Below are 114,183 nucleotides of genomic sequence, written 5' to 3' on the forward strand. Positions count from 1 at the left end.
TCTACAAAATTTGGCAAACTAATTTATCACAGCGTTCAAACAGCATGCCTCTTGTGAAGCCGGCGGGGCCGGAGCAAACATTTGGTTACGCTTCGAGATGGCCTGTTTTGTGTTTGTTGTTAAGTCCTAAAAATCTTTAAATAAACTTTAATCGCAATGGAATATATGATAAATAAAAAAAATACTACATATATTTTATATAAAACGTTTAAGGAACTAAATCGAAGGACATTTAATATTTTGAAAATAAAATATGTTTGATTCGCCTATTGGGATATATCACTGATATACTAGGTATAAAATTTATATTTTCAAATGTATGTTACCAGTTTTGTTGCTTACAATTTTAATGTCTTTAAAAATAATTAATATGTAGATTCGACAAAATTGACGAGACGAAAACAGCACAGTAGACATCTCATATAAAATAAAAATGATACAAATATATTTAATAACTTGATATATTTTTTTACATACACATTAATTTGTCAATAGTATACATTATTCAGACGCGTTTATAAATGAGTAAATAAAATTGACTTAGTTTGTAATTCGCTAAACAATGTATCATGTATTTCTAAAGTATAATAATAGGTTAGTGGAAGACTCTCAATACCCGTCAACAATGTTAAGGACTGATAACAGCGGTTATGTCTTATCAAATGAGATGTGCATAAATATTGTGTTACAGTGATAATCAAATTGGTTCTGTTCGTTTTGACTTTCTGCTTTTGTATGCCTAGACATCGCTGAGGTATATGTTAGGTTATATTAGTTTAATAGTTTAATAGAAAGGCTTCATTGACTTTTGTGACAATACACAATTGAGGCATCTTCATGGCTATGATATACCTTGACGTCAAAGCTCGGGAGTGATGTGTTTTTGTTTAATTAATAAAATGTATTCATATGCGTTTTAAAATAAAAATACTTCATGCGATTCTTCTCTATATAAACTTCGTCTGAGTTCAATTCCACTTTTCTTCTTCTTCTTCATCCTGGCAATTATCCCAGCATTAGCCAGGGTCTGCCAGGGTCTGCCAGGGTCTTCAATTCCACTTTTATCGTTCAAAGAATCGCGAATCAGACTTTGGGAACAGCATATGTTGGAGGATAATTTAAATTTGATGGACACTATTACGTAAAAAATCAATGACGTAGCCTTATTTTATATTTTTTTGTAAGAGTTTAAAAAACATTTGTTACAGCAGCTCCACGAGGGTATATTATTCGGGTAGGATCAGCAATGTTGATGGTGTGACCGCAGGTTTCGCAAATTCAGCCCTATAAACCGTTATCTCGCCTGCTCGTGATCACGGTTGCTGAAAAGTAACCGAAACGTCGGGAGTATGTAGTTTTTTACAAAAATAAATCACGCGTAGTTTATCCGAGAAATAATAGTTTCGTGTAAATGAATTTACTATTTTTGTGGTAGTTTTAATATGCTTCATAAGGTTTCTAACACTTATAATTAAAATCCTATTTCCTTATTATCCATGTAAAATAAAGTACTTCTATTTAAGCTCAAGTTTGTTCTTTACTTGCTTAATCAAATAGTCATAGAATGTTTAGAAAACAAAAGATAATTTAAACTTTTTATAATTTTTTAAAAGATTGTTAATACAATATTTTGTTTTAATTTTAATAAAGTATGTTAGATAAACCGATCTCTATATATATTTATCGAAAACGGACCTTGTTTTACAATCTTTATATATTATCCCCGTTCCTGCCATTAAACTGAAACAAGGATATCACAAATCTAATTCAAACAGGACATAAATCTACGGCAAGAGGAAAACCCGGCCCCAATAAATCTCAACGAACGTGGAATATTCATGACAGGGAACTATCTCTGCATATGTAAGCTTGATCAGGCTGGTCTATATTTTAAAATATAGAAACGAAAATTACTCAAAATCACTAAAAAAAAATATAAAGAATAATTGATGTTAATTAAGATACACCGTCATGAAAATTAAGTTAACTATTTTAGGTTAAAATATTTTTTGATCTATTTTTATAACCAATGCCTTGTTCAAGTAGTTTTACTACTTGCAATGTTAAATTCTCTACGATGGTTCAAGGGTTCAAACCTAGACAGAAAAATTAAACGAGGATGTATATTAACATAATAATTTAAAAGTTAAGTCGATCATATATAAGTAATGTTGCAAATAATTCAACGATATTGAATCCATCAAAATGTTACGGCTATAGTTGCAACCACTTTTACACATTAAGTTCTGTTATAAACAAAAATTTGAAAATAGAATAAAGTTGTTTCCCAACACAAAAAGATATACTGAAAGCTATTGCTTTAGTGACTAGACAGCTACTTGGGTACCCACTCGGCTACAAATGTAAAATTCCTTTATACTGTTAGTACTCATGTGGAAACCCTCTTATTGCTTTAATATAAGCTTTTAAAAACGATTTATTTGCTGTCGATTTTAAAATGTTGCAAAAGTATGTAAAATTATAATATTATGATGTTATAGCACAAATTGGCTTATAAGAGGTTTCAGAAACATTAGGAAGCACCCCTCAATTTTTATATTTTATCTTTTACGTGGTATAACTATCGGCTTTAACCTGAATCATATATTTTTGTAAGGAATTTAAATAAAGGTCAATTTCGTTACCGTTATAATAATTAAAAAAAAAATCCCAAAAAATTTGCTTCTCAAATATATTGCGCTATTTCATCTATTATCGAGGGAAATTGCCTAAAAGCCTTAAGTCATTTAATCTTTAGAGGTTTAGAGATAAGTGCTGGGAAAGCTATACTTAAAATATAACGTAATTATACAAGAGCCGATCTTTTAAAAAGACAAAGTTGTTTATACAGAGAAAAAATATATTATAATTAAGAACTATTAAATTATTATTGGTAATAACTTGTTTTGTAACATACATTAGATACTTATATATAAAATTGTATAAACTTTCAAATTACGAGAGCGATAGATTGTTAATTTTGTACATTGTAAACTAAAATGATTGTGTGTCAGTAAACAGATTCCGTGGGTATAAGTTTATATTAAAATTAATATTTTACACAAAAAAAAAAATATTATTTCCCTTGAAATACGCCAAGCCGCATATTTTCACAATAAGTATAACACTTCAGAATATAGTTTATTTTAAAAAATACATACATAAATCTAAAACAAAATAATAGTATCAAAGATATTATACTTGAAATGAAAGTTAAGTTATTTATCTTAATTAATTAATCCACGTCCATAACATTATTAATGAATTCTCTTGGGTTTTCATAAATATGTTTCATGACGCCATTTTTCATTATTTGTACGTTTCAGCTTAATGAATATACAAGTTTTATTTCTTCTTCACTATAATTCTTCAACGTAATCATTTCGTAGCCCAAAGAACTTCTAAACTGACTATTTGTTTTCATCATTAAATTTATGAATAATTCGATCAAAAGATAGTTTTTTTTTTTTAATTTTTGGATAATATCTGCAGCGCAATTCTGATTCGTGATATGACACAATTCAGATTCGTTAAAAATAAATATTTCTTTTTTGTCCTGATTTTATGAAGAATGTTATTCAGACATTAACTCAAAGGGACTTTTTTTTCTAATTTAGACACTTATATTGTTGTATTAATTTAATTTTAGCAACCTGGAAACGAAGGGATTAATGAATTTAAATTTTTTAATTACTGGTCAGTAGTTACGTTGTAAATGAAAGCTCCAAAATGAAGGCTCCAAATAATATTACAAACCTTTCTAAATATTAAGATTCGAAATATAAATTTTATAAGAGATTTATGGACTTAAATACTGTGAAAGCTTTTTAAGAGCTGCTTTTCTCTTATTTGTAAAAAAAACTTATTTCTCCTTTAATGTAAAACATACTTTGTTTTCTGATTAATGATTGTTATTTAGCAAACAAAATACTATGACTCTTTAATGGATTCTGCTTGATAGTATAGTTCTGAACTAAAGACACTCAGTAAGAAGAACAAAAAAGTATTAATTTATTGAATATATCTTATAAGAGGTACATCAACTTAATAATATGATAGTATTGTCTCATATACCCACAACAAAAGTGACGTAGTAAAATTGTTTGAAAATTTTTCTTCTCACACTAAGGATCGCTAATCTCTTTAAGTCTTACTAATTATAATCAAACTTAACTGTTTGGTTCCTGGGGTTAACTTTCAACGGACACCTTAACGTAACGTTAATGTTTATTTCTTTAAAAATATTCTAATTTTGAAAAAAGTAATAATTACGTTGTTACATCTGTTTTATTTGTATAAATAGAATTGTATCTTAAGGCTTGTAATGATTTAGGAACGAACAAAGAATTCAAGAACATACTCATAGGAAACGAAATTCTTAAAATTTATAACAACTATATAAATGTATAACCTTACCTATATAACAAAAGAAAATAACGATAAAGGCACAAAGCGCTCAAAAACCTTGACTGTGAGTAATAACAAACATTATGATCAATACGAATTTCCTTTCTTTGTTGTTAACCAAATACGACATTATACATCTATCCACAATTGGCAATTAATTACTTAAACAAACTCAGGGAAAATAATATGTCTCTGAGTAAACATCCATTGTTCAAATGAAGTAAGAATTAAGTAGATCAATATAAAAGGAAAAAATATAGGTAAGAAAGAGAGTATAAAATGTAGGGAGTTAAGCATCTCAACGAACAGAAATGTTTTTTATACTTGCATATTGTCAGTTATTAATGTAAAATATTGTCCCATACTATAGTCCACATATTACGGCAGTAGAAACTTAAATACCATGTTTTTTGCTACCAGTCCTAAGAGCTACGTGACTTCATAATATATTATTAATGAGTGTCCCTGTGTTCATAAGTCTAAACTTACATATCAGTTATATTAACAAAGAACCTTTTGTATTTTTATAATGTATTGCTCCTTTTTTTCTAAACTTATTAGTTTTCTACTTAAAACCAACATACAACTGATTAAGTATGAATTCTTATGAATAAAGTAAATATAAAATGCCTTTGTAATTAGTGTTGAGTGACGGATAATGAAGTCAGTACCACCGTGAAGGTCGGAAACTGGTCCCAAATAAAGCTTGTAGGGCTTTAAATATTCATGGAAGGTCTCTGTGCATATGTGATGTGCATCATTTTATCGTTACATTTACACGAACGTTTATTGTTTTTCTATATGAACATATATTTTTAAGAATTGGAAGATATATATATTATTCATTAAGTAAATTTGTTTTTTTCAGCATCACTACACCGTTAGAATCTTTAGGTAATCGTTATTCATTTTTATGGTAAGTACAAATTTACGGACCACTGGTTCACTGCTTATAACATCAATAGATCAAGTGGAAATTAATTTCTAATTTCTGATTGGTTACAATAAATCCTTAATAAAATTGTATATATATATTTTATTAACCATTCGTTTAAGCATGGCTGGGCTATTATTGTTGGGAAAATCTGTAATGCTCGGAACTCGATTGGGTTATTACAAAAGTTGTTGACAAAAAGCAGTTCTAGAAATAAATTAATTCAACTTTTTCAGATATTACTTTATTATTTATAAGCGTAAAACAGCACCACCTTTGTTTAAGCAATAAAAGTGTTATATTGACATGCTTCCAGAATGTTACAGTAAATATTATAAATAAATGTTCCAAAAACGGATGTCAATAACGCTTAGGGTTTCAACATTTATAAATGAATGGTATTTTAATTATCTAACGTATCTATATAAAACTCTTCCGTGACTGAGCGACTGACTGACTGACTGACATACAAAGCACAGACGAAACTACTGGGCGGAGAGAGCTGAAATTTGATATGTATGTTTTTAGCGGGAGTAGGCAGAATATTTGGTAATGCCTCCCAAGGGGTAGAAAAGGGGGTTAAATTGAATTAGTTTATTTCTTAATGGATTCACTTAAAACTTCATATGTAGGTTCTACCAGTGAAGCAAGCGAGCATTTAGAGAGAATTTTTAAAAATGTCTTTAAGGGCGAGGAAAGGGGTGTAAATTGTTTTTTTTTTATTTCTTAATAGATTTTCTCAAAATTTATGTGTGTAGGTTCAACCAGTGAAGTAAGTAAGCATTAAGAGAGGATTTTTGAAAATTAAACCCCCAGTGGGAGGAAATGTACATTTTCTAGAGATATTCTTTAACAAACATAAAGACAGTTTAACTATAGAACAAACACTAGCATACGATACAATTATGAATAGTATAAACACAAATGCAGAACAACTTTACTTATAGTGATAGTTCGTTAGTGAGCTCGTAATACTTGTTGACCTTGATGACATGGTCTTTGGGGATGTTGGTTACCCAAGGAACCTTGAGCTCTATAATGACAACGACCCTTGAAATTCGCGAATATGAAAATATGTCCGGTCTGGACGCCGTCGCGCAAATGTCCTCTGGGATTTTATATTGCTTCTCATACGTATCCATTATTATAGTCGTAGACTTTGTAGCCCTAGTGCCTTTTCTCACAAAACCTATTGATTGCTGGTTTGTGGTTATTTCAACACCTTTATGACGCGTGTATCTAACTTTGACAAAAGGATTTTATTAAAATCATAGACGAGGAAAGACAATTGATATTAGATAATTATCGTAGATCCAACCTTTTTTGACGTTACTAATCTTGTTACGAACGTTCAAAAAGCTGTCTACTATTCTTTGTAAGGATGGAGTACGATCTATATTATCTATCTTACCACTGAGAAATTTAAAAGGAGCATTTTCCGCAACCGTAGAAACGTATTGACGGCCTAACGATAATCCCGGATCGTATGAGGTATAATTTTGTATTTCGCCTACCAAGACATTTATTTGGTTTTGTCCTCAATCCATCCGTCCACTCACAGAATGTATCCACTTCATCCAATAGAACTTGACAGTGTTTGGGGTTACGTGTCAGTATTGCGAGATCGTCAGCGAAGGCTAAGATGGATTCTGTGTATTTATTATTGCACTTGAACCAATACCTCCATTTTTTCTCGTTGCTTATTAGTTTATCTACTAAAATATTAATTACAATATTAAATATTGTTGGAGATAAACAACAGCCTTGAAATAGTCCTACATTGTAACACAAAGTTTTTGAAACGCCTCTTTACTTAGATAGTATAGAAAACTTTTATTTTGAGTAATATTACGCGATCATATCACTAACCAGTGTTGGAAAGTTATACCATTTTAGCGCGAATAGCATTAATTCATGTTACTTGACATATTCACAAGAATTTGATACGATAAAAGACGAAAGCTCAGTATTTCTTCAATAGTAATCACACCGAAAGAGTCGTACAACCGAATATATACGAATGAAATAACATATACATAGTTTAACCTAAATAAAATTGAATTTGATTTTGATATAAAGTGTATGTTCAAAAATATTTCTTTTGTGCCCCATCAATAGTTTTATTCATTTTATTACTCAATTTTCAGATTAAAAAGAATTCGTCCAGAACCATCTTATTAGTAGTTATCTTTGCAACACTCTGGAGTATCGGATGTTTTAAACATTTAATTTGGATTGGGTGACGATGGTTATATTAAATTTTTATAATATTATCAACAACCAAATAGGTAATGTCCCTTAATGTTTAATTCATATAGATACCATTTCACTTAATTCCAAATTACTTATTTATTAAGTTGTTATATGGTGAGAATATGTCGAAGCACGTTTTATTTGACTTTAGTTTTAATTTTAAAGACAATGTTTTATGTATTTGTCACAAACGGGTGGCTCTTTTTCTCTTAAATCCAACCAACCAGTCTTGTAGTTCGATTTTAAATTATTAACGTGTAATGATTTATTACTTTTATAATTGCTTCTGTTTATATTGTGTTCTCAGTAAAATTCTTAGTAACACATTGAAAAAATAAATTTCCATAGCCAATAATGCCGTCAAGTGGAAACGATAATATATTTCAAAGTAACATTATATAATTATTCCAATAAAACTGGAAAACCGTTAAACAAATGCTGTAGAATGTTGAATATTCATGATTAAACTCTCTGAGTAAGCGGAACGGCTGAAATATTTCATTTTACTTAGTATAACATTTTTTTTAATGTAAATCGTCGATTTTGTTCGACGTTAACGTTACAATATATATACTAGTCGGTCTCATATGACATGACATGGCCTGAAATAGTTCGTATAGAAGCATCGACATGAAATGCTTAGTTTTATTTTTTCAGGCATTTGAATATCGACGGTCGAGTATTTTTTCAAAATGTCGAAAACTGAGTATCGAAGGTTTATTACTTACCCAAATAAAAGAACGATTGTATGATGTGTATAAGGAGTCTGCCTCTTCCTATAGTGCTGTGAAAACCTGGGAAAGAGTTTCGTCTTGGGAAAGAAACAGTAAAAGACATTGGCCACGACGGTCGAACTGTGGAAATGCTCACTCTGGAAAAGATTGTTCCTATCGAAGAGGAGGTCTGAGTGATCACCGTTTGAAGATTAGAGAAATTCCAACTAGGCTCTCAAAAAGTACCATTCATCGTATGATCGATGGACATGAAAAGAATGAGTGCAAGATGGGTTTCGAAATTCTTTCAGCGGTACAGAAACAGGAAAGTTTGTGCTGTGCCTCGGAATTTTTGGATCTTTGTGGAGAAAATTCCAAGAATGTGATCTAGCGACTGGTGATGAAACTATAATCTTGTATTATGATCCACAAAGAAAGCGCGAGTCAATGGAGTAGCGTTCTAAGAAGGCAATGGAATGGCGTTCCAAAGCCCACTAGAAAGGCAAAAGTACAACAATCGACTGAAAAACTAATGTGCAAAATCTTTTGGGATTTTCAAGCTATTTCGATGGTGGATTTTCCATAACGTAATACAGTCGTGAACACCGAATATTGTGCTTCTTTACTATATATATTACGAGACAAGATAAAGGAAAAACGGAGAGGCATGTTGTCGAAAGGTTATGTGTTATGTTAATGTTCCATGACAACGCCCCTATTTATATCGCAGGCGTTTCGAAAGATGCTGCTCGCAGAAGTTGAGTATCCATCTTACAGTCCAAACATGGCAGCGTCCGACTATTATTTACTTCCAAAATTAAAGTGGGAATTAAGAGGAAGAAAATTCTCAAGCGATGAAAGTTAGAGACGGCTGTCTCCGGTCATTTTGAGGGTAAAAATAGTGATTTTTTATTTGAAGGTTTAGAGATGTTCATTCATAGATGTTAGAAGTGTGTTAGTATTCTTGGTAATTGGCTATATTGAAAAATAAAATAGGTTTCGTTTCATTTCATTCACTAGTTCAAAATAAGATCAATTTATTATAATATAAATAAGTATCGACTTAAGATATTGTTATACTACATCTTTCTGCATTGTGCAGAAATTCTAAGTTCTTATATACTCTCTATGTTATAGAAAATTAAATTTCAACAAATTATAGTTACTAAAAACATTTTATGAAATATTTTTTTCAAAAAACCTAGTAGTCGATTTTCATTTGTAAACTAAAAGATATTCTTGATAGACGACGAAATATTTGGATTGTAGAACATACAGTAATGAAGCGTCACGTTTACTACTGATGAAACAGTTAAAGATAACATAATAATGTTTTTTGGTGATATATATTTTGTTAAACATATAAAACAGGATACTCGGGTGGAGTTTAATTTAATCACAGAGAATAAGTGAACAAAAAGTTTTAAATAGGATTTTCCAAAGCCGAAATTATTGAGACAAAACCTAGCTGTTTGTTTTATTCCACCTTCAGGGAAACTTTATAGTTAGAGGACTAAAATTTTGATTTCTCGGAATAAATTTCATTGTTTAAAATTGTTGTTGGCAAAATATTCTAAAAATCATTGTTTTGTTATATATAGTAAACATTTATCTTTTACAGATTATTTTTTTATATTTTTTTGGACAACATACAAGGTCTTTGTAACCCTGGAGCCGATTACTTTCTCCCATAATAAGAGTAGTGTCCCTCCATTCACCATATCCAACATTTACTGTTCACTACAATCTTTATCGAACCCAGTAAACGTTTTTTCTGTTACACCAAAGACAGTATTCTGCTCTGTAAGCCGGGTAGGGGTTATAACTAGTTCCTTATGCTTACCATTGTTTTCTACAATAAAGTCTTTGATTCCAATCTCTAGGCCTTATTGAAGCAAATATAATTTAATGTTATATTAAAATTAAGCGATCTTCGTAAATATCGGTGTGCCATCTGTCTGAACAACTGACAGCCAACCGTCAAAAAATCGTCAGTTATTTGAAACGTGCTCAGCAAAGAGTACTGCAAAAAAGTTTGAATGAAAATAAGTCCTTAAGGTATCTTAAACTTAAGTTTTTGGTCAATTTATTTTACTGATGTAAGAACCTTCGAAGAAGTACTATTTATGTAGTAAGCTGACCAGTGACCAGGAAATAGATGAGTATAAATTACTATATAATACATGTTTTACAAGTTCGTGTGTTTTTATATGATATGAGACTTAATACAGAAGGTTACAATCGAGCACAAGAGAGTTTAATCCCTAGTTCTATAATAAAACTTACCTGGATGAATTGTATAAATTATACTTTTACCATTATTATCTTGTGTGACACACTAGTATAGAAAACAGGATTTTGAAATAGTACGGGATAGTTAATTTATCCGTTTATTTTGATTTTAACTTTCTGATCATTGAAGGTAGAACAAAAGATTTGTTTTCCATGAAATGCTTTGTCAACAATATTTGCTCATTACCGAGTCCCTATCAATAACGTTTTGTTATCGGAATATAAGATGTATAAAATATAAACAAACAGGTTTAATTTACACTAATTTAAAATCTTTGTATATGTTTGTATTTGCAATTTGACAGATTTCCTAAACTCGCTTTACTATTTACTCGTTTACTATAATATATTTATATATACATGTATGGATGCTTCAGTTAGGTCTCACGCAATCTACGAGATTTATTCACAAATCCTCTTCAAAAGTCAAACGATGCGCCTGAAGTATCTATTTAATGTAAATCAACTATGGCACCCTTTTGTCATCAGGTGAATTTCGTCTGTCTGTCAGAACAATGTAGATAATTAAAATGAATATTCCACATTAATTAATCTTTGTAAATAATAAGCGAACTTCGGGAATAGATCACATCAAAGTAACTGTAAGCGTTTAGAATTTGTGACTTCGTGTAATTGAATTACCGAAAATGATTACGCAAGTTAAAAAAATGAATATGGATTAATATGGATAATGAATATGGATAATATGTATATTATATCAAATAAAATGACCGATTTAAGAGAAATGATAATAAATATATTAGCTTAGGATTTAATTTAAATTTTATTCATAGAAAAATAGTGCCAACACAATCATATATTTTGCATTAATATCTGTTATAAAACCATTTGATATTTAATTTCTATAGACGTATGTAATATTGAGATTGGATGGAATGATTTTTTTTTTTCAGAAAAGACGAAATTTCTAGTACGTATCGAAAACAATGTGTGTAAATATACGCAATAAAATAATGTTTTTAGATAGAAACCTAAATATACAACGTAACCGTGATCACTGTAAAGGAACCCAAACGTCGGGATCGTGTAGATTTAAAATAATAAAAATCGCGTAGCACCCGAAAACCTTACTCACATTAAAATCTGTACATTCTTAAATCTTAGATAAAATTAATATATATTTCTTTCGTTACAACACACCCGCAAATCTTAATTTGAAAAGCGTAATTCTGTTTGAAATGACATAACAGGTTTTCGTCGTTATTTTAAAATATTAGAATTCGGAAACTTATTGCGACAAAATTTTATCACATTTGCTTCGAATCCAAAGCCACTCCAAAAGTAAATCTTTTAAGTTCTATATACTAAATCTCCACACAAATAGATTATCCCGGAAGTCGCTCGGATTCTCATAATCCTATTTACCGAGAGTCCTCATATAGACTGTCGGGATTTTGCAAATACCCTTTAGTGTTCTCTTAATGTTCCTATTGTTTTTTCGTTTAATTTTAAACCTTAATATTTTCCGACCAAAGCTGGTTATATTTTGTAAATTACAGAAGCTTTTATAACACCCTATATATATATATATATATATATATATATATTAGAAATATGTTCTTGATACAGAATAAAATTATATTGGAAAAAATTTATATAAAATAAATAGTAATTTTAAAATACAATTCAATGTACACGTAAAGACATCCTATTTGTTTCTGTCTCAGAAAAAATCAATGGAATTTTTATTTTTTTTCATAAAAAAATACTTTGGCATTAAATAAGGATTAGGTACGTTTATTCAAGAAATAGTAAATTTTCCCTTCGCAGATATTTATGGAGTTTTAGAACTAGGTATTACTCAATAGCAACTCAAAGTGTATTCAAAAGATTTTAACAAGAAAAATTTTAATAGAAAATATTTTTTCTACTAATTATTGTTACACTTGACATCTATTATCTTAATCAATATTTTTTTGTATATAGATTGAACTGTTTTGCTTTCGTATAGAATTTATTGGAATTTATTCAAATGATTGGTTTCCTATTGGCTAGTGCTTTTACCATTATTAAATTTCCAATATCAATAGATCTATCTATTATCTTGAACTGAATCGAGATGAGTCGATTAAAAAATCAAATAAAAAAGCGGAATTAATTTGACTGTGTTAATTGAAAGTGTGGTTTAAAAAATATTTTATTTTGTAAATTTTATTCTTAATCAAGACAATAGATTTTTGTAAAAGCCATATTTTTCTAAACATAATTGTGTTTTTCTTTCGTAACTAAAACACCTGCTTTTTAACCAATTTTATTAAATAATCTATAGTATTTTTCAATTTTGTAGGACTATACCTTAATAGAAGTTAACTTAGAATATACAAAAATCAAGATGATAACATTCCTTTTTCTAACAATCTTTAATGAGCAATCTTGAGTTTTATAAGAACTTAAATAGTTTTCCTGACTTCCATAAGACTTAATTAATGAAATACATTTCTTAATTATCAATTGATATTCTTTGGTGTCTGAAATACATATTATCGTTCTTAAGCTCGTTATCTACCTTTTAAGACGGAAACAGTATTTTCCTAAAAAAAAAAAAACTATTTTTTTGAAACAATTTGAAGCGTTATTGAAAACAGTTTGTATTTTTACAATTTAATACTGTCTAACAACATATGCTTTTAAGGTACCTACTGTTTTTATGGAGCACTTTATGCGATTTATATTTTCATCACTACATTGTTCGGAGTATCGAGATTAAACGAAATTTGCATTTTCATATATGATGAATTAACCTAAAGGATTTTTTTATTTTTTTGTGAATAAATTTAACCATAATTAAAAATGGTTACTTACAATTTTTGTTACTGTGAAATAAATTATGTATCTACAAGAACATGCTAAAAACTAGATATTGGGAGGAAATTACCTTATTAATGGTAGGACTGAAATAAGACGTGATTAGAGAATTTCGTAAGCACAGCAAGTATTGCCTTGGTCAGACCCTTCACCTCAAAGCAGGTAAATTATGGCTATCTTATTTACTACTCTCTGTCGTAGATTAGGTCACGCTAGAACTCCTGGGGTTACACTTTCTGATTCTGAATACCAGACTTACCAAACCACTATTAAATGAGAAGGTAGAAATATTTAAATTGTTAGGTTTTTTTATAACTATCCTATAAATACTTGAGTAAATATTTAAACTATTTTCATAATATTCTTGTCATTAAAATGTTTAATGAACATTGATTGACGTTGGATTCACTGCAGAGAAACATTGCTTATTAATATTTACAGGTAAAATAATTTCTACAAAAAATTTGAAAGCAAACAAATATGTGCTACGATCAAAAAAACTTGGTTTAAATTTGTAATATATTTTTTTTTTTACTTACAGGCATTTTTTAATCAATGCAAACATATGATAAACCTTTCGAGATACTACAATAGATATATATATATATATATATATATATATATATCGGCGCAATTCTCATTCTTTGAATAACTAATAATTGAGGGTAGTTGAAATTATCAGGTGTCAGCCGCATAACCACGTGCGGAGCCACCTGTGCAAGTGTATCACAACAATGTTGGTATAAATAGAGGCGAGAGTACAGATTACTGAGTTTCGAGCCTCACTTTTAGCAGGCGCCCTTAGAACGTACGTACCCTAGGGGCTCTTCAGGCCCCTTCGTAACGGGCCGGTCCCAGCACCGGCCCTCTCTTCCGGTGACGCTGTAAAAGCCGCAGGGCTAACAGCATTAAACATTACAAAAAAAAAAAGATTACTGATATAGTCTCGCTCGAGCCGTTGCAGGGATCGGACCTCTTCGAAGTAAGGGGTTCGTCAAATCGTCTATGGGGCTACCTTCACGAGTCTGAGATCCTGACGACATTCAAGAATAAAGCAATCGGTGACGTCAGTTATGCTGACGTCACTCTTTTAAGAAACGACAAAGTGCTTCCTACTCCAACATATATATATTCGGAGTAGGAAGGATTTATCCATATTGAATTATATAGATAAATTTAAATGAAGGCTACTTAACTTCTTTTTTGTTCTTTTCATATGAGATATTATAAAAGTAATTAAATTTAAAAGTAATAAATGATGACGATTTCTAAAACTAGCTTTTTAATCCATTCATGTGCAAGATGCTTAATAAAAGGCAAATCATATAGAAACTTCTCCGTTTTCAAATTTAAGCAAAATGCACAAATACTGATAGTAGCTTTCATAGAACGCCTCTAATGACGACACCGATATCGTAATATACTCGTAAAATCTTTTGCATTTCATATATGCACATATCATTGTAACCTATCAGATAGTTAAGTACATATTAATTTTACTTTTTAAATGTAATTTTAACGATAACCTTCCAAAGCAATTATAATAGACAGTAAATAGAAAATTTTATATAACAGTAAACAAACAATAAATTTTGCTAAATTAATAATTCCATAATTGAATTCAGTGATATTGCATAACATAGAAAACTTGAAAGATTGAATTATTTAAACAAACTATTTAAAAAAATCAACTTATTTCACTGAACGCTTAATAATGAATTAAAGTGTAATTTTTAAATTCATAATCAAACTTTCGAATATGCATCTTCTTTTCGCTTTTGCGTTCTTTTTTATGATCTATTCTCATTTTCCTACATCGCTAACTTAGCAAATAGTCTCGTGCCTTGTTAGGCAAAATGCTTTTTGGTAATGCTAACTTCGTGGGTAAGGCTTGACATGTTCACGCCGTAGCTTAATGCAATTAGAAATTCTAAATATTTAAAATGCCTCTTCTGAATTTTATAATTATTTATTTAATTTTTATATAAAACATAATAAAATTAAGAATTATTTGACAGGCCGTTCTTATAGTTGCTTTTGGTTTAGTTTAAATCTATTATGTTTTCATTAGTATTAAGAAATCTATAGCAATGTTAGGTTCGTTAAGAAATAATAAGATTCATTTATGTTATATATAGGTCTACTTGCGTAAGGCGGTCTTTTTTTCAGGACAAGAAAAGAAATGGTTTTTGGGAAGTTATCACGTGTGTATTGTATGAAATTTCTTATTTAGGAATAACTCGAGTGATTTGATTTTAAACAGAACATCTCGTTCCTCATATATATATTTTTTTTCTTTATTACTCTTGGTATTAAATGAGACCTAGTTAAAATTATCTCCCATAGTTTTTTTTCTTTTAAAAGATCTATTGAAATACGTAATATGAATTAATTAATGCCTACTTATTACAAGAATCAGACAATTTTAATCATTCAAGTGTCCTCATTAATCCTATGCAATTCAATTCTGAATAGTATTTTTATTTGCTTTGCTAATGATCGCTCTAAGCTTTATATACATGGGGGAGTTATTACCTTAAACACTTATATTGCTTTTAATATAAGTCGTTTTAAATGAAATATATGAAAGAGATTACGGTAGAAAGTATTGTCTAATATTTCGACTTCTTACTAGAGTAAAACCACAAATTTTATTAGATTAATATTTTATTTTTATTATTCCTCATGCAAATAAAAATAAATTTATAATCATTTTATATATAAATATTATAATATAATTTTTAAAACCCTCGTTTTTAGTGTAAGTTTATATTTTTATCAGATAATTTTAAAACGATAGTGTACTAATTTCTTTTGAGACTCAAATATCTAGATTCTTACAAACCATCTTTCTCAATTCGAGTGCTCTCCGAGAGAAAACGAAGCTTCTTAAAAATTTTATCGGCATGTGATAGTACCGGGAGCACTCATGGATAGTAAATAGGGTTGCCATTAGAACAAATTCAATTAAAAGAAGTTTTTCCTTTGAAGGATATATTTTATACCGTTTTTTTTTAAATAATAATATGTCGAAACTAAATTGCTTTTAAAATAATTTAAATCTGATGAGATTTTTAACAAATTATATCCGGATGATGTAATATTGTAATGATATATGTATGAAAGATTGCATGTTAAAACGTAAACCTGTTTAACAAACATTTAAATTAAATATTTCATCATAACAAGATTATTTAAATCGCTTAAAATGTTCTTTAAGATATATCGTATGTTGTTATTGCATTAAATAAAAATATTATTTTTTATGAGTGACTTATATAAAGATTTAATTAAACATAATTTGATACAGTCATTAGGTTTTAGTAAATTACGTATGAGGGTTAGCAACCCTATTTCTGGGTCAATACTCACGTTATGCATTATTCAGTTTCATTACACCCAAGCCACTTCACCATTCAATCGGAGAGCCATACGTTCTGGTGTTCTTTTATTTGCACAGATTAATTATAAAATAAATTTATTACTGCGGTATTTCCAAAAGATGCCCTTTTGTCAATGAGTCTCTAACTACTAAAATACACATAATGATATCTAAGATTTTCGCGAGTTTTATTCATTTAAATAAAACGAATATTTTTCTCGTCTGCCCGTGATCACGGTTTCTCGAAAGTAACTCGAAAGTTTCTCGATTATGTAGTTTTTTACAAAAATAAATCACGCGTAGTTTATCCGAAAAATATTATTTTCATTTAAATGAATAAAACTCGCGAAAATCTTAGATCTCATTATGTGAACCAGTACACATTTCGTCTGCCTGTGAACACGGTTACTGGAAATTATACAAAACGTCGGGAGTATGTAGTTTTTTACAAAAATAAATCACGCGTAGTTTATCCGAAAAATATTAGTTACATTTAAATACTAAAATACGCTTGGATATGTTTTGAAAGTTTCGATCGTGTAACGTTTAGAATTTTGTCTATTTTACTTTTAATTTTAAAACTGTTACAGGAATGGGATCTGAAACAGTTAAACTTATTTTTTACTTACTTTTAAATACATTTCACTGTTGATCTAGCCCTGGTCATTAAATAGTTAAGAATCCACCCATTACACATTAACATATTATTGCCTATGCTTAAACACATATATATATATATAATATATATATTTTTATTTCATAACAGTGTACTGACTATTGAAGCTTAGTTTAATTTTTTAATTTCTTTGGATATAACATAAAAATTGGCATCATATTACATCAATTATGGTAAAATTATAAGAGTATTAATTTTATATAGAAATATACTCGCAACAGCCCATTCATTTTCTTAATTAAGAGGCCGTGCCTGAGGTGGGAATTAATACAATCATTATACGTTTGGAGTACGAACATCATAGTCTCTTAAACAGGGATAATGTTGGTAATACTACTAATGTGAAATGTTGTTGTTCCGATCTCGAGAATCCGTTAATATTCAAAAAAATAATATAAGACAATTTTGAAATACTCAATAAAATATAATTCCTATTCGTTTGTGAAGTTTTGACTAAATTCAGAATTTTACGACTCATTAAAAAAATCATATCATCATTCGCTCACTTTATTTATTGTAATAATAAATGTTAAAATTTTAATTGATTATTTGTTGTAACAAATAATTAACAAGTTTTTGGTGAAATCATATTTATGTATATACAAAATGTTTTTGTTTATTGCAAAAAAGATAAAAAAGTGAAGGTTTCTGCGAATGTCTGTTCTGATAAAATTTTGTAAGGCCCATTATTATTTCGAGGAAATTAATTAAGCTTGTAAATAATTAACACAATGCACTGAAATAATGTAACTACAATAAAATTCGACATCAGCGAAGACACGTAGTTGCAAAAAAGTGTATTATGTTCACTATTTCTCTCATATTTATCTCACATCGCAAATCTATTTGGCAGATTGCCCGTAAATAGAGTGTCAATTTATATATGACACATTTCCAATCACTATAAGCTGGTCTATTTAATAATAGTCGTGAAATTAAAATCATATTCGATGGTATCACGTAAAGTGTTTAATACAATTTTGATATATCGAAATTAAAATTTTATGAATCCATTCACTACAAATCCAATGGGCATGATTTAAAGGGTGCAAGACTTTTAAATATTGTTTTAGTATTTATTTAAGTGAAATGACTTGGTCACAAAAATAGAAGGATAATTTCAGTAGATGAATTTCGTTCAATATTGCTTAGGTACTTTAACAATTTTTAATTTGGTGGAGTACATTGTTTCCATCAAAGTTTAAAATATATATATTCTATTGATACAAACAGACTTCATTTAAAGTGGGTGTAGGTCAATTACTAAACAACTGTATCAGATCATTATCAAGGAAATTTATTTTTGAGGCAATCATTTAAAATCTGGATCTGTTGATATTAATATCGACTAACATTTTTACTTTATAATAAGGTCTACTATGACGTGTCTATTTAAAATACAAGTCATTATCTTACAGGTTATGGAGGTAATTGAAATCGGACGTTCATTAGCAGGGTCGGCACGGTTCCCTTTATTCGGCACAGGTTCGACGTGGGCAAGCTTCCAAGATTACGATAATATATCAGTTATTAAAGAGATAATAATTCAGATGCTCAAGTTTCTAGGACTATGGCTGGAACACAATCCGGGTCTGTAACTATCTTGATGTTAAGTCTATGTAGAGTCCATAGTAACTCTTCATTAGTAATGCAATTGTTGATGTCTAGAAACGAAATATGGACAAAAAGAGAAGCAGGCTGTGTTGTATTATTCTTTGCCGTATGAAGTAATGTTTCATCAGGTTTAGCCAGAAGTGATGAGAGGACTCACGAAAGTTCGTCTTGACCACTATGACTAGGTACTAGAAAGCTGTACTGTCGGAAGATTGCGCAAAGAGTTTAATGCTAATATGGATAACGCCGTCAAGATCAGCCTTTTTTATGCTTGTGCTTTTCAATCTGACCACATTTACCTTTGAATTATTAGCGAGGTTTGGTATCATTCGGGAAGATATAACAATGCATTTTTGATTTCTATAGGTGGTAGAGTCTAGTTGTGGTCAAATAACTACAGCTCAAATATGAGCTGGCTCGACCGGGGAAGTACCACCCTCTCACAGAAGATCGTCGTGAAGTAGTCTTTAATGGCTGCGTATCCTCCGATGAGTGGGAGAACCGGTTGCCTCTTCCCTGTTCCCACCCTTTCCTTTAATTTCTTTTTTCCCACCCCTACCTTTTCCTAAACAAATAAGGTTGGCATCGCATCCGTATCATCTATGTTGCGGATGTTCATGGGCGACGGTGACTACTGCCCATCAAGTAGGGGGTCTGCTTGTTTGCCAACTTTTACATAAAAAAAAGATGACTAATCCCGGTTCTGGATCTGGATCTGGGACTTTTTCGTTTTGATATAGTGAATAGTTAGTAAAACTGGGAGCTTGATCTGGAGATTGCGGAGATGACCGAACTTCCAGAGATCGCCTTCCCTGAGAGTATAGTTCTTGGTGGGGCACACTTTCATAGTATACTAATAATACAATAATCAATTTTATTTTATAAAGTATTCAGTGGTTATCCACTAACTTTAGATGACTTGTATTTAATATGACCCTACTTATATATATATACTTCTATATCTTAGTATGGACATGGATCCATAATCCATATTTTGGTCATACAACCAAAATATCAAGCAAAAGCCCTTTTCATTTGTTACTCTTTTTATCATAATTGCGCTGATGAATGAGTATTATATAAAGGCAATAGAATACATAGGAAACAAAGATTAAAATTATCTTTCATTACAAAATGTACTATTGTGTAGTTTAGTAATTTGTAGCAAGGGGTTTTGAAAAACCATTGGATGAATTGAATTGGAATTGTTTGTTTTTATTAGATAATTGTTTTTGTTAATTAAAGTTTTTTTTTTTTATTTGTTTCTTTTTATAATTTGCTTTACTAATTTTACTAAATACATATACATCACTTTACTCGCTTGTGTCTCATTCCATGAGAAAGTGATACTTTCGCATCTGACGTATTTAACAGATGATTTTTGGTGTATTTTTATATTTAGGGTATAAGAATCACTTTTTAATTACTGATTATTTGTGGAAAAGTGTTACTTGCTATTCTCAAATCTAAAGTCTAAACATCTGTCTCTTAATACAATGTTTGTTAAGAATATACGTAGAGTTCATTGGGTGGAAGAACGTACCATTAAGTGAATACAAATAAAAGTTATACTCGTATAATGTATATCATAATTGTACTTTCATTAATAATTATTTCAGAGAAATAATAAAACTATAGAGAAATAATAAATTATTTCCACTTCTTGTCTATCCTTCTGTTAAAAATTGTATTCATGCATATCATTTAGATGATCTAAACGTCTGAAATGGAATTGAATGTCTGTTATTTTAAGCTTTTACTTGTTAGAAAAGAACTTAACTTTAAATAAAACTAAGATTTTTGGATACACTGCGGGATTTTATTATTTTAAAGCTACTTACTTAAATGGACATTTTCATCTCGTCTGCCCGTGATCACGGTTGCTGCAAAAGAACCGAAACGTCTGGAGTACGTAGTTTGAAAATAATAAAAAATGCCGTAGTATATCCGAAAATTTTAGTTTCTAAAATGAATACGTGCGAAAATTTAAATACCATTAAACTTATGAAGTGGCCGGTTGACACTTTGCCTTGAAGATATATTTTTTTTAATTTACATGAGTATAAATTTAAATTCTCTTTAAGATAAAATAATCTCTTATTTAAATTATTATTACATAAGCAAAATGTATCCAAAATTAAACATTAATAAAAATGTTCCATTCACCGTGAGTAAATAAAAAAGTTATAAAAAAGGTGATGTATTTTATCTCAACATCAGTGCTGAAAAAGATTGCCGATCAATCAATCAAATTATCGCCAGTCCTTTTATCTTGCTCGCTGTCAAATAGCCTGCCAAAAATTGCTCTAAATCCGAATTTTATATGTAAACTCCATTAAAAGGTTCTTAAATGAGATATATATTAATAAACAACTTATATTTATATATTAAAATAAAAGTTCTCTAAGCTTATGGATTTCGTACAGAATAATAATAAATAATTCACTGGGAATTATTTATATTGGCACCGATATTATCGGAAAATAAAAATATTAAATGAAACTAGTATTATTCGGATTTACTACGCGGATTTTATTATTTAAAAAACTACATAATCCCGACGTTTCGGTTACTTTGCAGCAACCGTGATCACGGGCAGACGAGGTGTGAATGTCTGTCAGTTGGTCCTTGTTATTTATCATCTACCGCCATCGATTTCTTAATTTTCTGGCGTACCGCTCTGGATGCCGGCAGAATGCGCTCACGGTGTCTTGAGGTCCTGCGGTGTGGTTTCGGACATGGGATTTTATATTTTTAAGAACGGGGTCCCAGGTGTTTGATAGATTCCAGCCATCTTCTCTATTGAAATTGGGATGTTTTTTAATTTCAATAGCCTCGCGAATTAATCTCGGTATATACTTGTCTTCCCGAGCGAGGATTTGAGGTTTATCAAAACGAATGTAGTGGCCTGGTTTGTCCATTGTGTGTTCACACACTGCTGACTTCGACGCGCGCCTGTTTTTGATGTCTGAGATGTGTTCCTTAACCCTTGTACCGATGCTCCTCTTCGTCTGTCCAATGTATGACAAGCCACAGTCACAGTCGAGTTTGTATACACCCGCTTGTTGTAAAGGAATGTTACTCTTGATTGGTCTCAAGAATTGGCTCACTTTCTTATGTGGTTTGTAAATAGTTTTAATGGAAACCTTCTTCAAGATGTTGCCTATTCTGTCAGTAACTCCCTTCACATATGGTAGTATCGCAGGTTGTCGTTCAACCGTGGGTGGCTTCAGGTGGTTCTTGCGATGCTGGCGAGGCACGGGCAGGTTGTTGATGGTGAGAGCATGTTTTACATGCTGCAGCTCGGCCTCTAGGTGGTCAGCATCACAAAGGTGTTGGGCTCTCTGTAACAAAGATTTGCCAACGGTAGCTAACTGTATAGGGTGGTGGTGCGAGTTACCGTTGAGGTACCTGTCCGTGTGTGTGGGTTTCCTATAAACAGTATGTCCCAAAGTATTGTCAGGATTCCTAACGACAAGTATATCAAGGAAAGCTAAAGAATTATTTGCCTCCAATTCTATAGTAAACTGAATCTTACTATTGATAGAATTAAGATGGTTCAGAAAAGCAGATGTTTTATTTTTATTTAATATTGTGAAGGTGTCATCTACATACCGTTTATGTATTAAAGGTCTTATAGGAAGAGAGCAAAGGGCTCGCACCTCGAAGTCTTCCATGAATATGTCAGCGACAACGGGGGAAACCGGCGAACCCATTGCAACTCCATCTACTTGTATGTAGAATTCATCATCATTGGGCGTAATGGAACTATAGTAAGCCAGATTGACTCACCAACTTATAAACTGGCTAAATTTCTTTCAAAGATATCACCACTCCGGGGCCACACAAAGTCATTTGTTAAGGATTCCTACCAATTTGTCAAAGATTTAAAACACCTAAAATTAAGCGACAATGACAGTATGGTCAGTTTCGATGTACAGTCATTATTCACTAGTATACCTGTTCTTGACTGCATTGAGATTGTAAGAGGTAAGTTAAAGGATAACAATATGCCTATAGAATATGCAGAACTATTAAAGCATTGCCTAACATCTGGCTACCTCATGTGGAAGGATGAATTCTACATACAAGTAGATGGAGTTGCAATGGGTTCGCCGGTTTCCCCCGTTGTCGCTGACATATTCATGGAAGACTTCGAGGTGCGAGCCCTTTGCTCTCCTCCTATAAGACCTTTAATACATAAACGGTATGTAGATGACACCTTCACAATATTAAATAAAAATAAAACATCTGCTTTTCTGAACCATCTTAATTCTATCAATAGTAAGATTCAGTTTACTATAGAATTGGAGGCAAATAATTCTTTAGCTTTCCTTGATATACTTGTCGTTAGGAATCCTGACAATACTTTGGGACATACTGTTTATAGGAAACCCACACACACGGACAGGTACCTCAACGGTAACTCGCACCACCACCCTATACAGTTAGCTACCGTTGGCAAATCTTTGTTACAGAGAGCCCAACACCTTTGTGATGCTGACCACCTAGAGGCCGAGCTGCAGCATGTAAAACATGCTCTCACCATCAACAACCTGCCCGTGCCTCGCCAGCATCGCAAGAACCACCTGAAGCCACCCACAGTTGAACGACAACCTGCGATACTACCATATGTGAAGGGAGTTACTGACAGAATAGGCAACATCTTGAAGAAGGTTTCCATTAAAACTATTTACAAACCACATAAGAAAGTGAGCCAATTCTTGAGACCAATCAAGAGTAACATTCCTTTACAACAAGCGGGTGTATACAAACTCGACTGTGACTGTGGCTTGTCATACATTGGACAGACGAAGAGGAGCATCGGTACAAGGGTTAAGGAACACATCTCAGACATCAAAAACAGGCGCGCGTCGAAGTCAGCAGTGTGTGAACACACAATGGACAAACCAGGCCACTACATTCGTTTTGATAAACCTCAAATCCTCGCTCGGGAAGACAAGTATATACCGAGATTAATTCGCGAGGCTATTGAAATTAAAAAACATCCCAATTTCAATAGAGAAGATGGCTGGAATCTATCAAACACCTGGGACCCCGTTCTTAAAAATATAAAATCCCATGTCCGAAACCACACCGCAGGACCTCAAGACACCGTGAGCGCATTCTGCCGGCATCCAGAGCGGTACGCCAGAAAATTAAGAAATCGATGGCGGTAGATGATAAATAACAAGGACCAACTGACAGACATTCACACCTCGTCTGCCCGTGATCACGGTTGCTGCAAAGTAACCGAAACGTCGGGATTATGTAGTTTTTAAATAATAAAATCCGCGTAGTAAATCCGAATAATACTAGTTTCATTTAAATGAATACTCGCGAAAATCTTAGATCTCATTAAATAAAAATATTGATATTTAATCGTTTCCAAATATATATAAATAACAAGAGAGGATACGATTTAAGAACAAAGACTTCTGTTGAAATTTATGGCTAGAAAAAGTATTATATACGAATAAAGCTCTTCATACTGGACTGTAATTAAAAGTTGTCATTAAGAAATCAATCGTCTCAGTCGTCCAGGATCTACAAATCCATTTAATTTCCTTCTGAATGCTCTCGTTTACGATATTATTCGATTTAGCTGTGTGTATCGTTTTTATTTTCCGTAATTGACCAATGATAAATTAAGCTATGATAATCATAGATAAACATAAATAACTTTAATTTAATATTTTTCTGAAGAACAAAATCTGTCAAAGATATCTAAATATTTATCGCCACTTGGTTTCACAAATATTTTCGCTCATGTGAGGAATCAATAAAAACTCAAGATGTATCCCTATTATAGACAAACAAAAGTATATTGATGATTTTAAATGTAATAGTTTATTATTAATTAATATATTTACAAATATTCTTATCAGTCAACAGTCAACAGCATCACCACCTGTAGTTAAAGCTACCCAGACCGCCGTATTCTCTGCGCAAGCCGGGCTGTTTACCGTACGTTCCCTGGAGGGAGAAGTCACCATTCTTACCGACCGGCCATCTCCCACCAGCTGCTGCTTGATACTGGAATTATGTATTTAGTTGTTATACAATATTACTACACCAAGAACTGTTTAAATATATATTGTCTCGTTAAATGTAGATGTACTCACTGAAGTGCCACCGTGTATCTGTTTGCTGATGTCAAAAGAGGCGGCTGCGTTAGGGTTCTTCCAGTTGAGTGCTCCTCCGAGGTGCGAGGAGTCCCCGGCCGGTCCAAGGACGCGGGTTCCGTACGCCTGAGCGTTTAGAGTTCCGCGGTGATCATTGAAGATCTGATGCTCATAGCCACCTTTACCCTACATTATAAACATATATGCACATTGATTATCCCTGCTCTATAAAGCGCCCTCTATAAAGTTTAAAGAGCAGCTCTATAGTTTATTATTATATAATACTTAATATTGTTACTTACAAACAGTCCCTTATCGTTTTGTCCGAGTGTCCCGAACACCTTTCCGTCACCGATCTGTTTATCAAAAGTGACGTCACGACGAACTCGTTGACCCACGTACCATTCAAGATAACTAGAATATAAACGAAAAGAGTCAATAATAAATTGAATTTAATTACATTGTAATAGAGTTCATTACGACAAATGAGTTCAAGTTTAATATTGAATAATTATAAGACTTACGGTTCGACAACAAATGCCGGTTCAACAAACTCCTGAGCTGACGCTGAGAAGATGACGCCAAATAAAATATACAGGAAATACATTTTTATCTGAAACAATATATAAAATATAAGATGTATAATAACTAAAACCTTAAAAAAACGCTGTTTTTCCTTATTATTATATCTAACAACTTACATGGTTTATTAAATCTATTATAAGTTTGAAGACCAGCTTACAACCGATGCGGTTGAAGTTTCAAGAGTGATTAATACAAGACGATGCAAAACTTCATATTTATACAATGACAAGGGGTTCCCTGAGCTTGCAAATTCACGACGACGTGTGATTCCCCTTTCCCGTAAAGATTTAATAAATTTTGATCACTGTACAGATTCCAAATTAATGTTAAAGAAAGCATCACTTTTATTTGCTACTTATAAGGTAACAATTTGATTACATCACACCTATTTACTAGCCAGTTTTTCATACGAAAAATATATTGGTATCTTTCACATACGTGATACGACATATAGATCTTTTACATTTAATAACTATAACCTTTGTATAAAAAGATAAAAAAATATTTTTACTAAATATATAATATTTTCAATTGTTGCATCTGACATTTTCGCTTTTTATTTATGAGATATTATAATCAATTCTATTTCCAATTCTTGAAAGCTTAGATTTCTTATTGCCAATATGAACTTATTCCAAAAAATTTAAAATTAATTGATGTGTTAAAAGAAACAATGGTAGTGAATGAATTTTGTCAAGAACTAACCTAATTTTTTTTTAATAAACACTTTTTAAACACATCTTCTGATCCAGTAACTTATCTTTTCTTATATCTGATACGAAATACAGGTTTTTAAACAGTTATTAAGGATTTTATTGTTCTCAATAGACATTTTGTAATATAAAGCAATTTTTAATCCTCAAGATATTTCATAATTTTCAAGTTTTAATACGTTTCATGTTAAAATAACAGAGCTCGGAAGTTATTTTCAATTTGTTATAAAAGTTGTACACTATAGAGACTTCGTTATTTAATTTTTCAGAGTTAAGTTAGTCTCTAGACGCTTCATACTTTTAGCTCGGAGGCAATTTAAACTTACTTTTAAGTGAGCAGTTGCTTTTTAAGCTTGCCTTGTAATAGGGTGGATAAATGTGAAAGAATATTATGTAATTTTATTAAAATATTTTTGTATATTAATTATGTTTGAGTTTTCTTTACAAACGTTAACGTTGTAAATAAATTATTTGAAATTTAAAGCACAGTAATGAATGACGTTAAGGGATAGTAAAATTTTGTTTTTTCGAAAATTTTTCTTTGTTAGTAATCTCTTTAAAATATAGACTATTAATATTTTAAAGAGATTGTATATACTTATACCGAGAATTTCAGTGAATTAAAAGAATTTGGATGAAAAAATATATTCCAATAACATTTTGTCCATCAATTAATGAATACTTGTGTAAGATACATAAAACGGAACTGTAATAAAAAATATATAAATTATTAATACTCTTTCCTGAGCTGAAAATAAACAATAAACGAAACGAAATGTTTAACGAAATTAATTTTTCCTTATTTACATTTCAGTGACCCGAGTTCTTCCCCGAGTGTTTGCAATACCTCGCTTATCAGCCAAGGTTACATTAAATCATCCATACATAATACTGTTAACTCAATGAAACAAAACTATATTATTCTTGCAAGCTGCAGGTTTTAAGACGTGACTTGTCAATAATATGTCAATTTAAACAAACAGCTGCGTGTATGTTAAAAATATAACTCAATACGTATTATTTTAAACGTCTTTATTCCATAAGACAAAATCTTTCGTGTATTCTCCAGACAATACTTAAGATTATAATTCGTCCAACAAATAAAAATGTTGACATTTACAAAATATTCCACCATTATAATGCGAATGAAGCCATAGTTTAGAAAAATATATATATTTACGAATCTTCCTAGTCATTCCTAGTTATACGTATCAATTATATATATTATATTATACTTATTCAACCAAGTAATATTATCCAAAAACATATCGTCTAAACATGTTTGAATATAGAACGAGTTTTTTGACGTCATTCATTGATATATTTAAGTTGAGTAAACACTGCTGAGTTGTAAAAAGAATAAATAAAAACATTACAACTTCTTCGTAAATCACGTGTTTATTTTCAATTTATACGTAGTAATGAATAATTATATCTTTAAATAATCTCCCTCCTTTCCGATCATCTCCCCTCCACTATATATCACACCACTTCACACCTTGCCCGCCGCCAATTCATCCTTTAGTCAATAAAGTTCCTCTTTATTTGGTAACAATATTCGTATATTTCGGTGTTTTTAATACTCTCACATTCAGTGTATTCAAACTTCATACTGAAACGTTTAAATGTTTGTCATATATGAATCATGTTAAATATTTGTAGTAACTTAATGTATTAATCCAGAACAGACATATCATTGGCTTTCGAGTTTTCGGCTGTGCTGTGAGAATGGTGCAAACGTAGTTCCCGACATTGACACATTGTTACTAGTGGCGCCAGCTTTGAAGTACTAATTATAATATAGTATAATCCTTAGAAATATTTTGTATAACTGATTATAATACTGAATCATTTTAATTTTATAATGTCATTGTTTAAGTATCATCTTGTATTTGAAAACTACAACTGGCTTCAGACATTTCGTAGGACGTTACTTACTATTGTTGAAGTTACGCTGCACATTACGGATCAAGACTGAAACTATCTCGAACGATAGATTGAAGGTTGAATTGTTATTTTCATAGTTAAATTTTTAAGTTTCTCTTAGTTTAATTTTTATATTTTTTTGTTCTAGAATCTAGATCTTATTATTTTTAATGTCCTCATTTAATTCATAATTGAAAAATTAATTATCTGTAATGAAACTTCAATCCTACTGAATCCTTTATTAACTTAATATTTACAATAAAAATTTGTCATTTTTCTAAAATATTTAACTTAATCTTATTACTTCTATATAAAAAATTTTGTATATTTAAAAAATGTTACCAGACATTTTGTTTTGTGTACATTAATTTATTGCTTCTCTGTTACGATAAGGTATTGTATTTTCATCTTCATTATTATTTTTATATCTATTTAAATCTTTGATGAATTTCTCATGAAATTTATATATATATATATATTGTTTGTAACACAATTTTATCATCATCTTTATTAACTAAAACAAACATACAAACGTTACTTCGAAGCAAAAAAAAATAATAAAAAAAATCTTAAATCTATTTACACTAAATCTTTGAAAAATAATAAATAAGAAATAATAATTCTTGATGACACTGTTACAAAAATTAAAATCCTTCACTTCACCGTGTTGCCATAAACTTGTTTAAAAAAAAAAAACTAAAAAAAAATTCACAGAAAATTAAAATAAATATAGAATAAACAATTAAAACATAATGAAATTACAATCTTACATCAAAACTTATTACAAAAAAACTTAAAACTAGAAATATTCTAAATATTACACACAGACAGACTACTAAGTTGTAATAAAATTTACAAATAAATACAATATGTAAATTTAAATGGCACTATATAAGACAGAGCAAACCATGAAAACGCAACATGATTGATTTTTTTTTCCATCACTGATACATTAAATAAAACATCTGATATAAAACTAATATTACATAAACTAGTTACAAATGTACTAAATAACTAGGGCTGCCAAATCAGACTTTAAATATATATGGAACAAAAGACAGCTAAACCAATAAAATCATTTTGTAATAATCTATAAGGATATGACTTCAGCATTATAACAGTTTGTAATACTTTTTTTTCCTTTATTGAAAACAGCTATGTTGGTTTTCTTGAGCAACAATATTTGTATTCATGATAACTTACAAGCTAAAACATTAAATAAAGACAGTTATAATTCGAATTTTGCAACTCTATAAAAATACATCCCAAAATATACACACAGATCTGTTAAGTGGCAACCCTACGAAAACCTCCTAAAATGTGCACACAAAACCTTATGATGGCAACCCTATTGGAAGACATCCTAAAATGTATATACACCAAACTAAGATGGCAACCATATCGAAGCATTTCCAAATGTCCATATATAACTCGAAAGATAACCCAGAATATCAATACATAACTATTAGGTGATAACCCTAAGAACACATCCCAAAGTATCTACAACTAAACATGTGATGGCAACGCTATTGGAGCATTTTAGAATATGCATGAATAACTAAGGAGGCAACCCTAGTAGGACCCATCACAAAATTAATATATAAGTATAAGGTGGTAGCCCTAGAAGTTGAGTGAGCGCGGCTTCAGGGCTGTCTTCCTGAGGTATTGATGAGCTAGCATCGTTAGATCCAACTGGTCCTGAGTCTTACCGCAGGCGAATATCTCCCATTTGTCAGTCTGTTATAAAATATATAAGGATATTTTTCATTTGTATTCACTTAAAATATTTTAATAAGACTTTCGCTAGTTTACATTTAAATAAAACTAATATTATCGGATTGCTAGGGGTTATTATATTACCTTTCGGTACTTCACAGTTTACAGCAACCGTGATCGAGCTGACGAGATGTGAATTACATTCAATGTAGCAATCCGAATATTACTTTCATTTAAATGAAACTAATATATTTCGGATATTTAAATTTTAAATGTTATAATTTTAGTTTTTTAAAATAATAAAATTCGCGTAGTATATCCTAAATATATTAGTTTCATTGAAATGAATAAAACTAACTAAAATCTTAGATCTCAATATAACTTTCATTTAAACTCATTAATGTTCATACATTGTATGTAATCATAGGATATATCTGAGTAGTTCTGGAGTTATCTAGTAACAAACAGACAGACACTTGATATATGTTTATAATTCCAATCAATAGTAAATTCTTCATAGTTGCATACAAACCAATATAAACGATGGTTTCTCCTCCTTATTTTCAATGTCCTGGTCGAACTTGATGGATCTCACCGCTGATTTCTTCACAACAACCGGCTCACTTGATAGTCTTCGCTCCTACAATATATATCAACTATATTACTTATATTTAATGGACACTATCTATAAGTAGAATCATTATTTAACCGGTTGTTACATTAAAAATATATAAGTATTAGTAAAGCTGTTTAGGAATTATCCTCTTAAATATTTCTCTTGTAAGTATGTAGTTGTTTAATTTTCTTGAACCTTTATTATTATTTTTAATTCTTTATAAATAATTTTTTTTTTTTTGGAAATCAAATACATTTACTTAAGAAATTATGTAACTAAAAAAATATAATAATATAAAACAAAAATTTCATTTTTTTTACACAAAAATATAATCATTTTAATTACACTATAATAATATATTAAGAACCATTTTATACACTCGTGTTCACAAAAAGCAAGCAGAGGTGTTTAAAAACAAAACAATCATTAAATTCAAAATACATTTATTGAAATAAAAAATGACATAGAATATAAAAAAAAAGGAACGGAATTTATATGGAAATTACAATATTGACAGTAAACTTAAGAAAAATACAAAATAAATACACAATGCATCACATGATACTGAAGAGAAAATAAATAATAATAATAATAAAAAACAAATCCATTTAAAAACATAATAACAATATAAAACAATCAACATTAAAATAATCTTATAATAAATGTATCAACACCGGTCTGTCAATATTGCAAGGAATGGAAATGGAATCGGAATGGAATTTGCTGGAGAAATGGAAATGGAATTGGAATGTCATTTGTTTATTTCAAATAAAGTATAGTTAAGTAGCTGCCGATAACAAAATAAAAAAAAAAGATTAAAATAAATAATTCACGTAATTAAATTACATCCGAAAAAAAAATCAAGCAAGTTACAAAGCAATTGTTTTTTTTTATGAATATCAATAATGTTATTCGAGAGTGAACAAGCGTTAAATACAGCCCCAAATAATACTTTACTAAAACTAATTATAAATTTAAAAATTTGGTGCGCGGTAATCTTGAGGTATTTAAATAATAAACTAAGTATTAAACGATAAGTTTGATGAGACACATCATCTTTGGTACTAAAACTAATCTCCTACTATTTGGTGCACTTAAATATTTGTACAGTTAACTTAATTTTATATTAATGTATAACACAACCATTTGTTTAAAATAATATTGTTATTATGAAACGGAATATCGATTATTTTTTTATTCGAGACGTTTTTTTTTATTGTTACCTCTCGTATGAACTGATCCTTCTTTATTTTTATTCTGTATAATTTATTATTGATACCACGATTTTTATTACAAATTATTTTATGGTTTTGTTTTAAATTAATTTTATAACCTAAAAGTCACAACGCTTAATAGACTATAATATAGTATTTTTTTAATACTTCAAAGAATACTCCTAGCGTCATAGGAATTAAGAATGGAATATTTTTGTTTCATAAACAACGTTATAAAAATCGGCCAGCCGTTAAAAAATCATTAGAAAAACCGTTAAAATCAACATAACGGCAGATAAATATTAAGTTTCATAATTTTTGATAATTTTATCGTAATAAAAGCGTTAGTTTGTTATTATGTTAGATAGCGCCGTTTTATATATTATTAGTAAAAATGTAATAGTCGTTGTAAAGATCATCTATACCGGAATCTTTCTCAACCTGCCACCATTGGTTCTCTTTCTCCGTGTCATTTGGTTTACTAATTTTATTGGTAGACATATCGTTTATGTGTGACGTAGAAGGTTTCTGATTGGTCAATATTTCGTCAATGCGTGACGTAGACGGCTTCTGATTGGTCACTTTGTATATGTGATCAACTAACGCGTTCGTAAGAACATCTTTTGGCGCCAACGAGCTGTCACATAGATTTGCGCTTGTTATAGTTTTTAGTCTGTCCGCGTTTAACCTAGCGAATGTTCTAGGCGATTCGTTAGTGATATTCCTAAACACAGGCTCGTAGTAGGAGTTAGGGTTAGGATCATGACACCTGTGTTGTACCTTAATTTCTTCGTAGGCTTCTGGCGTGTTCTCTGATATGATGCTTGTAGATTCTTCTAGGAGGGAATGCTTCACTATCGATGGCGGCGAGAATAGAACGGAACTGTCGCCGGCCAGGGTCTTACTCTGGAACAATTATGACATATTAATATACGAAAATATACATTTTTTTAAATCTAAAATCTAAATTTAAGCATTCGAATTTATTAGTCGAAGACTTTTATTTTAATTTTAATGTTACTTAAAACATAATCTGACAACAATAAAATATAATGACATTTTTGTGTAAAGATTTAACTAATGAATTAGTAAGTTTTATAACGAAAGTTAATGTCGTTTCTGATTAATAAAAATACGTACATAGTATGTAGTAAGGTTTAGGTAACAGATAAAGCAATGGCCACAAATTAAAAAATATATACATACAAATAATATACCTCTATTTACAATGTATATGTGGATACAAATGCCTGAAGATTTACTACAAGATATATATACATTCTCTACTTTGAGATACAACAGGGATATAGATCCTCTAATATGAGATACAAATCCTCTACTATGAGATAGAAAGGGAATACAAACCCTCTACTATGAAATACAAAGGGATATATGTCCCCTACTCTGTGTAATATAATACTCACCGGCGTCTCAACTCCGAAGCATACATCGGGCACGTGCAGTCTCGCTCGCGGCGTGCTAGTAGCGGCTCCCCATGTATGTGCGAGCGCTTTACGCGAACGACGTACACCAGGAACGTTCTCTTTACCGCGCTGCACGCTTGATATACCGGAGTCTGAACTCATCTGTGTATGAAGAATGATGATGAATGATGTATAAGAATGATAGACCAAAATAAAAAATGGGGACATTGCGTGGTGGCCTGAGGGTTGATTTGTAATTTCATTTAGCTAAGACAAGGTATAGTGGATATCAGTATATGAATGAATAGGGACGCTAAGAAATAATTTATTCTCTAAGTGGGCATAGACAAAATAATTTTGGGGAGTAAAGTAATCGAAACATGCGGATAATTTAAAAATAAAATAATTGAATTGCGAAGTTATCAGAAAAATATAGTTTCATTTTAAACGTTTATTGCCGAAAGTCTTAAATATGGTTTACATGATTTATTAGTAGAAGTATTGTATTTTCATTATATATGTAAATGATGATTGTTAAGAAGCAGATAAACAATATAAGACAATAAAATATTGTTCTTATAATGAGATTCCACTAGTCCTGTCGAAAGTCCTGGCTTAATTATAAATATATATCTGAATTATGTTAACATTTTATTAAGTAAGAGTTGCAATAAAATAAAGAATGACTTGATGTAGACAATTTTGCAATTACTTTACACATGCGAGATGACATCAAAGCGAAATTTAAGTGTTAAGAACATATGGACATGTATAATTTTTTTTTAAACATAATTTTACCTGTTCTTTGTACTATTTCTTTACAAGATTGTATTTTTAATATTATATCAAAGTTTAAGTTTAAAATATTTTTTTGTTACGTTATTAGAGATATATTATTTAATAATTATCAAGTGAACGTGTACTGTATTGTGTATTGTACAATCAATAGATTAACTCATAGTCACCATTTCCAAATAACCAGACGAAATTTCAACTAATAATTAAAACACTTGAATCAGTAAAAACAATGACAAAATTTGTGGATGAATCTCAGTAAAATAAAATAAAATTACTCAATAAAATTACTAAAAATTTCCATCCTTAAAATGTATATGCCAGATTAGAAAAGGAAATAAAAAGTCAAATAAGAGATTTCTTAAGTAGTTTCTCTCATACATAGACTAATTATATATGTGTGTGCATAGGTATGTGCGTGTGCGTGGACGTGTGCGTGTGTGTATGCGTGTGTGTATGTATATATATACCTGCGCTTCTTGGTCGTGTGACAGTAGACACTCGTGTAGACTGTCGGAGTTCTCTCGCTGTATCATCTCAGTGATGTCCTCCACCAGCAGCTCCGGGCTGGACGGTTCATATTTCAAACCTGACTTCTTGCCAATTTCGGCCATCGCTAACTTGAATGGGGTCGGAGTTCTGAAAAATTTGATTAATTTATATTAATACTAGCTTTTGCTCGCGACTTTGATTTGTATTAGATCTATCACATTCATAGATATTATCACATTTTTTGATGTTGCCTCAGACTAGAATCGCGACCGCCAATTATTTGATATAAATACCGCTATAGTCTGACCACACAACCCAAACCGCTATACATTGTAATTCATGTGCTATTCTGATGTATAACCAGCCGTAGTGTAAAGTTTCAAATATGTTTAGTAGTTTTTTCGTGAAAGGAACAAACATACATCCATACTCACAAGCTTTCACACTTATATTAGTAGGATTTATTTGCAGTATGTTGAATTAGTAATACTTGCTCGGTTTTAAACATGGCAAGTATACTGTAGGCAGATTAGTTAATTGTATTAGCTTCTATCATTCAGTCTTGCTATTTATCACAATAGCCAATACACATTACGGATAATATAGTTTTTTTAATACTAAGGTACAAACATAATTGTTGTTATTTACCATATTAGTATGGATTTATTAATGCGTATGTTATTTTAAAATTTTCAATAGTAATAGTCTCATTTAGAGGGTTCTATACGTACTTAGGTGTATGTTTCTGTTCAAACTGTGTTCCGCCAGGTGTTAGGTTCGGTGTCGGCGTGTGCAATAGAGGACTTACACCCAATTCCTGAAAATAAGTTATATATGATTTAATTACATATATATGAAAATATACTGAAGAATAATAACGTTATGCTATTAGTGGAAATACGGAAGTATAACAAGGTGGACATTTATGAGTAACGATAGATATATTAACACATTAACTTAAAATTATTGTTTAATATATATATATATATTTATTTCTTTATACAAACATCCCATACAAGCCTTCTCTTACACAGCTAGGTGTATTATTCTTTGTGTGAGTCGAGTCTCATGGTGTTTATGGTCTCTTTCAATGATCACACCGTGACAAATCTAACTATTACAGATTTAAACCAATCATATGTCAAAAGTATTATCTGTTAGAGATTGAGAAAGTTAGAAAAGGTAGCTACTACAATGTGGTTGTTGTTACTTAGTTATAAATATTTAATGTCTTATTGTTGTTTATATATATATATATCTATAAATCACTATATCAATACCTTAGTCCTAAGCGGGGTCGCGTCCTGTTTCCCAAGCGGCGCTACCAGGAACTGAGATGGGCTGAACGGTAATGCTTGTAGAGGAGCACCGCTCTCCATTACACGAGATAGAGGATCCGACCACGGCTGATGAAAATATACACAGGTTAGAACACACACAGAGGATAAATACAAATTAGAACATATGCAGAGAGTACAAAAACACAGATTAGATGATACACAGAGATATTCACAAGTTATAACATACATACATGTTTAACACAGGATAGAACATACACAGAAAGAACAAACACCAAGGATATACAGAAATTAAAAATTTAAAACAGACACTTTAAAATAATGAGTGCTTGAATTAAATGTATTTTATGAATTTTATTACAGAATTTTATAATATTAAATACTAATCTTAATGTCTTTCTGAATATAAACTGTATGTACATTTTAATGGCATTTTTATAATTTAATATGCATTATTAAAGGCCTCTCAACCTTTTCTCATGACATGACCCCTTTAAACTTGGATATGTCCCATTCATCCTTGTTATTGCATTTAATTTTTTTCATGTATGTATGTTTTTGACACAAATACTCAATCCATATATTTTTATTAATATACATATGTATATCCATAGAATTGGTATAAGAACAATGTTTTTGTTATTGATACAAATTATATATATATAATTACTGTACCCAACTCACTTGTCTTGAAGGTGTTGTGGTGTCAGCTGTTTTCCGCTTGGCCCTTCTTAATATAGGCGGTGGGGAGTCTCGAGGTGAGTATATTGACGGTACCACTATTTCTTTATCAGCTTCAGATTGTATTGAGTAAGTTACTGTAAGTGAAATAATACATAATATAGATAAACTTGTAGTTAGAGTAATATATTCAAAGACATCTACTATTTACTGCAGCACTTCTTTTACTTTTGTATTAGTCTTTTTTTTTATTAATATATTTTGGTAATGATATATATATTTTTTCTAGATATTGTTTCAGAAAGTATATGTATATATATTTCCTTCACCGTCCGTCAGTGGTGTCTAAATACTCTTAGAAAGTACATATGACTCGGAAAAGATCACATTGGTACTTGCCAGGTTTCGAACCCGCGTAGGCTAGCTTTTTCTAAGGGCCATACCTGCCAAAGATCTAGTTTACTTAGGTAAACTAGATCTATGGCAGGCCCGTATGAGAGGCGGCCCTTAAACCTCCAGGCCACCATGACTATATAATTATTAATTATTACTTAAAACTAATTATAAAATAATTATCAAATAAATGTATATTTACTTGTATTTTGGCTGTTATTATCGCTTGTGGAGGCTTGACTCAAATAATTCTTCACTGGTGAATTCAAAGGCAGTGACTCTAAATTGACGAATCTGTAATGGAAAATAATTGTATAGATTTTACATTAAACTAAGTTACTTTACAAACAAAATGAAACATAGGGCTACATTCATTCTAAATGTGCATTAAAAGGAACAAAATAAACAAATAAATGAATAAACGAATAAATGAATAAACGAATAAATGCTGTTTATATGATATTTTTATCACCTAAACGGCGAATCGACTATCTCGACGCTATCCGCTGGTGCCAGTGAGCCTCGTGCCCTCTCTCTTAGCAACTGTCGAAGATGAACCGCCGGTGCACTTGAGGACTGACTCGACTCGTTCAGTGTGTCCGACCATGTCTGGAAATTAATATATTCAATTTATAATTAAACAATAATTTAAAACATTATATTACAAGTTACTTTATACTTTTGATAACGTTTTATATGTCCTCAATGTTATGTTGTATTAGTTATACTTGGTGGGTGTTGTCAAATAATATGATGTCAAGTATACTGTAGGTAGATCACTTTACATTCGGTCTCGTTATTTAGCAAAACATACATATTACAAATAAGTTTTATTGAATAATAAAATCGTCAGTTTAAAGTTCGTTCACATATAGGGAAATATAGACAAGTAAAATAAATTAATATTAGTATATTTATGCATTTATTTTTATTATATTTCATTTTGATACACCTTCAAATAAATGTAGGGAGTTATAATTTGTACAAATATATATATACGACAAACATTACCCTTCTATTAATGAAGTCGGGTAATAGCACCGTGGTAAGTATATTCAATGTGTGACTCACATCATTGTGTTGTGTATCTTCTTCCTTTCGTTTCTTCTTCCTCAAGTGTTCAAAACTGTCAAGTAACTCCGGCTCATATTTTCTTCTCATTGTTGAGTTCCAATGGTTCTTTATAGCATTGTCAGTTCTGGAATAAGATGACAATAAATAAAATAAAATGTATGTTTGCATCTGTATGTTCTTATCTCAAGAACCTCTTAGTATAAGATTTTGTTGTACTATAATAGTTTTTTTATAACTTTAATAAAGTTTTTCGAATGACTTTGTTACATTAAAACTTATTTAATATGGTACTCACAAAATGTGTTCATTTACATAAAAAAAAATATGAAACAATAAAAAAATGCATGCATGCAAGCTATATGTAAGAAATTTATTGAGTATGTTTTGAGTACTAAGCATATTTTTATATGAAAATACTTAAAATGTCTCTCCAGATACTGTTAGTTGTTCAACACATATATAGTTTAAGTAGTCAATAGCTTTTCCTGTAATATTCATTACCTTCCGGGTAAGAGCTTCGCTATTTTCGCCCATTGGTTTCCAAGCTGTCTGTGAGCTTGATATATGACTCTGTCTTCATGCTCCGTCCACGCACTTTTCTTTATTGAAGGATTGAGATGATTGTGCCAACGTTCTCTGTACATAAAAATAGCTATTAGAACAATCATTAGCTTATTGTGAGAGATATTTAATACAGTATATGAGATATCTACATGTATTGTAGAACAATTTTGAACTGTAATTAAATTAATTAAATGACCTTTAAAAATCCTTCATAACTCATTATTATATATTGATGGAATCGATTGATATGGAGAGAAAACTTCGAACTGTTTGTATGAAGTTTAAAGTTGCACCTTGTGGTAAGATTATTCTTCGTAAAAATTTTATTTTTATTAAGGATAGATATTTTATTTAATATTTATTAAAATATTATATTGCACTTATATAGAAAATTCTCTTTAACTCTGAAGACCTGTGTATAAATTTAAATATCCTTACTTTAATATAATAGATAAGAGACATTGACATGTTAGTGTTGTCTTAAAAATACATTATTTAATGTCAGATCTCATAAATTATTAATGACATTTAAATATTTTTTTTGTGTAATAATCTTTTTACTTACTAATGTCAATTACGTATATAAAATTATATATAACACGTTTGTCTGACAATGGCATAATAATGCACAATTTCAGTGTGAATCAAGACAGCATAAAATAAATATGTTGGTAGTATAATTAATAGGAAACCTTTATTATTAGAATAATTTAAACGATAGATAGAGAAAGAACGTAGATATGTTATCTCTCTTTCTCTCTTTTATGACGTCATAAATATACATATATACTTTTTTTTTATATATTTACTTTAGTAATTATAATGTATACAGTATAAGCGTTCTTGTTAATTACATAGTATTAGTAACTAGTGTTGGTTTTATTAATAAAAATGAATGTCTGTTTGTGTAACAGTTTCTCCGTACATATATGTATGTATTATGTCATATATTTAATTGGTTATGATAAATTATTCCTATAATTATATCGCAATACTTTTATTGAAAGTTAATATTATAAATCTATATATAGAATAATAATTTCTATTTGTAAACTACTGTTTTTTATTTAACTATTTAAAATATTACCTGCATTGTTTCCCTATTCTGCCTTTGAGATGTCGCGCTATGAGAGTCCATTTTTTTGGTCCGTACTTCGCTACCAACTCCATGACTTTTTCGTCTTCCTAAAATTTAATATGAATAAAATTAAATTAAAAATAATCATTCATAATAACAATAATCTGTAAAAAAATATAAGAAAGTTTTCTTTATAAGTAATAATAATTAATAAATACAAAATTCTGTATATGTAATAAAATATTATAGAATATGCATTAAAATTATATACAGATAATAAATTTTATAACACCTATAAAGCTTTAAATTCTATTTCACGGATAAACAATATGGCGGCAATTTTTGCTATATCCAAAAAAAAAAATGGCGCATAAGTCGTTACATTACAAGGTCGGATTTGAATTTTTGTTTACAATAATCGTGTTGAACAGATTGTATCTAGGTTCATGGACACTCGGATTTGCATTCAATGTATATAAGCTTAAATATAAAATATATTGCATTAGAATAATTAAAAAAAAATCTTCATAATTTATCGATAAAAGCCTACTTTTTAAAAATTTTATTCAAAAAGTTTTAATTATCGCATATATTTAAGTTTATATATATTTAAACAATATAAATTTAATTTTAAATGATTTAGACATAAATTATATCAATTAAAATTTAGAAAATAATTTTATTTCTCTTTTCTGTCACGCAATCTACTAGTCTGGTATTAATTTACACTAATTATCTGTTCGTTTCTAGATGAGTAGTTGTGATGTAACCGACTGACATACATTCAAACTATGGTTATTTGTTTGAAATAAAACATAATTCTTCTAAACTAACACGAGTAATTCGTTATTATATCGGATCAAGTAAAAATTGTAAGATCAAAATTAATTTAAGATATTTAGTTATAAAATAGCCTTTATACAATTCCGTTGCGTTGAGGTTTTTATAATTAACCACGGAACCCTATTACATCTATGACTGTCTGTTCCAAAATACTTCAAGGACGAATGACGTCACGATATAAATATATCGCGAGTGTTCATCGCGTTTCATATAAAATTTTAATTACCGTTTTTATTACATATAGAGGACTCGAAATTTTATTATATACTTCGTGCATTATCTCGTATCTGCGACTATGTTCGTGTTTGGTATTTTACAGAGTCTTTCCATTTATATACATTTGTATTTAAAATGTTCGTTTGCATATAGTTCATTCAATAGTTACATTCATTCATTCTTCCATTCTTTACATTATATTGTATGACATGGTGCTGTCACACCCAGTCTGGCATACCTTTGGGTATGATAAATTTGATATTTATGCTAAACATCAATACCATATTTGGAAGGAAGATTTAAAACTCGCAAGTATTATTTAGTAACTATATACTGATATAGACGTGAACATTATTCTTATGTTTGGTTGTTTGTTACTCACAAGAAAACTGCTGAAGAGGTTTTAATAAAACTTTTCATTAATACAGATCAAACATCAGGATAACGTATAGGCTAAAATTCATCGCGAAACTTCGTTTGATTCCAACGGGAATACATCATAGCCGCTGTATTTTGTATGAAGTCACGTGACACAGTTTATAGATGTCACCGCGTATTGGTTAATATATATTTTTCATTTAAGCCCACATTTGCTCGTCTTTATGACGGACAAATTATTTAGAGCTTGATAATGAAATATTTCTTATAGGACTTCATAAGAACATTTGTACATTCCGAACGATATAATATAAAGCTTCGTAACGAAAACGACATCGTTTTAAGCGAGATCACGGAGGTTCCTATCATAAATCATGTTAGATTATTCTTAACGATGATATCAGCTGGTTACGTTAATACAGAGTCTCGTTAAAATTCATTCCGCGTCCAAACAATGGATTCATTCACGGAACCAATGAATGAGATATTTGAGAAATGAATGAGTGAATGAATTATAATTAATTTACAGTTATAATACAACGTATATTTAAAATTAAAGTTTAGTTGTATTATTTATTTAACCGACTTCAAAAAAAGAACTAGCAATACGACGATACGTTTTTTATACCCATATATGTATGTATATATACACATATATGTGTGTGTGTCTATGTTAATTTTGACTTAATTTTAGCTTGAGAATATGCAATTTAACTTAAACTATTACGTAAGAAGGTTACAAATGCAAGTGTTAGCGAACTCTGACTCACTTCCTCGCTAGACTGAATGGCTTGCAACTTGCATATTATAACACAATGATATTATAAATGCGAAAGTCTCCGAGGATGTATGTATGTTTGTTACTCCTTCACGCAAATACTACTGAATGTATTTTTAATGAAACTTCACAATGATATAGTTTACATATTATAATAAAACATAAGCTAATAATTTATCCCGGACTTCCACGCGGTATCGAGGCAACACATCTGTATCGTGTATGAAGTCACGTAACACACACTATAGATGTCGCTGACAGTTGGTTACCATGACCATTGTTTTAATGCACTATATATTTCCCTTTGAGAATAAGCATTTCTGAAGTTCATTCGGAGAAAGTCACAAATGAAAACTAGTTGTATATTAAATGTATGAGAATCTAATATGCATTGAATACACACCAGCATTACTAATATATATATACAGATATAATAAGAATAAAACCGGTCTAGAAACTCTACAGTAAAAAAAAATATGCTATTTTAGTATGTATTAAAATCGGTAATTTTAACAATTACGAATTAGTCCGCATTATAATATATTGAACGCTAGGAAGTGTTAAAAAAATGTCTTAAAGTTTTTTAATTATAATCTTATTATTATTTCAGAGATAACTTTATTTTATTTATATAACCTTAAAAGATTTTAACATATAGTATAGAACAGCAAGCAAGTATTAATGACAATTAAATATTCTAAAACTACCCTCAACAGAATCGAATAATGTAAAACTACCTTCAATACGAATGATTAATTTTAAAACTACCGTCAATATAATATTGATAACCAACCTCTTTCGTCCAGGGACCCTTGACTAGTTCAGGGTTGACAACCTTGGTCCACCTCTGTTGACACTGAACATCAGATCTATCAGGAAACTGACTCGCTATCTTCTCCCAATTCTCATTGTACATCTTAACGTAAACCTTCAAACGTTTGTCCTGGAATCATTTATGATATAATTATAATAATTTATTTACATAAATTCAATTATTAATTCATTATACAGTATGATGACCCAATAACACAAGTTATGACCCAGATGATAATTTTAGATAAGTTACTGTACTCTAATTAAAACTCGTTAGTACATGAATACATGGTATATTTAAAGTACTGAAGTTATTTCAATTCTGCAAAGGAATAATATATATATAATATGAGTTGAATATATTATAAACCTTTCATAGCAACTTATTGTATGTATAAATTAGCTTTATAAGATGTTTGATCTTGGCCTTAGATGTCCAAGATACCCCATAAATATATACGGTCATATAATACAGGAAGATATATAGTATTGTATGTAATTAGATTAAGTATACGTGATTTGTTCAAATAAATTGAAATAAGGAATTATAATCCTCAAACTTGCGTACGTATCTGTATTTTTAGTACAAGTTTGTGTGTGTTACTACATACGAAGAGTTTCCCGTTTCTCATTCAATAAACGATATCAATACTAATAATGTACGAAATTTCATGAATGAAAAACTGTTACTGCTCCGTGTGTAGTTTAACGATGCCAACTAAGACTAAGCATACATTTCAATAGCCAACCTCATCTTTGGTCCACCTTCCCCTATTGATATTCTTCCGCGGCCCAGAGCCTTTGGTTGGAGGCGGTACATCTTCATACGTGTCATCCTCTGAATAGTCACTCGACTCTGAATCATAGCCGCTGCGTCTGAACAAATATAATTACAACTCATTACATTCATTACATAGAAAGCTATGTATATTTTTTTTCTATTGAAATAATAAAATTGCTACCATCTTATTCGTATATAGATAATCATTAGCTCCGCTATGGGAAATGTATTCCAAGCATTTTCTTATATCAAATACAATGAAAAGACGTCATAATCAAACCACGTATGTGAATTGTAAAACAATCTGATTTGAAGTTTTAAAATAAATTTTCATGGTAGGTATTATATTATTTACAGATTTAAGAATGAGATAGTTTTAAATGACTCTCTTCTATGACTTTACTTTAACAATACCGGCGCCAACAATTTAAAATGTAGACATTGGGCACGTATTACCAAAAAATTCCCAGAATTACATAAGTTTGACTACAATTCGACGACAGACCATAATAATCTTAAATGCCTTACGTTTAATGTATGTTATAGCTTAACATTATATTGGAAACGAGTTTAAAAAAATCCGGTCTCAAGTAATAATTCTGGACGCCGATGAGGTAATATATTATTATAAAATTATCAGCTGATTCGTAACAAGTATTTTTTCATTCATAAATATTATACTGTCCATACATTATTTTTTATTTGGCCGTTATAGTGATATAAATGTAAAATTAATTCATTCAAGTTATATTACCAATGCTTCATTCAGTTAGTTTATATATATGTTTAGATAATTTTTTTATACTCATACGTGCTTTATATTCCGTAATTAATTCATTTTTAATTGTATCATTAATATAAGTCGAATACCGAATACGGGAAGTTGAAGTGAAATCATAAATGAAAAAAGCTATACAAGATTTATTTAGTTTTTTATTTGAATCAGATAAAAAATTCTTTGTAAGAGGATTTTCAAAAGACAACATGAAGGCCTGTAAGAAATATTTTACACTATAGCGCTTTAAGCACACAAATTAAATGTATATGTGACATTATTAAAAAATAATTTAAATTAATATTAATAAGCCAGTGAATGTAATAATTTCTTTATATTTAAACTAGTTTTCTCAAGCAGCCTTTCTTACCCAAATTAAATATTACAAGTAAAAAATTATTTGTCATTCCAATATACTTGGTTTTAAATATTTATGAACATACATACGGAAATATTCATATCATCATATATGTATATATAATATATGTATGTAATGATAATAAATCCTATATTTCACACGACAGGATGATGTCATATGTGACTTATTGAACTCCCAAACAGTTTGCTCTTCACAACACATGTTCGTTAGTTTTAGTATCAAGTTGTTTGTATTATAGTTGTAGGTAAAATTATTTTTTTGTGTTATTGTATGAACTTATTCAATAAAGAATAAGAATATTTTATATAATTTAAAATTTTACTTTAAATAAATCAACAGTGACATTTTTCGTTAATAAAATATGACGATAGAAATAAATTTTAATCACGAATAGGGTTCCGTAAAATTTAACGAATTCACTTTTAAAGTAACATAATTGTTGATTACCATAATTTTATAAAATATTTATACGGAACCACATGAGCAAATAGATTGCGATAATTATAAAATATCTCCTGCAGCTTAAAGCTAAAAATAAAAACATTGGATTTGTATTGAAGTATGTACACATATAAGAATACAAAACGTATTGCTTAAGCTCAGACACTATATATGTAAAATAATTTCTATGATCCATAAATATATAAAGTAAAACCGGATCACTTAAATAGTTTTTGTATCCACGTCTTGTTTTTTTTTTAACTAAATAGATCATTTAAATAAAACCAGTTCTATTACACTACACCCAAATTCCTTATTGTATGAGTCCTGGTTCTTAATAAATACGTATATGACAATTGTCATTTAAATGAAAATGGTGGTGAAAAAACTATGGTGAATAGAAATGTACTTATATCTATATGTATGTATATAATAAAGTGACATACGCGTATAACATCACGAGGCTTATCCAAATTTGAATAAAAAACTCAAATTTCGGTTCGATACATCCATCATCCACTCAAAAACATTTTAGTAACACCCACACGCAAAATAAAATTTAACTTATAAGGTATAAAATAGTTCCCGCCAAAATATACACCACATTTTTCGACGCACGCGCAACGAGACACTGGAATCAACTAACTTATTTATCCCCTACACACGCACACACACACACACACGCATGCAGTAGTAAGGGTGAAGTATTCCTTACACACCATGCACTATGACGCACACATACACAACACATACTGAAGTAAGGGTGAAGAATACAAAAAAACGTCGAAGGGAAGAAAAAGGGACGAAATAGTGTAAACAAAGAGGAGTGACAGGGATGGAGAATGAAGTATGAAACCCTCAGCGGCGGTATAACAGCATAAAGGGCAGGTGTCAGACTTAGACAAAGAAAGTATACTTTTTATGGGATAGGTCGGCGTCTAGCATACTTAATTGTAGAAGTATGTATCTAAATAAACTTATACCACCATATCTACCAATAAACCGTTTCCTAAGAAATAAGTAACAAGAATTTTTGTATGAATTGACAATAATTTTGCACTAACGGGACGTGGGCTGACAAAAAATTGACACATGTGGGGATGTAGTAAGTTTAAAGCGGGGTTTCTGGTTTTTGTCAAGTTCGATAGGTCACACATTTTGTTTGGCAGCTAACAGGATCTCGAACAAAAAAAAACATGCCGTAGGAAAGCAAAAGTTTAAGGGCATTTTTTTATACGAATGTTAAAGTTATCTTAAACGTAGACCAGTCATAATTCGTAGCGTAATAATTACTTCAACTTCCTGGAACGTGCAGATAAAGCTTTGATCTAAGGGCATTGCCAGATACCAAATAATCTTATCTGATATCACAGAAGTTTCACATCACATGATAATATTTCGGGAATTTCGGGAACCTTTATAGTGTACTTTAAAGTTACATGCCGCTGGCTTTTCTGCGTTTATTTCCAAAAATAAACTACACTACTCTAAAGTTTTAAACATCTATATACTTTATTATTTATAAAAATAATAATAGCATACATAGTTCTTGATAATGTAAGGCATTAACATATAATTAAAGTTGGCCTCAGCTTGACAACACACGTAAGGTGTGTGAAATTCTAATTAAAGTAAGGAAGTAGATAGTTCATCTATGTATCATTCCACCTGCCCCTACCCTCGGACATGATTTCAGTACGATTGCACCTTAAACGGAAATAGATTATCTACTAACCGAAACATTAAACATACCTATAACTTACTTAATAGTTATATTATTGGATAGAATTTTGTTACTAATTTAATGACTTTTTTAGTTAGAGTAATTATAAAATCATTTTCAATTATAAAAATACAAAATGTTAGTATGTTTTACTTCATACCAATATATATATATATGTGATATAGCATTAGGGGAAGATGTTCTTCCAAGTATGTAACGGACGACAATTTATTCTACATCAATAATTATCTGACAATCACAAGACTTCCTTTAAGGGTCTCGAAGGAAATTCATATTTAAGTTGGTCATATCCCATGTTTCCTGTCTTAGCACTTCAAGTTTGAATGCACTTTCCAGTTATGTTGAAATCTCTTGTTTACTTTATGCTCTGTACTTGAGACACACACGATTTTGGTTTACCGGTTCTGGACGGAATTACGCCACAGACTAAATAAATGATTGATGTTATTGTAATGATAGTTTCCTGTCTGTATGTTAATTGATTTTATTTTTTTCCACTGTGGCGATGGAGGAGTTTTTCAACTCCAATCGAAACCCGTTTACGTTCCCAGCGGTATTGTTTCCGAGTATAGATTCAATACTAGTTCTGTAATGTATTTGTTGAAGTTATTTCGCGTGCACTATTCCCTTCATTCATAGTTTACACTTTTTTTTATATGACGATTTTAAAGTCGATCAACTCACACAAATAGATGAGAAATGAGTAAGAAAATATTTATATAAGAAAGACTCATATAGCTTTAAAATTTACACACTACTAGCTTTATCTTACGACTTTGACGTTTCCTTTAGTTGAAAATAAATTATCTACGATTAACAAAGAAGATAGATGTGTTGGACAGCCTGTAGCGACATTTATGATTTGTCACATGACTTTTAGTACAAATAAGGAGTACTCGGCATTTCCATATAAATTATAACCAACGTGATTGTGATGTCTAAAATACATCATATGATAATTGCATCAAAATCCGTTTAGTGGTTTATACTTGAAAGATACATTAAAAACATACAAACATCCAAATAATCATATTCATTAGAATTATTAAATACCGTTAAATCCTACCCATTAAAGGCTGGTATTTGGATACCATATACAAGTAATAAATCCAATTACATAACTTTTTTTTTTTAATAATTGCCATAAATACAACTGAAACATCGCTTTCTTTTATGTGATAAATAAACAATTCCATAACAGACACATCCCACATTAGCAATCTTAACACTTTGGTAACACAACTCTTGTACACAAACAACTGGTTAAAAGCAATATGACACCGGATTTAGTAATGAGAAAATTCCTGCCTCCGACGACGCGTAACTCTATACGTGCAATGAAATGGAAGTAATTATTTCCATAGTTAAGGTTTCTTGAAGCTCAACAAATATATCTTCTTGCAGATTAAGATTGAGCTGAATTCGGTAATATAGATTTATAAGGCACATGTATATGAAAACTTTCAGTACCGTATGAGCTGACAAAATCGTGTAACTATTATTTAACTTCAAAAAATATGTTTAATTAAAACTAATTCCCGTTCATAATCTCCTTAATTTCTTATACAAACTGTTGACTCTCAAAATACCGTGTCTTTGATAAAGGGTCCAAACAGGTTTTATATCCACGGAGCATAGACAAATAAGATGTGACCACCTGAAGAGACTATAATAGAAAGAATAGGGGATGCTAGCAAAATTAGATAGCTGTACAGAATTCTCACGCGCCGTCATGGCCACAATTTGTCATTATTTAATATGACATATACAACAATAATCCCTCCATGCTATATACTTATTTTACAATAATATAATATTTTTATATATTATATATTTAATTTTATATAGTTTCCATTGCCTTGTGAATTGATTTCCTAACTACAAATCAGAATACAAGAGAATCTAAGAATAAAAAAGAAAAAAAAGATATTGAAGAATGAAAAAAAAATAGGTAAAGGACTTGCGACGTGTTTACCAAACGCGAGGAAGCAATTTTTTGTGTGCTGCGCCTGCGCACACCATATGCCATAGATGACACATTCAATACGCATATGGTTTTCGCTTGTTAATGTAACCATTTAGGTTATCTGATAACAAATCTCTCAACTGTAATGCAATATATTTATATTTTTAAGTTAGTCTGAAAGCTTAGGACGATTTTATTCAATATTGACCTCAATTTTATGTATACGTATTGAAATAAACAGTCTGCCTTAAAGAACACTGGTTTCATTACAGGACGATTGTTATTTTATTCAGTACACAAGGGTTCAATCCACCCCTATTTTATAACGTCAGCTGTTTGGTGATTATCATCGCATTGGACGGGGAGCGCTACATTGATGCCATTGAAAAGCAAGTCTGGATATAAAATGAAGATAATTCAATAAAGATTGCATTTCCATTACGCGATAAATGAAACAAATATATATAAATATTCAAGAGCCGATGTATTTCTTAAGTTCAATACTTGTGCTATTGTAAAACCTAGCTCACCTGGTTAACTCCCCCTTAGATTAATGTCAATGACTCCGGCATATGGCTTGACATTTTTCAATATAAATTTTTTCTTACTTCCTCTTATTACGGCACGCGCTCGAAAGGTGTTTAGAAAGTCTTGGATTAAATAAAATTATGAAGTTCGGATAAATTCAATACTTTTTTATTAGGAATTTTTAATTTGTAGTCCTGTCGAACGAAATTGATGGCTGTATATATTTTAATCATACACAAAGTTGTATGAAAGTTTATGTTTATAGAAACCTACTAAAACATCCGTAAAGTGAGCATACCCAGGGCATGTAGCTACACCAATCTGTAATATAGAACAAAGCAATCTCAAGGGGCCTCTTGTTTATTGTATGAGGTCATTGTTCCACACTTATCATATCAACGCAAATGAAAGTAATGGTTGACATAATTTCCTTGTTATTCAGTTGTGAAAACCTATGAGCTCGGGTTCTGTACTGTTTTGATCATATTATATAACTGGTTGAATAAATTGTATTGGTTAATTCAAAATATTTAATTTAATTAATGAAACAAACAAAGCCAGCCAGTAAGTCAAAAGAATTTAGTTATTTCATGAGGATATACTTTTTTATTTATATCATTTAACAGTTTACATTTCACAAAAAGCTTTTCCAACTTAGTCCGTGACTCCAGTGTTGACTAAATCAATCAATTTACATGCTCGTCACAAACTATTATTCTCTGATAGACACGCTGAATTATATTTAAAGTTTCATTAAAATTCTTTTAATAATATTTATGTACAAAGAAACACCCTAAAACTAACATCGCCTCTACCCTTTGATTACAAAACGTCAGTGTCTTGGTAGGTAATTTATATTTTCGGTAACCTTAGTAAGATATTGTGTCGACAATTACCCACGATTCATATTAACGGAATTAATAAATGAAAAACGTAGAACTGCTAGTGTTAAGGTACCCTGTCGAACAAATTGTTAAGGTAGATTATTAATTGGACTATTGGATTAAGGTTAAGGAAAGATAATGAAATTTTAAAACAGTTAATTTAAAATTTTCACATAGTTTTGCTTAGTTTTGCCTTAAATAGTACTTTTTATCGTCACTATATTGTCTGATATATTCTGAATAAAGGTAACACAAAAACATTTAATTTTTTATAAATTTAAACTATGGTTAAACTTGATGTTTGTGTAATCTCTAGGTGTAGAATTCAACAACTTAACCCTTTATAGTATTTTTAAGAACATAACATGTTGGTTATCGTCGCACTTCAAACCTTTCTTTAAGTGAAAATTACATCAAAATCATTTCAACCGGGCTAAAACATTGAAAACTCTCAAAATATGGAATATAACATGAATTATAAATTCAGAAAAACGGACACTTATTTTATTTAAACATAAAAATTAACTAAAAAATGTTTCATATTTGGAAAATCGTCACATACATTTGAAAATTTGTTTTTATTTCCTTTTTTGGCGAGACGTGTCGAAAATCAAAACGGTGGATGTCAATAACCTTCATGCAATCTGGCAGGTGATAGTGCATTTGCAGTTACACGAAATTATATCGATAGTTCAAAAAATTTATTACTTGATTTTCATTTTATATATTTTTTTCATTAATTAATTTTATTTCGACTTAGGGTATCTATAATATCCTAAGCTACGTTTTTGAAGCGTAGGAAATAAACGGAAAACATCTTGAAAACGAATCAATAAAGCGCTTTAGGAATGAACTCTTCATAAGACAAAACATTTTTTTTTAATAACAATATTTTTCTGAGATTAAATTTGTATGATATTATAAAAAGCCACAGTACATTGAACCTTTGTTATTTAGCAGGCAGGTGTTTTAACATCTGGAGAACCACGTGGCGATCAGATTGTCTGATTATCGATGTGTTAAAATAACAATCGCATCCTCTTGGCCTTTGTTTTATCTGACGTCAGACTTTAATTGATGTGTTAGCTTAATTATTTTCGAATAAACTTTTTAAAATCTAAAACTATGATTGTCTATAGTTATGAAGATATAGAATTGTCTATGCTACAGTAGCCCATGGGAAAGCTACCCAGCACAACAGACAGACGCATATGGGGGTATCATTACATAAGCATACATATATAAATATGTACAGAATTCAAATAAGTACTTAAAATTTATAATGTGCTTAAAATCATACAAATAAGGCAATAATTTTTGATTATGATTTCGCTTTCAAACTTTACATGCAAACAAAAATTAATGTATTTAATTGGACCATCTGGAGCCAAAATTAATTCGACTAAAATAAACCAATGAATAATCGATAAATCAAAAATCCAAAAAACAAACTATCGATCCTCTAATCAGACATCACTAATTCCGACACCATTTTTATCGTGTTGTACTAAATTAAGGCTTCGCTGACGCTTCTGTTATAGTCGATAACATATAAATTAATTTTGCAACGCCATTAACGCATATTTTTTTTGTTCAACCATTTTTTTCTGGTAAATGTTCTATAAGTTAGTTTAGTTATAACTCAATTTATTTCAAAGATAATATACGTATGTCGTAATTGGTTACATATAAATATATTCAGAGGGCACGCCATGTGCAGCCCCCACACAATGATTGAACAGCTGCTATATAAAACTACCGAATAAACTTTGGTTCCGTATACAATAGAGGTATAAAAACCTTAAAGGTTTACCTTCCGGACACTGAGAAATATTCGTAAATAAAAACATATTATATAAAAAAACATATTAAAAAAACATATTATGTAAAAAACAGTAGAATTATAATGGAAATTTCTCGCCTTCTTGAAGCAGTGGATATAGGTTCCTCCATATAATTATCTTATACATATACATATATATATATATATATATATATATATATATATATATACATATTATTAGTTATATCATTTTTAAATACGAATTTAATTTATTTATCATTTTAAATAGTTCAATTTCTATTTCATTACACGGAAAATATATAATAAAATTTTTCTTTATACCATGGTTAATATTCTTGGGCGTAAATTTGTCTTTTTTTTATTATAGAGCGTAATTTGTGTTTTGATGACAGCCTCAAAAATTATTGATGACTTCAGAGCGGAATACGTAATAAGTTGTATGGGGTCATTACACTGTGGTAACTGTAGCATCCCTTGCGAGTCTTTGTCCAAGACCCTTACCGTGGGAAACATGACAGGACCCTTAATTATAAGGGTATAAATTAGTATTCGTACACAACACTGAATGAACACTTCATGCATCCAAAACCGGAACCTCTGATAGCGTTATCAAATTCATGTTTGTATATAATATTAAAATACAAATTCCAGAAACTCATTTAGTTCGATATCATATTAATCGGATGTTTAGTACGACTTAACTTTATATTCATTCGTTGGTTTGTAATGAAAACATCGGTATCGTTAAAATAAAGAATATAACAGATTTGCTAGAATAAAAATAAATGTAAAAAAAAATCCAATACATACATATAATTATGTCCAAACAATTAACATCATATAATCCTAACATTACAACAGATTAACAAAACAAAAACTATTAATTTCTCACGTCATACAAATTCATAGCTATGGTAATGCATTAAGAATAACAAATAGATTCATATTATAATAAATGGCATCAAAAACCATTGTAAAAACGTGTTCCCACAGACCGTGTCAGAACACACGTGCGATATGGACACAACTTGGGGAGTGAATTATCGCGTGCATCATCTTACGTAATACCTGCCCTAGTTATTGGACTATTTGCCATATAAAAATACAATGTACGAAAGAAAAATGATGTCCCGAGTAGGAATAAGACGTACCAAAAAAACATGATGTTCCGAACAGGATTACGATGTACCAAAAAAACTATGATTCACTAAGTAGTGATATGATTTATCAAAATGTACCAAGTGAAAATACGGTTTAAATGAAACTAATATTCTTTGGATTACTACGCGTTTTTTATTATTTTAAAAACCACATACTCCCGACGTTTCGGTTAGTTTGCCACAACCGTGATCACGGGCAGACGAGACATCTCGTCATATAATACGCGTAGTAATCCGAAAAATATTACATAGTTTCATTTAAATGAATAATCGCGAAACTCTCAGATTTCATTAAAGATATGATTTATCAAAAACGAATTGGGTTTAATAATTATATGCTTTAAACAATTCAATCCAACAATCAACAACAAAATATGCTTAAAACAAACTACATATGTATGTATAAGTAACGAATCTTAGGTATAGGTACACCTATATTATAATATAAATAAATAAATATAAAGAAAAAAAAATATTCATAATCGATACAATTTGTTATTGAACGGAAATTGAAAAATAAAAACAAAAAATCAGATTACATAAGGTGGATCAGAACTGTGAAATCGATTTGGATATTAAATACGTTCGGAAATTTGATAGAGAAAACTATTAATAGGTTCAGAAATTTCTACAATAATCATTAAATTAAAAAAAAAACTTTTTTTTATATCTTTTTTTATTTTTGGATTCTCAAGATACACAATTTTTAAGTAGGAAGATAGTATGTCATAGTATGTTGGTCTGAAATGTACTGGCTATAAATATTCAAGGCCCACATGAAGTAAAGTCAGAGATAGTAAAAGTTACTTCAAACATTAAAATAGCATACGGGTTCGCGAATGCTCACACCCGCATTAGATAAAGAAAATTCAAAAGACTTGTCATTTCATAAGGTTATATTTCATTATATTTAGAACATAACATTTTTATATATATGAGCGGCGATTTAAATAATAATATTATTTTTTTGCATTAGACAATATTTATAACTTACTAAAAGTATTAGTACGGTGAAGTATAATGGTTTCGTATTAAGGTTTTAAGAAAAAACCGAGAGTTTGTAAGTTATTTATTAATAGATGGGTTAATGTAGGCGATATATTAATATTAAAGTATATTTTACAAACATTTATTGAAAACACAGCACAAAGTTGAACATAATTAACCACGTTTGTAAGGAACGGACAATTCGACAAATCAAAATTCAATTTTAAACCCGTTAGGCTAAGCTAATTCTAAGACATTTTAGTTGTTCAAAGTAAAACACCAGTATCAAGCGGTCATGGGAAAGTAATTTCACTAAGACATCTAAAACATAATACTTACAATGACTTATAGCTGGCAAATATAATTGCTACTTTTTTTCCTCTAAGTCTTTTATTAGCAAACAAAGTCACGGAAAAGGCATAGCGGTATACGAGTCTTATAATTAAATAAAATGGAATCACTTATTACACAGAGTCCGCATCCGGTGGATAAATTACTATTTATTTAGAATAACTATTTCCTTAACTAACGATAAGTGTTGTTTAATTTACAAGTTCTGTTAAATACTAAGTTATGTCTGCGGCGTGTGTTGTGTCTAGTTTATTTCCAGTTTTGATAACAAACAGGAGTAATTGCAGAGGCCCTGAAGTAGCAAACATTTAGTTTTCAAAAAAAACCTTCTTAAAACGCCTTACAGGGGTCACTTAAGAAACCGTAGCTAAAAGAAATTAAATTGTACTAAAGATCATAGATAAAAAGTGTTTTAAAAAAAAGACAGTACAGCTGTCAGATGACACCGGTCGGACCGCACGCGCCGTATATGTTCTAACTTTGATATGCTAAAATATTTGTTAGTAAAAAAAATAAGGTCCAAATAAACTGTTATACATGACAAGTTTTGAAACAATTCTGAATATGACGATTTTGTAATCTATAATCGAATTTGGAATGACATATTATAACTTAAAAAATAATGTAACCTAAGTAAAAATTTTAATAAGAATAATTTGAAAGATTCAAATTTCGAATGAAACAAATTCGTTGCGTATAAATTATTAAACAAATGTCATCTGACAAAAGGAAATTAAATATAAGCTATAAAACTTCATAACAATTAGGAACATTCGAATTTCGAATCTCGTGACCGCGTTGATCATAAATAGCCAACATGTCATTTGAACTTTGTCTCTTGCAAATGGAGGATTGTCCATCAACGTAAGGTATTGCAAAATTTTGGGAAAAAAAAAATTGTAAGACCCTCGCTACCCCAGTTTCTTAAAGGTTCTTTGTATTACTTATGTATCTATAAACAGCTGTTCTATTCAGAATACTACCTTCTCAGACACGTGGACAAAAATTTATTATTATTTGTTGCCAAGGACCTATCGCTGAATGATGAGATCTTTAACTAAAAATCTAAGTTATTTTAACTAAAATATTAGGTAGAATATAAGAGGACGCAATTTTTATGAATCTCCATATGAATTTTACACATGATTAACTAAAACTCTTGAAACCATATTGAAGACACAAAAAAATCTGAAATAATTTATATGTGTGAAGTCCAGAACTAATCAAGTGTATAAAAAACACTAAAAATAAATAAATGTTGAACCATTCAACCATTTCCGCTATAACTCGGAAGGTAAAAATATATCCGAGGTGTTCTAACCCTTATTACCTAAGCAATATATTATCTGTAAAGTTTGTATCCAAATGTCACGGGACAAAAACTAAGTTTATTGGACGAATATTATTACAGCCTACAGGCATGTTGCATCGTGTGAAAGTGCCGACGCACCCCAATCAAATCGACATTCATAGAATATCACAGATAGGGATGGGCCATTGTTATCGAGGACTGAAATATATTACAAAAATATTTCTCATGACTAAAAGTTTAGCTTAGTATTTTAAGCGGTGTCATTTAAAGCGCTTAATTAGCATTTAGTTTTCCTATGGTTCTAGGGATATTATCGTGCAATTCCATCGATAACAAAGGTCATCCCTAACGTACACCTTGACACCATCTGCACATAATTACTCGGGGGTGCCACCCTCCGTGTCGTTTACCTCGGGGTCAATAATACATACACGAACGATTCTCACATGAAAATTTTTCGATCAAATGAGTTTATATCGAAAATTTTTTATTAATAAATCCTCATTTAAATAATACATAAATGGATTCACGTGACCTTTATCACCGATATAATCTAACTATAGGTTCAAAATAAAACAAATATAAAATTGTTGAATTTAAAACGAAAATAGTATTTTTTATTTGTTCAATAAACAATTTTATTGGATTTTGAGTGTTGTGTTATCCATATATTTAAGTAATATATATGGTGTACTAACAAACGTTTTCGTTAATTCGTTGTTAGTATGTAACTTTGTTTACGACATATAGATCGAGGGTAATTTTAAAACGATTACAATATATCGCAGACCGTATTAATATGAAAATAAATTACAACAAGTATTTTATATTAAAGGAGTCTGTATTATGAATTTATAATAAAGTCAAACCAGTTTTCTTTTTTTTTGGACAGCTTTAAAAAAAAAGATATTGTCATAAGAGGCAATGAAATGGTTTAAATTTGTTTGCTACTAATGGCTATGTATAAGCAAATATATAGTTATATTTTTAAGACATTTTATACAATTAAAAAAAAATGTGTTTGTATGCTACACGATTTGCACTATATCTTTATTATCTTAACTCTCAAGCTATATCGAAGATTTTTCAAATACAAGTGATGGATCAAATGCCAAAAAGATATCTAATTTGTTAACACCACTGATTGATATACTTAGATTAAAAATAATTAAACACACAAGTTGCTAATAGTAGTAATCTTTCATGTATATTTTACCATTATATTAGGGTGACAACATTTAATATAATCTATATATTCAATCTTTAGCCATCGCAAGGTAAAATGGCGGGAGGGTGTAAACACTTTAAAGGATGTACAACCTGGCTACAATAGCCAAAATTTAAATGCGACCTTCAACTCAGCGTGATCAAAGAAACCTTGAAAGCGCGTCAAGGTCCCACGTACAATGCCTGCTTAAATAGATATGGCTTAAAAAGTCGTAAGCAAAAAGACGTTCTTACAAATATATCGATTATATTATAAATGTTTGTAACAGCACTGAATTAAGTTAAAACCTAGTCTATAACTAAAGTACTCACCAACAAAAGCATGTGAAAACGCACGTGATTTCATATTTTATTCCTTCGGAGTGGAATGCAATAAACAGCTGTTTTATCATCAAAAGCCGGTTCGTATTGTCTTAATAGATACATATGAAATTATACTTTATTGTTATAGCAATATAAGTAAAAATTGATTGAATATAAATATGGATTATGACTAGATAAAGCTTTGCTGGTTCTTGTACGTACTTCGGAATTTCCTTTAAACATGTACCCCTATTGACATTGGTCAGAAGAAGTGAAAAGTTTAATTAAGACGATAATTCTTCTAAAACTATGGTTTCCGGATATACTAGTTGTTGTACAAAACTTTGTCCAATATCTTTGATATTTATTCCCCATCATAATTATATGTTTTCAGACTTGATTTTTCTTAATGTTCAGTCATCTTAAGACTTTATTACCTATATTATCTTTGAGACTTCCAGACTTATCTTTTATTAAACTTTATCATAAAGTTATTAATCTCGTTAGTCTAGCCGCTAGCGTGTGAAACAGGGCGGTGTGTTGGTAAGAAATAAGAAGATACCTACAGAGGTTCATAATCTTCATACGTGATATCCATTTAGGTAACTCAGACGCCACATACAAGTTTTTATCATTGGACTGGTTTAAAGCCAGTAGATTTAAAATATTATGACGTACTATATACACACAAGTATATAAAATTAAAGAGACATTACAATACTGTTAGAAATATATTGTTATTATAATTATAATAAATAGTGGGTAAAATTACGAAAGTAATCTGTATAGATCTAATAAAAAATGGTCAAAACTTTTACATTTTTATGTGAGCATGAATTTATGAATTCCATGTAGTGAGGATATTATAAAATGAATAAAAGCGAATTATAGTAATAAATATGTTGTTAAGTCACGACAAGAAATAAAAATTAGTTGGCGTGGAATGTTAAAAACGTGCTAAAAGCCTAATGATGAATCAGAAACAAAAGGTACTTACAAGATTTATGGTATTACTTTGTACGATAAATTCATTGTGATGAGATATACAACATAATTGATTAAGAAGCACGAAGACGTAGGTAATTTGGCGAAAACATTGTCACAAATACTTTTTAGGTTATAATAAATAGTGAATTTAAATATCTACCAGCAATCTAATTCCGTGCTTCTAAGTAATTACTACGGGTCAATTCAAATAATAGTCATCTTATAAAGATAAGGACATATATATTTTTAACTAAACATATAAACGGATGATAAAACTTACTTTTTACGCCGGCCGGTCGATTTGTTTTCGGTTGGAAAGTTGAAGGATTCTCCAAAAATCCGATATTGAAAATCGTCTTCTTCATTACTTTGAAATTGCATCTCTTACACACTAGTTACGAGGCTCGCGACGAAATTACCCACCCTTATCATTTGACCTTAGTATCATTGCGAAACATAATCAATTTAAACCACTTACATTACACGTAAACATTAGAATAATAATTGACTAAATAATTTGCCGCGAAAAGTGTTATACCATAGACAATTTTATTTTTTAAAAAAGATCACAGCTGTAGTGTGTGCGGCCAGTACTAAGTGTGGACTGAGCGAGCGAACGACAAAGGGGCGAGGCAGGCGGGAGCTTGTCCCTCGGCTTGCCCCGGCAATGGCCGTGGAATTCCGATGTTAATGGTTTTCATTCACTTATTTAAAGGCATTTCCTGTAACTAGTTTTGCAATAAATACCATTTTTGGAAATTATTTAGAAATTCATGTATAAAAAAATATTTTTAAACAAGCATAAGTATATATGCTAATATTTGATATTAATAAATGACATCATCTCGCACCGGATAGTTCACTTCCAGCTTTAGAAACTTTAAATCGGCAACATGTTTGTCAATTCTATTAAAAAGACTGTGATCATTTGCAATTATTATAGCCTTTTTCAAAAGTAGCCTAATGATCCAATAAACAAACCTTTGGGACGTCCTAATTTTCTAATAATAGGTATATAACTACGTTTGAATATTTAAAAAATATATAATTATGTCAATGGAAAAAACGCTGCCTAAGAATGCTGTTTACGTAATGTTACCATTACTTGGCTTCACGTAACCTATCAAATATTGTAAATAAATAATTAATTTTAATGTAAAACAATAAAGTTAGACTGAGTATATAAAATAGAATCTTATATAATAATCGAGATAGTATTTATTTTTAAATAGAAATTAAAATTTACAATTCACTTGAGAATATTTTCTTTCTGGTCTCGATGGAATTATATAAATAAATATTCTTTAATCATAACAGTCAAAACATCTATAATATAGTATGAATAGGATAGAATCTATGACCTTTAATGAAATACCACCGCTTCACGAACTATGATGTCGCGTCAGCGTTAACGTGTGTTAAAATTTTTGAAATGAAACTTCTTATGCGACTTCTAACAAGGTTGCGTTAAACATTTACGCTCCAGGGGAACGGGGGGGGTACAAAAAGAGCAATAGGGAATGTGTAACTTGTAAGTAATGTTAATAAATAAAGATTATCTTAAAGAAACACTAAAAATTCCTTCAAAATCAATTTCTAACCCTTCCTGTTCTCATTCCAATATTACGAAGTGTAATTTCTTCCGTGCGAAGGACTCCACGCACAATTAATTTTGTATTAGTGCGTATATAAAACTTATACACTGAATACTTACGCTTCCTCCTTAATAATAACATAATCCTCTTCCACTTCAGTAGATAGTTTCGCTTGCAATGCCTTCAGCTTATCTATCTGGTGCTGTAGATATGATTTCGTGCCTTGCTCTTCCATGCTATAGATGACAAGATTATTTCTTTAATTATATACAATTCTATAATAGAAATTTTAAATAATTAATCTCGAGTAATTTTCATAATAATAAGTATGTAATAAAATTTAAGTAATTTTAATAAGTTAAAATTTAAGCAATGCTTACAATAGACTCGTACTCGATGTCATTAACCATTTTGTTATTTTTTATATTATTAAATCAACAAAATGTAGAAATATATCTACCTACTGTCGTAAAAAATATTTAAACAAAATAATGAAATAGATAATTTTTTTATTAATTTTCAAATTTTTACTTTCATTACCATTATTTACATTAAGTTTTCAAAACAAAAGTCAATTTTACATACAATTTTACACATGTTTTTTTTGAAACAATTTCGAATTTTAAGAACAACATCATATAATTAAATTATGAATTGAGATTGTGTTAATTCATTAATATTTTTTTTAGAATCTTATTTCTAAAGTAGCTTATATATATGTAAAAACTACTTTAGAATATGTATATATATATATATATATCGGAAAAACAACTATATCCTATGCTGTTATTACGCAACAATAGAGGTATATTTATTCTATCCAAAACGAAAGTATAATTTTATTCTCAAGAAATTACATTTTCAATGACATATCTAATTTAACGTTGGCATTATAAACAGTGCAGTTCCCTGTTAAATAGAAATAAAAAAAAAATCATTAAAAAAAAGAGAAACGAAACACTCATATTAACTTCCTATCATAAATACACGTGTAAAAATATTCCCAAGGAGATTTGATACAAAAAAATCTAGTACAATTTCTTTATACTAAAAAAAATTCACTGAAAAAACCAACGTCACCAATTGGTAGATTTAAAGTTTGTTTCAAATATATGATATATATTACAACAGCATTTTTAATGATATCACGAATAACTGTATAAAGTAAATATCATGTATAATGATGTATTTTATTATAGTATAAAATTACAGCTTAATAGTCGAAGCGCTTAAAATTGAATATAAATATCGAGAAATACGAAAATTGCACTTAATATGTTATAGACAAATTCATATATATGTACATTGGAGTAAATATTTGGTTGTCACTTTTTTTAATCTGTCAAACAAATTTAAATGAAATATCATTTAAATTCCCGCTTTTTCTTCATGGACTTTTGACATTGGCAAAATATTCCACGATTCCAGTGCGAATAAAGCCAAAGCGTAAAAAAATCTTCCTAACATTGATCGCGTTTGTACATAATTCTATTTTCACACAAAAAAATAAGATTACAATATAAAAATAAAAGTCATATAATGTTTTCATTTTAAATTTGGATTTATAATAAAACACTCCAGTCTCGTAATGATATACGTTAGGCATGTGTATGATTTAATTAATATATAATAAAGGTTTAAATAAACATCAAAAGTAATTTAATTAATAATATCAATAACGATGTATTTTTTTACTGACAAATGACAACGTTATTTATATATGTAAAGAACAATTCAGCACGAAACTGTCTCAAAATAGAATAACGAAATACAATAATGTTGTTCTTTAACAATATTAGGCGAATAAAAGGTAAACTAATGTAGTAATTACGTTTATAGACAGGCAATGTGCCTTTGTTATATATTTAATGCAGTTTCATACGTTTTACTCACGATAAAGATATAAGATTAACATTGGGTTAAACTTAACCTCAATCTCATTGACGAATGATTTAAATGTATATTTTATTCCGAATTATATCAATTCTTGAGAGCGTAAAACAAGAATAAGTATTATACTAAATGATTGCAGTGATTCTTGCAATTGCGTAATAATGGACGACATTGAACCTTGCAATATTTCTTCACACTATGTATAGTACTACTAAGTATTAGTTAACACGTATAAAGAATGGCATGATTTGAGATCTTTATATTATGTTTGCTATACTCGATTGTCAATATTAAAACACCTTTCAAAATATATATCCGTTAAATATTTAAAGATCAAATTCGAAGGAAAAACGTTAAACCAACGGCGAATACTGTTATTTAGTATACGAAAGTCTAAGGTTGTGCTATTTTGCGAGTGTTGTGAATCAAATTAAATGAGTAAATAACCATTATACAAGTAATAACTACGGATAAATGACTGAAACATTTTATTTATTGCAAGTAAATAAAGAAGTTTGGTTATAAAATCACGAGTGACGACACTATTGATCGAACATTAGTACACATACCTTGGTTTTGCATTTTTCTCCATATTACAAACTTCCTATTGGAATATGCCCATAGCAATATAGGCTGATAATTAAAAGCTTAAGTAATCTTTCTAGGAGATTTGGTAATAATAAAAAATTATAACACACTTAATTATTAAAAATAAATATAAAGTATTGAGTAAAATAACCACAGTTCGTTATTATTCGTTACAATCAAAACTGGAACTTATCTATCTCTTTCCTAAGGCAAGCTTATCAGCAATGAGAGAAAGAGATAGCGTAGAGTACTGTAAATAAACTCTGTGTGCCAATTACGTCAAGCGCCATCTTTATAAGAAATGAGGCAATATTTCGTCTATGGAATTTCTAATGTTGCCAGTGTACATTAAGGAATAACTGGTTTAAAAATATTTGTTTTTTTTAAAAAAAGGGTAATTATATAAAATACATCAGTATGAGAGTCAATATATATATATATATATATTTTAAATTAATAATTCTAATAATACCTTTGCACATTAAGACTAATTTATTATTTATCGATTAAAAAGAATTAGCTAAAATAATTTCTAAGAAACAACCAGGATTAATTTCCGTTTCGATAATTAATATGTTATTGAAATTTTACTATTATTTAAAATAAGACACACAGGTATTATTTAAGAAAAAAACATTGAATATTTTTATTGAAACATATGGATTTTAATTTTACTTTTAGATTTAACATTATTTATTTTGTTAAAACGTTATCTTATAAGAGATTAAATATTTCAAATATTTTCTATTTGTTTCTTAAATATATTTTTCTAATCATCTAATCAATTTCCGAATAGTTTTTTTTACTCATGCGTGTAAAACGTATAGTATTGTTACAATTATTATATGGAAAGAGCTAATCGCATACAATGCTGTTTAATTATTTTTTTTACCGAGGTTGTATTAACATATGATTTCTTATATTACAAGCGTTTCATAAACTAAAGTATGTAAAATAAGCATTTTTAATATGAGTTTAAAATTATATGAAATTCATATTAATATTATTTTTACATTCCACTTTGTTTAAATATTTCTTTAGTTGTAATCGCATCAAAATTTTGTATAATATTTATTAAAAATTAAGTCCTTGATAGAAGCTACTAGACAAATTAAATTAACAATTGTAATACAGAAAGTTATGGCAGAGAATCCGAACCGATCATGTTGATTTTTGACATATTTATAATTATTGATTAATTAAGAAGGTATTTGGCATTTGCATTATTACCATAGTCTTTTATGTCAACACTTTTTTTAAATTTGGAGCATATAAAATAATAAGTATTTCTATTTCAAGCTACCTACCGTAGGTATCCGTCGGTTTGACTAAGAAATAACAATAATTGATAGCGGAGTGGTAAATCAAATGACAGTGACAAGCAGTTTTAAATCTCATTCTTCAAGCACTTTCCTTGTTTTCATACTTAATAGCTTTAAAGCTTGAACAAAACATGTTTTCAAAAGAGGAACCATTCACTACAAGAATGCGTTACGAAACGCGAAAAATTCACTCCGTTAGTGATGCATTGGTGAATGCGAAATTTGCACTTTGTAAGTAAATACTTTTTATTATTAATGATCATCTATTTACCAAATTTCTTATATTTTCTTCTCTTTAATAGCTTTAAAGGATCCTTCCGTTTGGGGCGGAGGTTTATTTGTGTTTTATCACATTTTTGCATATTTAGAAGATGCCAAAGACAAGTTAAATGTGCCAGAACTCAAAAAAATATTTGTTGATCCAGTCATGGAGAGGTTTGTGCTTAAGAGTATTAAATTTAATGTTATAGATTTCATTAATTTTACGTCATGTGAAATTAATGTCACAATATGTTTACTGTAATCACATCTTTAATAAATATTTCAGAAAGAATGAATTTGAAGTGGACCTAGCAGAATATTTGGGTGAAGATTGGTCTCTTTTGCCAAAGTCACCCGAACTAGAGAATTATTTACAGCATTTAAAAAATCTGGAAAGAGACAAGCCTATTTTATTATTGGCATATATATATCATTTATATTTAGGCATGCTGAGTGGCGGTCAAATACTGGCTAAGAAACGTAATCTATTTGGGGAAGGTATTAATACTATTATATTATTATATAATTGAGTGTTAATCCTAATACTCAATAATAAAACCCTTATTAATTTGTATTTTCCTTCATAACATATCTAAAAGTTTCTGTAGTAATATTTACACAAAATATTTAAGTTTATTTTCTAAGACTGAACGTAGAAATAACTTGCTATTGATGAATATTTAATACATGTATGTTCATTTTCAATATATAAATAGATATCATGTTGTTGAAAAAGCCATAATTTAGTTTAAAAAAGTTTTTCTAATGCTTTTGCGGGTTTAAAAATATTGCCCTATAAAATTTTATTAATATCTCATAATGGCCTTAAAAAATTTATCATGCATTAAAATTTTATTGTAATACTTGATATATATTCAGCAGATCAAGAGAAACCTCGGAAGTATCAAGACAGAGTGACATGTTTCGGAAATGTTGACATCGGAGAATTGAAAAAGAAAATGAAACAGGCGATGAATGAAATCGCCGAAAACATGTCGGAGGATGAGAAACTTGAATTTATTGAAGAAAGCAATCATGTGTTTATAATGAATAATTTAGTTGTTAATTCTATTCAAGGACAGAGTCAAATTATTAATAGGATCCTGTATAAGTCATCTTTAGTCCTACTTTTTGTTGTTGGAGTTACAATAGCTTATAAAATGGTCAGATAAATTGCCATTCAGTGCAATTTATTCCTGTATCTATAAGTCAATGGAAGCCCTGATAAGTGATTACTATGACGAACCAAAGTATTGTTATTTGTTACTAATAATTTAGAAAGACATCATCATTGATTAGAATTAATTTTTTTAGTGCCATTAAAAATTTATTAGCTTTATTAGTCATTTGTACCTACAATCCCTATATACAGTTTTTTTTTATTAAACTAATACAAATTTTTAAAAATGTATTACGTTATATGCTTATGATAGTGGTATATAACGCAGTACTTATACAAATCTAGAAAAATTTTTTGTTTTGTCTTTTACAAGCCTAAAAGAATTAAATGTATATGTCTTTTCAGTTCATTTTAGTCACAATTTATACTCACTTACTTGCTAGGCAGCATTCTTTCTATTTGATATAGGAAAAAAATTTGCTTTGTAGACTTAGCAGTCGGACTCATAATTTAGAATGACATTCATATTACATAAAAAATAAAAGACTGAATACACCTAAATGTAATCGTAAATTTTATTATATCTGAATTACGATGAATTGGATCCTACAAGGAAATAATTTACAAAATATGTTTCTATTAAACAACTTAATATAATAAGAATAAATCTATTTATCATCTAAACGAGGGTAATGTTGGTGGATCCATTGCGAGGTCAATGAGTTCATCGATGTCATCGGAGTTCCAAAAAGATAGCTCCAACTAAAACAGTATTAGAATAACGTTTAGAGGTATATATTGATTAAGTTACTTCTTTAAATATGTTAAGTTGCTGGCACATGACTTGGCAAGAGACGATATATGCGCAGAATAAGATGCGCGACGAGGGAACGAGACGGCTCAATTCTGTGCTCGTGATTGGACGTTCCTGAATACATTTGCGAGCACTTAAATTCAACCCCTTGTTTAGGTTACTGTTACAAGTTTTTCGTTATTGATGAACATCAAAAGTGACCACTTTTTGTTGCACTAAGTGTACATGCGCAAACTTATCCCCACCACGTCAAAACCTTGCCACGTTATGTGCAACTATACCAGCTCTCGACTGATTGGTCCGATAGCATTACAAATTCAATTCTGATTGCTCCCTCGGCATCTGAAACTCCGTTCTGATTGGTCGATATATTCTTACCGGATCGTGATTGGCGCACGGCCTGCAGTGTAACGCTGCGTTACGGCACTCGCAGCGTGGAGCGGCACACGGCGTGACACGGGAAACTCTACCGCCGCAAACCGTCGAGAAACGACGGGCGGCCGCGCGGTCCGACTCTAACTTGGAACCCGCCCAGATTGTACCTTGTATTGTAACATAAATAAATTAACTTAATGGGTGTAATTTACAATTGGGGTCGAATACATATAAACCTGTAAAAATATTCCAGATTTTAACGTTACACCTATGGTAAGAACAAAAAAAAATTCTAACACGTCTATTTTACGTGTTAAAAGATTCAGTGGTTTATGAAAGTGTTAACTAATCAGAAGCAAATATTTATAATATTTTAAAATATAGCTGATTATAATTTTTAAAAATAAGAAAGGCTTGCTCTCTTGTCCTCGTGGCTTATTTGTACCATCACATAGATTTTAATAATAACCAAAACAATGGTCCCGTTAATCCGACATGGTCTGTTATCTGGGCCATGAAAGCTAAAAATATTTTATTTAGTTTTTAGTATTATTTTACTAATTATTATATATAGCAGGAAATAATAAGAAAAGATGATTTTCTGGCTGGCGAGGGATGACTAGAAAAATACAAAAGCCGCAATGGAATACGTTTAATGACTATTACGGATGAAAAGTTCTAATGACGTCACTTGTATGGAGCCATTTAATTTTATTTTTTTTTGCAAATGTGTGAAAGATGTTAGTTATGATAAGATATATCACCACTTCTACTAACGACCCACAAATTTGTGGTCCTTTGGAAGTCATAGACCAAAATGCTGCTAAAACACAGACAAGTCCGGAAGATTAGGGATCTGAGCGCCGTGGAATGAGTAAATAGGGAAATCAAAAGTCACACGAAGAATGACTTCTAGATATATAACAAACCAGGAAGTAATTTCAACTACTCCGCAAGCGGCCTAGATGCAATCAACGCCCTTGAGACGCGTTTGCAATGGGCTGAACAGAATAGTGCATCCTACAACGAAATACTACTTTTGGGGAGATTGATGAATGCTTTAATCTCACGTTTCAATAATGTTAAACAATAAAGAAGTTATGAACATTTGAATGCTTTTTACATTGATTGGTTAAAATTTTGATTGTTATAGTATGTGCATTCGTTTGTTCATAATTATTTCCTGATTTTTATCCTGATGTAAATTGTATGGCACCAGTGACGTTAATTTTATGATAAAGTAAACTCTAGCGTATTATTTAATACACTTAATTTCACCACAAAACGGAACTATTCTTGCACTTCGGAGAACACATATAAATTTTTGTATAGAATCTTATATTTAGATCTGTAATTTGTCGGATAACAAGGTAGACTTTTGTAAAAAAATGCGTAAAAAATCCTACAAAATCCTGTTTGTCGGATTATAGGAGTCTACTGTATATGTAAAATTTTTATACCATTAGTTTCTAGAGCCAATGAGCTACACAGTCCAAGTTTTTCCTTTGGTAATCTAACTTGTTTCTTCAACCCGGCGTCGCCTGTCAGCCGCTCGTAGTCTTTATTAGTGTAGGCGACGGAATTATCCATTCCTAAGAAGTAAGAAGTATAAATATGATAAATAGTTCCAGAAGAATTTTTCAGTATCGAAAGTTTGTATATAAAACAGAATATTAATATATATTTAAGATTTTGTTGACGGATTTTATATAGTTTTATTTTATACGGTGATAGGCTTTAATGTCCTTTTGGCGTCTAATAGTGTCCATAGATATTAAACCGTTGCGAGGAAAAATTTTTAGTGTAACTAAAAGTGTACTAACTCGATGAATATAAAGTTAACATATTTATTCAAAGATGATCTTCTTTAAGAGAATTGTATGTAAAAAATCTTCGATTTATACCTCCCTACTTTTTGGTATCGACTTTTTTGAGAGAATTAATTCTTACCAAACAAATATTTAGCGACTCGTTTCTTTGAAAGTGAAAAATCGCCGTCCATAAGTATGTGGAGCGTGATCGAGTTCTCCATTAAATTGTGGTAGATGGTTGAGTAGTCCAACTGGGAAGCAAAATTTTATGTTCACTGCTTATAAGATGTTTTTACGACTTTTCTTCTGTATACCAACTGTATTAGTAAATGATGTCCAAGATCTTGTACATTCTGAGAGGATACTTCTTGGACATTTTAAGAGCGAGTTTTTTTTGGATGTTTTTGTATCTTTAATTTCTTTAACTTTAAAGTTTTCGTAAAATAGTTTTAAGTATAGACAATTCTAATGTAAGTTCTCGGACATTTTCAGAGTATAGTTCCTTGGAGATTTAACAGCACTTCTATACATCTATAGAAGAGTTTTTGGATATTCTAAGAAGATATTTATTTTGAAACTTTGATCGATCTTAATAACTAACCTCCTCTCCGCTGCCACACGAGCGGCACGGGAACAGTATGACAATTCGAGGTACGCCCGCTCTTAGGGGCAGGGTGCTCACTGTCTGTAGAGCACGCAACGCCTCCGAGGACCGGTTACGGTCAGCTGTTGACTTTTCTAACAATGACATAATCAGATGTTAGAGAATATTCAACAACAAAAAACAAAATAGTTTGATTATTTCAAACAACTTTAAATTAAATGGTTTTAAAAGTTAAATGATATAGAGCGACAACTACGAGTGAGTAGATTTCGAAGCTGGGACATTCAGTTATTTTGTCCCTACTAGATTTGGTGAAATAAACATACTTTTATTTCTAATATCGGGATAAGAATGTCATAAATTGAGCTTTTTTTTCACACGTACTAATCGTGTATTGTAAAATTTTAATCAAATTACTATTTGCCTTAATAATGTAACAGAAAGGGATCAACAATATTAGAGTGAATTCTCACCGATCTGGAATGCTTCAAAATATCTCGGTATATCAACCGCGTCTGTGAACGGCTTGTTGTTGACGTACAGAGCTCGAGCGCGACTGAACACGCCGCGACCTCCGTATACAACTACAGCGTATCTACAAATGTATCATCTTTATTTAATTATTACTATATTTGTTGTTTAATTTTGTAGCTAGATTGGACTTTACAAAAAAACCTTAGGAATATATTTTTTACAATAAATTGCAGGAGTGAGGTATACATATATCTATACAGAATTGTTTTTGTATAACTTTCTGAATGAAGTGGAAATCTTTTAGTTAATGCCTGTTCTTAGGATAAGTAAGTAAAAAAAATGGACACAACGAGACGAAACCTCTTAGCATTCATTGGATTCACCGTGCGGGTGCCGGGTCCATCGAGTTGCAGGAAGAGGAGCTTCAACAGCGCCTGGGACTTGCGACCCAGGTGTAGGTTTAAGGGATCCCTATTTAACGCGTATTAAACGCTCAGCTCCACTGTCCAAGCTCCTCTCTCTACCTAACCAAATTTGATTACTTACCTGTTATCAGAGAACCCATTTCCTTGCAGTTTGCTGTCCAATGTCTCCACGAACAAATCGATGTTTTTGGCCTTACGTATATTTTTATTACAGTTCTGGGCTTCAACCACGAATACCACATCCATTGAAGATGGAATATTCTGGAGTTGGAGAAATGATCCTTCTTCTATGATGTCTCCTGTCGGTGTTGTACACCTGAGAAGGTTTATGAAGGACTGTGTATGATGATAATTTTTCATAGCCATCATAGTATCTTAAGATATTGCTTATTATTGTTATACTTAACCAGCAAATTTGTCTATTTTTCCTTGTTTGTTGGGTGATCAGAAGCAAACTCGGACTTATACTCATTATTTTTGAAATGTTATGTTTAGTCTTCAATAGGTGATAAGTCTTTTAAATTCCTTATTATATCATCTTTTTTAACAAAACCTGACTAAATGTTTTTCAAACTAGTTTTAACAAACTGAGTATAGATTTAATATTTATATATATACTACTTTTTGGTCGCGACTCTCACCGCGTGAACATTAGATTTCCGCTCAGAAAGAAATGTATAAAAGGTATTAAAACAATACATTTAGTAGCCTACATTGCAAGGTTTTTATTTTAAATAACCTAGATAAAAATCAATCGAAAAGGATATCCATCACAAAATACATATTTCATAAAATAATCCTTAGAGAACAAAGATTTTTTTAAATAAATTATAGCCTATGATTTTTTCTGATGTCTAAGCCACATAACTGGAATGTTTCATACGAATTGGTTCAGTTGTTTTTGTTTGGAACGGTAACAAACATCTAGCATAGATACTCACTGGACACAGTGATCTGGTATATGCGCTGGCACGTGCTGGTGTTCGCATAGCTGGAGGTATGCACCTGCCAGGGAACAAGCGTCCGCTCCCGACATACACTCAGAATGGAATGGAACGGCATCGATCTAGAAGGTAGGACTTAATTTAGTCTAGCTTGAGCTTGAGCTTAGAATTAGGCTAAATATATTAAATTAGGTTAGTAGTCACTAGTTTTTCTCTTTAGATTTATTTCAGTTCAGAATTTCAGTACAATTCTGTTATTTCAGTTCAGAAACCAAGGTTATATATCCGGTAGATTGTAACACACAAAATATATACACTGTCCTTAAACAACAAAACGCTAAGTAGCTTCATCAGAAAAGGTGGTAATATTTTTTCTTACCGTGTATAATTAAATAAGTTAATCAATAATAGCGTTAAAGCGTTCCCTAATTATTTTATATGATAGTCGATTTTTAATAATTCCAACATATTGATATCAAGGAATACATGAAGAATTGTTCATCACTCACCAATGTGAAGCAAGGATGAAGCGGCGATACTTTATTCCTGAAGAATTTATCACAGGCCGTGTTATTTGTTCTATCAGCGATGGTCCCGTTGCTGTGCCGAATAGCCCATGATTTTGACAGAGCCTGTTTATCTGTCTGCATGATACCGGAGGGTAGTTGCAGTTCATCGTACTGTTCATTATTGTACGTTCCGAGGAGACCGCCAAGACTAGCGTAGAACCAACCTTTAGCAGAAAAAATACACATTATTAGGATTCCCGAAACCCAATACGAAAAATAATGTGACTAAGGAAGATTTTTTTTATTTATTTCTTTTCAATTTCATGTAAGCTAAAAGAGAATTAACTGTATGTAGTTCACAATCGCTTAATTCAGTAGATTTCTTTGATTTGCGTATATACAATAAAACACCTAATTTATTTTATACATAGGTACAAATTTCATAGCTACGTTTTCGATCTTTATAGTATTTTGATAATCGCTCCTGATGGATTAATTCGGTAGATTTATTTGATAGGCAAATGCGTTTACAAAACGCCTAGTTTTATTTGATACATAGATACCAGTTTCATAGTAGTTTTTAATATTGCCATTTAAAGAATTAAGGAATGCATTTTTAATTACTATTTCACACGTTGTTCCTTAATTTGAATAAAAACATTCAATTAAAATTCGAGATAAATAATCCATTGTGGTATGAAAATTCATACTAAAATGCTGTTTTAGTTTTCAACCCACCTTTTGTGCATTAAACAATTTCATGGGCAATAACGAATTAAAAAAATATATATGTGAAAAACTCAACCTACCCGCGACTTCTAACTTGCATGTATGGTACAGTAGATTGCACTCCACTCCCAAGCCGCTGTGACCCTCGACTGATATGATGTCAGTCTGTCTGTCTACTATCAGATCGTCAATCACCGCGGGTAGATTCAATGGCATTGTCCGACCGAGCGACACTTGCTGGAATATAGACATTTTTTAAATTAAAATTATCATATAATTTAGCAATATAAAGACAGATAAAATGTAGGACAAAGAAGGCTTTCTTCAGATATATTACTTTGTAGGATAAGCACAAATTTCTGTATTATATATTGAATTGAATTTTGTACTAAGCTTTCATTTTTGGCCAAAAATAAATCTTTAACAAATTTTTATGTTTATGCTTTATGTACATTTTTAATGTTTTATTTATATATTGTGTATTGTAATATTTTAAAAATATTATATAATTTGTTATAGAGACAGGTATAGCTTATAGCGTTTTAAGCCTACTATCTCATTAGTTATATAATAGTAGATATAATACTAACAATTTTCATACAATCAATTCTCACCTGTCTGTACAGGTCGATAAAGACCAAATTCTTCTTCGTCAATATAACTAGATCATATCTCCCCTGATCGTTACTTTCCATTAGTATGGTGAAGTTGTTTTGTCTGTAATCTTTAGTCAGGAGGAAGGTCCCGGGTTCGGTTACCGTGAATACTTGTTTGTCGAAGGTCACCAGTGTTCCTTGAGCCGTCATCATTGCCATACCTAAAAAAGTTTTTTTTGCTTAGTCATTATTTATACATAAGTATTGTGAAAATAAAATCAGAACATCATAGATTCCATAAAGGTAGGATTAATTTAATTTACGGCTTTAAAACGTAGCACACTTAGCCGAGTTATCTTTTGTCTTTTTTTCCTTTATAAATGTGTTTCGTAGGTAATAAAAGCATTTTCATACATTTGAACCACAATAAATACATATTTGTAAAACCTTCTGATTTGGTCAGGTAATTTGTATCCAATTAAAGTAATTTACCCGCAAAAGGTGGCAGGATATTATTGAAGTCCATATAGGGTCTTATATCGTAGTAATAGGCCCATATACTCCTGTTACTGATCAACCATTGGTCCATGAAATCTCTGACAGCTTTGTATTCCGATATTTCACTGAAGTCTGGTGTCCTGTTGAACGCGTGCCACGACATCGGTAATTTCTGTTCAAGAATTATTTCACCCTTCTGCGGATCGAATATAAAGTTCGTTTTGGGAGTTCTGTGTCTGAAAAATTAAAAAAATGTCACTGAATGAGGATATAACTATATCAAGATTTTATATGAGTTTGAATGATTTTCCAATCATTTATGTTTGTTGTATGAAATATGTAAATTTTCGATACTTACAGTTCTTCGTATTGTAGTGCGGTTTTCGCGAGGTCGGTGACCTTCGCGTAAACGATTCCCCAAATTTGGTCCAAAGCTTCGCCGATCAGGAAATAGTCATACCACCATCGAAGACGGACGTAGGCTTCATTGTACTATAAGGAATTGTAAAAAATAAAAAAAAAAAACAAGCAATAAAAATCAAAATTCAACCAATACTTTAGTGACAAATTTATTTATAGAAAAGATATCGTTCAAAGGAGAATATAGACGAGCCAATATCAGAAACCTACTTTTTGGCTTTTAATATAAAAACTATAATGGTTATATTATTATTATTTTTATTATATTAATATCAATATGTTGTGTTGTTTTATGTCCTACTACAGTTACGTGAAAGTCGCTTGAAATGTGTTATCTACCTTCTCCCTCACGTAGACCACTTGCGGAGTCTTCAGGAAGTTTTCCCAGGCGTTCTTGAATTCATTGAACAACTGTTTGAATTCTTCGGTAAACGGAATGTATTTTTCTATTTTCGCCCAAATAACATTAACCAGTTTCTTGGTGTACTTCTTTATGTTTGTTATGATGTCGTTGTGTATGAGGTCTTTGTATATGCTGGAATAAAATACGCCAATATACGCTGTTCATACAAATTATCTATTTGTATTTTCTGTTTAAATGAAGCTAATGTATTTCGGATATACTACGAGATGTCTCGTCTGCCCGTGATCACGGATTATGTAGTTTTAAAATAATAAAATCCGCGTAGTATATCCGAAATATATTAGTTTCATTTGAATGAACAAAACTCGCGAAAATCTTAAATCTCATTATTGTATTTTCTGTGATAGTAAAATATCTAATAAAACAAAACTCACCGATCCATTTCGTGACCGAACGTCGAGACGTAATTGAAGTAAGGCGTATCCGTCAATTCGTGGGTCCTCTCATGGAAAAAGTCCATTATGCCTCGCCAGATAGTCACAACAAACGCTTCACTGTAGTGGACCACTTTGAAGAACAACGGCTCTATGGACTTTAGTAAATCGTGCCAGTATTTCGACAATCTCGTGGTAGCGTTGACCCAGGTCTCTTCCCAGTAATCCAAAAACTTCATGTGCAGATCTCTAATGAAGTTGTCGTATTGTAATATCATGGCTTCCAGTTTATCCGACACGAGCTCCATCAAGTCGGCTTCCAGGATTTTGTTGACGGTTTCCAAGAAATTAGCGTACGCCTTCTTTATTGAATCAACGACGTATGTTAGGCTCTGTTTGATGGACTGACTGGTGTTGCCCATCATTCCCCACATGTCGTTTACGAATCCGGGCAAACTTTCCAAATGATTCCTTATAGCCATTTCGTCTAGAACGTAATACGTGAATTCCACTATATCCTTAACGTAAAAGTCATTGTGATCGTACGATTCTTTCAAGAAGCCTTCGAATTCGTCCAAATCGTCCTTAATAACGTGTAAATCGTTCAAATCGTCTAGAAACTCCCGGACCCTCGGCTTCGCATCGCTCCATATATTCCTTAAAGCAAGATGAGCTTCCATCGGAGCTTCTTTGATAACGAGTAATGTATCATTGATTTGCTCATATAATATCTTCAGTGTATATATAGCTTGTGATTTAGCCTCGCTGAATATTTCCGGCCGCCATACTACAGCGCTGGTTAGAAGGCGTGAGTGATTCAAACGTATGTAAGAAGCTAGATCTACGGTTGTGACGTCATCGTAGTTCCTCCACGAGTCTAACCTTGCAGATCTAGTGTCTATGATTTTGCCTATCAAGTGGTATGATATATCTGAAAAAGAAGTACGTGAAGCGATAGCATAAAAATCTTAAAATGTTAATTTGATGGAATTATAACACTTTAAAATACCCAAATCTTTTCTGAATACAAACATACCCTTATTTATTGTATATAGAAGGAGCTACTTATTTTAAAACACAACAATTTGAACAATAATTTTGGGAGCTACAGAAATTAGTACTAATTTACTATAACACTTAATTATTATCACATAGCTCTAAGCTCACCATCAGTGCTGTTGTAGTGCGCCACCAAAGACTTATCCACCATTGATAGTTCAGCTACTAAGGTGTCGTTGGCGTTGGGTCGTCGGATCAAACCACTTGCTATATATCGAGGGTAAACCAAAGACCACGTGCCATTCATCTTGTAGAAGTAGGTTTCGTTTGCACGCTGAATAATTAAACAATATATGGTCAGTGAAAACGACGTGTTTGAGCGTATATTGCACAAATCTTTAGGTTATATTAGTTTTACTATTTAATTTTAGAAAATTATCAAGGCGGGTGAGAATATATGAGGAAAGAGAGGGTTGCCATAATTCAAAAGTCACATGTTTATGTTCTGGCAATTCTCTGTTCCATGTAATGTATTTTGAAATTTAATTTAAGTTTATGATTTTATTCTTTATGTTATCATGTCAAAGAAGCTTAAGTAATAAAATAATAAATTAGTACAAAAAAAAAAACTTAAAAGTTCTCTAAACTGTCTTACGATTTTAAGGAATCCGATTTATTGAAATGAAAACTATTGTTTTAAATATAAAATACAAATTTAAAAGATAAAATAATATAATAATAACATCACCTCCCAGGTAACGCCGCTATTATTTAAATCTATCAATAGTTTGTTGCTTCTCAATTTCTCATAGAACATAGATTTCTGGAATCTGTAGTAGTTGTCTATGAAGTACCAGCGGCTGTGGATGTTTATGTCCGATTTCATATCCAAATCCAGGCTCGTGGCCGGATGAGTGCATCTTAAAATGTATTTATAGTCTCTGATTGGTCCGTTGGAATTATCCATGAGTATTGATTGCACTTTCAAATACTCCTTCTCGTAGTCCGAATATTGCAGTTCCATAGACAGATTTGACATCACCGACGCCGTTGTTAGATATTGGCCTTTGAGTGTTACATCCTGAACGTAAAATATATATATAATTATGAACCTTAACGGTAGACCCAAATAAAAGATAATACATTGAAAGATATACTAGTAAAATAAAATAAAAATATCACCTTTCTGAAAGATGGGTGGGATAAGGCTAGATACATATCATGTAAATTCCCTCCCTCCATCGCTGGATTTTCCCATTTGCCTTTCAACTCCGCAGTCTTGTTCTCACCTCTGACATCCCACAGTAATACAATATTACCATCTAACAGAGCATCCTGTAGACGGTACACTCCACGAGCTTGGAACGTTCGCCTTGGATACAGGATGTTCAGAATTATGTTCTGAGATTCTGTGTCCGCCTGTGTCATAATTCATATATGAAAATTTCTTCACAAACAGTATTAACGTTAAAAAACTTCTAATAATTAAGAAGGATGCTTAGAAATGAGGTTGGCACAGGGAATTCAGATAGCACGTTTGCTTGTAATGTAATATGATAATTCGTTTTAGAATTAATTTGTAATTGTTCATATAATTGATATACCTCACTCATGTTAGTAACATGTATGTCGTAATGTATCCACACGTCCTCGGCCCACGTGACTTTGCTGCCCTGTTTCAATTCCTTATCAGCCGCTTCGTATTTGTTCTCGAAGTTCCAGGTTCGATTCCCGTGAATTGCTGTTAATTTTATCTCTTTGCCGATGTCGTATGTGTGAGTATCTAGTTTTCCCGTCACGTTGAATTTGGTTGCGTTCAGTAAGTGGAATACTGTCGCTTGTTTTACGTCCTGTGGGAAGTTTTAGAAATTATAAAAATTGTTCCAAATATGTTTAGAACTTTATATTATTCTTTGTCGCTTTAAATTTAAATACTTTAAATGTTAATTTAGTTTTAATGAAATACTTACAACATTACCAGTCTCATCGTATTCGTGGATATATTTAACGCCTACTGGTGTATGTACGTTTTCGACCTCTATGTTCATAGTCTCAAGGTCCAAATTCCTCTCACTCTTACTAAGTACCTTATTAAACGAGCCCTTCACGAATCTCTCTTGATCAAAATCTATCGTTGCATTACCATTGCTTGTTTTTTCTTCCTCTATATAATAATATTTCGTGTTGACCAAGTGTTTAGTGTTCAATGGAACGGAAAGTGATATAGTGCCGGTTTGAGTGAATCCTTTGTCAAATTTTTTGTAAACGTGCGTCGTGTTAACTGTAGCAGATTTGTTTGGCCAGAACAAGTCGACTTTGTTGTCGGAAATCTCTTCAGCGTTATTTATCTGTGGAACGTATGTACAAAAATAGGTTGTCATAGAGAAGTACAAGTACATTAACATAATAACTTTGAAGGTTCTATTATAAGGTAAATTATTATTTTAACTTTATGTTAGATTTGGGTAAAATGACTTGGCCAAAAATACTAATAAATAACCATTTTTAATTTATTTTAATACGACCAACGTCCAGTAGTTATTTTTATTTCTTTTTTACCATTTTAAGTTTTTTTACACATTAATATTTTTCAAGAATTTTCTAGCGACAATTTTTTTTTTCCAAATATTATATCGATGTTCCTTTAAAAACGTTAGAAAACATATGAATTCAGAGAAATATTTTAACTGCACAGGATATTTTATCGCTGTAAGGGTATTTTTTACATATTAAGGACGTAAAAACAGATTAAATTATAATACGTACATCAAATATGCTCTTGAGCCAGGGCAGTGTAGTGAATGGTGTTGTCATATTGAAGTATCCATCAGTGTGCCTGACACCGCCGTACGTGATATCTACCTCACCGATTTGTCTCGTACCGGGTGCATGCATGCGACCTCTAAATATTTTACATGCAGTTATTAGAATGAAATAATTTAAATAATTAAATAGCACACAAGTTGATAAAAGACTTTCAAAAACATCGTTTCTGAACTAACTTTACTAACAAGTGATATATGAAAAATACGCAAAAAATATAGAAAAATGTATCGTACGTGCATATTCAGAGAGTTAATTTGTACGGAGAATATTAATTATACTCACTTAACAACTTGATACCCGTGAACGAAATCCCTTTGATACGAGCCTTTTAATTTGAAGGTATTTTGCGTTTCGTGCAAGGGAGTGTTGAGCGAGTACTCGATGTACTTAGATCCGTTCACATCCCATTTGTACGAAACGATATTGTCTATGCTCTTGTGCTGGGAATTTGCCGTCCAAATGACTGTTGCGTTACCATCGAAACTCTCCGCCAGGCTCAGCAACTTAAACAGGACATTGGTAGTTTATTAGTCAACATGTAAATTGATTTTTTAATATTGGGGATTTTTTTTTATTAGCACCGAGAATATTTAATGAAACTTCGTCCAATTCTGGAGTTTTGTCGTGATTGATTAAGAAACAATCACAAACAATCGCTTAAATGTATACTAACTTCTGTTTGAGATATCGTCTGTGTTGACATTTTTTTTTTTTGGATTAAGAGATTATCAGATAATTTCTTTAAAGATACATATTGCAAGCAATTGGCGACATATTTGCCTATGCTGTCAAGCTATCTGTTATGAGACGAAACTTCTTAGCAATCCATGGTATCACCGCGCGGGTGCCAGGGCCATTGGTACAGGGAGAGGAGCTTCAACCGTGCCTGGGGCTTGAGACCCAGGTCCAGGTTTAAGGGGGTCCTATCTGACACGCATACATAATAAAGATTCGTAAATGGACCTGATTAAATGTTGTGACCGATTTCTCACCTGTCCTTTGAGACCCGCTTTGACCGCAGTAACGTCTGTGTAGTATAACGCCTCCACGGTCACAGGCGACTCGTTGAGACGTGCGTCTAACATCAATGAATGTACATCAACATTTGGCTTCGGAAGGACGGCGTTGATGAACAGGTTCAGACGCTGTTCCATTATGAAGCCGAATGACGCATTCGCACCTATTCTGTTATGGATAAGAAAAAAAAATGTTATTATATTCATTTCTAGCAGTATTTTTGTTAGATAATTAGTAGATAATAATAGTAGATAATTTTAGTAGTAATTGTTGACATTTATGCAAATATATAAATAGACTACTAGGGTATAATAAAATTTGTAACGTAAGCTATATTATATGGCCATGTTAGCGATAAGCAAGCGATAAGCAAGCGATATTTGTATTAAGTTAAAAATGTAATAATAATTTATCATAAAAGGCATTAACTTAACCATAACTTGGTGGAAATGTTAGATTCCACTGAATAAAGTAAAATATCTTACTGCCAGATATGATCCAAATCCATTCTAAAACCAGCGTTCGTTTTAGGCAGGCCCTCTTCCGTTGTGTTTCCAAAGTAAATATCTAAGTCAACGCTCCTTTGTATTTGCTTTACCAATTGGTCACCTACCGCCTGGGAATAGAGTTCAAATTAGATTACAGTTTCGTGAATATAAATAAGAAATTTCTATACTCACCCGTATATATAAATCGCCAAGTAAAAAGCTCCATTTTAAATCCCCATCCCCTTTCATATCAGGAAGCTCGTATTTACATAGAAGATAACCGGTTTTAGGACCAAAACTGTAAAATATTCTTCATATTTATTAAAGCAGATATGCTTTTAATAAAAAATAATTATGAAAGTGTTCAAAAGTTATGAAAAATATCGTTTAAAGATAATAAATAAAATCCAGCTAAAAATAATTTTGTGCCGTGATAATAATTAATTTGTTATGATCATGTTTTAGATATACCAAAATTCGTTTGTTTCAACTCCCTCGTGTTTTACGAAAAAATAAGCTATGAGTTATGAATAAAACGAAAAAAAAATTATATCGGTCTAATATGTATTATAAAACATTACTGAGTAATAGTCATACTCGGTATTAACTTCTAAGCAAATAATTCTTCACCGTCTACTTATTTAAAGTGTAATTGAATTTCGTACCTTATAAAAGATGTAAAAAAAAAAATTAAGAAGTCAGTGTTATTAGTATTTTGATGCTTTTTTGTACATTATTTTGATTTGAGCTTTCTGGGACCGAAAATTATTTTACAACTTTCAAAACTCACACAAAATCTGCATCACCCTTGACGAAACTGAGTTTTTGTATGGGCGAAGCTGCTTGTACGCTGACCACGCGACGTAACATGGGGTAGGAATCAACACGAGTCTTGAAGAAGATCTCTTTACTCCTCACTTTTGGCAGATCAACCTGGATGGAGAATGTAGTATAGGAGACCATCAAAGACTAGACACACGATGACAAGTGGCTCTTACACCACATACACAACCGTAACTTTAGGATGGTCATAGAATAGATAGACACTAATAGCTTCATAAGTTAGTCTGTATTTGAAAGAATTATATATAAGTATAAATTGCTAGTTATTAAGGCAGCCATGATGTAAGGACTATTATTTTATTATTATATATGTATGTATGGGGTAGGACCAAAATTTCTTAACTTAACATTAAAGTTGTAATTGTATCTGATATAATGAAAACGCAAAAACCTAAGGAAAGAATTTTCTAAACTCTTATTATTCTGTATGAAATGAATCGTGGGTTTGTATATAAAGATAACACTACAATTGACTTTGTACTTTTTTACATTAAACATAGAGGTTAATTTCTACTCACCTTAAAGAATATATCAGTGTAATTCTTTTCGACCTCAGCCTTCGCCCGTACTGTGGCTTCTATGGGGCCTATAATGTGTGCCGTCAAAGCGTAGGATGTCGGGGACGACTCACATTTAATTCGGATTGATATTTGTTGACCTTGACCTTTAGGTACCAAAATCAGAGATAGCTGGGAAAAAAATATATTAATAATTTATTCGTTTAAGTCACTTTTATTATTTTACTATTTTGAATTTAATTTCTTTAAATGAACTTGTTAAATTAAATTAGAAAAGAATTACGTCGTTAGTCACAAACTTGCAGGTTTAATTATATATTTGAAAGAATAATTGTAAGCAATTGCTTGGACATTAATAATTTATTTGTTTGTTTACCTCAAGGGGATTTTTATTGACCATTTTTCCGCTAACGCTATATTCGGTGGTGTCTGTTATGAACGATCCTTTGATGTCTTCTCCCGCGAACTCACCGATTATTTTCATTGCTCTGTTATTTAACAAGAATAATTCAGCGTCAGATATTTACCTTCCTTACCGTATGGTAAATACAACGAAAATTCTCTTCATTAGGTGGTAACTTTATATTACATTTGGTTCAATTTGTCCATAGTGAAACTAACTATCACAGATCAGGCTAGGACTATTTTTACGTTACGTTTTATACTGATGTCTAATTGGGAATTTTTTGGGACATTTTGAAAAAACATTGTTCTAACTTTGCAAAAAAAAAATAACCTATTGATGTTACTGAATAAAACAAGAAAAAGAAAACAACCTAAATCTCTTATGCGGCGTACTAAGAGCTACGTTTATCGATAACGGTCTTTGGTCCGCCTTCAAGGAGTAGTAACCGTCAGCGCTGGTTAGGTCTAGTGTGAGGGTTCTCGTGCGTTCTTCCTCTGAGAATTGGAACGCTATCTCCGCTGGTTCCAGCACCGGCACGAGGGCGCCGCGAGCTGTGAAGCGAACGTGGCGAGAGGGCGGCGGACGCCATACTACGTCAGCGAACACCTGATGGCATATACGGGGTGATGTTTTTTAGGTTTACGCAATTTTTTTTTAAATAAATTATTATTGATAATTAATTTATATTTTATATGACAGATCCTGAAATATGATACAAAGCGATAGAATTTTGTTATAATAGTTATAAATTATTAAAGAAATTTGTGTGTAATATTGCTATCTGACCAGTATTTTATATTTTTATGGAAGAATAGATTCATTGGTATCATTGTATTTGTACCAACACGTCATATTGTTTACAGAGACACTCAATTTGAGATACTTAAATGAAATGATGTAGCAAGTTTTAAATATTTATGATTCTAACAAAAGCTACATTGTTAAGTTAAAAAAAAATAACTCTTTTAGATGATATTTACATAATTATTTTGTTCGCCCTGCTGTATGTGAATTCCGCCGCCGACAACGCTCTCAACGTCAGAGAAATCCTTTTTGAATTGCATCTTGATAAAGTAATCTTCTAAATAAAGCGAGGTCAGGTTCAAACTGCCTGAAGTTTCGACAAACGGATCATCTAGCTGCAAGATACATTGAGATATTTATGTTTGTTTTATTTTTGGGATGAATTAATAGGAGGGAGGGGGGAGGGAAGAAGAGATTGTGTGAGAAAATAGCCTTAGAAGGAATTATTGGAGTAAGTAACTACAGCGGTGTTAGATGAAAGTTTAAACTTCATGCATTTAATTTTTTGCCCTACCCCTAATTTATACATAAAAATATACCTCCTCTTTCCATGTATATTTATTACCAAATAATAACAAATCGCAGCGTTTATAAACTTAAAATGGTTTATAAATTCAAAAATATCCAATTGAGTCCTCGAAGTTAAATCTCAATTTTTTTGTACATTGTAGATAATCGTACATTTTAAACTAAGTATTGGTCATTGGATTAATTACTAACAATGGCGTAACTGAAAATGTTGAGATAAAAACAAAGGAAGGAAAGAGAGGGAGAGAGATGTAGACAGAATAAGATATATTTTTATATACCTCAAGTCTTGCGAGTGCGGTAACAGTGAACGACGGCATAGCTATATCTGCGGACAATTTCCATAAAGCATCTTCCAGACGGGCCGAGACTCTAGCCTCTAAGGCTGGCAGAACTGCCAGCGGTGTCGCTATACCCACCGAGGCCAGATATGATTTGTACGCTTCGTCTTCACCCGTTTCCGTCTCGTAGTATATTTTATATGATATCTGGATATATTGATATTAAGTCAAAAATTAATAGATTCACAAACTTTATGAGTAGGACTGCTAATGTAATTTACGCAAAAAGCGAAAAATATATATCTATATAGGCATTTAATTAAAAATAAATAAAAAAATGTATTTGGCTAACTTTACACTGCTTTGGAAAGTATATTAATAATATTCTAAGAAATGTAACTAACCAGTTCGAACCAGATTTGGTTTAATGAAAACTTATTTAACCTGTTTTATATAGCATTTAAAGTACTTACATCATGCCAATACGTCCCATTATAAAGCAAGGCTACACAGGTCACATTAAATTTCTCTCCTATCGCAATGTCCACTGTGTATACAGACTTTAATTGCTTCACCGCTTGGAACGGTGTCACTAAATTCAAAGTGTTCCTCATAACTGTGTATTCCTATATAGATAAAATATAATTTTATTTAAAATTAACGTATTTTTAAAAAAATATATTTATTTACGGTTTTTGATAATTAAACTTCACACTTAACCTCTAGTATGAAAACATCTGTCAGTACAATCGGTGATTTGTTTGGGAGGTGGAGTGTTGCGTTCGCTTCCAATATATCTTCTTCGTCGGGACCAACAAACTACAAACATGTGCCAAGATATTAGAATATTACAAAATTACGTAGTTAATTTGGTGTTCATATTTAATTAAAGCTGAAATATTATGTACCAAAAACAATAATCATAAACAAAAAATAGTAATGTAATTTTTAAATAAGCCAAATGACAAAAATCTATAGAATATCATGTACAAGAATTTAGGAACAATTTTTTAAGGTTTACCTTTAACATATGAGCGTGGAAATTTATAGTAGGATAATACAGGGTGTCCAAATTAATAGTGGCCTCCGTGTCGAAATTTTCCACGAACATATCAGAATCACCAGCTTTATGTTGGAAACTGTCCTTGATTACGTCCAAAAGACCTTTGCCGTTATCAACCAACAGTATTGATATGCCGAACTGAAAAAAAATTGTAATTGGAACCGTAATGTTATAGGAATAAAGTTTTTTTTGGGTTTCCATACAAATGGAACCCCATTGGGATGGGTATAAATTTTAATAGATTATTTACTTCTCGTGCTGATATAGCAAAAATTACTAGAAAACAACAAAATAAATATTTATGGAAGACCCATTTTTTGTGTACGTTTTTATGGAAAATGATACGGAACCCTTCGTGGGCGAGCACCGTTTACGCAAAACCGGTTTTGTTAGAATTTCATCTCTAAATAAGTATTTACAGATGAAAGTATTCTAGGACTTCCTGCAAAAATCGTTTCTAAGGTAAAATTATGAGAAAGAACACACCTTGTGCTTAGAAAGTCGTACTGAAAGCTCAGTATCCAGACCGTTTCCATATATATTTTTCAATACCAGGCCGTTTTCTTCGAATCCGTCTAACGGAGTGTACAATTTGTAGACGTACACGAAGTTCAATATGTTCTTCCATTGCCATATTCCTGTGAAACCAAAATCCATTGTTCCCCAACCAACTCTAAAGTCGACCTATAAAGTGGAAAGCAATAAAAAGTTATAATATTAAGGTTTAAAATATTTTTTCGCAACATTATTCAAGGTAATGAGATCTAAGATTTTCGCGTATTTTATTCATTTAAATGAAACTAATATTTTTTATCGGGATCACGGTTGCTGAAAAGTAACCAAAACATCGGGATTATGTAGTTTAATTAATAATAAAAATCCGCGTAGTTTATCCGAAAAATATTAGTTTTATTCGAGGTATACTCATAAAACGTGGGATTCAAAGTATTAAGGAATAATTACCTCTTCGGAACCTCTTTTGGCAGTAATCATTGCCCTGTTCAAGTACTGTATGGGAAGTGCGACGTGCCCAAATATTGAAAAGTCTTGCATCGTATTTAATTGCAGTAGAACTTCGATTCCTGACCACATTAAATACATCAATTATTAATTTATAAAATAAACTCGATAAATATATTTAAAGACCTTTTTTATATTATGATTTTTAAAACGGACTATTTTGGACCAAAATAAATACACCATATTGCTCTACTAACTCTCCTATTATTAGAATCACACATAAACAAAAAAAAAAGTTTAATATTTATCATATAAACAGCCTTTCATTTTAATTTTAAGAATTAGTTGTTTTTATTTATAAAGCCTCTGCAATAATGTGAGGATACCTTCGATTTCTTGAGCAGACACACTATAAACGCAAATATTCAACACATTACCGACCCAGTGCAAACTGAGCCATCACTCACCAGTAGTAGAATTCGGTGTAACAATCATGGCGACCAAGTGCCTGTCTGTTTCAACGAAACCGAATCTAGCTGTTGTTTGTGAGAACTGTGGTATTGGACTTGTGACGTTCACTACTAACATGCAGTTAGTTATACGACGCATATGACCTGGAATATAGTAAGTATATTAAAATTTGTGTCTATGTGCGTGTGTGTTTATGTGTGGGTGACTGTACATATAAATCAAGTGTCAGTACAACAAATATTTAGTCATATATTTGAATCAGACATTTCAAAGAATAATGAATTTAATTTGCAATATGCTTGTGATAATATGAAATAAGTGCTTTAAAAAAATTAATTGGAATTTAGTAGAATATAATTTCTACTATATTATATGTTAAATTATATACCATTGACATATATCTTCACAACCTTCTCCTCTAGGTCTAAATATGTAACGCCTTTTATATCTCTTTTGTGTCCCAAAATAAATTCTGTTCTAAGAAATCCTTTGGTATAGCCCTGAAATTACATTTTACATTTTGAATCAATCCATTTTAGTAACAAAATGAATGTCTAACTTTGCATTGATGTCAAAAACCATATGTATATGTTATGGGCCAAGTGATTAATCGGACATTTTTCATACTGCCCTTGCATTATGAATACTACCCGATTAATCACTTGGCCCATAACATATACATATCATAAGCAGAACGAGAACGACATTTGCATGAATATTGTTTAATGGTATAGCATGCTTGCAGATGAAGCTGCGTTGAATATCTAAGAAAATACTGAAAGCTTTTCGACTTCATAATATTAACTTTTTAACCTTTGTCTTTGTCTGATTCTTTGGAAATTATTAGAACCAAAAAAATAAAGACAATTTATAATTACCTGGAAAGGTGTAAGAAGCGTTACTCTCCCAGTTATATTGTTTTCATTCTGACCCTTGTCAATGGCCCATGAGGAATTCACCATTAGGAGACCATCTTCGTTGTACTGAAAAATATCAATAATACAGTAAAACCAATGGAAACTTATTTTGATAAACATATTTAAGATACTCAAAAGCATATTCTTTGTAGACTTCAGCACAATGAGTAAGTGTAATATGGTTATGTAAAAAAATCTTTTATTCTCTCATACATTTTCCACCAATATACCTGGAAGCTTAATAGAGTATCAGCGCTCTTCTTCCAAACAACAGTATGTTTGGCAACAGCCGCAGCTCTAGGTAGAGTCGGTATAGTAGAGTTGACAGAGGCATTTATCTCTCCGTAGAACTTGGAAGTACTGAAGAGATAGTCGGCTAACAAACTAAAGGCCAAATAATCTTCTTGCCAGTTCATACTGCCATTGATAGCTTGAAGATTATCTCGGTAACGCCACCTGGATAGTATTATATATAATATTCCTTTACATCTAGTCTTAATTTAGGTCTGACTGCCAAGTATGAGACAAGTTGATACAGAGTAGGGGAGAGAAATTCAATATAATTTTCGAGTTTTATAATTTTCTTTATGAATGACCGATATGTAAAAACTATCTTCCAAGAAGATTATAAAAAGTTTTTATATTAAAATATTATTTTGTGGTCAATATATATTGTACTAGATATCATGTAATCATCTTTATAAAGCCTTTTTCCTATACAAAGTTCCAATAAGTCGATAAAATCAAACCACTTACATCACATTGAAACTGGTATCTTCCCATCCTGATAAGGGAGTGGCCAAGTTTGATAACAGCGCGTATACAGTTTCTTCACGAGCCTCTGAATATGCCTTAACTCGCCACACTACAGCCGTAGGACTCGCCCAGCCCATTCTGACCAACCATTCGCAGTACCAATCTAGAATCAAAAGTATAATATGTACAGACAATTCGACATTGTATCAATTTTGCAAAAAAGCGATAATATTATGGAATAAATTCAAATAGGTCACAGAAATATAGATTTTATTGCATTTAAAGGAATATTGAAAGGTGGTAACTTTTATTTATACTGAAGTTAATGTTATTCAAATTTTCTGTCAGTAAAAGAACAAATTTAAGTCTTCTCAATTTTTCTATATTGTGGAACTCAACTTGCAATTTTCTAATGTCAAAGTAATTTGGACCTTATTACCTTTCAGTAAAAATTCAAACTCTCCATTGACAACACGGCCTGGATAGTGTAGCGTGACCTGCCCCGAGTGATGCCACTGTCCTTTGTGGTTCAAGCGGGCGTCTATGCTTAATTTCTGCGAAGGATCTCGGTTTGCATCCCAATTGAGTGAAGCGCTCAAACGCTTTTGGGTTGGTGTGACAGATCTTTGGTAAGATATATGAACATCGCGGAGTCTGTAATATTATTGCACTAATATAAATATCATCGACAAGCAAAAACAACTGCGTTGTACTAAAAGATAAAACAAAGAATTGTTTTGAAGAAATTTTGTTCTATTATATTATGATACATTTAGGTTATTATACCAGAACCATGGCATAATTAGTATCATTCCTGACCTAATTATAAAAATATTTTTCTGTAAAATGTAGTTGTATAGTGATAATTTCTCTTCAGGCAACATTAATTAATAATTTAATTGCTATAACGTATGAAGTTTTCCTGTTTTAACCAATTTCAAAATATATAAGGGTTCTCGCATTCATGAGTAGGTATATTGTTTTATTGTGATGTATACATAATTCCGTGGCATACCTTTCTTCATTGTAATATCTCTTTGTATGGATATGATTTGGATCATATTGAACGTCTTGGAAAACCCTTTCCTTAAGTCCATTTTTACATTTATTTTTAAATTTATTCAACATTGTATTGCATATATTAAAATAGGCTGAATGAAAAATATACATATAATAAAATTCTTAACGTATTTTTCTATATTTAAATGTATACTGGTACTACATACGAAAGAGTATTTGTTAGATCAAATTGTATGGAATAAAGTTGATTGACCTATATGCAGGGTATCAATAGTTGTAATGTATCGCAAAACATGATTTTTCTAGATCCAATTATTATAAATTCCGATTTTAAATAACAGAAATACATTTTGAATTAATGTTAGTTTTTTAATTATCTGACTATATTGCGATTTTGCATGAAATATTATTGTAAAATGGTATATAGATAAATCTTGCGTATTTAGACGATATTACGATGGAACTCACTGATCAAAATGTATATCCATGTTGACGTTTGTGTTGTTATTGAGATCTGCGTTTAGGTTCAAACTGTAAGCTCTACCGCTGATGTCAATTTCACCGTACGCTGTGAAGTTTTGTTCCGACAGAAGAAGATATCGTACTAAGCTTTTGTAAGTGTCTTCGTTGTATTCCCCCTGTATATAACAAACGAAAATGATAGAATTTGGTCTTACAGTCGTTTTATAGACCAAGTTACTTGTATTAAGAGAAATTCAAGAAATTTTGTCTTTTGCAAAGTGTTGATATTTTATTATTTTTATTTAGTATAAAAATTGATTTACTGAGGTTTAAGCATACGTCAAATTAATCTACTAAAAACATTGTTTTATCTACCTATTGCATTTTGAGAGGTCTTAATGATTATATTAAAGAAAAATATTGAAATATCCAAATACAATTTTAAAATGGCGTTCTATATTCTTTTCATCTAAAATAATATTTGATATTATTGACAGATTTGTTTGTTGACAAATGGAAAGTAACATGTGTGTAATAATTATAGATTCAACCTTTCTTTATTATTATAAAGCGAAATAACAAAAAATCTAGTTTTATGTACAATCTATGAACACGTACCTCAGCAATGAACGTTATTTGTCTATTATCTTGAGTAAATCTAGCGTCAACAGCTATGTCTTTGAAGTGGCTGCTATTAATCAGGACCTTGAGCCTGTGTGACGCCAGATTTGTCTTGGAGGTGTCTTGGTAAACTGCGTCAATGTTGAAGTCCACGCCGGTAAACCAGACGCCAACTGCGTTTACCTTAATATATAAAACAAAAGAATATTCTACTCATTAGATGTCTTACTTATTCCACGTAATCTAGTTATCTATCTAATAGACCATTATTCGAGTTGATTTGTGATGTATGTATCTTTAATTACAAATTTCTGATACAATTATAACAAACTTGACATTTAAATATATTTAAAATTGTGAAATGTAAAAATAATAATGATCATTTTCATATTGAAAATTGAACGTTTTACTTTATATCCTTGTTTATTTAAAGCAAACGTTAAAAAAAAATCAAAGATAATACTTCGAAATGAGCATATGATTCAAGGTGCGGGTGCCGGGTCCACTGCGTTGCAGGGAGGGGAGCTTCAACAGTGCCTAAGACTTGCGACCCAGGTGTAGGTTTAAGGAGGCCCTATCTAACACGCGTTAGACGCTCACCTCTACCGTCCAAGCTCCCCTGTCTACCTAAATAAGTTTGAATCCAACCTAATAGGGCTGCCATAATAAGATACTCTACCTGAAATTCATTAGGTCGTTTCTCATGTAGTTTCGTCTTTATAGCGCATGGATGTAACGTTGGTAGAGTCACGTTCAGTTCGGCGTCCATGTAGAGTTGTGTGCCAGGAGGTGCGAATACGTAACCTGATATTAAAATCTCACGAGATTTTGGATTGAAGTTCAGAAGTGCTAGAGCCGAATATTTTGGTCCTGTCTGTGAGAAAAATTTTTTTTTTTTGGAATAGTTTTGGTAAAAGTCAGTGAATTAAGCTCCTTAGATTGGGTTATAATAAATTATACATCATTTTTGAAAAATAAATAATTCCAGACAACCTTTGTTATGTAAGTTACAATATTTTTTTTTGTGTTAATAAAATTTAACAGCCTAGAATAGTTTAAATACATATTATATTTATCATAGACTATGCTGAAATCTAGCTATCACTAGACATCTTAATGTCATAATGGACATCATAAAGTATTAAAAAAATTGGGAATATAATATTTTTAGTTTGTTACTAAGAGAAAAAATTTAAAAAAATGGTATAAAATTTTTCAATATATACCTTATCCCAATACGCACAACATTGTACAGAATTATAAGACATTTTATTTATCAATACTTTTCTGTATAGTTAGAAATATAAATATAATGCTAATTACTACGAGTATAAATGAAACTAATATTTTTCGGATTACTATGCGTATTTTATTAATTTAAAAACTACGTACTCCCGACGTTCTGGTTACTTATCAGCAACCGTGATCACGGGCAGACATCTCGTCTGTATGTAGTTTTTAAAATAATAAAATACGCGTAGTATCTCGAAAAATATTAGTTTTATTTTATATGAATACTAGCGGAAGTCTTGGATCTCATTGCTTTGGCTCTACTTACTTGATCATATTGAAACTTCATAAGCACCGGTCGTGGTCTTTTTAAGGACATTTGCGTGTCTAATTTGAGACCGTTCAGTTTATCCACTTTTTTGTATACAAACGTAAAGGCCGGATCGTGTTTAAGATCTTTAGACGAACTTACATTCAAACCTATGTCTAGATGATTTTGAGTTTGCTGAAATATAATATACAGGTGTTCAAAATCAAAAATATTTCTAATTTTTATCAAAAGTATAAACTGTAATTCAATTATAAACACCTATTACAAATAGAATATAGTATGAATAAGTATATAGGTACGTGAAGAGATACTCTCACAATACAGGAATACAGGGTGTTTTTTTTTGTGTTTGCAATAAAAGATTACGTACTATCAATTTGTTATGATAGATGATAATCAATATATATACATATAAAATTATACTCACCACATTACGTAATACAGAATAGAAGTTATATATGGGGTAGGCGGTAAATTGCATCGATAGTTCACCATAGACGTCATATCGGTAAGCCATAGCCCGTTTACTATAAACACCCTCAATTTTAATAGTTTGCTTGGCAGTTTTATAAAACTGGTAATCTAACTGCAATTTTGTGCCTTGTGTCGGTCCGTTTACGGTATAATATCCAATGAGGCGACTCGCTAGCTGCTTTGTTTGGAAATCGGCTGTAATATCCCATTGAGTCACACCGCCTTTGGATTTCACTTTGATACTACCTGAAAATATAGATATAGCTCGGTTGAAGTATAAACGAAGAAATATATTTATAATTAATAATTACAAACTAATACAGGGTGTTTAAATTATGAAATAATATAAGTAGTAATTTTATTACACCGATAATGTTAATAAAATGTCCAGAAAAAAATGAATTACTTACCTGATAATTCAGCGATCTTTTGATCGTTCACCACCCAATAGGCATGCGGGAGCCATACGTAGCCATGTTTTATATCATGACGTTGTAATGCCATAACACTGTCGAACTGTTTTCTGCCATCTACATCCAAACTGGCCTCTAAGGACTTATCATAAGGCATATTTCTATATAGAGCTTTGGCCTTTATAGTGCTCTCCGAAGATAGCAGCGTTACTTCGGCTATGCTTGAAGTGTTCGATAATAGTAGAACAGCGTTGAATTTACGTTTTTCCTGTTTTAATAAAAATAAAAAAAGTATTGATATCATACATTCATGATTCTTGTCTAGTGAAAAACACAACATTGACGATCTGCTACTAAGATAACTTGTTCTAGGAACGAGAGGAATATTTTCTTATTAAAATTAATATATACAGCAATAGAACATATGATTTATATACTGATAACCCCACCTTACTGTTCGGTGTGTCGAATGAGAAGTCCAGTACATCGGTAGTGTCGTTTTTGTCCCATTTGTATTGGAAGGCGTACGTATTAGCCGAGGGATCAGCCTTTTCTAGGGACACAATATACTTTGCTGGGCCGCTTAATATGAAGTATGGGGCGTTTTTCAAATTCGTCATATTCGGGAACTGTGGAGTTAATAGAATTTTTGTTTATAACGCAACAACTATATCTCAGAAAGCTCTGTCAATTTTCCATTTAAAATATTTTATAGTTGAAATTAAAATTGAAAATTTTAATAACATCTAAAATTATTTTTATATAACCTTCTTTTATCATTTACTATTACTTTATTTTGGTGTTGCCATATCCAAAGGTCATTTTAATAAAATATATTTTTAGCCAGTATACAATATAGCTATGGAATTGATTTATTAATTCCATTTTTTTTAAATATATTTTTTATCAAATACCTGATACGCCGCGCAGACTTTAATACCGATTGCTTTGTCGAATGTCGTCCAACTACAAGTGTTCTGTTCTATTCTATTCTTGTTAAGACCCTGCTGTTGAATCTCTTGATCTCCATGAAGAATTAACAGCTCCGATCTGTATTTAAATAAAGATTCTCTATTAATTTAAACATATATATATATATATATATATATGTGTGTGTGTATTTATGGAGTTTCTTAGTCGTTTTTGAGTTTTTAATCTTGAAGTAGAAATAGTATAATAGGAAATGGCATACCTTTAAAAAAAATCCAAAAAAGACCATTCGGAAGTGGAATTAATTTATCTAAATGTATATTAAAAGATAAATATAAAAGAAATAAAATAATCATTATATATATTTAAATTACACGAAAAAAAAACAATTTAAATTAAAAACTTTCAAGTGTCTCGATTTAAAGTTATCGTGAGATCAAATCTTATTATAATACAAACGAAAAATGTAAACACACTTCCAAGAGCTACCATCGATTTATCTATCACACTAACATGCGTTACGAACGAAGAGATTGTCCTGATTTTCTTTGACAACTGCTCGTATATATATATATATATATATATATATATATATATATATATATATATATATATATATGTGTGTGTTTTATATCGACTGGTAAATACTGAACTATAATTCCACCTGCTGGTAAATGAAACTGAGGTCTCTAAGTACCGGTCCATTAGTTCCCGAAGCGTTTACATACAAATCATTCCAAAGTTTTTTTACATAACACGACCAATAAAAGTTGGCAAGAACAATTACATCAAAATATACTCACTTGGCAGCAAATATCTCCTGTTTTTCTCTAGGTAGGGACAAATCTAGTCTTATAACTCCTAGGCCGCGTATTGATAGCTTCGCTTCCAGCGCTGTTGCTGTGTACAGACGGGAAGACAACCGCACTCCGCTATTGGCCAGCGAACCGGCCGACACACTCATTGTAGCCGCTATGTTCACAGCAACGCTGGAATAAAATTTATAATCACTGTAATTCCATACGTTAAAAAGCTAAAGGAGAGGTTTTATTTAGGTAATATGATAACCTAAATACGTTATTTAATTAAAATTAATTTTGGTCTTGTTAAATACACACCAAATAAAATTTTAACATGTACGCGCTCCACGTAGAGTCTTGTAAAGAATATAGTATTTTTTTGTCATGAACAAACTTCTAAACAATGATCCGTAAACTTTAATTTAATTGTTCCGTAAACTTTAAGTTAATAACTCTTATTCTACCAATACATGTTCTACAAGGTTTTTTTTAGAACCCATACTCTTTCATATCCATACTATTGATATAGGTATTTTTAACTAACATTATATTAACTTACCTAGGTCGTATCTTGCCTTCGAAATCCAAATTCCTAGATTGACTAAACTTATCAACGACGTTCCCTGATAGTTTTGTGTCTACGTAACTGGTTCCCATGAGATTCATGCCAAGCGGCAGACCGCAGCCCGTTGGCACTGAGAAGGTCGTGTCTAGGAAGAGAGACGCTTTGTTGTAGGATATTTCCTAAAAAAATATAAATTAAATTAATTAACTTTGTATGTTTTAACATCAATACTATATATTATTTTGCAAAGTAAGGGACCAAACTGGCGACCTTTTAATGACTGTTTCTTTGATGAAAATGGCTATATAACATATAGCGGAGTAAAATGATTTTTAGCTTGAATGAAAATGGACTATTTATCTCTGTCCATCCACATATCACGACTGTGGGTTTTAGAAACTAATGAATTGTCCGTAAGACCCTCATCACATGACTCAAAAATTTAAATATATGGCTCTTATACGTCCTTTACAAAATTAGATAACATATTGAGAGTATATACTATTGCTTACTTTTGTAATTCTTTCGATACTAAATTTTTAATAGTTATATATATATATATATATATATATATATATATATATATATATATATATATATATATATATATATATATATATTTATATATAAGATTTTTATTATATGCTAATTTACCTTCCCCGATAATATCTCCAATATTCTCAACTTGGGGTTCAATCTCTCCAAAGACTTCTTTATTTCTTCGTCCCCTTCGGCGCTCCAAAAAGATATCTCGTTTCCAAAAACTTTGAACCCCAATTCGGCGGTGGGGAACCTGTGTTTCAGCGCATTATTATTGAATTCTAAATCATCAATTTTTTCCCTAATATCATCAGCTTCGTTTGTTGAACGGAAGAAGCGCATTTTGCTGATTTTGTCGTTTATTTTATTCTTGCTTAGCGGTCCATCGTTACCGAATAGATTTTCAAAGTATCTCTCGAAGCCTTCACCGCGTGCTTTTATCTGAAATGTTTAATTAATTAAATTAAATTTGTACTCGTATACTACCTGGACATGAAAAATAACAAATTGAATAATTTGTAAGCAATTTCATGCATTAATTAAGATATCAATATGTCTTAATAAAATAGGAAATATCTCAGAATGGCAATGAAGGTGTATATATCGATATTGGCAAGTTTTACTTATGTTCGTAAGAGACTATGTAATATAATATTAGCAAACCTCCAGCAGATTGATGGATTCTCCAAACATATCAACAGTCAAATTGAGAGACAATGATCTGGGTATGTATGAGTCGGGAGAGAATATCACATTGGCTTCATAGTTTCCACCTGTAAGTAAGTGAGTTTAATTAATGCACATTCTTCTAGTGACAATTTTATATTATACATATTATAAGCTTTATTGTTAGTATTAATAGAGTCGGTACTTCTTTAAATAGCTAATAAAATCACTATAGAACATATTGTACATTGAAGAAATTTGATCCCACAGATTATAAATTAAGCTACAGATAAAAAAAATCTGTAATACTATACCAGCATTGTATTGATCGAAAAAGACGCTCTGCTCATAATTCCTTGAGAACATTCTAAAATCTGGACTATCTTCCAATTGGGGTACTGTGTTACCAGATAAAAGTCCTTGGATTTCCACTCTTGATGGTAGAGAAGATTGACCTAAATTGTTCAGGTGACTCCAAACGAAGGTTGCCACTACAAAAAATAAAGAATTCAGTCAAGTGGAATCCCCATTTAATTACCCCTATTGTATTTCTTTAATAGGATACAATTAATTGCACAAAAGTTTATAATACCTTGGTTAACAGGTTCTTTTTTGAGGGAATGGAAAATTTTCCGAATTGTACTTAGATTGGGGCATTTCATGACTTGCAAATACGAAGCGATTCGGACTTCAACATCAACGAGGTCGGCTCTGTATGTTTCTAAGAAGTATTCCCTGGAATAATGATTTATTTAATACATATGTCTAATTAAAATCGAATTTTATAGTATCACTATTTAAATATGTCAAGGATATAAAAAGTAAGAAATTTAACAATAGATTGAAATAATATATACATTATTTATATCCATTAAATAACCGCGAGAAGAACATTTTTTTAAAATTAATATTTACACCTTTGGTAAGCCCTTAAAATAAGAAAGGTGAAAGTTAAAACGGTTGGTTACTTACGGTATAAAAATTAATATAAAGGTAGTAAGTAGTTCATAACAATTAACCACTTTCGTTGTGATATCTTCAATTATTACTAAAATGCTATATATATAAATTTATAAAAATAAATTATCTATTCGTAAGTAGATCAACCAAAATTGTTCACGGTTCAACGTGAATTAATGTTCTCGTACATTAACTTTCATTAAATCTCTTTAACCATTATTACCTGGTCTCCGTACAGGGTGTTCGCCTGAACGCGTCTATAGCCGTCAATCTAGTGGGTACAGGAATCAAAGAATCGCCAATTATATTCATTAATACATCCGCAAACTCCTGTTTGAAGCCACCGATGTTGCCTAGCGCTTTAAGCGCTTTAACGAGCTGAAACAATATAGTATTATCAATTATGTTTCTATATCAAGCAGTATAGTCGCTTCATTAACATTTTTTCTGTTAAAAGTATCTTTTCTCCTTTTAAATGATTTATGATCAAATATTGGTATAATTTTTTATAAAATATTTTGTGATATTTTTTCATATATTTACGAGTTAAATTTGACCTCATTGTTTCTTTTTCTAAAGCTGCTAGTTTTATTAAATTTGATAAACATGTCATTTGATGAAGGGTATATATTTAAAATAATTGTGAGACTGTTTGGAGTCGTATCATTACTAAAAACATTAATAATAAAAAAAATACACTTTTTCTTAAATTAAATTTATAACAAAATATTTATATTATAAAAATGAATTAATTTATAAAAATTTTAATAAATACTTTATCTATAACAATTACATTACGTTACCTCAGAGATTGCTACTTCTTGATTTATTATATGGTACTTACATTATCTCTATCTTCTCTCTGAGCATTCGCTACACCTTTTCCTATTATTTCGTTTACTATATCTTGGAATTCTTCTAGTATTTGCTTTGGGATTTCCTCCTCGCAACATTCCCTTACTGGAAGATAAATTTTAAACATTAATTATACCATCTTCGTAACCAAAGAAAATATGAAATTTAGTCCAAGATCCGTACTACCTAGAAATGGATCTTTAACATCGTATGAAAAGGGCTTAAGCTCCAAATTACAAAATAACAATGGAAATATTACTTTTCATTAAATATTACTGTCGAAAACATTCAGTATAGTAAGACACGTTGTCTTTAATTTATTTTTATCTTTGTGTTATAGGACAAAAGTTGCCAATAATATACTCTTACAAACAAATCAAAATAAAAAATATGCCCTTTATATTAATAATTGCCGTCAACACAAACAAATAATCAAATTAAATTACTTTGGGATATGATTCTTATAAAAAATCTAAAGTTTAAATGTCTATTTGTTTCTTCTTGAAACAGCAAAAAAATTCCTAGCAATATGGACCATAACACACATAACATGTAAAAAATTCAATTTAATGGTCCAAAAAAGCGAGCGAAGACGAATTATAGATATAGTATATAAAGATATTAATAAAGTTTCTACTTACATGCTTTTCTACTGTGTTTGCAATATGAGTGCACCATGGACGATACAGTGAAACTTATAACCTGATCATTCCTCTGTGTCTGGAGAAGTTCCAACATACTTTTTAACATCTCTATTTTTGGTCTGAAAATTACCCATATATTAACAAAGCAGTAAAAAATATACTATATCTTTATAGATTACTTATAATTTTCTAATTTAGCATATGTCTTTCAGATTTTTTTTATTCGGAAGCCAATGTTTTAATTCGGATAATCTTAAATCTTTGTATCGAATATCATCTGAAATGGTTATGTTTTTTGAAAATATTCATTCATTAGATATAAGCATAATAAGTGAAAAAATCAGTTATGCGTTTGAGTATATTTTTAAACAAAAAAAAAAATAAAAGACAAAAATACCATGAGCCCTGATTGGAAAACTCTAATAATTATTAGAAATAACAAAATGTATTTTATATTACGAGAGGACTTATTTGGAACAAACTTTTTCTTAGTTATTTTCCTATAGTGGCTATTTTGGTATGTAGATAATTTGACAGAATATAATAGAACAAATTTACAATACAAATGTTTGTAATGAAAATAGTATAATTTTAAAATTTTAGCAACTTCATGTTATAGCTATTTAAATTAAATTTATTACTAAAATACCTATTTTATACCTACCGTGGTATCATGGCCATTGACATGAGCCATTCGTGTCGTGTATCTGAATCCACTTCCTTCTTTATTATCATGTTCTTTATAAGTTCGACTGAACCAGCGCTCGCTATATATGGAAGGGCGTCTAGGATGTGTTTCCTGAAATATTTCTTACATGAGATGAATTTGAAAACAACTGAAACGCTTAATTGTCCGAGTCTTAGGTTCGAGTCCAGCTAGCATTGATGAAATTTTATCCCTCTATCATCTAATTAAAAAAATATAACTTTTTTTGCACGAAAATTAAGGTCTTGCACCTTTTTTTATCATTTCCATGGCTTGTGTATAGAAAAAATAAGTATATATTTTTCTTAGTTACATCCAATCCTTGTTTACATGGATGACTAGAGAAAAATAGAAGGAAGAAAGGAAAAGTGAAAGAGTAGTGCAAAATTATCATATATTTTGTGTGTGCATGTGCGCGTGTATGTGTGTGTACTTACGAAGCGCTGTCACATATAGTGGGGGCCCTCGCCAATAGTTGTGCTAGCGCTGGGTGATGTAACTTGCGAGCTGATCTCACTAACCGGCCCCAAAGACCCACGGTCGAACCACTATCCATGTTCTCATCAACTGTTCTTACTTCATCATCAGAATTTGGCTTAACCCTGAATATATCAATGTTCCATTAAGAACGACAAATTAAATGTCCAGGAATATTTGTAGGTACTATTCAAAGGTATAAAATATTAATAAAGTTAAATTTACTCACATACAAAGTAATTTCAATACATCTCTAGCTGACTTCAATTCACCTGTGTCGGATCTGATATTTGGGGCGTGTTGGTGGAGAATATTTGATCGTTTTGTTATCATCGCCCAAGCTGCAAGCGAAAATCAACTTTGTTATATTATGATAAGTTTGAAATTATGTTATTGTACTATATGTTTTTGAGTTTATATATGTACAATACACTGTTTCTATAATAGACGTGTCATGGGTATAGATTATGTTCTTTTTGAGCTAAGGTATTTACATATCCTGATAGGGATGTAAAAAATTCCAAAAGCAAACTATTCAATACCCATAAAATATTTGTATTATTTTAGAGATATAACGTTTAATGTTTTATCTTGGTCCAGTAGCTGATATTAAATCACAATTTCAAAAAACCAAGATAAGGACACTTTTTTGTAATAGTATTATAGGGAATTTTCATCAGGGGAAATTTACAAAATTTATCTTGTTTCGTTGGTCTGTCCAAATTAAGACAATATAGTATGTCTCGCCTTTTTCAACCTTGTTACATATAATTTACCTTTATTTTCAGTGTACATAGTTTCTGAACCAGTTCTATTGTATTCATCTATAAGTACCAAGTCCTGTATAACAGTTGTCATAGCTCCTGAATTTTTACCAGAGAACGGCTCAAATAAATGTCTCTCTCTACAATTAACTGACTTATATATATGATGATCAACTGCTATGCGGCATTTGCTTTCAGATTTTAGTACCGGCCATGTTTGGAATTTCTGGAATTTGTACAGTAAAAAAAATAATTACAGTTTGTTAATTAGATGTATGTTTATAAATACGTAAAAACATAACACTCCTTTAAAAAGAGTAAAAGCAATGGGGTAAAAATTGTTTGTCAATTATTCCCTTCACTAGCAAAATGTGAAATGTCTCATAAAGACATAATTTTTTTAAATATAACTATCAACCAATATAAAAAAAAATTTTCTTTATAAAACTGTTAATTTAACTTACTTACAAGTTAAGGTTTGTTACACACTGTATTAGTTTAGTTTATTTTACTAATAAAAGAATATACTCACACTCTGGAAGTCATATCTCACAGTTTGCAGTATGGACATATACTTGTATCTGTCCGTACATAATGATAGATCTCTTGTCTTAACCAGTATCAGACTAGTGTTCTCTTGGCCTCTGACGGTGTAAGAAACATCACATGTGCCATGAATGTCTTGCTGTAAATATAAATTATCCAAAATTAAGTATTTTTTAATATATTTTGTTTAAAAAAATGGTTTTATAACTTGTATCTTAATTAATATAAGAATTATATTATTAATTTGGAACTTTTACTTGTTAAGTTTGCAAGCTTGCTTATTATTTTTATTTTTCCTATACCCGTCAAAATTAAAAACTCATGGGATTTCATTATCCTATCAATCAATTAAACTTCATTCATTTATGTCTCAAGAAAGTAATGATTCAAAGTAATACACACCTCGATTCCTTTGAAGTCAATGTCAAATCTCTTCATGCTATTTTGAAAGAGTGAAAGTATTGCCCTCTTATAGTTAAGTACCCAATCTTCTTCGATCTCATCTGGACATATCTCAGATATGATACCATCATGGAAAGCAAATCTGAAAAATATTATATGTATACCATATCTTCTATATAATTAATATACATACCTACATTTTCTGAACCATACAAAAACATTATCAAAATAATTTAAGTTGGCCTAAAACATTACATCATATTTATATATATATAATCATAATTTAAAATATATATTGCTTATTATACTACAGAAAATGTGTTTGATATAAACAAGATAGAGCATTTTAATATATTAAATTTATTATGTTAAAAAAAAAGTAAAAATTAATGTAATAAAGTTTTTTGTAATTTAGATACCAAATTTTAATTCTGAATTATTATAGCCTAGAGTTAGTTCAAGATAAGCAATTTTATTTAGTCAGTATGTGAAATTTACATCAACATCTATTACGACGCTATTCTATAACAACTACAGTTTTAAGAAAAAGTAGTTAAGCATTCATTTTGTACTTTACAAGAACATCTAAGACTACAAGATAAAAATGTAAAATATTTTATCTTATGCCTTTAAAAAGTATCTATTAAAGCATTGATATTAACTAATTTATTTTAAGACAAAAATTATTTTAAGTCAATATTAAATTATTATTCAGCCTTTACCTGAGGTCATGTGTGGATACAGCCTGTACAAATTTCTCAGCTCTCTCAACTGGATAATTTTCATCTTGATCCTTTAGTTTGACATTACTTAGTTGTAGTAAACCTTCACATGGCTTGATGAATTGAACCGTTGCCTTAAAAAAGTATTAAGAAAAGGAGACAGATTATAAATCATAGTATGTGATTTATTTATAATATCAATACTTTTGTATAGATTCTAGTACTTACTTGGGCAGATACATCTAAAGTAGAACGGTTATTACTGGAACCGGCGAAGTAAGTTTCCACTTTTACTTTGTATTCATATTCATATTTAACATCCGTAAGGTATTTAAATTTCTCTGACGCTGGTGAAAACAGGAAATTGGATAAAGTTTTGTTCAATTAAATTGCATTAAATCTCGTTATCAATCAGTTCATTCTATAAGCTATTTATCTACAGTATTAATACCTAGATCCTCGAAGTAACAAGTTTGTTTACAAAACATTAAACAATCAGTGTCATCTGTCATAACTGAACGTAAGTAAAACGGAATACTGTCTAAAGTTTAGAAATAGCAATTTGTTACTTTTATATCTAAAATCATTATAATGAAAAAAGAAAAAGTTTTAGGTTTTGCAACAGTTAACAAAAATGAGAAATTTAGTATAGAGATAATACTTTAAAATCTAAACGATATTTTTAAAATTTTCAAAATAAATATATATTTTGCCATTTATGTTGCTGTCCTTTAAGAAAAATTAAAGAATAAATTTTCAATAAATGAACCATGTTTTAAATTGCATTTACTAAGTGTTGTTTTTTTAATATAACAAACCTAATATATACATTTTTTGGTTTTTATGGGATCACTCTCAGTAACTTTTATATTCTTTTATAATAATTGTTTCCATAAGATAGCAAAAATCAAAAAGTTATGAGTTTTAAACATTTTTTAAAAAGAATAGGTATAAAGAAACCAGTTACGACATGCATAGTTTTATTTGAACCATTTATGTAAACCGTAGAGTGATAATATGTAATAGATATGTTGAATAACTTTACTTACAAATACAGGTCGGTGGACCGCAAATGTATGGGTCCTTTAGAGAATCTGAAAGTAGAAGATAAGTTTGTAATTCCTTTTTATGTAATTCCTCTAGCTGTAATGGAGTAAATACCTCTTTTATATTTAAATTGGTTTCATTATATATTATAATTCATTACTTAAACCTTAAAGTGTCTTTTGATACGAATGAACGTAATAAATTTACATCATAACGAAATTTTTATCTAACAGTATTTTGTATTATATATTGTAGTTATAATATTAATATTAATAAAATTTGTACCATTCTATTTAAAAAACTATTATTAGAAAGCATGTTTATATTATTTTTTATTGAAAAAGTTAGTCATTTCTAAATTTAATAAATTTACTCATGGACTATGTAATAAAATATTGGATTTAGTATGTATGTAATAAACATCGAGGAAAAAACCAATCGAACCCTAAAAACTAACATGTATGTAACATATCTACAGTTGCAGAAAATTAACCTTCCAACGATATACAGAAAAAAAGAACGAAATGGCCAAAGGTCCATTTTCTATCCGGGAATTTCAGATCCTTATCTCACCCTTGTCACAGAGGGATCAGTTTTGGTGTTAGTTACTCGAGTGAAAGGATAAATGTAACGCAACGCTACCCTGTCGAAATAGAAACAAACGTTTAGTTTAGGATTATGTTTGGTGAAGTTCACGAATGGGGGATTTTGTATATTTTAACCTAAAAGTAAGCTTTGTATTATTGTTTTGTTTGTTTTATTCACGCTTGAACAACATGACCTTTTAGGATGCTTAAGATAACAGTGCTCGTTTTAGAATCATTATGGCAACTTATTGTATAAAATTTTATGAGCTATTAAAATATTCTCCAACGGCAACTGCAAAATAAGTTTTGATATCTGTACTTGATTACTATAAATAGCATTTAGTCTAGCCTTCTTTTATTTTATCATCATCGTGTTTTTATTGTATCGGTGCCCATTGTTGGACAAAGGCCTCTTCTCAGATGGAGAAGTTTAGAGCATTAATCACCACCCTTGCTCAAGGTGAATTGGCGATTCTTGTATATAAGAATAAATTGTAGAATCAATAAATAATTAGGTCAGAGACTTAAGTTATAAGATTTTAATAAACATTATTATAGGTTTCAGTTTTCAATCAAAAGGTTCTAATTTATTTTACTCAGCAACTTGTTAACATATCAATGGGCAGTTCTCGAGGTGTCGCAAAACTTGTAGTGGATCTATACTTCTGAGTGCTGACACTTGAGACCTTCAAACTGTCCCACCTCATAGGCAAACAACGACATGATTTAGGTAAAGCCTAAAGTTTAAGCTAGTAATATAATATAAGTATACAATATATACGTATGGAGAATATTCTCAAACATATCTACTAAATTTATGAATGTCAATTCCAGATGATATTCAAAAAGTTCATACGACAAGCCAACTAATGAAACTATTGAAAGCTTTTCTTTTCCATAAATTACAGTCATATATTATTTTTGAAATAATCTACAATAAAACTGTCAACCAGTAAACGAAACTTTTACTTATGTATTTAGTTTTAAAAACCTTTTTACAAATATTTTCGTATTTCGTAACCTTCAGAGGATTTTAAAAGATAATTAAAGAAGAGTTTATCAGTAAAGCGGAATACCATTGATAAGTTAGTATTGTATGGATGGGCCTTGAAAATAGTGTTGCCCAAATCGATCTTGATTATGCGGTTAGTCCAAAAATGCTAGAAAAAGACCAAGATTGCGCATAATTAAAGAGAAAATATACGAACAACACTAAGCCTGTGAGAATCTTGAGTCTTTCAGTCTCAATTACGAAGCAGATAGGCCTTTTTTATATTACAAGAAATTGATGCTTAAAAAAAATAAAAAAAAGCACAGTAGAAAAAAATTGTACATAGAATTTTGAAAAACGAAGAATGTAGACGTTATATATATGACTTTATGACTTAGTGTTGAAAGTATATAAAGTAATGATTATCAGGTCAGTTTACTGGAAAGGATTATTTATATAGTTCGAATATAATATATACATATATGTAATTGAACTGTATATATTATATAATGAAAATCTTATAGTCAATACAATATGGACATGGTAATCAGTCGGTGAAAAGTAAGAGAGTAGACTATCAAGCTACTACTTAAGAAATTTTTAATACATCAAATCAGTTCTCGCGTTGAAATAAAAAAAAATATCTGAAAAGCTGGGACTGACAAGCGGAAAAGAGGATAGAGCGTGGTGTTTCAGAAAAAGTATCAACGTATCAAAAATGAAGATACAACATTTAAATTTGGCAGTATCATGCTAATCTCAAAATTGAGAGATCTTAATAAAACCAATAAGGGAAAAAACAGTGCACCTATAACAAGGGCTGTCAAATTCTGTAAAAAGAGCATATGCGAAGTAATAGAACCTCATCAATACATTTACCTAGAGACTACTATAATCTTAAAACTGTGATTCCATACTTTTTTAAAACATCAAATGATTTAAAAAATTTTGGTGGGTCCGGTGCAGTAAGGACCTCTGTGAGTGACATTTTTACCATTTTAATTTCTACTAATTTGAAATTGTTGAAATACAAGTTTTGAACTTGTCAAAAAATGTGAATATTATATCTTAGACTTTCGAAAGTTTTATTAATTTAAATGAAACTAATTTTTCGGATATACTACGCGTGCTTTATTTCACATCTCGTCTGCCCGTGATCACGGTGGCTGAAAAGTAACCAAATCTATATTTTTTATAAATAACTTTTATAAATAAAATTTTATATAAATAACCAAATCTATATTATATCTTACTGTAGAAATGTTCCAGTTACTCAACATCTTTACATATAATTAGACAGTAAAAATCGAATGTTTGTACATTAAATATTAAAAAAAAAAAACTGATAAGAGGCAGTTAAAGAAGAGTCATAGTAACCAAAAAAACAATTTTTGTAATTTTTGTCTGTCTGTCTGTCTGGTACGTTATAACTTCAAAACTACTCAACGGATTTGAACGCGGTTTTCACAGTCGGATTACATATAATTGGGAGCATTGTTAAAACTTTGTTTCGTCAAAGTCGGTTAAGGGAAAAAGAAGTTATGGTCAATTAAAAATTTATTTCAAGCCCTGCTTCAAAACTTTTAAACACTACAACTTAATATTGATTGGTTATATATTATGTATTAGTTAATAGTTAATTAGTTATATTAGTTACTAAAAAATATGTTATAATAAATGGGAATATTATTATTAAAACTTATGAGAGGTAACAAAAATAACAAATAACGCAGTGCGCGCGGGCGCGGTTGAAGAGTTGAACACTGTACTCGATAGATGGCATTGATAAAATACGTCATCAACCTAGGTCGCGGTGTTATGATTCTCCGTTGTGTAATGAGTACCATGCGGTTCCAAAGTTCATTCAAAATGACAAAAACAAAAACAAACTCAAAAAGCGACTAAGACGCGGGCGGGAGCCGCGGGCAACAGCTAGTAAGGAATATGAAAGTATATACAGTACAGGTAAACCTATGAAATGTATAAATTTTCTAAACACAAGTAGACTTCCGTGGGGCAACTGGTAAAAGCATCGGCAGGGATCACTTGGGTCGTGGGTTCAAACCCCAGCCAGTAGGAGTTGATTTTTCAAATTTCTCATTTTTTTACATTCATATGAATTTGGTTCGTTAAATAGCAATAGGCTAATGGGTAATTGTGAGACTGCTCAGTCTAAGATCAAGACTAAGACTTAGAGTGCAACACCAAGACTGGCTAAGCCCTGTCTTGTTTTTTGTTTTGGGCAGCATTAGTTGCAAAGTACAAAAAAAAAAACCTTTAGCACGTGTTCAAAATAGCCTGAGCTCTTAGTGTTTTTAATTCTACTTGTTACACCTAAATAAAAAATCCTCAAATTTTTTCAATTTCACCAAAGCTAGATTCACAAATCTCAACACTATAAAAAAATAGTACATAATAATGTAAAAATACAATAAAAATCACGTTTTATTATGGATTGAGACTTTTAATAAATGTACTGTTCTTTTATTATAATACTAGACACTTTCAGTTAGAGATCTAGACTCAAAGTTGTTCGACAAAAAACAGTTCAATAAATCAAAGAGGAGGAGTTGTAAATGTTTGATTAAAATCTATTTTATTAACGTTCTTCGTTTATGGTGTTATAAACACAAAGAGGTATCAAACAGAGGAATTGAATTCATAAAAAAGTAGGTATTATAATGGCTTAGCGTTGAAAAAAACAAACATTAGTTTAATAAAATTATGTTATTCTTATCAATAAAATAAACATTTCCTACAAGAAATAGAAAGTTATAGCTTAGAACAGTGGTTCCCAACCTTTTCTTGACTAGCGACCACTTCGTATCCCTTTTTGTTCGCATGGGACCACGATGTTAAAGAAAAATAAAGTGAATGACTAATAAAATAAACTTTAATAAAAAACTCAATGTATTTCGTATCAACAAAAATATGTTATTAAAACATTAATACCATTGAAAATAGTTTTGAATACGTTCGCGGACCACTTTTTGACCACCGGTTGGGAACCACTGACCTAGTTAATACATATATAATTTTTTAACTATGAGACCTAAAATTGGAATCAGTTAAGTATTTTGTCACGTAAATTTTCCTCCACAAAGAAGCCCACTTTATGTTCAATTGATCAATAATATGTTTCGTCACACTACGTACTAGACTTTGACAATTTCTCACTCAAAGATCTTCACACAGTATAGTTATTCACGTGGGCTATTGAATGAATACCGCTCCGTAGGAAGTGTAACGATTTAAACTTTGGGTAAACATATTAGTATATGAAGATATCATTCATAATCGTAAGTTATTTTATTATTTATTAATAAGTATGTTTTTGTCTTAGACCCACAATGGTCCCTCTTTAAGTTTGGGAAAGCCATTGTCATCGGATAAAATCTGTTTTTGTAGATCACAATATAAATATAACATGTTTCGTGACGTAAACTAAGACAAGTTAGTATTCTTTTTTATTTATATACAGGCAAAAACTGTATTTGTCTATTATATAATATCAAAAATAAATAGAAAACAATTCAAAGCAATGTAAATTTTTGTGCCATCACATGGAAATCCTTGTTGAATATGGTATGATTGAGTATTGAGAACCAACGACACGAGATAACTGCGTTGGGATTGGTCTAACTATTACAAAATGGTTTTCTTTGAATATATATTTTAAAGTGTAAATACAAATATATTATTTATATATGTTAAAAAAGAAAAAAAATTACTGTTATGAACTATTATCTACTCATTTTATATATGTCAAAGTCTGTCTGTACCTATGGCGCGTAAATCTTTTTGTTGGTACCTACGTGTTAATTTGTTTTTGTCATTTTGACACGAGTTAACGGATTACTACGGATATATCATTTTATCATACATTTTCAAGCTTCATATAACAGAGTAAAAGCACAAGATAATGTTATTTGACAAAAAATATTTTACTTAAGTAAGATTCACTTAAATTTTAAATTAATAAAGTTTTAATGGGCATCTTGTTCATTTCGATATTATTTATTGGAATTGTGATAAATTAATATATCTATTTTACGTTTTCCGTTGAATACAGTTCCAGTAAATGAGATAATAAATGGCTGATTATAAGGATTTTTTTTGTATTATTTAATAGAGCAATAATAAGATTTTGACTTCCTTTATAGTATAATTTAAAGTTCACATATATATTTCGTACATTCTAACAAGACAGGGAACAATAACTATCCTTATTCGAGGTCTAATGTTAATAATTCATTAAGAGGTAATTTAGTGAAAATATTTTTCAACCAATATTTAATATTATAATCTCAAACGTGACTACCATTTCTTTGTAAATATAATATATATTCTACATCTGTCAGACTAAACCCACCATTTACCGTATATAGACTCCCAAAAAATTTACAGGCACATTTAAACTCGCTATGAATCATTTTCATTGAACTAACCCCTCCAACTTCGTATAATTTACAATCGGGTTTCAATACAAGAATCCTTCTCATTTTTTTTGGATTCCAAAGAGAAATCTTAACGACTCTTCGACTTTTCTTTTAAACAAGTCTGAACAAAAAACAGTCACGTCAGAAACATATTTTATTGCATTCATAGAATTTTCTTATCATAGACAAAGTCGAATACATTATGTTTGTTTAAGTAAATATTTAATCGATGCACGCTTTAATTAATATAACCTACATAATTACTTCTCTATCAATAATATTTGCGGATACTAATTGTACTTTATTATAATTTAGAAGCTTACATCAATATCGACTTTATATAGTAGGAAATAAGAATAAAATTATAAAGTATTATTAAAATACAACTTAGTGTTACAGATATTAAGATATTTTAAAGACTATGTAGGGCTTTGTAGTATATTTAAGACCTAGAACTATTCTTTATATATATTGAAATAAAGTTAAACATGCTTTTTATATATAGAGAGAAGTTTTTGCTCGAAATATATAGGAATATTTCATAATCTTTTGCTAGAGAAATATTATTTTGTAGGGTAGTTTGTAAACATTATATTTTCAAAATATGTAATCATTATTAATAAACAATTAAAGGACAAATGTAATACGTACTTCCCGATGCACGTACACTAGTTACGCACAGAAACACAAAAATCACACACCAATACATAATGTTAAATTTCATATCATGATTCAACTTGGCATTTCGCACGCCACTCATCGAATGACGAAAATCATGTAGCGCGGGTCGTTGAGGGGTCAAAGTAAACAGTTTTATCAATTACTTATCTAAAACAAGCACCAGTAGCGTTTACTTTTAATTCTTAATATTGTAAACCGCCCGAATAATGTTGGTGTTGTTTAGTTTGGTGTTTTTAATACGGTCGGGTTATGTCGGGATTGTATCGGTGGGGAGCATCAGCGGAAATAATGTATCATGTTGCGTTTATTGCAGATACAAATGTTTTGACATGTAGTTTTATTTAACTGTATGTCTAGAACTGATTTGATCGACTTATACTATGTACACGTACATACGTATAAGTAAGCTTTTACGTACATACATATCTTGATGTTGGTCATTATGTACGTTTCAATAATATATCTTGTTGAACACGTGATTACAATTTAGGTTAGAAAAAATACTAGTTTTCGAGTAAAACAGAATACAAAGCGAAATAGGTTAGATAATGAAAATGTATATAAAAGAGACAATTAATTTGCGAGATGCATTTCTTTTTTAATATCCCATTTTGCTTTTCATTCGAACAAAGGAACTCCTAATATTACTTAGAGATAAGGGCAACCCTTTAAAATGATACAAAAAAGGACCCTTTAAAAATAGTTATACAAGTATAAATTATGCAAAAATATGTATTATATTCTATTATTTAACTACATTTTTTCTACTAGAGTTGAATGCTGTGTTTTGACGATACTAGTACAAAATAAGACATTTCATAATCTTTCATTCTTAAATTGCACATTTTAGATATATCAGAGTTTTTTTCTATTTCATAATACTTAAGAGATCAGAGAAAACATTAACAGTATAGGTACCTTCAGTATGAGTTTTTCTCATGTACCAAAATACTATATGTTTGAAGTTTGAAACTGTTTTTGTAAATATAAGAAAGTACACAATACGCCAGCGTTTCATGAGAAAGAATTAACTAAAGCATATTGTTGATTTCGTCACAAGCGTTGAAGATTACATGGTATTATTAAATAGATTCAAAAATATTTTAATATCACATCATAAAGTACTAGTCAACAGTCAGAGATTCCATTGACTCTGATTTTTGAAAAATACAGTAACCTTAAATATTACTATCATAATTTATTTGTTGTTAATTATGTCGCAAATTGTTACCAAGAATTTGTTAATCTATCTAATTTTAAATGACGTATTAGTTTTCCCAGTGTCCTCTCGCAATGATAATGTTAATTTTATTAATAGATTCGTTAATAAATTTTTGTTATCTTCAGTTATGAACTCAATGAATGAATAGATAAGAATATTTTCTGTCACTTATAGTAAGGAAACAAGCGTTTTATTTGAGTGTTATATATTGATTGTGCTTCGAAATTTTTTTACAACACATAAGGCAATGCAGGTATGTATTATTGAATGTTATAACCAATATAGTTAAGCTAAAAGGATTTATATAATTAAATAGAAAACGAAATTTAGCGATAACAGAATGTTATGTAAGTTTCGTAACTATAACTATTGAATATCTTAAACGAAAATCTAAAGGTAGCAGTAACGGAATGCAAGAATAACTTTAAATAATCCTGGAAACGAATTATATGTAGTATTGTATATGATACTTTTGTATTTTTTTCCACAGCTTTTTTACTATAATGTTAGACAACGTCACTATCATACAATTGTCATTATAAATAGCTTAAACAAAGACAAAAATACTTTTAGGCATGACGTATTCTATTGACATATACAATAAAATATTACCTTAACAACCCTAGAATAACCCAGAACTGACAGTTCTTAATAACGGTATTCCTAAACACAGATTATAAATAATTTTTAAAGCAAATTGTTATCGTTATGATAGATTAGTGATGTAAGTGTTTGGCCATGACTCGCTGAAATTCATCCCCTTATCGCGAACGACGCTTTAAAACTTCGTTCGTTCACTAATTTAAATTTCAACAACGACTTAACTAATTTAAAATTTAAGCAAACTGATATTAGATGGTAATTTAAATTTAAATTATAAATGTGATAGCCTGTGGATAGTGTATATTTTTTAAATAACGTATTTTATATAAATATATTTTGTACTATCTCTTCAAAATATCTGGACAATAATTTACAGAAACGAAATTAGAATATTCTTGGTATGATGCTAGTTATTAATATATTTTCTTTATTCTTTCCATTAAATTATTTGTTTCTTTTAAAAGATCATACTGTCAACATAAACAAAAGCTACTTTAAGACTTTATATTTATAGGAATTTCGTTTTCATAGGTAGTAGAATTCCCAAAGATTTCTTTTGAAAAATGTTGACTGTCACTGTAAGTTAATAAATAAACTCCTACTTACGACATTGACCTTAACCAATGTTGTAAAAATGAAAGCAAGTGTTGTCTTATCCTCTATAGTAAAGTTTTAAGGCTTTCACTATTTTCATTTATATTTCCTTAAAATTGACCTTAGGAACTTTAGTATGGGATAAAGCGATATTTGCATAAACAAGCAAAGTAAGTATAATACACTAATATATCTGTTAAAGTCAGTCATTTATTAATGTAAGAAAATAGCTTATCATAGTTAAAGGCTTTGAAGAAGACACTTTTATTTTACATTGTTAATGCACATGTGTAAAATGTGGCCTGAAAGTATTGTATATTTATGGCTATACATTGATAGTCGTTTCTTAGTTCATTGGGTGAATAATCGCGACTAAACGCCTCACTGCCTCTGATTACAGAATGAAACTTTTACTACATAGATACAAGATTCTGCAGTCGGAAAGATTATGTAAAATCTATGATACAGACACTTTAAGCATAAACTTTGTGTTAAAAGTTTGTTACACTAAAGCTGTCTACAGACGATTTTTATAATTAAAATGTGTAAATTCGTTTATTTTTATCGTAATATCAATCCGTAATAATATTGAATACCGATGGTAATATGAGGCAGTAATATTGAACGCATTCCAATAATACAGTCTAATCCTTTGCTGCACGGTATAATGTTAATTGAATATTCTGTGATTAAATTGTTATATAGCTCTTAATTGTCATCCGCTATTTGGCTGAAGTGCTTTACAATCAACAATTTAAGTTAAAATCGAGCCGACTAGATTATCTGTTGTATATAATTATTTTTGTTATACAACATTATATTAATTTAACGCGAGTAAATAACCGTTTATCAAGTATAGTAATATAATTATTTCGTTTTTATATAGAAAAGCGTATCAAAATAAATTACCGGTGATTTATATTTTTTGTTTCAAACTGAACTTCAATGGTTTATCGTTAGTTTTTTTCTCTTTAAGCATTCCCACACAGCATACTCATTAAAAGAAGGAATTAAAAAAAATCATTGGTCACGTACATTGTATGTATTAGTTTATTCCACGTCGAGTTGAGATAATTTTTTAGTTTTCATTCATTTTTAGTAAACATAAAACATATGCAAACTATTAAACTTGTACTAGAATTATATTGCCAGATATTTATCGATAACTATCGCATGTCGCATTACAGTTGACAAATATTTTACAAGTATAACTCATTTTTATAACTGTATTTATGAACAAATTCATATTACAATTAATATTTTTAACCTAAAGTTTTGACGATGACGAGATGAAATTGTCCGACAGTTTGTCATATTGTCAATTTTAGTCAACGAATTTCTAATTTCATTGTGTTTGATGCGTGCGGAATGCGCTTACTGTGTTTAGGTTTTGCAATGCCATCATGGTATAAGTACAATGTTAGAAATGTTAAAACATTTCTGGCGAGTGGTTCCTATGTTTTAGATAATTGTCAGCCATCTTCTCTTTTGAAGTTTGGATATTTTTTAAATTTCAACAGCCTCTCGAATCAATTTTGATTTATTATAGGTCTTTCAACGAGCGATCTTGTTTTATAAAAACATATGTATTCGTTTAATTTTTCCACTATGCGTCAACATATCGTCGACTTCTATGCTTCTTTATGTTTCGATTGTTATAACATGCACGTAGAAAAAGTGCTGTATAGATTTTTATGATAATTTAATATTATATTGCTTCCACATGAGATTAAATCTGAGGTTTGTAACTTTAGTTGACTTTAGTAATTACATATTTAATTTTGCTTATTAAGTAGATATGACTTCACGTTGTTACACCAAAACAATTTTAATAAAAGTAAAGGACCGTATTTTATCCTTAGCTTAAAATGGGGAAATTTTTTCTTAGTCCAGCTGCGGCAAGTAAATGGGCTGTGAAAGTAAATCTCAGTGTTTGAATGGGAATATAAAAATTCAAAGAGAAATCAGACGAGTTGAGGTTTTGCAATTATTTTTATTTAGGAGTCTGATCAAGAAATACTTTTCTTCGATTCAATTTATTTCTGAGGAAATAAATTGTTTTCTTATTTAAGAATCGTAATGGTTATCAATAGATACTCTCTGGTATGTATAGTTGATTTCACATTTTTTTTTTATTATGTTAATTGTGATAATAATTTCGTCATTACGTAGGTACTACCAAAAATAATAAATAGGTTATTATTTATGGTAGTACATAAACAAGCGAGTAAAAAAAAATCAATCAGAATTAGCATTACTTTATAAAAGAACTTAAAAGAGAAATTAGAAAACTATATATTGAGTTAAATTTTATATTGCCGAAAAAAATATAGTATCTAACAAAAGTTTTAAATTGTATCTTAGTTTCCTAGGAATTAACATATTATGATAAAGGGGAATTGAATCGATTTTTTTTTATAGCATAGTGGATTTAGCCAAGAAGGCTTACACATCACGAAACTACCTACATGTATGAAGAAGTACACTAAAATGCAGGAGAAACGCCGTATTAGTTGTATCATAAACTATTTATATATAGTTTTGAGGTAGACCTCGGTATATTATTAGTGGTAGAGCTGGCTATGCACTTATCATTTGGTAACTTTCACAAGTACCCGCATATTTTAATATTCATAGTACCCGCAGATGCAATATTATCATAGCGTAGGTTTTTAATACGTTACTTCCACAGACATTCAGCCCACATTTGGCCTATTCTTAATTGTATTAGTACCTTATCATTTAAGCCTACATCCTAAGTACTAAACATTCTTCTGGTTCGTGTATATT

At 30.4% G+C, this 114,183-nt stretch overlaps 4 protein-coding genes across 7 annotated transcripts; 1 reads left to right on the forward strand and 3 right to left on the reverse strand.

The window, feature by feature from the left end:
* Positions 1–24,928: 24,928 nt before the first annotated feature.
* Positions 24,929–25,881, reverse strand: LOC116773690 (gloverin-like). The gene is made up of 4 exons (XM_061528700.1): positions 25,747–25,881; positions 25,525–25,636; positions 25,223–25,408; positions 24,929–25,133 (listed from the first exon to the last, which is right to left on the reverse strand). Exons 1-4 carry the CDS (start codon positions 25,827–25,829, stop codon positions 25,002–25,004), a joined length of 513 nt encoding a protein of 170 aa, XP_061384684.1. The 5' UTR covers positions 25,830–25,881; the 3' UTR covers positions 24,929–25,001.
* Positions 25,882–28,670: 2,789 nt separating this feature from the next.
* Positions 28,671–62,708, reverse strand: LOC116773431 (myb protein). Of its 3 annotated transcripts, XM_061528711.1 has the most exons (17): positions 62,506–62,706; positions 60,163–60,279; positions 43,569–43,695; positions 42,800–42,949; positions 39,801–39,898; positions 38,651–38,785; positions 38,147–38,273; positions 37,548–37,684; positions 37,278–37,369; positions 36,686–36,819; positions 35,984–36,109; positions 35,435–35,520; positions 34,682–34,850; positions 33,417–33,578; positions 32,773–32,898; positions 30,695–30,802; positions 28,671–30,183 (listed from the first exon to the last, which is right to left on the reverse strand). In XM_061528711.1, the coding sequence occupies exons 1-17, from the start codon at positions 62,526–62,528 to the stop codon at positions 30,067–30,069; spliced, it is 2,034 nt and encodes a 677-aa protein (XP_061384695.1). In that variant the 5' UTR covers positions 62,529–62,706; the 3' UTR covers positions 28,671–30,066. The 3 variants fall into 3 exon arrangements, with proteins under 3 accessions (XP_061384695.1, XP_032521749.1, XP_032521750.1); XM_032665858.2 differs by lacking the exons at positions 28,671–30,183; positions 30,695–30,802 and having other exon boundaries at positions 31,240–32,898; positions 62,506–62,708; XM_032665859.2 differs by lacking the exons at positions 28,671–30,183; positions 30,695–30,802; positions 60,163–60,279; positions 62,506–62,706 and adding an exon at positions 58,729–59,097 and having other exon boundaries at positions 31,240–32,898.
* Positions 62,709–63,722: 1,014 nt separating this feature from the next.
* LOC116773433 (heme oxygenase 1) lies at positions 63,723–65,446 on the forward strand. Of its 2 annotated transcripts, none has more exons than XM_032665862.2 (4): positions 63,723–64,077; positions 64,149–64,281; positions 64,394–64,605; positions 64,990–65,446. In XM_032665862.2, exons 1-4 carry the CDS (start codon positions 63,978–63,980, stop codon positions 65,277–65,279), a joined length of 735 nt encoding a protein of 244 aa, XP_032521753.2. In that variant the 5' UTR covers positions 63,723–63,977; the 3' UTR covers positions 65,280–65,446. The 2 variants fall into 2 exon arrangements, with proteins under 2 accessions (XP_032521753.2, XP_032521752.2); XM_032665861.2 differs by having other exon boundaries at positions 63,726–64,077; positions 64,987–65,446.
* Positions 65,447–65,778: 332 nt separating this feature from the next.
* Positions 65,779–109,095, reverse strand: LOC116773397 (apolipophorins). Its single transcript, XM_061528757.1, has 69 exons — positions 108,945–109,095; positions 102,279–102,323; positions 101,458–101,576; positions 101,230–101,363; positions 100,508–100,649; positions 100,092–100,244; positions 99,572–99,785; positions 99,025–99,136; positions 98,756–98,920; positions 98,277–98,411; positions 97,610–97,731; positions 96,958–97,073; positions 96,337–96,491; positions 95,746–95,888; positions 95,468–95,644; positions 95,151–95,260; positions 94,602–94,928; positions 93,942–94,126; positions 93,386–93,571; positions 92,567–92,702; positions 92,102–92,281; positions 91,650–91,920; positions 91,193–91,485; positions 90,763–90,939; positions 89,884–90,078; positions 89,202–89,387; positions 88,590–88,759; positions 87,541–87,755; positions 87,102–87,264; positions 86,576–86,801; positions 86,307–86,411; positions 85,817–85,928; positions 85,425–85,571; positions 84,961–85,079; positions 84,484–84,681; positions 83,956–84,135; positions 83,655–83,753; positions 83,408–83,560; positions 82,935–83,141; positions 82,302–82,460; positions 81,692–81,927; positions 81,292–81,403; positions 80,916–81,086; positions 80,345–80,487; positions 79,747–79,852; positions 79,552–79,682; positions 79,042–79,234; positions 78,332–78,552; positions 77,990–78,125; positions 77,194–77,571; positions 76,828–77,073; positions 76,406–76,642; positions 75,972–76,304; positions 75,392–75,557; positions 74,225–75,155; positions 73,766–73,961; positions 73,365–73,498; positions 73,001–73,242; positions 72,527–72,729; positions 71,993–72,149; positions 71,184–71,407; positions 70,672–70,796; positions 69,852–70,046; positions 69,305–69,426; positions 68,829–68,965; positions 68,367–68,478; positions 67,877–68,008; positions 66,420–66,583; positions 65,779–65,989 (listed from the first exon to the last, which is right to left on the reverse strand). The coding sequence occupies exons 1-69, from the start codon at positions 109,051–109,053 to the stop codon at positions 65,903–65,905; spliced, it is 12,510 nt and encodes a 4,169-aa protein (XP_061384741.1). The 5' UTR covers positions 109,054–109,095; the 3' UTR covers positions 65,779–65,902.
* Positions 109,096–114,183: the final 5,088 nt, after the last annotated feature.

The sequence above is a fragment of the Danaus plexippus genome, assembly GCF_018135715.1.
Source record: "Danaus plexippus chromosome 22 unlocalized genomic scaffold, MEX_DaPlex mxdp_27, whole genome shotgun sequence".
NCBI classification, from domain to species: Eukaryota; Metazoa; Arthropoda; class Insecta; order Lepidoptera; family Nymphalidae; genus Danaus; species Danaus plexippus.

Excerpts from the sequence above, each read along its gene's own strand:
- LOC116773433 (XM_032665861.2), top strand. The coding sequence starts at position 63,978 with ATGTTTTCAAAAGAGGAACCATTCACTACAAGAATGCGTTACGAAACG. Across the intron at positions 64,282-64,393 it reads GTTGATCCAGTCATGGAGAG|AAAGAATGAATTTGAAGTGG; the intron begins GTTTGTGCTTAA and ends TAAATATTTCAG. Across the intron at positions 64,606-64,986 it reads ACGTAATCTATTTGGGGAAG|CAGATCAAGAGAAACCTCGG; the intron begins GTATTAATACTA and ends ATATATATTCAG.
- LOC116773690 (XM_061528700.1), bottom strand. The coding sequence starts at position 25,829 with ATGTATTTCCTGTATATTTTATTTGGCGTCATCTTCTCAGCGTCAGCT. Across the intron at positions 25,637-25,746 it reads CCGGCATTTGTTGTCGAACC|TTATCTTGAATGGTACGTGG; the intron begins GTAAGTCTTATA and ends TTTATATTCTAG. Across the intron at positions 25,409-25,524 it reads AAAACGATAAGGGACTGTTT|GGTAAAGGTGGCTATGAGCA; the intron begins GTAAGTAACAAT and ends TTTATAATGTAG.
- LOC116773431 (XM_032665858.2), bottom strand. The coding sequence starts at position 62,528 with ATGGAGAAAAATGCAAAACCAAG. Across the intron at positions 37,685-38,146 it reads AAGATACACAACACAATGAT|ACATGGTCGGACACACTGAA; the intron begins GTGAGTCACACA and ends ATTAATTTCCAG. Across the intron at positions 34,851-35,434 it reads GAACAGAAACATACACCTAA|AACTCCGACCCCATTCAAGT; the intron begins GTACGTATAGAA and ends CAAATTTTTCAG.
- LOC116773397 (XM_061528757.1), bottom strand. The coding sequence starts at position 109,053 with ATGAGTGGCGTGCGAAATGCCAAGTTGAATCATGATATGAAATTTAAC. Across the intron at positions 85,080-85,424 it reads TACACCGAATTCTACTACTG|GAATCGAAGTTCTACTGCAA; the intron begins GTGAGTGATGGC and ends TAATGTGGTCAG. Across the intron at positions 76,305-76,405 it reads CCCACCCATCTTTCAGAAAG|GATGTAACACTCAAAGGCCA; the intron begins GTGATATTTTTA and ends TTTTACGTTCAG.